The following is a 132,230-nucleotide window of genomic DNA, read 5'->3' as shown; positions in this document are numbered from 1 at the left end:
AAATCTAAGAGTGGAGTAGAATTTTCTGAGGTCCACAAGGATTCTCTGGATGGTTGGGTTTAACATGCCACAGGACCTATTCTGAGAGTTGACAGTGATCACGTCATGCCCACAGGAGTTGGTTACAGAAATAGATTAGAATGAGTGCCAAGCGATCTGGTAACAATTGATAGAAAATACACCCTCAAAGGATCACTTAGATAGTACTAAGGGCTTTTAAAAAGCACTGCCAGCGTTTCACTGGGGAAGATTTTTACCCACAGTCTTTGGGAGGACAGCTGTTACATTTTACACTGTACAATCCATCAGCAAATCCTATTGGCTTAAAATATATCCAGAATCCCACCACTTTTACCATTCTAATTACTACCACTTGTTTGGATATCTGCAATTGCATCTAAGGTGGTATTTCTGGGAATATCCTTGCACTGCTATAGTCTGTTCTCAATACAGCAGCCAGAAAGATTCTTTTAAAGCATAACCAACATGATATCCCTTTTCTGTTCAAAGTTCCCCAGTAACTTGCCATCTTATTCAGAAAAGACGTCCAAGGGTTTTATAGACCTACACTGCCACCCCCTCCTGCCCTCTACATCTTCCCACCCATTTTGCTCTCTGAGTTCATTTCTACTCTCCCGCTTGCTCAGTCACCTTCAGCCTCATTGGTTTCCTTGCTATTCCTGAGTCACCCCCTATATGCTTTTATTGCAGGATGTTTGTACTCACTGTTTTCTGCCTATTAATTCCCCCCCCCCCATCTGTCTGTGTTGTTTATTTCTCACCTCCTTCTGGTCTTTGCTTAAATGACACTTCTCTCTCTCCAGGGCCTTCCCCTGGTCATCCTATTAAATATTGACCTTATCCCTTTTACAAACACCTTGCTCCCTCTTCTGACTCATTGTCTGACATCCTATTCATTTTTCTTATTGTTTATTGACTGTCTCTTTTGACACAAGAGTAGACACCATTAGAGTAGGGATTTTGTCTGCTTTGTTCTCTTTGGTACCTAGAACAGTGCGTGGCACCTATTTTGTAATCAGTGAATTGACTGAGGAGAGATTTTCTCCTGAGAGATTCAATTTTAATTGAATGTAAGTTTAGATAGACAAAGGAGGAAGAAATATAATTTAAAATGTCATTTTCTCTGGAAAAAAGAGAGGGAGAAAATGAAAAATGAAAGAAGAAAATAAAAACTAGAATGCTATTAATGTTTACTAGAAGATCCTTAATAGTCCAAAGTCAGACAGATCAAAGGTCAGAGATAGAAAATAAAGGACTAGGATAGAGATTTAAGAAAGCAACTGGAATCTTTGTACTCCAAGCTAATGTATTCTAGGAAAAGCCTGCAATTGAATTTAACATCCCTCCACATTCATACAAATTAAATTGTAAGAAACTGAAGAACATCATTAGAAAGGGTATTTTTAAAAATGTGGCTTTAGGTTTAAGCAGGCCAGTACATTATTAAAGGAGCTAAACCACAATACAAAATGTGTCTTGGTAGATGATAAAAATGATTACTTCAAGAAAAGTTCTAATATGAAAAAGGGAAAAATACATTTTGTAAATGTTGAAAAAATAGAATGAATAAATGCTAGGGAAACAGGGGTGTGTGTTGGAGAGGAGAATGAGGGAAGGTGGTTAAATATAAACCTGGTTTTATTTGCAAAGCTTTAATCTTGATAAATGGTACCTTCTTAAAGCAAATACTTTGTCCAGGGAGCACATAGCATATTTATGTTTCAAAATCTAGGCTACAGTCCAAATGATTTCAAATTCTGGGAGAAACTGTTTATAGTTCACTTTACTGAGTTTTAATATAACAGCACTCCATGAAATATCAAGTTAGCTATTAAGAAGAAACAAATATGTAATTACTCAAACTAGGCCTTAATAAGTAGAAATTTGTAAATAAGTGTGATAGTTCTTTGAGCTCTGTAAACGATTAACAATAAATATTCAGCTGAATTGAAAGACTCCAAACATGTTATATTTATTTTCAGGAAAGGTGATTATTAGAAATGATTAATCTGTACTAAATAGATTATTTCTATACCCATGTTTATCATAGGTATTCTGTGAGCTAGATTAAGGTGTTCTATTACTAAGACAGAATGATGCTCTTGTCCAAAATTATAGAAAAATATTTTTTCTCAATTTACATTTTTTCTCCCATTTTTCTTAAATATTTGTCCTCTGCTATAAAATTTGCTTGTAATAGAACCTTGTGCAAGAACATAACAGTTTGGCGAAAACTTTAGTTCAGTGTTTAATCTTGAGGTCATTGTCATCAATTTGCCATCAAAATCATGACTCAGAAAAAATAATATTTGTGATATAAGCTGTTGTCTGAGGGAGAACAATTTTCCTTAAGGAACTATAAATTCTACCTCTGACTTAAGCCAAACCAGCAGAGAGCAATAGAGTTGGATCACATAGCACTGGCCTTTGCAAACTAGCTTTTACTAAAGTGTACTTTGGTGGGAATCCATCAGCCTCTCCTGAAGGATGCATAGGAGCTTTATAAAATCTGCTCTTCTTAATGATACTCTGCACATTGCATGGTGGCCTCTTTCTATGGAACTTTGGGAGAAATTTAATTTCAGTATCAAAAAAAGTGTTCTTTGGGGCATTTTGCAGGGGACACTGTATTGCATCATTAATGAGGCTTTTCTTTTTACATTAGCTGTTTACAAACGTCCTGACAAACCTAAGCCCACGCATAGCAAGGTGAAGGCTTTATGATATGCATTTTCATGCTTCCTATTTATGGTCCTCCCTCTGTTTCTGCTTTCTTTCCTACTTCTAACATGTTATCTAGTAGTGTTCTATCTTTTCTTTTAAGCAACCTTAAAACTTTTGAGGGAACAAGATGAGAGATAAACAAATATATTCATTAATATATACATAAACTATGTTGTGTTCAGTCATGAGTTTTATTTTCTGCTAAGAGCTTGGTACTTTCCAATTACTTTGTTATGAATTTGAAGAAGTATGAGAATCTTTGATTTAGAATAAGTGGCTGATGGGAGGGCAGAGAAGAGCCTTTATAACATCTGGAAGACATCAAACCACACTATCATCACCAGCTGTTAATTTTTCAAGACATATTTTGTCATTACAGAAAAACATAGTCTTTGCAATACATACTACAATCTACCACACTGACCATTCTTCCTAGTTTGTCTCTGGCACAACCTACTTAACAATCCCCTCTTTCAAGCCTTCTTCATTAGCAACCAATTGGTTTTTATCTTTTACATTTTTTACTTAATTCTGTTTAAAGTATCCAATAAGTGGATAATTTAGAATAATTTCTGAATCCCACTCTAGGCCTGTGGACTTAGGATGTGAATTAATGTTACATAGTTCCTAACCTGGAGAAAAACATAAGTACGTCACTTAAGTCCACTGACAAAAGTCAACTCAAGCTGTTCAATTCTTTGTTTAACCTTGATAATTAAGGCTTGACCTCTGTGTGAAAGTCTTCAGAACTCTGGCTAGGTACAAATCGAATCAGACAAAGTCATTTTCTCTGCCTGTGTCCTACTGCTTTTCCTATCTTTGTAAGACTATACATATGTGAGAGAATTAGACATTGAGAATTTTTCATAAAATAGCTCTGTTAGGAAAAAAAAGCCCACACAAATAAAAATGGATCAATGGAAGCCTTAGATATTTTTAAGTGTGTGTTAGGCCCACTGCCTTAGGGCACATGCCAATTATAGAACCGATATCCACTGGCCCATGACTTGCTCCTTCTTGGTCCATCAAGAGAAATAAATGATGAAACATGCATGGCTCTTTGAAGGACCCAAGCTATTTGGTGAATTCATTTCCCTCAAGTTTGCCAAGATGGTCCTGAACTCAAAATAGAGTGATTGGAGTTCCCCTTGTGGCCCAGTGGAAACGAATCCGTCTAGTATCCTTGAGGATATGGGTTTGATCCCTGGCCTCGCTCAGCAGGTCAGGGATCTGGCGTTGCCGTGAGCTGTGGTGTAGTTCGCAGATGCAGCTTGGATCCTGCATTGCAGTGGCTGTGGCATACACCAGCAGCTACAGCTCTGATTTGACCCCTAGCTTGGGAACTTCTATATGCTGGAGGTGTAGCCCTAAAAAAAAGAAAGAAAAGGAAAAAAGTGATTATTCAAAGTTATTCTAGAAAGTGACATGAAATTTGTAATTTCCTTTACCAATTTAAAAAAATCCTAGAGTGCTAATTCCATGTTTCCCCCAACCCTTTCATATTTGTGGTACACTCACAGCCCTTCTTTTCCAATTCTTGATTTGAATAATTACTAATATTTAGGATTTTATCTCTTGGTTTCCTCTTCCAAGTCATGATTTTACTTTGGAGTCATTTAACTCTTTTCTATTGCAACCAGTTATGATATAACAAGAAGTAGACCATGTTATGTCAGTGGAGAATATACTACATAGCAAAGGTTGTAATTTTATTTAAATTACTTCAAAGAGAAGAATAAAGATATGGAAGTGCTTTTTATTTCAAAATAAGAGGGGTTTTAATATTCTACATAGCATGTAATCCAAACATTTCATTGATCCCCAAACAAGTGTATGTCAAATCAATCAATAGTCATTATTGATCAATATTCATATTTACCTGTCTGGGGGGATGAATCATAAACATTACAGTTCCCATTTTATGGAAGAGAAACCAGACTGAAAGAAAGGCTGGGAGTCTGATCACCTTGTTTCTGGTTTCAGCTTTAACATAAGCCATAGTGTCAGGCTTTGTCAAAGCTTTGTGGCCTTTTTTTTCCATATATAGGATAATGAAGCTGGACCTCAGGCACCATTCTCATCTCTTCTCCTACCTATTACTCCTATTATTTTATCTTCTTGCTTTTACTATACTTCAGTAGATTCTAAATTGGAAGAGATCCTGCCTATTTTTTTCAGTAGAGGGACCAAGGACTAGCTATGTAATTTGTGGGACCCATTGAAAATGAAACTGTAGAACTTCTTGTTAAAAATTAAGAATTTCAAGAGGGTGATCACAGAGCATTAAACTAAGCATGGGTCCCCTCTGGGCTTGGGGGCTCTTTGTAGCTGAATGGATCACACACCCATGAGGCTGGCTTTGGAGAGACCAAAGGAATTTTTCCTTCCTGTTTAGATAACACCCTTTTGCTCTTAATAGGATGAAAATAAGAGATATTTTGGTGGAACAGTGACATGAATCATTAAAGGGAAGCAGTAATGGGTATATAGTATTAGAAAGCCAATATTTTAGACTGACCAAGATGGTGAGATAGGGGGACTCCAGACTTTCCTTCCTCCCACAGATTCACCAAATATACAACTACACGTGGTTAATTTCTTTTTTTCTTTCTTTTCTTCTCTTTCTTTCTTTCTTTCTTTTTTTTTTTTTTTTTTGGTCTTTTTAGGGCCACGCCCATGGCATATGGAGGTTCCCAGGCTAGGGGTTGAATCAGAGCTGTAGCAGCCAGCCTGCACCACAGCCACAGCAATGTGGGATCCGAGCCACAGCTGTGACCTACACCACGGCTCACGGCAACACTGGATACTTAACCCACTGAGTAAGGCCAGGGATCAAACCAGCATCCTCATGGATACTAGTTGGGCTTGTTACCTTGCTGAGCCATGACGAGAACCCACATGGGTTATTTTCTTTTGAGAGAAATCTGGACACAAATTGAGTGACTCCTACACATTGGGTGACTGAAGCAATATGCACATGCAAATGGGTAGGAGAGGCTGAGGTGCACCTTCACCATTAACTCCACCCCTAGCATAATGCCTTTCAAACAGGAGAGAACCCCCAAATTCCCAGTTTCTCCCTGTGAGCAAAGGTTTCGATCACACATCTAGTGTTCCAACCTTTACCACTATCACCAGAGGGCTGGGAGTCCCCACATCACCTAGCTCAGAGAGTCAGCAGAGTTTGGCATTCACTGGTCCTGCAGGACCACAGCATATAGAGAAAGAGTTGTTAAAGAGACATGTGAGCCCTCCAAGCAAAGTCTGAGGGCTCAGTGCAAAGGAACAGTCAAAATCTCATTTCCCAGTTTCTTCTAGAAGAGATTTGACAGCAAGCTTTCCCAGCTGCTGCCTGGGGGTATGTATCAGCCTGTATCTGGATGCTGACTGGGATCCTGAGACCCTAAAAGAGCTGGTGGGCATGTTCCTTGCATTCTCCCTCTGGCTGATAGCAACATCAACAGCAGCAACAACAAAAACCAAGTTACCTGCTTCTCCCTTGATATTTGTGCCCTAACTTGAAAATGCCACCTGAGAAATGGGTGCTCAAATCACCTAGCTCTGATTGTCAACAGGGCTTGGCAATGAGAATCCCAGAAGACCCTACTGAAATTTAAAAAGGAATTTTCTGGAGTTTCCACTGTGGTGCACTGAGTTCAGGATCCGGTACTGTCTCTGAGGCAGTGAGGGTTGGATCCCTGGCCCTGTGTAGTGGGTTAAAGATCCAGCATTGCTGCAGCTGTGGCATAGGTTGCAGCTGTGGCTCAGACTGGATCCCTGCTGGGGCACTTCCTAATGCCATAGGTGGGGGCAAAAAAAGAAATTAATTAATTTAAAAAAAGCAGTTTTTTGGAAAAACTTATGGTTTCCAAATGAGACAGGTTGGGGAGTGGGGGGATGCACTGAGGGTTTGGGATGGAAATGCTATAAAATTTGATTGTGATGATTGTTGTACAACTATAAATATAATAAAATTCATTAATTAAAAAAAGTAGTTATCTAACAGGCACGCAAGCACTTCTTATAGCTCTCCCCTCCCAGGGTTTAGCACAGAGAGAACAGGTAAAAACAGTCACCTCCCAGTTTCTCCTTAGAAGGGATTTGACTGTATACTTTCCTAGCTGCTATTTGGTTCTGCTAATCAGCCTGCATGTGGAAGCTGACTGGGATCCTCTCAGGAGCCTGAAAGAGCTAGTAGGCCTGTCCTCTGCTGTTTTCCCTAGCTTGCTGCAGCTGTAACTCAAGACACTAGCTTCTCCCTGGAAGAAACATGCCTACTCATGTGGCACAGAAGATATTATGGCTGCCACATGAGGGACTGACTTTCCAGTCACCTAGCTGTGGGTACTAATGGGGCTTGACATATACAAGCCTCCCAGGACCACAGAAAACAAAGAGGTGACTCTATATGGATATGCTAGTACTACCAGAGACTGTTCCCTCTGGCTTAGCACAGAGTGAGGAGGCAAAAGCACCCATTTCCAAGTTTCTCCCTAATGGGATCTGTACTGCATATCTAAGGTCCTGACTTTCTTAGTTGCTGCTTGCAAGCTTCCCATTAGCCTGCATCAGAGAGCTGATGGGACAGGTAGTTAATAACAGGACCTTAAACAGCTCTGTGGGCATCTCCCTTTGCCTTTGGGACAATGGCAGGCCTTGGCACACTCTAGTCTACTGGGAACCACTAGGAACAAGGATGGTGACCGACTTGTCAATCACAAAAGTTTGAGAGGCAGCCAGGAGCTAAGGCAGTGCTGAATGATGAGGTTTCTCTCCTATTTGAGGCAGTTTGTCAAGACTGGAAGAGGCAGCTGTTTTATTTAATACACAGAAACAAATACAGAGCATCAAGAAAAGGAAACAAACAGGAAAATATACTCCAAATAGAAGAATAAGATAAATATCCAGAAACTGACCAGATGACTTCACAGTTGAAATCTACTAAACATATAAGGAAGAATTAACACCAATCTTTATAAAACTTTTCCAAAAAAAATTGAAGAAGAGGGAACATTCCTAATTTATTTTACAAGGCCAGCATTACCCTAATACAAAAGCCAGGTAAGGACACACAAGAAAGAAAACTGCAGGTCAATGTCCTTGATGAACATTGATGTAAAAATATTCACTAAAACTTTAGCAATCTGAATTCAGCAGCACCTTAAAAGGATCATATGCTGTGATCATGTGAAATTTACCCCTGGGATTCACAGATGGTTTGACATATGCAAATCTGTAAGTGTGATATACCAAGTTAAAAAATTAATGATAAAGACAATATCATCTCAATAGATGCAGAAAAAGCATTTGAAAAAATTCAGCATTCTTTCACTATAAAAGCTCTCAAGTTAGATATAGATGAAATGCACCTCAACATAATACAGAGCATATCTGACAAGCTCACAGCTAACATCATACTCAACAGTGAAAAGCTGAAAGCTTTTCCTCTAAGATCAAGAATAAGAAAAGGATGCATATGTTAACTATTTCTATTCAAAATACTACTGGAAGTTATAACTGGAGCAATTATGCACAAAAAAAAAAAAAATAAAAGGCACCCAAATCTGAAGAAAGAAGTAAAATTGTTATTTGCAGATGATACGGTCTTATACATAGAATATCCTAAAAGCTCAACACCAAAAAACTTGTGGAACTAATAACTGAATTCAGTAAAATGGTAGGATACAAAATCAATATATAAAAATCAGTTGCATTTCTATACACTAAGTGAACTATTAAAAAGAGAAAACAATCCCATATATAACAGAATCAAAAAGAAATACTTAGAACTAAATTCACTCAAATAAGTGAAAGATCTGTACACTGAAAAGTATAAAACATTAAGAAATCAAAGACAATTAAATGGAAAGATATTTTCTATCATGGAGTTCAAGAATATATATTGTTAAAATGTCCATACTACCCAAAGCAATCTACAGATTCAATGCAATCCCTCTCAAAATTCCAATGGCTTTTTTCACAGAAATAGAAAAGGCAATCCTAAAATTTCTGTGGACCCACAAAAGACCCTGACTTGCTAAAGCAATCTTGAATACAAAGAGCAAAGGTGAAGGCATCATACTTCCTGATTACAACTATATTATAAAGCTGTAGTAAAGTCACACACTCATACATATGTATATATACGCACACACATATGTATACATACATACACCCATACATACATAGATACACATTCCTTTGCTTATATTATCTTTCATCTTGTCTGTCTCAAGAGATTACAGTAGCAATTGGCACAACATTGTAAATCAACTATACTTTAATAAAAATAAAGAAAGCTATAGTAATCAAGAGTACGGTATTAGCCTAAAACCAGACACAGACCAATGGAACAGAATCAAAGCCTAGAAATAAACCCACAAATATATGGCCTATTAATCTTTGACAAAGGCACCAAAAATACATGATGGGGAAAGGATAGTCTCTTTAACAAACGGTGTGAAAACTTGACATCCACATGCAAAAAAATGAAACTGGACCTCTATCTTACACCATATACAAAAGTCAACTTGAAATGTAATAAAGACTTAAATGTAATACTTAAAATCATAAAACTTTTAGATTAAAACATATGGGATAGCTCCTTAACAATGGTTTAGCAATGATTTTTTTTTTTTTGGATATGATACCCAAAGCAAGACAACAAAATCAAAAGTAAACAAATGGAACTATACCAAACTAAAAAGGTTCTGGGCAAAGGAAACCATCAACAAAATGCAAAGGCAACCTGTGAAATGAGAGAAAATATTTGCAAACCACATAATCAATAAAAGCTTAATATTCTGAATATTTAAGGAAATCTTATAACTCAAGAACAAAAACATCAAATATCTCAATTTAAAAATGGGAAAAAGACCTGAATAGACATTTTTCCAAAGATGACATACAGATGGCCAACAGGTATAAGAAAAGATACTCAATGTCACAAATCACCATGGGACTGTAAATCAAAATCATGAGATATCACCTAACACCTGTTAGAATGACTATTATCAAAAAGATAAGAAATAAGAGATAGGAAGTGTTGGTGAGGATATAGAGAAAAGGGAACACTTGTATACTGTTGGTGGGAATGTAAACTGGTACAGCCACTATAGAAAACAGTATGCAGATTCCTCAAACAATTAAAAATAGAACTACAATATGATCAAGCAATCCCACTTCTGAGTATATATCCAAAGAGAGGAAAACCACTAGCTTAAAGAGATATCTGCATTCTCATGTTCATTACAGCATTTTCACAAAAGCCAAGATGTAGAAACAACCTAAGTATATGTAGATGGATGACTGGACAAAGAAAATGTGGTCTATATATACAACAGAGTATTAATCAGCCATAAAAAATAATAAAAATCTTGTTACTTGTGACAACAGGGATGAATCTGGAGCATATCATGCTAAGTGAAATAAGCTAGACAGAGAAAGACAAGTACTGCATAGTATCACTTATATGTGGAATCCTAAAAAAAAATGTCTAACTTATAGAAACAAAGAGTAGAAATGGTGGTTGCCAGGGGCTGGCTGGTAGGGGAAATAAGAAAAGGCTGGTAGGAGTTCCCACTGTTCCACTAAAATAGAACAAAGGATCTGTCATTGCTGTAGCTAAGGGCACTGCAGGAAAAAAAAAGGCGGGGGGTAGTAAAAGGATACAAACTTACTGTTGTAAGATGAATAAATTCTGCGAATCATCAGTTTAGCATGGTGACTATAGGCAATAACTTTGTATTGTGTAACTGCAATTTGCTAAGAGTAGACCTTCAGCATCCTCATTAAAAAAAAAAAGTAACTATATGAGATTATGGAAGTATTAACTCCTTGGTGGGATTCCTTTTACAATTCACACATACATCAACATGTACACTATTTTATTTTTTAACTATTCCTCAAAAAAGCTGAAAAATTTTAAACATAAGAAAGCCAGTGTTTTCTAGATGTTTGAAGCTCCTGTACACATTCTTAATGCTCACCCTACCCATATGTGCAGTAACTCTGGTAGTTAATATCTAAAGATGCTCTCAATGACTTATGTCTCCTGGAACACGCTTTGTGTCATTTTTTTCTGCGGTGCATCTAGACTGCCTGTGACTTGTATGAACCAACTGAAAGCAGCAGAAGTGGGGCTGTGCCTGTTCTGGGCCTAGCTTTAAAAGGACTGGCAGCTTCTGCTTCCTACCTCCTCTATCACCCTGTAAGAAGTCTAGCTGACTTGGAGATTCCAAGAAAACAGACCACATGGAGAAACCCATGCAGTGAGGGGAGAATCTGAGACTACTTGGAAAGGGACAGAGGACCAGCTGTCCCAACATTCAGTTGAGCCTCCTGATGGCTCTGGCTACAGTCATTGTCTGACTATAAACTTGCTAGGGACTCCGGATGAAGCGAGCAGTAAAACTACTGAGCTGTGCCCAGTCAGCCCACAGAATTGTGGGAATAAAACAACTTAGTTGTCTTAAGCACTAAGTTTTAGGGTGGTTTGTTCCACTAAAATAGATAGCCTCACCAGTGACAGTCTATCTTATGTGACTTAAACAATCCCAGAAGTCTCCCCATTCTCCCAATATCTTATAGAATCATTGGATGCCATGTTCCCAGGGAAGGGAGTGCTTGAAAGGGGGAGGGGGAGGGGGAGGAGTAGAAGAAGGAGGGGGCAGTGGTCATAGAGAGAAGGGCCTGGAAAGAGAATTTCAACTGTTTCCCAGCTTGGCCAGGGGTCAGTTCTAGTAGGCCCAGCTGCATTTGGGCCAGTGGTCCCAATACTCCGTTTTATAAGTATTAGCTTTCCCTTAAGCTAGCCTATGTTCTGAAACTCTGCCATGTAATACTAGCTAGACTGAAGCCATGGTCACATGTTCAGCCATCCGGTGGCTGTTTTAGACCTGTTCTACTACTGACCCCTAACCCTGGACATTAATATGTGCAATCAGTCCCAAAGGAGACCACGCTGGATTCACAAGTCCAGCAGGATTACTGAAAACATGCTTACTTGTATGTTATGTTAGTAAGACAGGGTATTTTTAAGCACTTGTTTCATATAGTAAGACAAAACCGTCTCTCCACTGTCAAGAAAAATAACTCATTTAGAAATCTTGTTTGTTTCCTATACTCTTAAATCACAGTTCTTTTATTTTTTTTATTTTTTTGTTTTTTTGTCTTTTCTAGGGCTGCACCCGTGGCATATGGAAGTTCATAGGCTAGCAGTCCCATCAGAGCTGTAGCTGCCGACCTACACCACAGCCACAGCAACACGGGATCTGAGCTGTGTCTGCGACCTACACCACAGCTCATGGCAATGCTGGATCCTTAACCCACTGAGCAAGGCCAGGGACTGAACCCGCAACCTCATGGTTGCTAGTTGGATTCGTTAACCACTGAGCCACAACGGGAATTCCAATCACAGTTCTTTTAAAGAAAAATGTAGGAGTGAAAGTTATCCAGGTTTATAAATGGTTTAAAAGAGTAATATCTCTTTTATTAATGTGTATAGGGTTTAAAAGAACTCTAATGAAAAATGTTAAATACATGAATATTACTTTATATAGCATTTTTAATCAGTGAAAGAAATCTTGTTTCTTGCTATTTTCTTATTTATATTCAAATTAATGCAGAAACAATAGCCATCATCTCAGTGGTTATAAGGAGCTATATCATAAAGATTTCACATAGAAAATTTTATTCTCTAATAGAAAAAAGGGAAATAATGGAACAATTTTAATATTTAAAATAGCTACAAGATAAATTGCCCACTCTGATATCTTTGAGTCCCTCCTGTCTTTTTGAATATTCAGTTCTAGTAAATATCACAGCCAAAGAGTTCCAGACGAAGTGCAATACTTTGATTCCACATTTTAGGAATGATGCGTATAAACCTGGAAATGATTGGTGGGTTGAAAAAGTTCTTCACATGTCCTTTGATATTATTATTTCCTTCAAAAATCTGAAAACGAAATATGAGAAAATCTTTAATGATGGTATAATGGATATAAAGATCTTATACCTGAAACTAACATAATATTGTATATGAACTATATTTTAAAGAAATAACTTACAGATAATTTTTTATCCTTTTAGTTCAAACCATGGGCATCAATGAACACATGCAATTATTACAAGGATGATCCTCTATTAGTTATGAAATTACACTCCAGACATACCTCTTTGGGGATATCCCCTTACCCATGATCTGAATTGAAATAGGGAAAAACAAAGAAATCTGCTATGGTTCTGTGAGGCAGCTGCAAAACAATTCCTGCCTTTAGCCCCTTTGTAGCTTTGTGACTTTGAGCAAATTTCTTACAGTCTCTGTTTCTTCATTTCCTCATTGGCAAAATGGGGATAATAAATTTTATCATGTAGAAGTTATCGTAAAGATTTTAAAGAGTAGGCAAACATATGACAGGTGTTTAGTAAGTGCCAGATAATGGTCACCAATAAATGGTTAGCTATTACTATCATTTAAAATAAAGTGCAATCATACATTTTTATTTTTCTTATTTTTTTAAACACTTTGTGCTGAAAAATTGCACTCTGAATACCTTATCTGGATAAAGATTACTTTTTTTTTTGCTATTTATTCTTGTTTTCTTTTTTTAAATTTAATTTAATTTTTTAAATTATTTCCCCAATACAGTGTTTTTTCTACTGTACAGCATGGTGACCCAGCTATACAACATGTACACATTCTATTTTCTCACATTATCATGCTCCATCATAAGTGACTAGACATAGTTCCCATTGCTACACAGCAGGATCTCATTGCTAATCCATTCCAAAGGAAATAGTTTGCATCTATTAACATGCATTTTTATTTATCCTTTTTTGTCATATGCCCTATTTCCTCAACCAAACTGTGTTTTAGGCCTTTTTTTTTTTTTTTTGGTCATCCCCAGCAAGTTCCATAAGATTTACATGCATTAAAAAACTAAGTTACTATGTGTTTATAAAAATGATGTTTACCCTGCTCTGAGAATATCTTGATACAGTGAGAAATAAACCAAAACCCAAAGAAACAAATAAACCACCCAGGGGTTTAAAGAGAGGTTCAAATTCACTAACTGAGATCAGCTCTGAGCCCATGAGGAGCATTAAGTAAATGTCCATACTCTTCTTCTGTGTTGCCCCTTCTAAGGGTTTCAGCCCAATTCCCAGAATATCAGGTTCATCTCCTTAACTTTGCCTCTGATAGAAGTTTAAAACCATAAATAGGAATTTAGGAGTACAATAGATTAGTTCATCTTGCAGGAAATTAATCCCCTCATCAGGAAGGCTAACAATTGTTTTTTGCTTAGTAACAATATGACACAGAAAAGTATATATTATGGCAACAAGTGTTTGATTAGCCATGAATAATAAGTATACCCAAGCTAATGCTAGTATGATAGGTTTTCTAGATTGCTCTTATAGATAGTGTGTTTGTGTCCTTCAAAAATTCATATGTTGAGGAGTTCCTGTCGTGGTTCAGTGGTTAACAAAGCCGACTAGGAACGATGAGGTTGCGGGTTTGATCCCTGGCCTCGCTCAGTGGGTTAAGGATCTGGCATTGCCATGAGCTGTGGTGTAGACTGCAGATGTGGCTCGGATCCCGTGTTGCTGTGGCTCTGGTGTAGGCCGGTGGCTACAGCTCCTATTGGACCCCTAGCCTGGGAACTTCCATATGCTGTGGTAGCGGCCCAAGAAATGGCAAAAAGACAAAAAAAAAAAAAAAATTCATATGTTGAAAGCCTAATCCCCAGTGGAATGGTATTAGAAGGTGGGGCCTTTGGGAGGTGATTAGAACTAGGATGGGAGTAGAGCCCTCATGACATCTTTCTGTGTGCATACACCAAGGAAGGCCATACAAAGGCACAACCAGGAAGACTACCTTCACCAAAAATTTGACCATGTAGACACTCTGATCTAGGATTCCAGCCTCCAGAACTGTGAGAAATAAATGTTTTTCACCTAGTTTATGTTAATTTGTTACACAGCTCAAGCAATCAGGGACAACCCTTTTGCCATCTTTCCCAACCAGAGCTAATTAAGTTTCACACTATCCCCTGTTGTTTTGTCCTCATTATTTTATATGTGGCTCAGTCAAAGCAGGAAGGTAGTGTGCAGTCCCTGTCCCAAGACCAAGTACCCTACAGAGAGGGGACTTGGAAGGCTTAAAGAGTAATGCGTGTCAGTGCATATTTATCAAATGCAGAGAGATGTTTGCGAGCTAAGGTCCTGTTCTCATAGCAGTTTTCAGACTGTTTTCTTTTGGCCAAGACACCACCCGTACCTTGTCTACCATCGAGGATTTCTCCCTGTAAGACTTCCATTCGACTCCTCTGTCACTATACTGGATGGTGTACCTCTTCACGTACATTTCAGAGGACAGGGACTTGCAACCCTGGGTTGTAATTGCAGTTATCTTCTTGATTTTGAGCAGATCAATCTGTAACCACTGATTGTTGTTGTTTGCCTATGAAAATGAAAAGATCAATGACCAAGACAGATGTTAAAACCTTTGCTTTTTTAGAGTAAGGTACCTAAAAATGCACTGAGCTCAGAAGATTTCTGTCTCATCCTTGAGGATTCCCCTTCTCCTAGAAGTCTTCCCTGTTCCAACTTATTTATTGTCAGTGCATTTACAAACTCTTGGAATATTTCACACATTTAGCTATTTGTTTCCTCACTCTTCGAGGGCAGGGACTTACCACAATGTAAGGCACACAGATGCTGCTCAACAACTAGTCACTGAATGGACAAATAAATGAATTTTATTTGACAAAATGTTAAATCCCTAAATTATCTGTCAATGATCTTTACTTAAGCAAGCATGTTTAAATATAATGATGATATTGCTGAAGAATTATCTGGGAAAGAATCAAATAGTGTCTGCTGTCTATTCAACTTATTTTAGAAAAGCCCCATTTATCTTTTCATTGCTAATGTCAAATAGGAGAAGTATTCCAATTTCTTCTTTTCTGACATTTCAAATAAATGTAGTAGTTTGAGACCTAATAAAGCTATTTCCAGGGTTGGATATAGCACAGTAACTGTGCTGTCTCTGGCCTAACAAAATGCCTGATGAAAGGGCTAATCACATGTTTGGTGATATGCACTTGGAAAAAGAGGATCAGAAAGACAAATTGAGTTTTGGAGCAATTTGAGATGGTACTTTCATCTTTGAGAGATTTATCATGGCCCGCTGTCTCATTCAATTCTGTATGAAATAATGAATATTGGTCTGTTTTCTCAACATCACTCATTTGTGCATGTCTGTGTATACATATATACATATATGTATGTCTATGTATGCAGTCATATGTTATTATATTTTTAAAGCAAATTAATTGAAGTAAAATGACTATTAGATAACTCCAGTTAATTCTGTAATAACCTCTAGTGGCATCTGGTGGTGTTTTAGTGTGTTTTCAAATCAAGGTTGTATGAGTGATACAGAATACATATAGATAGCTAGAGGATTTTTATAAGCATAAAAGAGGTAGAGACACTTCAGTCTGCATGCATACCTGCATATGTCTGGCTGAGATTTTTCAGCATCTCTAAAGAAATCCAATAAAAGATATTTCATACTAATTCAAGGTTAAGCAAAACAGTCTGACCTAAAATTCCAGACTTAAAATGACAGCATTAAAACTTAAAATTAGCCCTTTATCTTTAGAGCCTTTATTATATCACAAAGACTAAGAACAAATTATATATAGAGAAATATTTTTAAAATAAAATTGATGGGGCCATTTGTGAAAGAATTGGTTAATATCATCTCTAACTTTTTATTTATATTATATTATATTTTTATTTATTTATATTATAGAAATTAAATAAACATAATGTTAAACAACATTATTACTTTTATTACTTTCACTTCTGTGCCTCTAAGTTTTCCCCTTCACAAAACTGCAAATAAGGTGTTTGGGTTGCTTCAAATGGTGCAAGAAGTGCTGGTCTCTTTATCAGGAGAATGGCATTCCTGATTCTTCCACCAGGCTAAGCTAAGCTTATTTAATTTCCTTTGTGTTTGGCCTTAAAAGGAAAATCTGGACCAGATTCTTTGTAAAACTCCTTTCTTTCTAACATTCTCTGATTCCGTGATAGTCTAGAAATGAGTGTCAAGGTACAAATATTGGCTCCCGAAATTAACTCTATGGGCCCTGATCTCCTCTGTTTACTCCACTTGCACCACACAATTCCCTTCCCTTTCTCGTGGTCTAATTTAAAATTAGGACATGGAATTCTATACAGATTCCAAGGAATGGGAGTGTAGGTGTCTTAAGGGAGGGAATTAGGAGGGTAGAAAATAGGGAACTTGGATTAAGTTGATTGACAGGACTGTTCTGATTTCTGACGCTGTTCTGACTTTCCAGGTCAGTTGAAGAATGAAATAAATATGAGTCAATTATTAATAATTACCCTAGAACTAAGTTACCTGGATTTCTCAATAAACTGATATCAAGGGCAATGTAACTCTTCCATGAGATATTTGTTCAGATTTATAAACCTGGTTTTGCAGCATTTTATCATGCCACCAACTCTAAAGGAATATCATAAAGTTCTCAAAAAATGGGAATAAAAAATTTTAAATGACACTCTTAAGAAAATGAAAAATATTACTAAATTGTGAGGGAAACAAAAAGAATAGAAGATGTTACAAATCTAAATTATTTATCCCTAATGATACTTGTTTCAATCAGGAGTTGGCAAACTACAGCCCAGTGCCAAAATTGGCCAAATGCCTATTTTTATAAATAAGATTATATTGGAATACAGCCATGCTCATTCATTTACATATTGTTGGTGGCTGCTCTCTTCTACAATGGCGGAGTTGAACAGTTGAGAATTGATGAAAAATGTATGGCTCAAAAAGCTTAAAAATTATCTGGCCCTTTGTAGAAAAAATTTGCCTACTCAATCTAAATAAAGAACTAGACCAAGAACCACAGAAATGATAAATAACTTCTAAGACAAAGTTCAAGCTAAGGCTATCAAAGCGACACACATCCTAGTTCTCAGATCTAGGATCATAATCTGCAGAAACAGGATATGACACTCTGGCTTCCCAGACTGTCCATGTTCCCGGTAGCGAGAGCCTATACTTTTTTCTGAAAGGCTGAGAGCTCCATTCACAGGAGACATTTCACCTTGGCTTGCCAGGCATTCACACGGCCCTGGGCATTAAGACGGGCACGGAAGGGTTCCCAGTAATCTCCCCACCAAGATTTTTTAAATGAGGAAGCTGTGATTTGCTCGTTTTTGATATTTCCACTTTCCATACCCAGCGGTGTGGAGCATCCTGTCAGGAGACAATAATGTGATTAATTAAACACTACTGATATTCCTTGCATAGCCCTTTATACTTCAGAGGAGACAAGACATAATTTGAATGCTAAGTAACAACAAAAACAACCGTCACAGCAATGACCACTTATTGTCCAAGTGCTAAACCCTGTTTTCAGGCTTTACATGTATTCCTTAACGCTCTCAAATATCTCCAAATGAGAAAACAAAAGCACAACAAGAAAAAGTAACTTGCCTAAAATAACACCATTGGAAGAATCAGAAATTAGATTTGAGCCCAGGCAGTCTGACATTAAATACCATGTCCTAAACATCTAAATGCATTTACCTCCTTTTAGACCAAATGTTCCATGATATTGTCTGTTTGGGGGCAGACAATACTCCTAAACTATCTATGTACATAAAAACACACTCTCTTCCTTCTTCTAACAAAAGCTACAAAGAAGAGGTTATAGTGGACCTCATTAGTCACATTTAATGTTTTATTTTCAACCTTTTGAGGACGATTCATGTTATATAGTCTTTAAAATTTTGCCAAGGCACGAATTTAAATACCACAGGCAGCAAGTGACCTGTGAGTGTAAGAAACATATCTAGTGACAGAATCCAGCTGACGGCCCACTATCATCATCTCTGTGACACTTTGTCTTTGCTACTAAATCATATAGGAATTCTCTTGAAGTGACACCTTACTTTCTCCACCAAAAAAAAAAAAAAAAAGTTTAAAAAAGAAAGGCTACTGCTAAGACTAATTATATAAATATCAGGAATGTGAAGTGTTTTTATTTTATTTTTTTGGTCTTTCTGTCATTTTAGGGCCTCACCCATGGCATATGGAGGTTCCCAAGCTAGGGGTGCAATAGGAGCTGTAGCCACCGGCCTAACCAAGCCATATCTGTGACCTACACTACAGCTTGCGGCAATGCCGGATCCTTAACCCACTGAGCAAGGCCAGGGATTGAACCCATGTCTTCATGGATGCTAGTCGGATTCATTAACTGCTGAGCCACAATGGGAACTCATTGTTTTTTTAAGAACGTGAAGAAATTTAAAAAAATAACCCTCTTGTATGGAAAATAGAGGTTTTAAATAGACTAATATTGTTGAATGTCATATTTTAGGGTATCTGGATATTGTGATCTGAACATATTACATATACATCATAACCATATGGAAAGAAAAAAAACAATATTTAAGGAGAAATCTCAAAGAGATTCCCTGCCTGTGAAAAAATGTGCATTTTATGTGGGAGATGTTATATACCGTGGCTATCAGGGCACTGGCAAGATGCCCAAATCCATATCCATATCCCTCACAATTACCGAGTTTACTGTACTATTATCTGCTTTGATAAGAAACTGATTCCAAGGTTCAGCTACTTCCTCCACTATGGCTATTCCTCTCTATCCTGAAAGAAGGCACTATAGCTCCCAACGGATGTGCCACAGCAAGTTTCAGCTGTGCCTATATATTGATCTCCCTCCTCTCTCAACCCTGAGCAGCTGAGATGATGCCTGGATCAGGCAAGTCCACGGTCAACTGCTTCATTCTTTTACCCCAGGCTGCTAGACAAGTATTATTTTCTATACATGCTTTGAAGTAAAAAATACTGGAAAGCACCACTTTAAGTGTCAGACAAGGGGAGGTCCCGTCGTGGCGCAGTGGTTAACAAATCCGACTGGGAACCATGAAGTTGCGGGTTTGGTCTCTGGCCTTGCTCAGTTGCCGTGAGCTCTGGTGTAGGTCGCAGACATGGCTTGGATCCCACGTTACTGTGGCTATGGCATAGGCAGGTAGCTACAGCTCTGATTAGACCCCTAGCCTGGGAACCTCCATACGCCATGGGAGCGGCCCCAGAAAAGGCAAAAACACCAAAAAAAAAAGAGTCAGACAAGTTCCCACTGTGGCTCAGCGGTAAATGAACCCAACTAGTAACCATGAGGGTGAGAGTTTAATTCCTGGCATGGACAGTGGGTTAAGGATCCTTCATTGCTGTGGCTGTGTTGACCCCTAGCCTGGGAGCTTCCATATGCCATACATGTGACCCTAAAAAAAGAAAAAGTCTAAATTTTGGAGTTCCTGCTGTGGCTCAATGGTAATGAACCCCACTAATAACCATGAGGATGTGGGTTCTATCCATGGCCTCACTCAGTGCATTACGTTTCTGGTGTCGCTGTGAGCTATGGTGTAGACAGGGCTCACAGACATGGCTCAGATTATGTGTTGCTGTGGCTGTGGTGCAGCCCGGAAACTGCAGCTCTAATTCAACCCCTAGCCTGGGAACTTCCATGTGCCAAATGCTTAGCCCTAAAAAGAAAATAAAAGTCAGATAAGAAGAATAGTTTAGAAGACTCTTAAACATCTTATGTACACTATAATTTTATTATGGCCATTTATGATTACCTTGATTTATTTATACCATGGGTCACATTATATCCCCTGAAAAACAGAATCTTACATAGAAAAGGTTTGGGTACCTACAAAGAGTGTGAAACAGAATACAGAGTGCAAAGTTTCAGGGAGGTGGAAAGCAGATTTATGTTTCAAACACATTCACTGAACGGCTAATATATGCCAGTGATGTCACTAGATACTTTAATTACATTATAGTCTGAATGACCTGGCTGGAAGACTTGAGAAGAGTCAGACTAGCTTGAATCTCTGATAATTTGAAAATGGGCTGCTGGAGGTCATTCTAAGTTAGAGCCCTTCCTTGGATGGTCAGGGCAGTGTCCACGAAATCCAGGTACCATTCAGAGAGATGGTGCCTGCCCTCTGGCTACTAGAACCAGTCTCAGACTAGATCACAAAGAGAATTTACCTGAGTGGAACCTCTGTGTCACAAAGTTTTTTTTAAGGAGCCTAAGTGATTGAAGAGAACTAAAAATTCTACCCATTCTCCCATACCTCCCAAATCTTGATTTTCTGAGCGGTGGTGAGAAAAGAGTACATCTGTGTTCCTTACCGTTAACCTCACAACCTTGCAGCTCCAATCGAAGGGCAGGTTTGTTATAGGATCCAGTTGGAGAGATCCTAATGTATCTAGCCACAACAGGTGGATCAAACTGATTCTCTGTTATTGTAGAGGCATCTGAATTGCCATTAAAATACTAGAGGAAAAGAGACAATTTTAGTTATGTAAACCTTTTCTATAAGGTTTTAAGGTTTTCTATAAGATTTTAGTTATGTAAACCTTTTCTATAAAGTGATTTTATAATACAATTTTGGTCCAATTTAATATTGTAATACTAAGTTTTCATGTAGCCTGAACCAAATCAATGTGGTCTTATAAGATAATTGGGGATACTTCCACTTCAGGAAAATGGTATAGATGTGCTTTGCTCTATTTCTCTTGATGAGTACAACTGAAAACAAAAAGACTCTGAAAGGTGGGGTAGAGAAGGCAGACTGTCCAGGGTTCTTAGGACCCAAGGAACAACACAGTGGTGAGTCCCCTGTGTTTTCTTTTTACCTCATATACTGATTTAGAAGTGAAGAAGCCAGGATCCAGGAATCACAAATAAGAACAGACCAAAAAAAAAAAAAAAAAGCCCCAGCAAAAAACTTTTTTTTCTTTAGCCTCAGGACCAGGAAAGGGCTGTCTAGCAAGACAGAAAACTAAGACAACAATTGTTCTACTTCAAGCCAAACACCATAAAAAACCTGTGGGTCCCCACTCCTACCCATAGTGGCAAAGGCCAAATGGGAGCATAGATTTCCATACAACTGTTATGAGGCACCCCAGTACCCTCACTGGGGTTGTGTCAGAGAAGGCCAAATAGAGACCCAGGATTTTTCATTCCTTCAAGCTCCTAATAAGGCTCCCTCTCCCCACCGTGTCAGTGGAGACCCTCCCATCCTTACCCAGCAGCAGAGAGGAGCGGTCCCAGCTCAGTTGTCACCCACAGAGGCTAAGTGGGGAATGGACTTTGACCTCTACCTGGCAGTTAATTTTACTTTTTATTTTTGTCTTCCATGGCATATGGAAGTTCCCAGGCTAGGGGTCAAAATGGAGTTGCAGCTGCCGACCTAGGCCACAGCCACAGCAACATTGGACCTCAGCCAAGTCTGTGACCTACACCACAGCTCACAGCAATGCTGGTTCCTTAACACCACTGAGTGAGGCTAGGGATCGAACCCACATCCTTATGGATATAGTCGGGTTCATTACTGCTGAACCACGATGGGAACTCCTCTACCTGGCAGTTAAGAGACTGTTCCCCCTCCCTTTTCCCTGCCAGAACAGTGTCTAAAAGAGCCAACTAAAACAAAAGATAAGAGCAGAAATCAGTAAGATTGAAAACAGAAAAGCAATAGATAAGAGCAGTGAAACAAAGAGCCAGTTATTTGAACAGATAAGAAAAAATTGGCAAATCTCTAGCAAGACTGATGAAGCAAAAAGAGAAGAGATGCAAATTACCAATATCATAAATGAAATAGGGAATATTGCTATAGACCCTGCAGATATCAAAAAGATAATAAGGGAATAAATACTACAAATAAGCCTATACACATGACTTTAACAACTCAGAGGGAGCAGATCAATTTACTGAAAAACCAAACATATCCCAATTCATCCAACATGAAATAGATAATCTGAATAGCCTGTAACTATTAAAGAAATGGAATATAGAATGGATAAACAACAGGGTCCTACTGTACAGCACAGGGAACCCTATTTAATATCCTGTAATAAACCATAATGAAAAAGAATATATATATATGTATATATATATATATATATATTCTTCAAACAGAGTCACTTTGCTGTACAGCAGAAATTAACAGAACATTGTAAATCAACTATATCTCAATAAAATTTAAAAAAAAGAAATCGAGTTTGTAATTTTAAAATTCCCGGAAAAGAAATATCTAGGTTCACATAATTTTGCTGGTGAATTATACCAAATGTTTAAAGATCTAACACCAATACTAGATAATATCATCCAGAAAATAAAATAGGAGAGCACACTACTTAATTTATTTAATGAAGCTAGTATATTTGATATTAAAACAAAAAGACAGTATAAACAAAACTACACACGTCTATCTCATGAACATAGATATAAAAATCTTTAAGCCATGAACTTTACCTGTAATCTGTGTACTCTCTCCAATACTGATTGGTAAGAGCCATGATTTAAGATTTTCACAATCTGTTCTAAGGTATAGTGCAAATAAATTATTATTAGAAAGAACTAAATGGGAGTTCCCACTGTGGTGCAGTGGGTTAAGGATCCAGCATTGCTGCAGCAGTGGCATAGATCCCCACTGTGGCTCAGATTCCATTCCTGGCCCAGGAACTTCCACATGCCTCAGGTTTGGACAAAAAAAAAAAGAAAAAAAAAAAGGAAAGAGCTGAATGATAATATAGAAAATAGTAAATAGTAAATGATTTAAGGTTATCAGTATAGTAATGTGGACTGACTCCTTGCATTCAGATAGCTTTCTTTGGAGAGGGGGACAAGAGAGGAGGGGAAGAATTAGGGTCTTTGGGAATAACCATGCCTGAGCCCCTGGGAGATCTAGCAGGGCAGGAAAAAAAAAAAAAAAATCTGAGAATTACACTGCCTCAGAGCATTGCTGGTATTAACACTGCTAATTCCTTCAGTTACATTGAAATAAAGAACAAAATGCATTGTAAAAGTTAGTAAAATAAAAACTCTTGGTGGCCAATTTTTAGCCTGAGCTCCTTTAGGCACAAGACCAGACATTCTACTCTGTTGTATACCATCTGCCAATCTGAGAAGTCTGGGTATTTAGTTTGATGATAAAGAGACTTTTTTCAAGTTTTACATAGTTTGGAAATTTCAGAAGTCAGGCTTATCCCTTTAATTTGTAATACATAGACGTATCATTTTACCACTTTCCTCCATAAGGCACTAATCCATTCATGTGTACAACACCCAGAAAGATGTTTTTTTAAAGACACTGTCATAGTAACCCTAGGCTGAGGAAGAAACAGTGGTGCACACAGACCATCACGTTCTTTGTGCTGTTCCCTTTGAAGATCCGCCAGTTTCTCTGGTCAGAGCTATAAGCCACATAGAACTCAGTGGTGTAGTAGGACTTCAGGTAATATTTGGCACCTTGGGTCTGGATCCCCGTGAATACGACTTCCCTTTGCATGTCTACCTGCAATAGAGCAAAGCCATTAAACAGAACCATCCTTGTCAACAAGTCACATGGGGCCTTAATTCATTGCACAACTAACTGCTTTTAGAACAAAAGAACCAATACCTTCCAAACTAACAAAATGTTTAGGTACGGTCCATATTTGAGCAGAGTACCTGAACTTGAATCTAAACTCAACCACTAATTAGTCGTGTGTGACATTGGGAAGTTAGTTAATATCTCTGTGTCTTAGGGGGTTTTTTACCTGTAAAGTAGAATATTGCTGGAACTAACCTCATAGGGCTCATTTTGAGTATGTAAAGTACTTAGAATGGTGCCTAGCACCTAGTAATTGTTATTTCCCTTAACAACATTGCAAAAACAGCAAGAAGAAATGACTAAATCACTGTCATTTTTATTAGTACAATATCAATAAATATTATCGGGTTAATAAGACATACCTGAATCCAAGGTTTAGAGTCAGATTCTCCTGAAAATTTATCTGTAATCCAAGCATTATATGATCCACCATTGTTTAATCTTGCTAATTTTGGTTGCCAATGTCCTAAAACAAAAGAAAGGAAAAAACTTATTCTGAATTGGGAAGAAAATAGTTTGCAATTTCTCAAGGGAGTTTAGTTCCAGTGGAAAACCAGATTCCTAGAGGAAGCTCTGCTATAGTTAGGAGATCAGGGGATGACACAGGCCTCAGCCACTAAATCAGTCCCCAAGGATGAACTCTTGATTTCAGGCCTGTGCTTGGACAGCTGTTAACCATCACCCACCCCCTTTCTTGCATACAAGTCATATTTATCTTTTTTCAGTCATGCTGATATTGTTTCTGCTGAGTGTGCCTGACTAATAGGAAGACATGGAAGGGATTTACAGGAGCCTCATGTTCCCTTACAACTGACCTCTTGATTTCGGGAAGAGTTTGAGAGAGAGAGAGGACATTTAGGAGGACTTCCGGACATACTGTGGGTGAATAAAAAAGTTTCTTGAAGAGAAGAACAGTTGTTGACACAGCAAAGGTCCTTACTAATGGCCACTGTAATACCTGGCCAAGAAGACCCTGTGAATCTGGCTAGAATTTTACATGGTTCAGTCCCACTGGTATCTCACGTTCTAGGAAAGCATAATAATAAATAATTTCTGCTTAGAAAATACATATGACAAAGTAAAAGCTCCATGGCTAGAGATTATACTTTAGATGGGTCAGTAATTAGATATTTTCTAATTTAATTAATTTTTGCAAAGAATCGCAGCCATTTATTTAGCTCATATTTCTACAATTTGGGTATTAGGGTTGGGTTCAGCTGGTGGTCCTCTGGTTTCGGTTAGGCTTGGTTGATCTTGACTGAAGCTTACTCAAACGTCTGTATTTATTAACCTGCTCAGTAAGAAGCCTAGGATCCCTTGTTTCTTTTCTATATGACTTATCCTCTAGCCAGCTAGCTTGGGCTTGTTCATATGATAGTCAGGGTTCCAATGCATAAGTACTATTCATGCCTTTGAGTGAGTTACGCTTGAGACAGTTCCACTGGTCAACCCAGATTCATGGGGGAGGAAAACAGAGTCTGTGGGAAGGACCTGTAAAGTCACCAGATAAGTACCCCAAATGAAGCTGCTTTAGTATGCTGTGGTAGAGAAAAGCCTAAAGAGGAACAGTGACCAATAGATTCAATAGGCTGTTTGTCATGTGTGGTTTTGCAGGCTGTATACTGCCCAAATGTAGGAGGTGACTTCCACAGGTTATAACACTACTACTTACCCCAAAACTCAGAAGCCTTGATTTGTGAATCAGCTATGAGACCAGTGCTTAGTCCCATTGGCATCTTACATTCTACAAAAAATAGAAAAGTGAATAACTTTTTCTTAGAAAGAAAATGTAACAAAGTAAAATCTCCATAGCTATAATTATACCTCTGGTGGGTCAGTAATTAGTTATTTTCACCTACCTGTGTGGCACTGACTTAAACACATCAGATCATAAAATAGTAAATGCACTAGCAGGACTGGTATTTTAATAAAAATTAAAATTAGTGGCACCCTAGTGGAAAACAACTTATCTGAAATGCAGTTAGTTTTTAAATTGATTTACATCTGTTTGTATCTTTTTTTTTTTTTTTTTTTTTTTAGGGCTGCACCCAGGGCATATGGAGTTTCCCAAGCTAGGGGTCAAATGGGAGCTATAGCCTCTGGCCTACACCACAGCCACAGCAACACCAGATCTGAGCCACATCTGCGACCTACACCATACCCCACAGCAAATGTCGGATCCTTAACCCACTGAGCGAGGCCAGGGATCAAACCTACATCCTCACAGATACTAGTCAGATTCGTTCCCACTGAGCCATGATGGGAACTCCCAGTTTGTATCTTAAAATAAGCCATTTAACAATATTCGGTACTATTCCTCCTAAGACTATGTTCTCAAAAGTTGACCTGAAAGTTTCAATGTTATTTATATTTGGATCACAGAAGAGAATACCAGCCACTGAGCTATCTGGATATTGAGCCAGTGCTTGGTATTCAATAAGTGTTTAAATGCTGGCTAATTGGCTGGCTGGCTGGACAGAGGGATGGACAAATGTAAATTGTCCATACCTCAAATATCAAGATGCCAAGTTCAGTGACGATCTTGGTCATAGTTGAATTTCTGGTACCTTTCCCCTCCCTTACTCCATGAATCTGAGGTTTCTTACATGCACTTCCCCATGGATCACAAATCATGAAAGAGGATGCATTATATTGGCTCCCCAATTGAGAGAAATGCCTCTGGTTTGAACCATGGGTTTAAGATTCCTAGATGACTGATGTCTGCAGTACAGTCAGATCATAGGTCAGAAAGAAAATCATTGTTGCTACAGATTATGCCTCCATCATGTCAATGTGCTCAGAAGTTGAGTATTTTCAATGGAGAAATTGGTAATCTTCTAGTAACAGGCATTCTCCTGCTAAAAATACCATGTGATTCTTGGATGATACCTCTATCTATGATGAGAAATGGTGTTTGCATCCCTGCTCTTTGGTTTTCTCCGACTTCCGTGTCTAGGAGCCACCAGCCAGCTTTTGATGCCTTCATTTCAAGAGTTTTAAATGACCCTAAAATAGAGAGTGAAAGACAACATTACACACCCAAAGATTAACAGGTTAGCATTGGTTGACAGTTACCAAAGAATCCTAAAATTCCTGAATCACAGGTGGCTTTAGAATATAACTTGAGTTATCTATTTCTCTTTAGGCAGGACCACAGGTGTAACAAAGAGATCAAAACAAAACAGTATACATGTAAGTGTGTGCACCCATGTCACACACACACACATTTGCTAAAAATAAATCCCCCAGGACTTAAAAAAGCCCCAACACCCCTTACCAGAAACTTTCGATTATCTAAATATAATGTTACACGTTAACCCAAACATAATACAGCTTCATAGTCATAGCATCAATGTAACCTTGAATGACCCACCATAGAACCTTAAAAATACTATGTTTCCTTTCTCACTTGCTTTTTAATATAAGAAAATTAAAATAAAACATCCTTCTCCCACATTTCAAATTTTCTATAAAGTTTATGTATTTGGATAGAGATGTACATAAATCCTTTCAGAAAAATCACTGAATGAGATTTCTGAAACCTCTGATTATCCATTCTTGTATTTAATATTGCCTCCTGCCAGTTAATACTTAAATTCTGCTGACTATAATTTGTGACCATTTCCTAGATTGTGAATAAAAATTAATAGCTGATGGTCATCCTCCTCAAACACACTAAAAAGATCTCCAGCTTTCTACTCTCTGAAAGAAATTAGGTATGGTAATAGATACAACTATTGCATTTGGAATGGATAAGCAACAAGATCCTGCTGTGTAGTACTGGGAACTACATCTAGTCATTGTGATGGAGGGTAATGTGAGAAAAAGAATGTGTGTGTGTGTGTGAGACTGGGTCACTTTGCTGTACAGTAGAAAACTGACAGAACACTGTAAACCAACTATAATGGAAAAAAATAAAAATCATTTTAAAAAAAGATTTAGATGGGCCAGCCAATTGCATTTTCTCACAGGCTCATGAAGAGTTGACTCATCTGTTAATGAGTGAACTTTGGTGAAAAGTTAGCAGTGAGTTTCACCTAATCCCCTCTGTCCCTGATTTTAAGAGTGGGTCTTCATAGCATTGTTAACGAGAAACTGGCATGCTTTGAATAAATGAGAACCTCTTTTCCCCCATCCTTAACCAAACCAGGCTCATGTGGATTGCTGTGCCTACATCTGAGGCAGACTCACACAGCCACTTCCCCACTCAAGGTCCTGTCAAGGGACTGTCTTGACTACCTTCTCAGACAGCATGTGTGCAAGGCAGGCTTCTTGTTAAACATGCAGATTCCTGGGACCCTGCCCAAGTTCTACCAGATCAAAGTATCTGAGAGCAAAATCTCTCCTTAGCATCTGCATTTTAACTGACTTGGTAGGTTTTTATTATGCCCATTACAGTATATGAGTACACCCCTACTCAAGTACCTACAACACACCTACAAACAATTCACTGCCACATAAAAATCCTTTTTGATGATTATAGTTTGTTTAAACCTTATCCTTATTTTGCATATGAAAAGCTCTAAAGACCTTTGTTATTCTTTAGCTTTTATAATCATTAAAAATAACTTTTCCCCTCCAAACAATCTCATGACTCAGTTTAAGACTCCTAGAGTCACTTGCCTGAAGATATCAGAATGCTAGAGCAAGGAGTAGAATTCAAGAGCCCTCAAACCCTGGCAAGTTTCTCATCTCTGTCTAACAGAAAGCATTCACTGCCTGAGCTTTGTTGGATTCATTTTGTAATCTGCTTAAGATTTCACCTGTGTGCCACATAATGGCTTGGAAGAAACTGCATTGGACACAGCATCGCTTAGAACCAAATTGGGCTTCCCATTTAGTCTGTGTGGTGCTGTAAACAGTGCAGACATCAGCTGACTCTTCTGAACTCTGCGTGCAGTTTTAGAACATGACTTGGCCCAGGTGCTCTGCCAGAACCCACCCTTTGACCCCTCTGGAAGGAGGTGCTCAAGGAGAGAATGGGGGAGAGTTACAGATGCCAAGATTGTCTGCTCGTGCCATTTTGCATCAGGGACCTCTTTTCACTGCTGAGATCTTTACCAGGCAGAAGGGGCCAGACCCCTAACTGGTGCTGTTGAGTTCCATTTTCCAGCAAGGTCTGGCCATGAAAGTGAACCACATGAATGTCTTGGGAGCCGCCTAAGTTCAGCAAGTGCAACCTCACCCACTCTTGCTCGTACATCCTCAGGCCAGGCAAGTTGTAGATCATCCCATTAATAGCTGAAAAGACAGAGTTGCAACTGATTAAAAATCTGTGTACACCAGGAGAGAGGCTGGTAAGGGAATATGAGGCTTCCCACTCACCACCTATCTTCTTTATTACCCTGCCTGCCCAGGCCTAGTAAGGAGGGGGAGGGCATAGGTCATCTCATCATTCAGAAGCTAAAATAGAACCACTTCTCACACCAGCCTCTGGCAGAAGTGTGGGTGAGCCTCCTTTCCAAGTAGTTTATCATTCTTCCCCCCAGATTTTACACTTCTGTGCTTTATGTATTTATTCATTATGTTTATGGTATGAATTTTTCTGGGCTACTAAAAGAGTAAAGTCTAATATGGGCAGATAAGTCAATTCTAGTATTTAGAGGAAAGAGGGTAAAGGGGGGATATGCAGCATAACCCTAAGGCTTCCTAAACTCAGAGATAGTTCCAGGCAAAATTAGGAAGTCAGACTATCTTTGTTGTACCTATCGACCTTACAGATTCATGTTTATTCTCTCATTCGCATGCTAGCCCCTTTGCCCCCTTCCCAGCTTGGATGTCTAGGATTCTCAGATTTTATCCACTCTCCCCTTACTGAACTGTTTTTATTTTTTTGTTTGTTTGTTTTAATTTTTTTACAGCCACACTTAATGGAAGTTCCCAGGCTAGGGGTTGAATCAGAGCTGCAGCTGCTGGCCTATGCCACAGCCACAGCAACACAGATCCAAGCCATGGCTACAGCCTATACCACAGCTCACCGCAATGCTGGATCCTTAACCCACTGAGGGAGGCCAGGGATTGAACCCGCAGGATGGATACTAGTATCCCCTTATGGATACTAGTCAGGTTCATAACCCACTGAGGCACAACCAGGAACTCCTGAACTATGTTTTTTTTTAAGCACCTGATAAACTTTATCACCTTAAAAAAATAATGCATACAAAATTGTACTGATAAAGCTTAGTGCTACCATGCAGTTAACTGGGATTGAAGTGAGGGAAGTTTTGGTGGTGTTTGTTATTGCTGTTTATTCTTCTAAAGTTTTGGGACCTGCAGTGGAATTTCAGGAACCAAGCAAGTGAATTTTTAGAGGGAGAAGAGTTGAGATAATTTTGGCACCCTTAAAATTATATCAGGTATGAGAGCACCTATTTACATACTTGCAACACCAGCCTCAACCCCTCATCTTAGTTTCTGTGTAAGAAATAGATCTCCTAAGAGTGAAAGGTATCTCCAGTGATTATTAGGTCAGCGTTGCTAAACTGTTACATCAGAACACAGAAGTGAAGACTCTCAAGGTAGCAGGTGCTCAGTAAGCATTTGATAAATTGAGCTGAGTGACAGAATTCATTCATTTGCTTACTAATCCAACACATATTGAATTTGTGCATACTGCAAAGCCTAGGCATAGGTGCTCTGCTTATCAAATACTCTTATAAACCATGAAAGATTGCCAAATTATAGAAATTTTGACAACAACACATTTAAAACTAAAACTATACTGGATGCATTTTACTCTTTCTTTGAATAGTCCTGAAGCAGGGCCTCAAGGGTACTCAGCAAGTGAAAGCCATGGCCAAGAGACAGGCCTGTTTGATTCCACAGTCTATGATTTCCCACTAGAATGAGAGGTTTTCAGAGGATGGGCATCTTGCTCCTGAGATCCAGTACCCTGGGCCGAAAGGCCTAGCGATGAGCGGAGAAGAGAAAAGAAAGCTCTGCTTGGAGTCTGTTGGTCAGCTCTAGACTGTTTAATAGAATTTTTAACCTTGTGTGATAAGCAGAGTCCAGAGGGTTGGCTTTTGGGGCCAATTGTAAATTGTATTATTTGCCTTCTTTTGCACCAGAGGGTTTTACAAGTGAGATTAGATTGTATTCCACACTTACAGAAGTTTAATGAGGAAAATAAAAAAGGGTAGCCTGAGTGTGTAAATGGAGTGGGAGAGGGAGAATGGATTGACTTAGCCTTGATAACTTGATGATTTGATGGCGAGGAGGTGGCAGTGAATTGGACATTGTATATATTTTTTTATATTCCTTAAGCAATAGCAACTTTCTCCTTTCCTGTTATACTTAATGATTCACCCTTCACCCAAAGCACAAGTCCTTCCTGATCAGAAATCTCAGAGCAATCACCTCCATTCATCAAGCTCTGAAAATAGGGCTTACTCATCTTTATCTTTTTCTAAGCCCTAAGTCATTCTTTTGGTTTTCACCAAATTCTCAATTCTGCCTTTCTCTAAAACTGTAATTTCATTGTCAATTTTCAGAAAAAATTCCTGAACGGACTTCAGAGTAGATCTGCTTTCCCCACTTTCCCTACCCAAATGCTCTCTCCACACTCTTCTCCCCTTCCCAGATACCCAGTTTCCCATACCATTTTGTTCTCGTATGCTTTGGATGCCACCTGGGAACTGCTGGGAGCTACAACAATCACAGCCAACTTATTTTGAAAGTACATGTGGGTGATCACTTCTACATACGTAGCTGATACTTTAGAGATCAAGGAAGAGGTCTATTAACTGTTTAAATTGCTAGATAATGCTAATTCCTTTCCAATTTACATTACCAACTGAAGCACACTGGCTTTCCTGTTGGTTTGTTTGGGTTTGTTTTGCAGCAGCCCCTGTGTGCTATTTTTCAGATTTTGTCAACTTCTGCCAACCTTCAGAGACATTTAAGGATCTGGTTTTAGTTAGACTGTCTGATCCCACAGAAGCATCTTATGCCTAATCTTGAGAACACCTGTGGGCAGGAATCCCTGTCACCCCATGTGGTTTAGTTCAAAGATTAGATCAAAGTCAGAGGAAAATACCATGAAACTTATGGGAGTTTTTTACTTCTGATGATGTGAGTCTCCAAGACCTTGTGAACTTCTTTTCATAGTACCAACTCTTCTTTTCATCAAAGTCCATAAAAAGTAGGACGAATTCTCTCATGTCCACAGGCATATTGTTTTCCTTATGCAGTGTTCCTTTTCGGCAGATCAGAAGGGGCCCTATCAGGCCCGAATGGATATCTTTTTCCTGGAAGACAGTAAGGGAAAATCGCAAATTTCCCTCAGGATTTTCTTTGCTCTTCTGACAATTACTGACTGTATGGAAAAGGAGACCTTCTTAGAGACTCTGAATTTGAAGCTTATAAATGAAGAGCTTAGTAAGCCTAGATTATTTATCACCTAATTCTGTAATGTTCATATTCTCTTCCTCTGATTAATCCTTTATCTCAACTTGGTAGTAATGATAGAGATGATAATAATAGTAGTGATACAATAATAAATACCATTTATTGTGTTAAATAGTTGCCTATAGTATCTTATTTAATTTTGACCACAACCCTACATGGTAAAAGTAAATTCATTTATTGAATGAAAATTACCAAGTGCCTACTATATATGCTATATACTGTTATCTCATTTTAAACTTTGGAAACCGAGGCTGAAAGAGGTCCACTAACTTTCTTAGGGCCACACAGTAACTGACAGGATAGGGATTGAAATCTAAATCTATGCTCTCTTTACCACACTTAAAATGAGGGAATCTTGACTTTGCAGTTCTTTTATTTAAAAAAAAAAAAAAAAAAAAGAGCAGAACCAAGCTAATACTTGTTCAAAGAAATTGCAAATAAGCATCTTCCTTAGGTAGATAATCACTCTAACTGGGGCCAACTGTTTAAGTCACCCTTACTCCTCTCCACTAAACAAATGCTTCTTACTGTCATCCAGCAATCTGTGGGGATTTGATAGCTGTCAACTGTTGACCATAGTTCTTACATGTTCCTCTAGAAAGTAGGAGAGATATTTACTAAGAAATAGAGACTTGGGGTTCTCAGTTGGGGAGAGGGGAGGAAGTGGAATGGATAGGCATTTGGAGGGTTTTTTGGATGCAAACTGTTATTTGGAATGGATGGGCAGTGGGGCCCTACTGCACAGCACAGGGAAATGTGTGTGATTGGGTCACTTTGCTGTACAACAGAACCTGAAGAAACATTGTAAATCAACTATAATTTAATAATAATAACAATAATAAAGAGGAGTTCCCTTCATGGCTCAGTGGTTAACGAACCTGACTAGGATCCATGAGGATGCTGGTTCTATCCTTGGCCTTGCTCAATGGGTTAAGGATCAGGTATTGCCATGAGCTGTGGTGTAGGTCGCAGATGCAGCTGGGATCCTGCATTGCTGTGGCTGTGGCATAGGCTGGCAGCTGTAGCTCTGATTCGACCTCTAGCCTGGGAATTTCCATATGCCACAGGTGCAGCCATCAAAAGCAATAATAATAATAATATTAAAGAAAAAAAGAAATTATGTAGACTCTTCCATTTGGTGGCCTCATATTATAAGAGTAGGGGAATGACAAAAACTCTGGATGGCTATGCTTACCGGGTTCACTGCTGAATAGTAGGCCCACGCCCTACAGGCAGAGCCAGGACTCTCTGGCCCCGATCGCTCAGTGGCATGCCAGACATATGTATAACTGCTGTTTGGTTGAACAGCATTGTCTTCCTTAAACCATTCAGGAGAATCATCTTCGTAAGTCTTTCCCTCTGATGATTTTTCATAGGAAAGCCCATGGACATGAAGAGAGTATGGTCTGGATGCTAAATTTTTAAAACGAACCTTAAAAAAAAAAAAAAAAAAGAATGATCCAAAAATGTATTTAAGGTTAACAAAAACCCAAACCCCCAAATGTCAGCATTATGGGCTAAAAGTGGAGGGCTATGAAATTCGACCTAAGGTATAATGAAGACTTACAACTGTGAATCAACTTTGGTCTACCATCCTGTGAGGTAGGGCCCAAGTAGTTTACCCCAGAAACACCAAAACAGGTTTGTTTTTAGGCTCAGAACAAAAGGATTGATACCATCTACAAAGGAAATGATAAATATAGGCACTACAGATTTGAAAATGATTGAGGCTTGGTTCTTAGAATAAACGTTCAACCTACTGTGTAGACAAATGTGAATTCAAGTTAAAAATCTGAAGACAGAAGGTGTTTCAAACAAAATATGAATGGAATTAGGTGGGGATGTCTGGGAGGAGCAATTCAGTTGAATGTTTAGGAGAGGGTGGGGGAATTAAAAAAAAAGTTGCTTAGGAGAAATGGAATTGGCCCTTACAGACTACACAGGAGCTCAGTAGTGGCAGACATAAAATTGTATCATTTTTTTTTTCCTTAAGAGTGTCAAATTACTTGTCAAGCAGTCTTTGAAAAGAAATGTAGTTACTAATTTTGGAAAATAAATAAACTACCCACAGCTCTCTTGCCACTTTCATCTCTACAACCCTCTGGTGCTTATAGAAATTCTTCTGATGATCTTAGCAATGCTCAAAAGATGACTTACTTGGATAACATCATCCACCTCAGCTCTAATAATAGGACCAAGGATGCCAAGATGCTCTTCATACTCCCCACGAGGATCAAGTTTGGTAAAAGTGCTATCAAGGTACTTTCGAAAAACCACTTTCTTGTATATGGTGTGCTCTGGAACATCATCGATGTCTTCCCTGAAATGACGATAGTAGCATTTGTTTTAAAGAGCAAATCAAAGACCATTCAAAGAGTTTAGGAAATTATCTGTTTCTGAATATAGTATCTGGCATAGAGAAGGCTTTGAAATAAGTATTTGATAAACAAATGAATTAAAATATAAATGACTAAAAACACAAGCCAGTAAATATCCTTCAATTTCCGGCTCACATTTCATTTTGAGGTTTGTATTCCTATGATCCTTTAGATTAGGTCAAATCTCTCTATATCATTCATTACATTTCTAAAGTATTACTATAGTATATATAGTAAATCCCTATAGTATTCTTTTAATATTTCTGTAGTAGATATAGTAAATTATATATCATTTATTTGTGATAAATATCTGACTAATATTATCTGTTAATATCTGACTTTACCATTAGGGCAGGAATTGTGCCTAGTTTGCTTATAATTTTTATTTCCAGGGCCTATCAAGTTATCAGGAACATGGTAGGCATTCAATACATTTTTGTTTAATGTATTAATGAACAGCTATAATCATATGTTGACACAGCAGATTTTAATAGCAAAAGCAGACAAAGCCATGCAATGAGAGTGCCTGGACTTGGGGCAGGCAGATGATAATGGTCAGTTGATCTAGAGGGCCACCCTTATAAAGGCCACTGGATGAATGGGGGTGTTTTATACTCTGAAAGCTGCCACTCTTCTCACATTTGTTTTTGCTAAATTGCATCATTCTTCATGTAGTTCACCTCAGTCTGGGGTTAGAGCACATCAGCTTTTCCTACCGACACATAACTTTCCGCAGAGTCTGAGATAGGACAAAAGCTTATCCATCAATTTTATAGTATTTGTTATCCAACACAAGCTATCAACACAGAACCTCATTCTGCCTGTCTTCTAGTCTTTCTGCCCTATTAACTCTATTCTTCCAGACCCTAAGCATAATATACAGTCTCACAGAACATATAGCGGGGAGCAAAACAACTTTGCCATAAAAGTGGGTTGCATGTCTAGAATGGGACATAAGATTTTGAAGGAACTCTTTCCATCCCTTTACACTCTGGAAAACCTTACTCCCTCAAGACCTCATTTATAAATCTGCTGATAAACTAGTTATTCTCATATAGTGATGGATGTTACATTTAAATAGGAAATCATGGGAGAAAGTCTCTTCAACTAGTAGAATTCTAATATGGAATGTCAGGCACCCAATTAATGAAATAATTTCTATAAGTCACACCATGCGTTGTTTTGCTTACTCTAGCTGCACTTTGTATTTCGATTTGTTAGTGTAATAGTTAGTTTTTGTAAAAGCCGTGAGCTATGTTGGACAGTTTAAACATGGTCACCATGCTATGTCCTCGAGAAGCTGTAGGTGCTTCTTTGCCCCCTTTCTCTTTCCCTAGATTATCATCACAGAATATAGAACCCAGCCCACTATGACTTTCTACCCTTAAGCAAAAATTGAATTGCTAGCTAAATACTTTCTTAACAGCCATCCTCTTCTTGAGCTCCAGCTACACAAGTCTTCAGCTTTAGAGCTTCCTCCTTCCACTGGCCCTTCATCACTCTGTCCTCTCTGTCTAGGATGCTTTGCCCTCTCCATCTTCTGCCTGGTTCACTCCTGTTCATCTTCAGATCTCAGCTCAAATGCCACTTCTCCAGACTAGGTTTCCCCAATTCTCACATCACCATATATCACCTCTGCTTCTTGGTCTTTATTTATCATGGCTATTTTTTACACTCATTTATGTGAGCACTTAGTTCATATCCACCTGCCCAACTAGACATAAGCTCCATCAGGGCAGGAGTCATGTCACCTAAAGTAGAGAAGCTAATCTTGGAATTGATAATGGAAATAGTATAGGCCAAATTGCAATGGGGGAACTCAATTATACTTAGTACAAATTATACATAGTATAATTTGCCCAGAATCATCTCTTTAGACTGTTGCAATTATTCTTTTTTAGTAGTAGTGGGAAGATGAGAATATAAAAGAATAAAAGTGGCCAAACCTTTGTGTAAATTTTGAATAATCCCAGGATAGTTCTTCAGCAGCAATGTAATAATTTCTTCTGTTTCCATTGTTGCTGCGAAGGTACCATGCAGCAATGTTGTCAGGATTTCTGGAGGAGTTGATGTCCGTCCTAACATCAGTTTGGTATGGGTCATCATACTCCACATAATCAATTTCGACATAGTCTTCTTCACTGTTCTCCTCCTTCTGCCTTGGAATAATCTCAACGTAATCTCCATCATCTCTACTGAGACCTACCACAACCATTGGATTAAATTCCCTTGGTATAAAAGTATTATTTAATGTAGAATGTGATGGAGGAGATGGCCTCTGACCAAGATCTGGAAAAGGGGAAGTCTGACCAAATTCTGGAAGAGTCACTGACTGACTAGATTCAGAAATGTAGGATGTCTTATCAGGGTCTAGATGAGGTGAGGTCTGCCTGAGATCAGGAGAAAGGGTTGTCTCATTGATGTCTGGAGAGAGAGTTGCCTGGCGAAGGTCTGGGGAAAATGGTATCTCCCTAAGGTCTGGGGAAAGGGTCACCTGGCTTAGATCTGGAGAGACAGTCTCATGGCTGAGTTCTGAGGAAAGGGTCGTATGACTAAGGTCTGGGGAGAGGGTTGTTTGGCCAAGGTCTAGGGAGAGGGTTGTCTGGTCAAGGACTGGGGAAAGGGTCATATAGCCAAGGTCTGGGGAGAGGGTTGTATGGCTAAAGTCAGGGGAAAGTGTTGTATGTCCAAGGTCTGGGGAGAGGGTTGTATGGCTAAGGTCTGGGGAAAGGGTCATATGGCCAAGGTCTGGGGAGAGGGTTGTATGGCTAAAGTCAGGGGAAAGTGTTGTATGTCCAAGGTCTGGGGAGAGGGTTGTCTGGTTAAAGTCTGGGGAGAGGGTCGTATGTCCAAGGTCTGGGGAAAGGGTTGTATGGCTAAGGTCTGGGGAGAGGGTTGTCTGGTTAAGGTCTGGGGAGAGGGTTTTCTGGTTAAAGTCTGGGGAGAGGGTCGTATGTCCAAGGTCTGGGGAAAGGGTTGTATGGCTAAGGTCTGGGGAGAGGGTTGTCTGGTTAAGGTCTGGGGAGAGGGTTTTCTGGTTAAAGTCTGGGGAGAGGGTCGTATGTCCAAGGTCTGGGGAAAGGGTTGTATGGCTAAGGTCTGGGGAGAGGGTTGTCTGGTTAAGGTCTTGGGAGAGGGTCACATGGCCAGGGTCTGGGGAAAGGGTTGTCTGGCCGAGTTCTGGAGAGAAGGATGGTTGATTGAGGTCTGGAGAGGTGGTTCTATGCCCGGCTTTAAGTTTCAAGGAAAAGAACATCTCACTAACATCAGTGGGGGAGGCCTTGTTTCTTAGGTCATAGTCGTGTATCTGGATGGGCTCTGGAAGATAAGATTGGTGACTGGGGACTGCAGTGGAGTGTGTTGGGTCAAAGTCTTGAATAGGGGCTGTTTGATAGGGTTCATCTGGGGTCACTGTCTGATAAAGATCTAGAGGGGAGCTTGTCTGATGGGTGTCATTTGGGAGGTTCTGATTACGGTCAGGATGTGAGGCTATCAGGCTAAGATTCATAGAAGGGAATGTCTGATTGAGGTCTGTGGGAAGAGATGTTTCATTGGACTCATGGAGTAACAATGAATGATTTTGTCTCCTATCTGAAAATGGAGTGTTAGCCTCTCCTCTCAGAGGATTAAAACTCCTTGGAGATAGAGGAACATGGTGTACAGGCTTTCGTTCCTTTTTCTTTCTTCGAGTCCTAATAAAAAAACGGCCTTTCTTCAATATACTATTTCCTTCATCCTGTCTTTCTTGTAGAAGTTTATGTCTAGTTACAAAAATTGGATGGCCCCTCTGCTTTCCATGCTTGTTTGTAAAAGGGATGTTTTCTCCCCAAGACCTTGAGGCATTCTGGGGGTTGTTTGGCAACTCATTAACAGCCATGTCTTCATCAGCATCTTGGACTATTTCATAACTGCCCTTCTCAGAAACCAAATGCCACTTCCCATTAATATTAGATGGATCCTTTCTTTCTAAGAGTAACAGATCACTGGACAGGTCCTCCAAGGGCCCCATACTGGAAGAAGAAGAGTTGTCTTGGCTTATATGTCTCCCAGTTTTATGTGCTGGGAATTTCATCTGGGAGAACCTATGCTTTGCTGCTTGGTCTCTTCCTGCCTTGAATCTTTTATGTTTAGGATGTTCTCGATTTCTGAATCCTTCTGTACCAAATGGAAGCAGGCTTATCCCTGTGATAACTGACTGAAGAGGATTTTCTATAGGGTCTTCAGAATAAGGGTTGGAATGCTGTGTTCTTCGACGGTTGAGGACTAAGTTCTTAACTAAGCCAGTGTGTCTCCGGGGGGAACCAGCTTTGGTAGCTTCTGGGTGAGGAAGAATTTTCTGAGGTTCTGTAAAGGTATTGGCAGTAGCCCTGTTAATGTTACCTGGGGAAGAAGAATTTGAATCAACAGCTCTATCAGTACTTGGAGGAATGAATTCAGAGTTGTTCTCCAGAGCTAGGGCGGTAAGATTGAACTCATCGTCCTCCTGATATAACGATGAATTTCTGAATGACCTAATTCCTAATACTGAAGCTAGTAGGTCCTGGTAATCATATTCATCGTCATTCTCTTCCTCTTTGTTTTCTGAAGAATCATGCATTTTCCTTGTAGTCAGGGTTGTAGATGCTGAAGGTTCATATATAATCTCATATGAGTCCTCGTCGTCATCCCGGATACACTTAACATCCCTGAATTTCAGCCGTAGTTTTTTGTTTCTTGGATTGGAATTCATGGTAGTTAACATCCAAGTTCCTACAAAAGAGAGACAGAGAGAACAGATCTCTAAGCACAGAAAAAAAATAAATAAATAAAAACCCTATAGTCCGGAGTTCCCGTTGTGGCGCAGTGGTTAACAAATCCGACTAGGAACCATGAGGTTGCAGGTTCAGTCCCTGCCCTGCCCTTGCTCAGTGGGTTAAGGATCTGGCGTTGCTGTGAGCTGTGGTGTAGGTTGCAGATGCAGCTTGGATCCCACGTTGCTGTGGCTCTGGCGTAGGCTGGTGGCTACAGCTCTGATTAGACCCCTAGCCTGGGAATCTCCATATGCTGCGGAAGCGGCCCAAGAAATAGCAAAAAAAAAAAAAAAAAAAACCTATATCCATCAAGGTAGATAATTTCCAATGCAATTTCATCAGGGATACTGTGGTCTGTGGGCTACTACTGATCTGTGAACTGTTGGTTACTATTCTATGGTGACATAAGGAAAGAAATCAAGAGTAGCGTGTATAGAAAACTTGACATTTCTATGACATCCAAGCATGTGATTAGTGCACTTACCTCATTTAATAGAATATAGACCAAAAGCATTAGCCAGTGGATATTAGGGAGGAAAAAACCTTTCAGCACAGATAGTTTGAGAGTCACTATTTTAGAATATATTTAAAAAGGAATTAATCAAGAATGAAGTGCTTGGGTTGTGGGATGGAAATCTGGTGAAAGTGGATTGTGATGATCATTATACAACTACAGATGTGATACATTCATTGAGTAATAAAAAAAAAGAAAAAAAATGAAGTGGACTTTGAATATTATAAACATCTTGTGAGCTGCACATTTTGTTAGAAAGCCGGAGTTAGGGAGTTCCTGCTGTGGCATAGTAGGTTAAAAATCTGTAGTGGCTATGGAGCTAAGGGTTTGATCCCCTGCCTGGCACAGTAGGTTAAAGGATCCGGCATTGTCACAGCTACAGCATAGGTTACAGCTGTGGCTCAGATTCAATCCTTGGCACAGAAATTCCCATCTGCTGTGGGTGCAGCCATTAAAAAAGGAGAGATAAAAAGAACAAAAGAAAAAAAAAAGCTGGAATTAGGGGGAGGATAGTGATGTTTACCCACATAAATAAGAGACATTTACATATTTCCAAGTAATAAATAATTCAGGTGGGCCCAGGACCATTTTGAGTCTCTTTGTAATAGTATAATTTTGCTGTAGTTACCATGTATTAATTTTCTACTGAGTCATAGGCACTTGACACATGTTACAATTAATATGGTCAAAGTAACTCTGTAAGGTGTTATTATTCTGTTTTCCAGTTGAATAAATCAAGGCTCAGTGAGGCCAGGTAACTTGTCCAACATCATGCAGAGTGGCAGAGCAGGATCTGAACTCAGGTCTGATCAACTCAAAAGCCCATGTGCTTTCCATGACACTGCTGTCTCTGAGGCTAGCCGCTAAGGCATTATATCAGATGATCACTAACTTTAGGGTGAAATGACTGTCTTAAAAAACTGAAAAAGGCATTTTGATAAAAGAAATGCTCTTTGGGGAGTTCCCATTGTGGCTCAGGGTGTTCAGGACCCAATGTTGTCTCCATGAGGGTGTGGGTTCGATCCCTGGCCTAGCTCAGTGGGTTCAGGATCTGGCATTGCTGCAAGCTGTGGCATAGGTCACAGATGCAGCTCAGATTCAGTGTTGCCATGGCTGTGGTGTAGACCTGTGCAGCTGCAGCTCCAATTCAACCCCTAGCCTGGGAGCTTCCTTATGCCACAGGTGTGGCCTTAGAAAAATATAATGCTTTTTACTATGATAGTCTGAAAAGCTGTAGCAAACTGGGTAGACCAGAGGTTCCTCTCTGTGTCCAAACTCTTACCAACATTATCCATTGTGACAGTCACAGATTCTCCACGCATGGGGAACAGAGTCAAGGTGTCCTCGTGCCTCTTTCCATAGATGAATGAGTGCCCAGTGAAGTGAATGGTCAAAATGTTATTCTGAGTTCCCACACTGCAGAAATGCCACTGGACAGTGTCATCAAAGCAGAATCCTAGTGTGGGTATGCTCTCAGGCACATAGCCATTGATAGCTGAAAGAGTAAAGTCTGTTAAAACATCAGACCTATACCAACAAAAGAAAATGTGTCATTATACCTAAGGTAAATGTCCCAATGTTACTGTGATTGCGTCAAAGCAGTAATTATCTGAGATAAGTCTTACCAGATCTAACATGTGACTAGAAGATCAAACTCAGACTTTTCAAAGGAGAGCTTGTTCTCCTAAGTTAGCCATGGGAGAAATATCAGGATAAAGACAAAGCCTTTCATTCATATTGATTTATTTATTCATTTGTTAAGTGCATATTCAATATTTTGTATCCCAGGTTCTGCTTTTAAAGATATTTTGGAAATCAACTTAGAATATTACCTAGAGTAATTTTACCTGGAGGAAAAGTACAATATACTTCTTGACACATTAGTTATTGAATTAGAACTAATGTCCTTGAAAAAAGAAGCACATTTAGCATATTTTGCATTTTTATTGCTCCATCTTGCATGTATATAATCTATAGTTTGGATTCAGATATCAAGTTCAGGCATTTTCATTCTCTTTCAAAGGGATACAGTTCTAGGCAGTATCATTATTTACTTATATTCATGGTAATAAAATAACAGGTGTGATTTCTATGAGGGCAAGATTCACATTTTCCTGAGTTACCACTAGAGCCCTCCAGTACAATGCCTGGCACTAGTGAGCACTTAAATATTTGTTGAATAGCTGATATTATGTGTTTTTAGTTTGTACCCCACTCAAGAAGCTTTTCTAAATAGTCTATGGCTGCACTGTCTAACAGGGTAGCCACTAGTTGCAAGTGACTATTGGGCTTTCAAAATATAGTAATCTGGATTGAGACATGCTGTGAGTGTAAAATACACACTGGATTTCAAAGACTTAGAAAGAAATAGAATAAATCTCATGATTTTTAATATGATTATATGTTGAAATGATAATATTTATGATTATATTAAATAAAACATTAAGATACATTTATTCTATTTCACTTTCCTTTTTAATCTACTAGAAAATTTAAAGTTATATTTGTGGCTCATATATAATTTCTAATGGACATCACTGGTCTAGAACTGTGACAGATTCACTGCCAAAATGAAATTAAGCAAAGAAAGCTGAGGATAACTCCCTGTTTGGAATTATTTTTCTGGCACCTGCCAGTTCTGATACTCCCCAGTTGTCAGTCATCTGAAGCTGTGTGAACAGATGAAGAAATTACCTTCATATTTGTACTTACTTATCAGAGTAGGGGATCATAGGGACTCTCAACTCTGAGAACTCTGAGGGAGGGAACTCTGACCGTTGTGGAGAAGTTTGCTTCCAACTGGCTCAGGGAGATTTCTCCCTAATGTCCCATAGCAGTGGCATTAAGTGGTGACTTTGAAACAGCAGCAAATGCCTGAACTTTGGCTCAGGGAATTCCTCTGTTCCAAACTTCTTACTGCTCATTTCAAACTCATCATGGGTTGACTTTCCAAGACTCTTGGCTCCCCATATACAGTTTGCCTTAGTTTGATTTGACAACCCAGTTTTGGATTACTCACCTTGTTTCTGTCCTGGCCATAAAGAGTATTCACCTTGCACTCACTCAAAAATCCCTGGATACCTCTGATGAAAGCCTATAGCCTCTTCCCTCACCACCCTACTCCTCACCCTATTTTTCCCTGCTCAGAGCATGTGCACATGCACATGTGTGCATGAAACCAAAGATACATACACACACACACACATTTGGAGCAGGAGACAAAGAAAACTTCTAAGGATAACAAACTTTTGACCTCTTGCTATAAAAATGTTGATATACTATCACCCAGTAATTTTATCAGCAAATCCCTGGACTGGAAGTGAGGATAAGAGGTGAGTAGATTCTAATCCATGCCTCTGCCTCTAAGCATGGTCACACTTCAACCACAGGAGTGAAAAACTGATGGACAAAAAGAGTGCTCCGACTTACTGCTCATGATGTTTGACTCATAAAACTTGGGGTCATCACGTTTCACCTTCTCAGGATTTTCACAAAACTTGTAAATGTTGTCCTCAATGTACCAGCTCTTATTCTCATCAAACACAGCAAACACAGCCTGTTGCTCAATGTCTGCTGTCCTCTGGAGGGTAAAAGTGCTATGTTCAGGGAATGACATCCAAGGCAATAACCTACAAGACTGAGTTCTCAGAAATCTAAGAAATTATCATACTAAGTGAAGTAAGTTAGAGAAAGATAAACACAATGGAATACTACTCAGCCATAAAAAGAATGAAATAATGCCATTTGCAGCAACATGGATGGAACTAGAGACTCTCATACTAAGTGAAGTAAGTCATAAAGAGACAAATACCATATTATATCGCTTATATCTAGACTCTAATACATGGCACAAATGAGCCTTTCCACAGAAAAGAAAATCATGGACTTCTTGAATAGACTTGTGGTTGCCAAGGGGGAGGGGGAGGGAATGGGGTGGATTGGGAGCTTGGGGTTAATAGATGCAAACTGTTGCCTTTGGAATGGATTAGCAATGAGATCCTGCTGTGTAGCACTGGGAACTACGTCTAGTCACTTATGATGGAGCATGATAATGTGAGAAAATAGAATGTATACATGTATGTGTAACTGGGTCACCATGCTATACAGTAGAAAAAAAAATGTATTGGGGAAATAACAATTGAAAAGAAAAAGCAAAAAAAAAATAAAATGATGCAAAATAACTTATTTATAAAACAGAAACAAACTCACAGATTTCAAAACCAAACTTATGGTTACCACAAGGGAAACCGTGGTGGGAAGGAAAGAATTAGGAGGATGGAAATAATGTACACACTAATGTATATGATAGATGCTCTGTATGGGGAAAAGAATGGATACACACATATGTATAACTGGTTCACTCTGCTATACACCTGAAACTAATACAACATTGTTAGTCAACTCTACTCCAATAAAATTAAAACAAACGAACAAACAAAAAGGCATAGCCCTTGGGGCCAATGAAGCCACAAATTCAAGCATCTATGAGAACCAATTATGTATGAAACACTTGTTAAAGCCAAAGGCAAAATGTAAAAGCAAACAAAGCATATCAGAAAATTCAGAGACTAAAATATCCTAATAGAAAAATCCCGTTTCAATATAGCCACTGTAATTCTGTTTATCTCTGTAATTGAACACCTTTCCACCTGAGTGGTTGACTGGCTGTGCTCCAAATAGTTGGAAAGGATAAATAAGGATGTAATAGGAAAGTTGTATACCTCTCCTTACCTGGTTCCTTTCCTAGCTCAATAAATTAAGGCTTTCCAAATGTCTATTTCTGACTTTTTTAAAGGCATATATGAATTTTGTATGCCTTGGGATGAAAATTCTTTGATTACAGTGTAACCTAATTGAGAATTTTAAGTTAATAATATGAGACTTTAATTCTTCAATGAAGATAAAGTCAGAAGATCCTTTATCTTTGCTCACATTCTTCTGCGTAACTTAGTCTCACTAGAGATAGACCATTGTCTAGGTTCAATTTCATAAGAAGCTATGTTGTCAAATATATCTCTCCTTTCCCCTAGTGATGGTCTCTAAAAATAATAAGGATTGGTATAGAGCTTCACACTTTTACCAAGTGGTATCTCTTTGAGTCCTGAAACAACCCTGTACAAATTTTAGGAGGTCGTAATACACGTTTGATGAAGGGAAGAAATTAAGAGAAATTAAGTGACTTGCTCATCACAGAGCCAGTACAGACAGTCCTGGAATTTGAAACGACAAAAAATATGGTATCACACTCTAGATTTACCATCTTCATTGTAAGAATATATGGAAATAGACAACAAAGTAACTAAAGGAATAAACATTGTTACATTCATGCTAAAGAGGACTACTTAATATTTTCTGTTTTCTAGAAGCAAAAGCCCCATCATTTAACAAGGAGAATTAATCTGTTACAGTCAGAAGAATTTCTGAAAGGTTACCTCAAGGACAAAATACCTGTATGCCTCGCTTATCCAAGGATCTGCTCTTACAAATGAGAAGAAGCCCTATCAAACCAGAGGCAATGTCCCTTGTGATGTCCACGTTACTGTAGTATGGTCTTGTTAAGCACTGAGCGTCGTTCTCTGTGGGTTCATCAGACTCTAGGATGTTCCACTTATAAGTATAGGTTTCCCCTGGCTGAACTGCTCTGATCATGGTGTTATTGTCTGAAAGAAAATATAGTCAGAATTGCCTTCATTTTAAAAATCATTTCATTAAGACAAACAAGTAATAAATGAATGTATAATATAAAATAATTGAGCTCTCATTAGAATCAATTAATATTGGGAATGGGATATTCTTTTTATGTTAATCTCCACTTGATAGAACTCTGGATAGTATGTAGCTAAGAGATATTTCCACTAGAGGCCACTACAGCACTAACAAAGGACATCATATTTTGTAATCATTAGGGTAAACAGAATCCCTGAAGTGGGCAGTGTTTGGTTGTGACTTTGAGGGTATCCCTACATATAGACTACCTGACTGTACAAGTTATACTGCTGGGCAAGGAGAGCAGTAGAAAAATATGGGAGCCTCTCAGAGGTCAGTAGTTTCATTCAGTAGAAGTGAAAGGTTCAAACCTGAGGTGGAGGACGAGTTGACGTCATCTTCGTAAGGAGAGAAGGTCACTCCATGAGGGTAAATGCTATAGGTGCGGCTGGCCATATTTTTGAACACAATCTAGAAAATTAACCCAAATTCATTGTTTCAGGGATTAAGGTCAATGGTGAGAATACATAGAGGATGCTAGTTTTCCATATTCACTTGTTGGCTGGTTTCGTGTTTGCATTGTGTGTGTGTGTGTGTGTGTGTGTGTGTTTCCATGAGTGCAAACTAATTCTGTTTGTCTGAGCACTGACCTCTCCCCATGTCCTGACAGATACATGTGAGAGAGTTCCACTCACATGGTAAGGGGAAAATGGAAAGAGAAGTCTGACTTTAGAAGTGACATTTTTCTCACCCTCTCCAAGCTGGTCCCCACCCCTCTTCCCTTCTCCTTTCAGCTTGGACCACATCTGCCATAGAACCCTGCTTCTTCTCTTCGGCAGACTGTAATCCCCTTCTCCAGCCCGTCAGATCTCCTAGAACCACTGTCCTTGAAGCCATGACATGACAAATATCCAGATCTTAAATTTCCAATGAGGTATATTTACACTTGCTAAGAACACCTAAAAAGGGTCAGAAATGAGGGAAGGAAAAGAGAAACAGAGGAAGGCTGCTTTCTCTCCTTGGTTATTATTTTAAATGAATAGAATTAGTCTTGTTTGCCGATATCCTCTCAATTCATTCCCACGAAGAAATGAAAGGAGGAGAATTATTCACACAGGAGTCCTGATTAGGTTCCTTAATCATCAAAAGAGAATGTTAATCTTATCTTCTACTTGGTTGCTTACCAAAACATTTGGATAATCTTTAATTTACAGATTATCCGCTTTCTAGATTCTTGTGAAAGATTGAAACTTTTAATTCTCTGCTGTCTAGGTCTTATTAAAAAATAAGGTTGTGATGTGACAAAATATTTAAGGGAAATTGTTTGATGAACACTGAGTGCTCTTGATACATATCAAATATACCTTCATCAGAGACCAGTCATCAGAGAACTACATACCTAGACCACATCGATGAATTGTTTACACTCAATTGGGGTATGTTCTCAGCTACAATGAGAAACATTATTTTAAAAAACTATGCAAATTTTAAATTTATTGTAGTAGTTGTAGGGATTTTACCAAGGATTCTATCCACTACATCATACAGTATCCCAGTAGCAGGGGAAACTGCTTCTTTTATGACTACTATGAATTTTGTCCTCACCTATTTCCCTTTTTAATTTGGCTGCTAGAAAGCTTAGGACAAAATTTGAAGACATTCTAGGAGCATGTGGTATGTGTTTCATTATACTTATCTCAATCCTGCCATATTATCCTGACTCCTGTGTTTAGTCCTTTTTAACTTGATAAATTGTCTCAGATTCTTTGTATTATGAGATAGGCTGTAAAAGGAGAAAATACTAAGCAAAAACTAAAAGCTGCATTCAAATTAAAAATTATGTGGCTACATTAAAAGAACAAACAAATAACCAGTATTTACAATCTGTTTTTCATGATTTAATTCACCCATGGTTCTATATTTCTGTTACTTACTTTTAGTGTGTCTCTGACCTGGGCTCTGATAACAGGGCCCAAGATTCCATCTTCTTTGATATTGGGATTCTCCAGACGTTTGGTGAAGGACTCATCTTGGTACTGTTTGTAGACAACCTTCTTATAATGTTTTCCAATCTGGTTTGAGAAATTATCCAAATGCAGAGATCTGTATTTTCTTAAAGTGAAATAAAATTCAAGAGATTAAATAATGTTCTCAAGTAAAGACCCCCCAGTAGGATGGGGGAACCCATATGCTTAGAAGTTCTCCTCTTGAATTAGCTAAAATGACAGTTTTATTTTTAAAAAAAGAAAAAAACAAACAAAAACACAAAAACAAAAAAAACCTAACGTGATTCACAAAGTCTCGTATCTTCTCTATGGTTGAAAAACTGGGAACCTCTGATCTGTCTCTTCTACTGCTGCTACAGTTATAATCATGATTAGAAGCAGGATCTTCCTGTCACCCTGGTTGTTAATGTAGACCTTACCTATCGCTGAAAGGTCTAACTGATGAAAGGATAAGTAAGATACACTATGAATTCTTCTTAAGTCTTTCTCTTTTTTTATTTTTTGTCTTTTGTCTTTTTTGTTGTTGTTGTTGTTGTTGTTGCTATTTCTTGGGCCGCTCCCTCGGCATATGGAGGTTCCCAGGCTAGGGGTTGAATCGGAGCTGTAGCCACCGGCCTATGCCAGAGCCACAGCAACGTGTCTGCAACCTACACCACAGCTCACGGCAACGCTGGATCATTACCCCACTGAGCAAGGGCAGGGACCGAACCCGCAACGTCATGGTTCCTAGTCGGATTCGTTAACCACTGCGCCACGACGGGAACTCCCTTAAGTCTTTCTTATCATTTAGTTTATGGTATCTAATTAGCTTTCCAGTCTCCGAAAGCACTTTCACATTCCAGAAAGCTTCTACTGTCTTTATTAGACATAGTTCTTTGATGTTGGGTTGTCCTTTCCACCATCCACCTAATCCTGGTGCCAACTGAAAACCAACCATTTTCACCCATCTTCTATTCCTATTGGAATAAATGATTGGGGGGGCAGCAAATGAACCTCTTTCCCCCTTTGTCCTTTTTATTGTCTTAATAAGCAGAAACCCCATGACAGAGTTTATTCATTTTATGCATTTATTTTATAGAATAAAAAGCACTGACTGATGCTAGAGAGTCCTGGATTTCAATCTCAACTCCCCTTCCCTAGCTATTCCTGTGTTTTCTAAATATTCACGTATATTAATTCCATGTGTATAATTCCAGAGCATCTTTATACAAATATGACTTGTAAATATAAATATTCTTATCCTCTCCTTTAACAAAAGGTAGCTATTTATATATTCTGTGCTATACCTTGCCTTTTTTTTTTGCATTTTTTCCAGCTTTATTGATGTATAATTGACAAATGTATATATTTGAAATGTACATCATAACAATTTGTATATGTATATATAAGATTACCACAGTCAAACTAATTACCACTTCTATCACCTCATCTAGTTACTATTTTTAAAAAATTCTGTGGTGAGAATACTTAACATCTGCTGTCTTAATAAATAAAATTTCCTGGTGTTCCCATCATGGCTCAGTGGAAATGAATCTGACTAGCATCCATGAAGATGCAGGTTTGATTCCTGGCCTTGTTCAATGGATTAAGGATTTGGCATTGCCATGAGCTGTTTGTATAGCTCACTGACGTGTCTCAGATCCCGCGTTGCTGTGGCTATGGTGTAGGCAAGCAGCTACAGCTCTGATTCAACCACTGGCCTCCATATGCCATGGGTGTGGCCCTAAAACACACACACACACACACACACACACACACACGTTTTCCTGTTGGATACAGCCACACTTGTTTGTTTTTGCTTTTGTTACCTGTGCTTTTGGTATCATATCCAAACAATCATTGCCAAGACCAATGTCAAAGAAGCTTTTTCCTCTCTGTTTTCTTCTAGGAGTTTTATGGTTTCAGGTATTACATTTAAGTCTTTAATTTATTTACAGTTGATTTTTTTTAATGTGGTAAGCTAAGTGTCTAATTTTATTTTTTGCATGTGGATATCCAGTTTTTCCATCATCATTTATTGAACAGATTTTCTTTCCCCATTTTGTACTCTTAGTGCCCTTGTGAATGACTCCTTGACTATAATCACAGCAAAAGAAACAATCAACAAAATGAAAAGATAATCTACAGGAGAAATATTTGTAAACTGTATATCTGATCAGAGGTTAATATCTAAAATATAAGAGGAACTCACATGAAAGATAAATATCATATGATATCACGTGTGCAGAATCTTAAAAAATTATTTAAATGAACTTACAAAACAAAAATAGACCCATAGACATAGAAAACAAACTCATGGTTACCAGAGGGAATAGTGGGGTTATAAACTAGGAGTGTGGGATTAACATATATACACTACTATGTATAAAATAGAGAAACAACAAGAACCTACTGCAGAGCACAGGGAAATACATTCAACATCTGGCAATAATCTATTATGGAAAAGAGTCTAAAAAAATATATGCATGTGTGTAACTAGATCACTTTGCTGCACATCTGAAGCTAATATAATGTGAATTAACTATATTTCAATTGAAAAAATGGTTACTGAAAAAAACAACAACAACAGGAAATCATATAACTCAGTGGCAAAACAAACAAAAATGGCCTGATTAAAAAATAGGCAAAAGGCCTCTACTGACTTCTTTCCAAAAAAAATATATATAAGTATTATATCAGTCACCTCAAATTTGTCTATTAAACTTCTCCCAGTTAAGATCATAGGAGAATCTTCTGATTAGATTGATTTGTCTTATTTTCTTATCTCAAATTTTGCCAACTCTGGGGGTTTGGGGTGGTTTGTTTGTTTTTTATGGCCGAACCCATGGGATATAGAAGTTCCCAGGCCAGGAAATGAATCTGAGCCACAGCCTATGCTCCAGCTGCAGCAACGATGGATCCTTTAACCCACTGCACTGGGCCAGGGATTGAACCTGCGCCTCCACAGTAACCTGAGCCATTGAAGTCGGATTCTTAACCCACTGTGCCATGACAGGAACTCCAGAGTATTTTATTCTTTGTAAAAATTCTATTGTAAATGGATTTTCTTAATTTCTATCTTGGATAGGTTGTTTGTGTGTATAAATGCAGCTGATCATAATTGTGTTCATTTTGTATCCTGCAACTTACTAAATTCCTTTATTCTAATATATTTTTGGTAGAATCTTAAGGATTTTTCAATATATCAAGGCACATTATCTGCAAATAGAGACAATTTTACTTCTTTTCTGATGAGGATGCCTTTTCTTATCAGATTTCCCGTACCATGCTAAATGAAAGTGGCAAGAATTGGCACCCTTGTCTTTTCCTGATATCAGAGGAAAAGTTTTCACTGAGTATGATGTTAGCTTTTGGTTTGTTATACAGTGCATTTTTGGGCATCTATTGAGATGATGATATAATTTTTATTAGTCATTTTTTAATGTGGTGTATCATATTTATTGAACTTTCCTTGAATCTCAGGTATAAATCTCACTTGACCATGGTTTATGAAAATTTAAATGTGCTGTTGAATTCAGTTCACTAATGTTTTGATATTTTTGGCATCTATATTCATCAGGGATATTGGTCTGTACTTTATTTCTTGTAATGTCCTTATCTGGTTTTGGTATGTGGGCAATGATTTCCTTGTAAAATAAGTTTGGAAGTATTCCCTACTCTTTAATGTTTGGGAAGAGTTTGAAGATTAGTGTATAATACACCCATGAAGCTATCTGATCCTGGGCTTCTTTGTTTGGAGGGTTTTATTATTGATTCAATATTGTCACTTGTTATTGGTATATTCAGATTTTCAATTTCTTTGTGATTCAGTAAAGAATCATAGTGGTAGGATGTGTGTTTCTAGGAAATTTTTCCTTTCTTTTAGTTACCCAATTTGTTGGCATGTAATTGTTCATGGTAGTCTCTCATCATCCTTTGCATTTCTGTGGTATCACTTGTAATGTTTCCTTTTTAAATTTATAATCTCATTTATTTGAGTCCTCTCTTTTTCTCCCTTGCTTAGTCTAGCTAAAGATTTGTGAATATTATTTATCTGTTAACAAATTAACTCTTGGTTATATTGATCTTTTCTATTGTACTTCTAGTCTCTACCTCATTTATTTTTTTCTTTTTATTTCCTTCTTTCTGCTAACTTTGGGCTTAGTTTGCTAGTTACTTGAGGTATAAAGTTAGGTTGTTTACTTGAGACCTTTCTTTCTTTCTTTTTTCCCTCTCTTCCTTCCTTCTTGCTCTCTTTCTCTCTCTCTGTTTTAAATGTAGGCATTTATTCCTATAAACTTTCCTCCTACAATTGCTTTTGCTATATTCTATAAGTTCTAGTATGCTGTGTTTCCATTTTCATTTGTCTCAAGATATATTTTAATTTCCCATTTGATTTATTCTTTGACTCATTAGTTGTTCAGGAGATTATTGTTTAATTTCCACATATTTGAGACTTTTCTGAGTTTCTTCTGTAATTGATTTCTAGTTTCATACCATTGTGGTCAGAAAAGATACTTGATATAATTTTAATATTCTTAATTTATTGATGTTTTGTGGACAATATGTTATGATAAATCCTAGAGAATGTTCCATGTGCATCTGAGAAGAATACATTTTCTTTTGTTGGGTGGAATGCTCTTTATACATCTGTTAGGTCCATTTGGGTTATAGTGTTATTCAGTTCCACTGCTTTCTTATTGATTTTATGTCTGGGTAATCTATCCATTATTTAAAGTGGCATATTCAAGTTCCCTACTATTATTGTACTGCTATTTACTTTTTCATTAATTAATTAATGTTAATATTTGCTTCACATATTTATGTGCTCCAATGTTGGATACATATATACTCATAATTGTTATAATCTCTTAATGAGTTGACCCTGTATCATTATATGGTGACCTTGTCTTTTTCATCCCTTCACTTTTAATCTATATGTGTCCTAAAGCTAAAGTAATAGAGTATGCTATTGAAGCTCTCTACTGAACTTTTCAGTTCTGTCATTATATTTTTCAGTTCCAGGATTTCTGTTTGGTTATTTTTTTATGATTTCTATTTCTTTCATTTTTCTTTTTTTGGCTTCCTTGCAGCATATGCAGTTCCTGAGCCAGAGATCAGATCTGAGCCTCAATTGTGGCCTACACTGCAGCTGCAGCAATGCTGGATCCTTTAACCCATTGTGCCAGGTCAGGGATTGAACCTGCATCCCGGTGCTGTAGAGATGCCATCAATCCCACTGCACCACAGTGGGAACTCCAGTTTCTATTTCTTTTTCTTTTTTTTTTCTTTCTTTTTTTTCTTTTTCTTTTTTTTGGTCCTTTGTCTTTATAGTGCCACACCTGAGGCATATGGAGGTTCCCAGGCTAGGGGTCTAATCAGAGCTGTTGTGGCTCGCCTATACCACAGCTCACGGCAACACTGGACCCTTAACCTTCTGAGTGAGGCCAGGGATAGAACCTGCAACCTCATGGTTTCTAGTCGGATTTGTTTCCACTGTGCCATGACGGGAACTCCTCCAGTTTCTATTTCTTTCTTTTTTTTTTTTTTTTTGTCTTTTTGCTATTTCTTTGGGCCGCTCCCGCAGCATATGGAGGTTCATAGGCTAGGAGTCCAATCGGAGCTGTAGCCCCCGGCCTACGCCAGAGCCACAGCAACACGGGATCCGAGCCTTGTCTGCAACCTACACCACAGCTCACGGCAATGCCAGATCATTAACCCACTGAGCAAGGGCAGGGGCCAAACCCGAAACCTCATGGTTCCTAGTCGGATTCGTTAACCACTGCGCCACGACAGGAACTCCCAGTTTCTATTTCTTTATTAAACTTCTTATATTATTCACGCATTGTTTTCCTGATTTCATTTAGTCGCCTATGTTATCTCGTACCTCACTGATTCTTTAACCTGATTATTTTGGATTTTTCTCAGGCAGTTTGTAGATTTCCATTTCTTTCACATTGGTTACTTGAGCTCTATTAGTTTCCTTTGGTGATGTCGTCGGCCAGATTCTTTGTGATGTACATAGCCTTGTGTTGGTATTTGTGCATTTTAAGGAAAAAACACCATATTCCAGTCTTTACAGAAAGATTTTGGCAGGTAAAGACCTTCTCCTGACAGGTATTCAGGCTGATAGAATTGCCTCTAGGATCATAGTCAAAGGAGGTTGGAACCAGGTCACATGGTTGCTGCTGGACCTGCAGCACTTGTGGTTAGCAAGCCTTTTACCAGGGGCTTAGGTGGGCATATACCCTAGCTGGTTTCTGAGAAGTTTAAACTGCCTGCAGACCTTGGTCGGTAGAGCTGGCACTGGGATAACAGTCCACTTCAAGGTCCACAGTGGGTTTGCAAATGGTAAGTCTGTTACAGGTGTACAAATAGGTATTGCTCCCATCTGGCCCTTTGGAGAGCTCACATTTGGTCACTGGGTTGGTCCCTGAGCGGGCATGACTGCCCATGAACTACATTTTGGAGAGCTAGAGCTAGGTTACAGGGCCACTTCAAGATCTGAGGCCACTTCAATACCTAAGTTCTATAAGCCAGTCTCCAGGGACATGAGTGAGTGTAACTTCCAGCAGGTTCATGAGCTGGGACAGGGATAGAACTAGTTACAAGGAAGCTTTAAGGCCACAGTCATACTGAGGTCTACAGGTCAGCCTCCAAGGTCACAGACAGGTGTGACCCCTCCTGGGTCCCTTGTCCAATAGTGTTGGTGGCAGTACCAAGGTTAAGTGGGGCTGTAGCTGAGTCCATAAGGGGATGAGGCTATTTCCATGTTTGTAGCTGGAAACACACTCAGTGAACCTACCATCTGAGCATGGACTTGCCTTCTCAAAACAGTCCATCTTGTCCTCAGCTTCCAATTGGATTTTACAAGTTCCTACTTTGATCCCAAAGATCTCACAAAAGCACTTTTGTTCATGGAATGGATGTCAAATTATTGTTGCTGTGCTGGGAAGCAAAAGGGGGATTTACTATTCTATCATCTTGCTCCCTTTGACTTTTTAATTTAAAAATATCTCTTGGAGAATTTTTGTATTCATACAGAGGGAGTATTTGCATCTTTTTAAAAACAGGTGCATAGTATTCCACTGTATGGATGTACCATAATTTATTAATTTCCTATTGATGGACATTTTGGACTGTTTCTAATCTTTTCTGCTACTAACAGTGCAGTGGTGACTGTCCTGTGTATACATCATTTCACCTGTAAATAAGGATATCTATGTAGTAAATTCCAAGAGTGAGACTGCTGGGTCAAAAGATGTATGCATTTATAGTTTTAAAACATATTGCCAAACTATCTTCTATAATAGCTTTTCCAATTCACTCTTCCACCAGCAATACATGATAGAGCTTGTTCCTACAGCCTCTCCAATAGATTGTGTCATCTAAACTTATGAGTCTGGTAGGTGAAAATAGTATTTCAGAAAAGTTTAATTTGCATATTTTTCTCTCTGTGAGTGTGAATATTTTTCAAGTGTTTAAGAGCTATTTGAATTTCAATTTTCTTAATCTTATTCTCCCATTTCCTAATCTGTAAAATAAACGAGAGCTGTTTCTAACTTATTGAGTTAAAACAAAATACTTAGAAAAGTTTAACACACTTCTTGGCAATAGCAACCATTCAACAAGTTGATATTATTATTTTTTGTTGTTGTTACTACTACTACTACTGTTATTATGCAGAGTTCTCTTGGTGAGTTTGAAGTAATTCCAGACCGATTTGAAAAAAAAAAAGACCTGAATAGGATCCAATACATGTATCCCCCTGAAAGCTATCAATTCACGACATTTCACGCCACACATCTCAGACTCTATGAAGCATGTCTTGAACCTTTGCACAGTAGTAAGAATCCCCCATACTCACTTGTCCATGTTTGCTGGTATTATAGGTGCATAGTCCCAAATGACTTCCTCTGCAGCAATGAAGTATTCCCACCTCTTGATGTGCCGCCTCTGGTCTCGAGTTAGTTTCTTAGGCTTCCTGGTTTTCTTTGCACAGTTTTTAATGTCTATGTAAGTCTGCATCCCAGCTAAGTTAGGACATGAAGAAAAAGGAAGAATTTGAAAGAGGAAGTTAAGTGTGATCAAAATGCATATCTTTTCAACAAATCTGTGGAAGATCTCAATAATAACCATGAAAGTAATGCTCAGGCAGCTTTTAAACATTATGGTTTGAAGCTCTTTTAGTACAGTGGAGAAGGGGCAAGAATAAAAAAGCAAGAGAAAGAGAGAATGGGTTAGGGAAAAAACTTGGAAAGCTATCCTTTGTCTCTTCCGGGGGGTGGAGGGGGATTTTTTGTAATTTCCCAGTCGTCAAAACCTTGTGACTTAAGTCTTGTTGAATTCTCATTTTTTCTACCATCCATTCCTTTTATTTGTAAGGAATAAAATTATGTGCTCTATGAAATTCTTGTTAAAAATTAAATAATTCAAAAAGCACGTAGCCTCTATACAATGTTAGTTTTGTTGTTTATTTCATTATTATTTTGGACTCTATATTCCAGGGATATTTTACTACTTCAAATATAATTTTGACTGTTCAGTGTGAACAAAAAATGAAATGGTTCTGTAAAGTGTCTCATTCTTATGCCTTGCTTTTATACACTTTATTTCAGTAACACAATGGTTTCCTATAGCGATATTTACTTATATTTACAGGAACCCTCCTCCCAACAGTTTTAAAGCAACAACGTGTAATAGAACAGTTAGTTATTTTGTTTACCTTATATCATATAACAACCTAGACTGATTATTTACCCACCAGAATTCATTGATGTTCTTTAAAGCCCACTTTTCAGAAGGTTAGATACTATGTTTTTGTTTTTTTGTTTTTTTGTTTTTTTGTTTTTCCATTTAACACACTTCTATTGAGTTTCTCTTTGTGCCAGGTTTTGCATGCATCTTTGCATTACATCTTTTCATATTAAAACTTTTACACTTTCTATCACTTGGTGCTTCTATAAATTTACAAATGTTTGACTTGTTCCAAAACCTTGTTCTTTTCCTTTAGCTGAATATTAAATACCCCAACACAGAATATCTCTATGTATGTTTTTGTTTCCTTCATCCTCTCTCCTTTCAAGGAAGTAGAGGCCTCTTTGGCTTTTGCATCACTTAAAAAACAAAACAAAACTTTGTTAATCTCTCTACTTTCTCCATTCCCAATTAATGAGTTATAAGAGCAAAGTATCTAAATTCTATTTAGATTTAGTCCGAAGAATGTATGTCTGAAATGTGGGTGGCCTGAAAGGGCAAAGGAGAATGAAGGAGTTAGTATCTAGAAAGGAAGAATCCAACAGTCATAAGCAAGACTGTTAGAAGAATTACTTGCCTTGAAAATGTTTGGGGATGAGAGAAGATATGGGCCACTTTCCCTCTGGGCTCACAGTCATGTTTGCAGTAGTGGACGTGGCACTGACGAGAGTGATGGCTGAGACCTTATGATGGTTCTGCTCCAGGACCTGGCCACTGAAATGAATGGAAAACAGTTCTGGCCCAGAGCTCATTCCAATCAGATGCCAACTGATGTGGTCATAGGCACAAACTGTTATATCTGAGGGAGAGGGAGAGATGGAGGCCAAAACAGGAAGTCAGCAGTCTGTTACCAAAAATTCACTCATCAGATACATATTGAGCACCTGCTATGCCTCAGGCATTGTGCAAGGTTCTGGGGGTACAGACATTCCAGTTGCGGTTCTGGCCCTAGAAAAGCAGACATCTGAGCGGCAGGCAAACAGACAGTCACAACCCATTATAATAAGTGTTACTATAGAGTCCAGAGATGGGGTATGTTAGTTCAGAAACACAGGGATTGCTAAAGCTAAAGAGAGAAGCAAGTAGGTGACCAACCATCCTGGTTTACCCAGGGCTGAAGTTTCCCAGAATGCAGGACTTTCAGAGTTAGAAGTGAGAAAGCCTGAGTAGTTGGTCACTCTAGAGCCAGTCTGGGTTCATCTGAAGAGAACTGCCAGAACTTCCAATAGAGCTGAGTTTAAGGCCCTGATTCTCTAATCCTGAAAGGGATCAGATTGATCCTAAGAGGAAGAAGATGTGAAGATGGGGCTTTAGGGGTTTTATACTGCTTCTTTACTCACTAGCTGATTGTTTTAGTGACAAGGCAATGAGTTACTCTGTGGGTTATAGGATCTCCTTAAAATGCAGGGGACAAATCCTCATTATACTGGGCCACTGAGAGCATTTCATAAATGAAGTACTGAGAACTAAGTTGAAAAGCTGTTTGGCTCCCTCTTTGTTCCCACAGTGACTGGGAAAATGCTAATTTGCTCTGTGGGAGATTCCAACCCTGGCTTCCATCCTTGGCTTGGGTTTTAAACTTCAGATCTCTAACCACTTGATACTGGATCATGGCACCATGAATCAATGCCTTCCCCAACGAGGGGCTAAGAACTTGTCTTTTTTTTAGACCATTCTAACAAGGCAGGGATTCCTGGTATCATAGGTGAGAACAAGAAGCTGGAAAATAGGAAGCTTTGATGCAAGCATTTATCTGCCCCAAATCAGTGCTCATATTGGGTTGGGCATTTAATACATCTGTGTTAGCATTTATCATATCTGTTCAATTTATACTGCTCCATAAGGCAATTTTACAAACATTAATGTTTCTCAGTCTCTATTAATAACATTGCCCTATGCCACACTTCATAGCCCCAACTACTCTGTCTTTTTCAACTATAAATTCATAACCTCTATGCCCCAATAGATATTTTTGCATGCTTTTTTTTTTTTTGCTTTTTTCTCTTTGTATTTATACAGATGATTTACTCTGGCAGGATACAGATACAATTTCTCTTTGACTACTCCCCTCTGGAGCACATAGTACCAGACATGACATGTTATCTGCAAGAAAAATTTATAAATATCCTCTGCACCAGGATAAATGATTAACCCATTTTTGTAAGTACATTGAGACAACTAACTGCCAAAAACCACACTGAGGTAGAGAAGTGAGCAAGGTGTGAACTCAGATGTCCTAAGGTATATGTCAGTTAACTAAGTTTTGAAACTCTGAATCAAAACCCAGGGTCATTTGAGTATATCTTTAATGACCCAGGTGGGAAGATGGAATCAAATGAAATGGAATACAATTTAAAAGCAAAGTCCAGACCTCAACCCTCGACAAGTTTTATTTTTTCAGTAAGAGAAGCTATTTGTGATTTTCAGATATAAAGAATGGTCTCTGTAAAGCCCAGTGTTTTGAAGCACAGTTTATTTAATAAAGTAATATTTTAACTTTCCTCATTGTTCCTCCTCGGGATCTTTGGTTCCAGGTCATTTCTATCAGAGAGACATAGGAGTAGTCTAGATGGAGGTCAATTTTTTTAAACAAGTGTTTATGATTTTGCTTTTTTACAATAATCTACATGCAAATGAAAAGAGAAAAGTATTGCACATGCCATTGAATATTACTCAACATCATCTTTTGAAATGCTGGTAGTGTATTTGTATGTTGGATATTTCTCCTAATCTCTTGTTCATCTCCACTGTAAGTATGTTCCTTGCATTCTTCTTGCTGACTCTTCCTGGTAGAGACTAACTTTGGAGTCTGTCCTTTACGGTTTCTTTTCTGGAAGAAGGCATGGTCACCATGCAGCAAGGACCACATAACTCACTGAAGGATATCCTAGAGGTTTTCCTGGAGATGTAGCCCAATGTGAAACCTGCTCAGAGCACTACATCTGATAAGATTTCACACTCCTCCTCTTAGGTAGCTGCTAATTTGTCTGTTGTACTTGCATGTTAAAAAATATATAGGATACTAAGAACCACTGAACTAGATTACATTGCCTTTCAGATTAGGAGTTAAAAGACAGTGAATATGGTCAACTTCCCCAGTGCCTTGAAGAAAACAATGGGACAAAAGGTACTGATGCTTTAACTGTTGTTGGATAATGCACAGACCACATATTACCTGGCATCGTCCCATTCACATAGCCATTGATTGTGTACATTAGGGATGATGACTGGTTCCAGCTTTTACTTTCATCAAACACAGCAAACATCAATACATATTGCTTGTCAAACATCTTCTGAATACCATCCTCAGTTAGAGTGCCTATGAAAAAAGACATACATTTAATAGCATCCCAGATAGAAGGCTCTCATTAGATATTCCTAGATAGAAGAGTTTTAGGTAAGCAGCCAATAATAACTGTGAAAACTGTAAGACATTCTTATAGAAAAATAGCATCTATTAAGTAATAATGATTGAAGGCTTATTAAAATCCTAGTGCCATCTTGTCTTCTCTGGTACCTGATAGCCTGAGGAATAGGGCTTTAAAGGTAAATTTGATCTGACAGAAAATATTGAGTGCTTGTCAAGGCTTTAGTAAAAGTACCTATGTCTTCCAGTGTCATTAAGTGAATACATAGGTACCTTAGCTCATTGGGTAAAAGCATCACACTGCAAGTTTAATACAGCCATCTTGCTAATACGTGTAATAGGATACTAGAGTACCGGTTTGAGAGGGTCAAGATTAATCCATTCTTTTATTATGATTTATTATTATTAAATTATGATTGATTTACAGTGTTTCTTCAAGTTCTATTGTACAGCAAAGTGACTCAGTCACACACATTTCACTATGCTGTACAGTAGGGCTCCACTGCCCATCCATTCCAAATATAACAGTTTGCATCTAAAAAACCCCAAAATGCCCATCCATCCCACTCCCTCCCCTTTCCCCCCCGGGATCCCAAATCTGCTCTCCTTGGCCATGATTGGTTTCTGTTTTTTTAGATAGGATCATCTGTTCCATATTTTAGATTCCGCAAATAAGTGATACCTTATGGTATTTGTCTTTCTAGCTTACTTCACTTAGTATGAGAATCGATAATTTCATTCACATTGCTGCCAATGACATTAGTTTGTCTTTTTTACAGCTGAGTAATAGAAATAATCCATTCTCATGAGGGGAAAATGCAGCTGATAGTAAAACAAAAGAAGAGCATTTTATAAATTTAATTTTTTTCTGTATCATCGCAGTATCGTCTATATTAGGAATGTATGTAGGTTTGGTATGTGTGTATATTTAGATAGATGATGAATCCATCACATTATTTCCCACAGTACAGTTAGTCATGGTTGTTTGTTTTAATGAAAAATGAGATGAATTCATTTGGGGCTAAAATGAAAATCCAAGCTTGCTCCTAAGAAGCCCATTCAATGAAATTTCTTATAAAATCAGTTAAGTAGGTTTGAAACCTACCTCCCAAAGTGTTCAGCTTGTTTACAAGAAAGAAACATGGAGTTTTGTATGTTTATAGACCAAATTACCAACCCAAATCTCAGTTATGTTAATCAAAGTTCTTTACAAATACTCTCAGCAGAGTATAGGCTGCTGTATACTTTCAGAACAACTTGGCCTGGGGATAAATGTTATGGATCATACTCTTAGACAGGGATTTACTTGGGAGAGACTCCCAAGACTGAGATGAAGGAGGGATTGAAGAAAGAGAGGAAGATTCCAACTCCTCAAATATCAATGTCAAGCAATGACCTGGTTTCTGCACCCTTTTCTCTCTGCTTGATTTATGAAAGACACCAAGATGCTCCAAAGCTTCATTCCATTATAGCACTCCTTACTAATCCAATATCTTGGTTATTCTGAATTTTTTTTTTTACCTTTCTTACAAATAAGCAGAGGTCCAATCAACCCAGAATTGAAGTCCTGTATGAGATTTTCATAGGAGTAATAGATGTGTGTGAGGCATGGAGGGTCATCATGTGTGGGCCCACTGTCCTCACTGATGTTCCACTCATAGGTATATTCTTGGCCCGGGGCTACAGCATCATCCATCTTCTCCACAAGGAATGTGTGGTCAGGATAAGAAGCACCTGGAGAAATAAAAGCCATGAGAACACCTGGATAGTTTCTGAGAACTACCTTTCATCACTCTCAAATCAGGGGTAAAGATCTCTACAAAGAGACATATGCCTTTCTCTAATAGGCACATGAAAAATGTTCAACATCGCTAATTATTAGAGAAATGCAAATCAAAACTACAATGAGGTACCACCTCACACTAATCTGAATGACCATATCATTACTAAGTCTACAAACAATAAATGCTAGAGAGGATGTGAATAAAAGGGAACCCTCCTACACTGATGGTGGGAATCTAAGTTGGTACAACCACTATGGAAAATAGTATGGAAGTTCCTCAGAAAACTAAGGATAGAATTACCATATGATCCAGCAATCTCACTCCTGGGTATATATCCAGACGAAATTATAATTCGCAAAAGCTACATGCACACTTATGTTTGCAGAAGCACTGTTTGCAATAGCCAAGACATGGAAACAACCTAAATTCCATTGACAGATGAATGGATTAAGAAGATGTAGTACATATATACAGTTGAATACTACTCAGCTATAAAAAAAGAACATAATAATTCCATTTGCAACAACATAGACACAACTAGAGATTCTCATACTAAGTGAAATAAGTCAGAAAAAGACAAATATCATATGATATCACATATGTGGGATCTAAAATATGGCACAAATGAATCCTATCTACAAAACAGAAATAGACTCACAGACATATAGAACAGACTTGTGGTTGTCAAGGGGGAAGGGATTGGGGGAGGTATCATTTGAGAGGTTGGGGTTAGTAGATATAAGTTATTATAAATGGAAGGGATAAACAACAGGGTCCTACCGGGTAGCACAGAGAACTTTTCAATGTCCTATGATAAATCGTAATGGAAAAGAATACTAAAAAAGGGTGTATATATGTGTATAATTGAATCACTTTTCTGTATATCAGAAATTAGCACAACATGGTAAATCAACTATATGTCAATAAAAGTAGTGAAACATATATATGTCATTCTAGAGTAAACCTTCACTATTTGGAAAGATTCACACATATCCACTTCTATGTCTATGTCATTATAAAGGCTTTGAGTCCATGGTAATCTGAAGTGAACACGAAATGTTACCGGTATATTATTTAAAGGTTAGCAAGTTAATTTTCCAGCATATCTAAATAATTATTATTTAAATATAGTCAGAGAAGTGAATCACCTTTGATCAGGATATCATCTCAGAATATAAGAATGATTATATTTTCTCTATGGGGCTTGATAATATTTCTTATAGTTTTAAAGATTATTTTTTAATAAAGTATAGTTGTTTTTACAATATTGTGTTAGTTTCTGGTATACAGCAGTGTGATTCAATTATATACATATATATTCAGATTCTATCAGTTATGGTTTATTTAGGATATTGAATATAATTCCTTGTGCTATACAGTAGGACCTCATTGCTTATCTACTTTTATATATAATATTTGGATCTGCTAATTTATCCCCCCACACACACCTCTTTTCCCCTTTGGTAACCATAAATTTGTTTTTCATATCTATGAGTCTGTTTCTGTTTTGTAAATAAATTCATTTGTATTGTTTTTTTAGATTCCACATGTAAGTGATATTATATGATATTTGTCTTTGTTTGACTTATTTCTTCACTTAATATGATAATCTTTAGTTGCATCCATGTTGCTGTGAATGGCAACACTTCTTTCCTTTTTTATGGTTGAATATATATACACCACATCTTCTGTATCCATTCATCTGTCAATGGACTTTTAGGTTGCTTCCACATCTTGGCTATTGTAAGTAGTGGTGCAATGAATATTGGGGTGCATGTATCTTTTCCAACTAGAGTTTTCTATGGATATATGCCCAAGAGTGGGATTGCAGGATCATATGGCAACTCTATTTTTAGTTAAGGAACTTCCATACTTTTTTCCATAGTTGCTGCACCAATATACATTTCCACCAACAGTTAGGAGGGTTCCTTTTTCTCCATACCCTCTCCAGCATTTATTATTTTTAGACTTTTTGATGATGGCCATTCTGACCAGTGTGAGATGATACCTTATGGTAGTTTTGATTTGCATTTCTCTAACAATTAATGATGCAGAGTATCTTTTCATGTACTTTTTGGCCATCTGTATATCTTCTTTGGAGAAAAGTCTGTTTAGGTCTTCTGCTCATTTTTGGGTTTTGTTGTTGTTGTTATTGTTATTGAGTTGTATGAGCTGTTTGTATGTTTTGGAGATTAAGCCCTCATCAGTCACATTGTTTGCAAATATTTTCTCCCAGTCCATAGATGAGACATCTTATATTAAATCACCTGTTAGCATGTGATGTAAGTACATTCAGATCTATTTATACATTGTTTTGTTCTGTACTTCATGTCTTTTTAATACCCTCAGCCCTGTTTTATCAATTTATCACAGCTCCACCATCTGATTATCCTCTTTCTCCAGAGTCTTACAGTCTAGCTCCTCATGCAGTCTGTTGTCCTTATGAATATGAAATGTATCCACCCTCTGAAGTTCACATCTTATTTTGGTCTTTTGTGAACCCAAAGGCCTATGGTAATAATTTCATGTGTATTCAACTTTTCCTACTGGTGGGAGAAGGGGGAGGATGTAGAAATTGGCCTTCCTTATTGAAGAGAGGGAACTATGATGCTGAAGAGTAAAAGCAGTGCAGAGGGTTGGGTGTGGCTTTCAACAACAAAAGGAAGATGTGGCTAGAGATGGAGCAAGTGAGGTCAGGAAGTGCATATGTTGGTGTCAAAGACAGCAACGAGAGGGACAGTTTATTCTGAGGCTATTCCTCATTTAATTAGTTGGAAGTTTCACATCATCAGCTGGTGCCAGAATTTCTCTTTGGGATATAGTTATCTTTGCTTAGTACAACAGCTTGATAAAGTTCTTGAGGTGGAAAATAAGGCCCTCAGAGTGTAGATGCGGGTAGAAAATAAGGATCAGAAAAAAAGGACTAAAATATTTTACATAATGGAATGAAGGGCCAGTGGAAACTACTCTTAAAGAGGTCACTGCAGTTTTTGAAAATAAAATGTTTAATTTCTTTTCTTCTGTTTCTTTTTGTCTCCTCTTTATTACTCCCTCCTTTCCTTCTTCCCTCCCTCTCTCTCTCTCTCTGTCTCTATCTCCCTCCTCCTTTCATTATCTTTATTGAGGTACAAATTGCAAACATCGATTTTAAGTACAATAGTTGCTGAACTTTGACAAATACATACAGTTCTATAGCTACCATCACTATCAAGCTACAGAACAATTCCATCACTCCAAAAAGTTTAAATGTACCATTTGTAGTCAATACATTCCTCTAATCTTTGGGACTAGGCAACCACTAAACTGCTTTCTGTCACTCTGTTTTGTTTTCCTATATTGTCACACAAATGGAATGATACATGAATTGTGTTTGATTAGTGTTAGTGTGGTTTATTTTCCATCTTTCACTTTTTATCTATCTTGGTCTTTAAAGTAGATTTCTTGAGTTGGGTGTTGCTTTTTATCCAAACTTAAAATCTGTCTCTTAATTGCAGTGCTCTCCCCATTTGCTTTTTTTTTTTTTGTCTTTTTTCTAGGGCCGCTCCCGCAGCATATAGAGGTTCCCAGGCTAGGGGTCTAATGGGAGCCGTAGCCACTGACCCATGCCAGAGCCACAGCAACACGGGATCCGAGCCACATCTGCAGCCTACACCACAGCTCACTGCAATGCCGGGTCCTCAACCCACTGAGCAAGGCCAGGGATCGAACCCTCAACCTCATGGTTCCTAGTTGGATCTGTGAACCACTGCGCCATGACGGGAACTCCTCCATTTGCTTTTAATATGATTATTGATATGGTTGGGTTTAAATCTACCATCCTGCTATGGTTTTCTATTTGCCCACCTGGTCTCTGTTCCCTATTCTCTCTTCTTTCTACTTTCTTTTGGATTAATCTTTTATTTTTATGTTTCCTTTTAGTCTCCACTACTAGCTTATTAGCTTTGCTTTGTTTTCACTGGTGATGCTCTTCAGTTTACAACATACAACTTTAACTTACCAGAGTCTACCTTCAACATACTACTATACCATTATACTTTTAAGAAACTTGTATATTTCCATTCTGCCCTTAGCCTTTGTGCTATTGTTGTCGTATATTGTACTTCTAATAATATAATATAACCCATAATAAATTATTATTTTTTCTTTGAAGTTCAGATATCAATTATCTTTTTAAGAGATTAAAAATGAGGAAAAATTTTCTCCATACTCACCCATTGCTTGAATATTTATCCCTTATGTGGATCCGAATATCTCTCTGATGTAATTTTTTTCTAAAGTATTTCCTTTAACATTTTTTTCTGGTCAGCAAATGAGAAATTGTTTCTGCTTTGTATATCTAATATAGTCATTATTTTACCTTCATTTTAAAAGGATATTTTGGTTGGTGTGGAATACTAACTGGATGGATTGTTTCCACCCCATCCCAATTAGAACCTCAAAGATATCCCTAACTTTCTTCTGGCTTGCATTGTTTCTAATGATATCTGCTATCATTCTTATTTTTGCTTCTCTGTGTCTTTTTGTCTTTTTTCCTCTGCTTTTATTTATGTATCTGTGCTTTTTTTTTTTTTTTTTTTTTTTTGGGCCGCACTCATGGCGTATGGAGGTTCTCAGGCTAGGAGTTAAATCGGAGCTACTTCTGCTGGCCTACACCATGCCACAGCAATGCCAGGATCTGAGCAATGTCTGCAAACTACACCACAGCTCACAGCAATGCCAGATCCTTAACCCACTGAGCAAGGCCACGGATTGAACAGGCAACTTCCTGGTTACTAGTCAGATTCATTTCACTGCGCCACAACAGGAACTCCTCTGCTTTTTTTTTTTTTTTTTTTGTCTTTTTGCCTTTTCTAGGGCTGCTCCCATGGAACATGGAGGTTCCTAGGCTAGGGGTATAACCAGAGCTGTAGCCACCAGCCTACGCCAGAGCTACAGCAATGCGGGATCCGAGCCTCATCTGCAAACTACACCAGAGCTCATGGCAACACCGGATCGTTAACCCACTGAGCAAGGCCAGGGATCAAACCTGCAACCTCATGGTTCCTAGTTGGATTCGTTAACCACTGCACCACGATGGGAACTCTGGAATTCCTCTGCTTTTAACTTGTTCTTTTCATCACTGGTTTTCTGCAATTTGATTATGATGTTCCTTGTTGCATTTTTCTTCACATTTTTTTTTCTTCTTGGTTTTGTCAAACCTCTTGAATTTGTAAGTTTATACTTTTCATCACATTTTGAAAGTTTTCAGCCACTATTTCTTTGAATATTTTTTCTGTCCTTCCCAATTCTAGAATTCCAGTTATAGTTGACCCTTGAACATGATTTGAACTACACCGGTACACTTATGTGTGGGTTTTTTCTCCAATAAGTATGTACTACACAATTCAGGGTTGGTTGAATCTGCATATACAGAACTATGGACACAGAGGGAAATTAAAGTTACATGTGGATTTTTGACTGTGTGGAAGGTTGAAATCCCCACATGTTCAAAGGTTAACTTTGAACACAAATGTCACTTGATATTGTCCCATACTTCACTGAAGCTCTGTTTGTTTTGTTCAGTCTTTTTTATCTTCATATTTCTTTCTATTGCTATGTGTTATTGTTCTCTAATATTTTCTTCTACAGTATTTAATGTGCTGTTAATCTCATTCAATATACTTTCCATTTTAGCTATTGTATTCATCTATAGAGGTTCCATTTATGCATTTTTATACCTTTCATCTCTCTCCTCATCATTCTCACACTCTTCACTACTTTCTGGAACAAATGGAGAATATGTATAAGAGCTGTCTTAATATCTTTGCCTGTTACTTCTATCATCTCTTTCTTTTCTGTATCTGTTTCTACTGATTGAGTTTTTCCTTAGTTATGGGTAATTCTTTTCCTGCTTATGACACACCAGTTTTTATTAACATTGTGAGTTTCACATGCTTGTTTTTGGATTTTGTTGCATTCTTGTGACAAGCATTGGATTTTATGCTGGCACATAGTTGAGATACTTGGAATCAATTTGGTACTTTCAAGTCTTGCTTTTAAAGCTTTTTCATTTCCTGAGCAGCCTATAGTCTAGACTAATTTTATCCAACTCCTGCTCCTTCTGAGGATTCTACCCAACGCCCATTTATTAGGAGGTCTTTCCACTTTTGCTGGTGGGGACATTCACTATTCCTGGCCCTGTGTGTGGTCTAGGGATTGTTCTGTTTCTTTTTGGTGGTATTTTCTTTACCCTTAATACTTTCCTCACATACATGAGAAGATTAGAATTTAAAGACTTGACAGGACCTCTCTGCAGATTCTCAAAAGCTCTTTCTCTCTGGCTGTATCATTCTCTCTAGGACTTTGCCCTACCTAAAGTCCAAACTCTTTATTTAGACTCTTTGAAAGAGATCACTGGGCTCTGTCTGAGTTCACCCTCATTACGTTGTACCCTGGAAACTCTCTCCAGGGAGGGCCCATGTCTTTGGTTATTCTTCTCTCATGGATAATTCTCTTGCATTATCTGTTCTCAATGTCTAAAAACTGTTGTTTCATATGTTTTGTCTGCCTGTCTGGTTGATAAGAAAAATGGTAAATCTGGTTCCTCATGTCCAGAAGCCAGAGTTTGAGATGCTAAGTTTCTATAAGAAATAGTTTATGTTGTAGCAAGATCAGCTACCCTTGTCTAATTACACATCATCAGGAAATATACTCCACTCAGAAATATTCATGTGAGTTTGCATGGCGTCAGCATGCATTTGGGCTCCCCATATGGGAATGGAAAACAAGGTGTATGCATCCATCAGCAATGGACATTCAGACATTGCAGCAACATGCATTACTGTACCTCATAAAGTTCTGAGCATGGAAGCCATAAGATAGAAAGAGTATATCTAGATTTACTGATATAATCTCCATAGGACAGAGCATCATCTTCTTTTTTCAGCTATAATGAGGTATAATTGACAAATATAATTGTAAAATATTTAAAGTGTACTTCTTGGTGATTCAGTGTACTATACATCACAAAAGTATTCCCACTGTCTAGTTTATTCACACATCAATCATCTCACATATTTATCATTATTTTGGTGAGAACTTTTAAATTCCACTCTATTAGCAAATTTCAATTATATAATACCATGTTATCAACTATAGTCATCATGTTTTACATTAGATTATCAGAACTTATTCACCTTATAGATAAAAGTTTGTACCCTTTTACTAGCCTTTCCCTCTTTCCACCAACCCACAGCTTCCAGCAACTACTTTTCTACACTCTGTTTACATGATGCTGATTTTTTTAAATCCATATTTAAGGGATACCAAGAGCATGATCTTCTATATATGGAAGAGAATGTAACCAAATTCGAAGTAATATTATAGTCATGATTTCATTTGCCTTACAGATTAGTAACAGAGGTGGACTTTAATACCTTCAGAAGCTGCCAATTTATATCATCAATGATTAAGCTGGTGTCATGGGGGAAAAAAGACTAGTTATGGATGGACCATAAGTCTTGATTGAAGACAAGAGACAGTATGAAATTTCTATTGGCTCAATACAAATTCAACTGTATCAAACCATTCCCTCAAACTTTCAAGAGCTCTTGTCTTACCCACAGGATAAAGACCAAGTTTGTTACTATGGCAGCTAAATTCACTCCTGAGTTTGCCCAGTCTACCTATCCAATGTCATCTCCCTTTGTACCTCTATGCTGTGCACATTTTGTACTCCACATCAGTCTACTATCTCTAAAAGATATTCCAAGGTTTCACTCTTCTCTGTATCTCTACAGTTATCATTCTATGACAAGTCTAGACTCCAGAATTAGCCTATTAACTGGTCATTGAAGTTCTGGTATAAGAAGTTCCTCCCAATCTTATTTCCCAGCCTGTAGACAGAGAATGATCCCTTAAAATCCCCAGATCTTATTTTGCTGTGTTCCTGCTTAAAATTCTGACAATGGCTTCTTTATTATTATTACTATTATTATTATTATTATTATTATTGCTGCATCTGTGGTATGTGGAAGTTCCCAGGACAGGGATTGAATCAGAGCCTCACTGTGGCAATGCCAGACTCTTTAACCAACTACCCTGGGATGAGGATCCAATTGCTGCCTCTGTAGTGACCTGAGCTACTGCAGTTGGATTCTTTTTTTTTTTTTCTTCACTTTGCAGTTGTATTCTTAACCCACTATGCCACAGGAGGAACTCTGACAATGGCTTCTTATTTTATAAAATCGTTAATACCAACTATAGGTCTGTTATGATCTACCCCTACCTCTCTCTCCATTCTCAACATGCATGACTTTTCCCTTTGTTTACTGTGTACCAGTCACACTTGGGCCACCTTTTAGTTTCCCAGACATGCCAAGTTCTATTCAGCTCAGGGACTTTGCAGATATTATTCCCTTTGCCTAACATTCTTTCTCCCTTTTTTCCTTTGGAGAAAAGTGTGCTTATCCTTCAGATGTCATCTTAAGTATAAGCTTACTTCTTCTCAGATCTCTGATTGCACTATGTATTTTTATCTATTCCAGCACTCCTCACAATTTTTAATTAAATATGTATGACATTATATGATTAGTTATGTTTCTTCATTCTAGATAATAATTATTTGCACTGTGAACATTTCTGTCACTAGAATGTGAGAAACTCCAGCAAAGGTTCTGGATTGATTGTCTTAGTATCTCTGGTGCCTTTCACAGCACTTAACATGGAGAAGATCCTCAATGAATGTTTATTAAAATTTAGGGTCCTGTGTGATAGAAGCAAGGTCATCAAGTCTAAGATCATGGGCATGTTTTGTCAGAATTGCATGGTATTAAAATAAATTAAATGCCAACATTAAAAATATGGAGATCTTATTTAAGTGTCTCGATTGCTGGTTTCTCCTAGAGAACAACAACAACAAATAAAACCTGAAGATCTGGTGACACTGGACAAAATTCCTGCATAGAATTTGGATAGGTCTGATTCCTGGCTGCCCCCTTCAGACAGGACACTGGCTTTCTGATCACCGGTCCCCACTACACTCATTTTTTCATTGAATTACCCTCCTGGCTACTGTAGGCATCTTGTGCTAGTGAAAAGCTTAACAAACATGGGACTTTTTTTTTTTCCCCCTGCGAAAGCTATCTTCTTGACACCAATAAACAATATTTAATAGGCTGAACTTTCACTCTGTTGATAAAAAAGAACTGGAGTGTTAAAATTATCAGGAGCTGAGAAACGTTAAAAGTTGAAATAACTTCCTATGAATACTAATATCATCTAAATCAAAAAGAAAAAAGTTTATGAGGAAGATTCTCTGCTCATATAAACAGGATGGATTATCTCTGTAAATTTGCAAAATTGCTTTAGGTTGCAAAGCACAAAACAGGACTGATAAGGAGAGTTGCTATCTCAGGTCAAATCTTGCTTGTTGACTGGAATTGGCATGGCGAATTGTTGACCAGAGCCCTACTAAATCAAGCTTGATGACCCTTATTCAATGCTTCATGCTTTGTGACCTCACGAAGTTAAAAAATGGCATTGCTTCCACTGTTTCAACTGTGGTGTAATAGGGGATTCCTTCAGTAGAAAATGGCATTCCTAAGCTCTCAAAAAGACAAAGTGTGATATTCTTTGTAGGGTGAGAGATAACTTTTGCAGTTCTCCTCTCTTCCTCTGGATAAACGTATGCTTATACTTCAGATAGCAGCCTATATGTCAGTTTACTCATTCCCTGATCTCTGATACATACCAAATAATTACACAAATATTTATTTAAAAATTGAGAAGATAATTAAATATTTTTGAAATTATATGATTAATGATACTTTCTTCTGCTAGCTTGTGGGAGAAAGCACATGAGTTAGGCGGCCAGAATTGAGATTGCATGGTTGGACCACTTGCTACATGTATGAATTTGGGAAAGTTTCTTAACCCTGCTTTCAGTTTTCTATTCATAACTTAAGATAATATATATTTTAACAATATCATTTTTGATGGGTTATGAGGACTGGGTCACTATACTATGTAGCAGAGTTGAACACTATAAATCAACTATACTCTAATAAAATTTTTTTTAAAGATTTGCATATGGGGATAGATTCTATACTTATACTGAGTAAGGGTTACTAATGAAATAGTTTGGGGATTATTTTACCAAAGTTTCAATTCTTTCCACTTTGAAGTATTTTATTCTACCTTTCATCTAGAATAAAACAGGCATATTGTATCTTTGATGTTGCAACCTATATAACATGAGGTATGAAATATAAGTAGCTATTTAGAGGAAGCATTTATGAAAGACATTTTTGGTAAATATGATCTTAACCTTGTAATCAAAATAAAAAAACTTTAAACTCTTAGCTGAAAAGAGGAGAAATGGACAGGAAAGACTACTATGCTAGAGCACAAAAAGTCCTTGTTCAGCTTCTTGCTAGAGTAAATACTTTACACAAGGGTAGTCCTTCATTTTATACTTTCTTAATTCTGTTCACTTCCTGCTCAGCCCAATGTCAGCTTTGTGATTTGTTTACTCTTGTCGTGAAGAACTAATTATTTGCCAAGAGGATCTCAGTATTTTTTTTTTTCAAATGTAAAATGGTGCGTACAAGCTTTGGACAAGTGGAGTTACATAAAGCACCACTTTGCTCACCCATCAGGGTGCTTGTTCATGAAATCCTCTCTTGTTACTTATCCTTTTGGACAGCTCTTTTCCTCTCCACTTAAACTTAGTGAAGAGTGTATGCATTCAAAGATTCAGAACATTCTTTTAGAGGCTATAATTTAGGCAGTGGGTAAATTAGAGTGCTGATGTTTTATAAAGAGCCTGGGTTCACTGAATAGGGCATGCAAGTTTCTTTGAAGGAGAGTCCACAATTTTTGGATTTCGATTTAGGAGAATTCTTATATTAGCCTTTATGTGTCCAGTATTTATCATATACGCAAAGAAGTGTCTATATCAAGGCCAAAAAATTCAGATGCAAAATGAAAAATGTAATTAAATATGTTACGGCCAGCATTGCAATGTTTTGGAAAAACCTAAAAGACTAAGTTATCATACAGAGAATTTGGCAAATCTTAGATGCAAAGAACAATCTCCAGCAAAAAATTATTTAATTATATATTATTTGGAGAATTAACTGACCTGCAGACAGTTGGATATCATAGTATTATAATACTCATAATGCGACTCACACATTTAAAAGGTGAGAATATATATCGAAGAATATCATTAAGATTCACTCTGAGTTCCCTGGTGGCCTAGCAGGTTAAGGATCCACATTGTCACTACTGTGGTGCGGGTATGATCTCTGGCTTGAGAATTTCCACATGCCGCAGATGTGACCAAAAGAAAAAAAGAGAAAAAGATTCACTCTGAAATAAATTTTAAAGATAACTTACCGAAACAGCTTCAGAAATCTTACCAGGCAACAAAATTTGCTCAAAGGCACAGCATTATAATCAAACAGTTCAGCACATGCTAGCTACAAGGTTTCTGAAATTTTAGCCTCAAATTGAAATTCTCTTTGCAATACAAAGTTTAAAAGTGATCAAGTACAGTTTCAGATATTTTGTTTACTAGCTTAAAAATATATTCCTATTAAATACATTTATGAAAGAAATGTTCTTGGAAACATTTTTACAAATCACAATTTGTCCATCCTCTCAAAAGGGTTACTCATCCCCTCCCTATATAACATTGTACACCCGGGGAGTGGGTGCAACTGGGAGTAATTTGGTAAAACCAAGCTACAACTTGGCATTTATGTCAGATGCTGCCAATTTATGGATGAATGAGACTTCCGTACTAAATACAGAAACATCTCTCCTGGCTGGAACTCAGATTTCCCATCATCTCCTAACAGAAGCATAGTTAAGAATTTAAAAAGCAAAAAAATAAATGTTACTAAATCCATGAATGAAAACTCAAGATCTTCACCTGTAACAGTACAAGAGACATAACATAGGCCTTCATTTAGTCTGTTTTACTCTTAGATTGCACACAATTCTAATATTGGTGAATATTTGTAAAATCTCATTGTAGGAGTTCCCGTCGTGGCTCAGTGGTTAACGAATCCGACTAGGAACCATGAGGTTGTGGGTTTGATCCCTGGTCTTGCTCAGTGGGTTAAGGATCCAGCGTTGCCATGAGCTGTGGTGTAGGTTGCAGACGAGGCTCAGATTCCGCATTGCTGTGGCTCTGGCATAGGCCAGTGGCTACAGCTCCGATTAGAACCCTAGCCTGGGGACCTCCACATGCTATGGGAGCGGCCCAAGAAATGGCAAAAAGACAAAAACAAACAAACAAACAAACAAACCAAAAAAACCTCATTGTAAACTGCAATTAATTGGTTAGAAAGAGGGGAAAGTATAACATTTAGAAAGATTTATATTCAAAGAGATTAAAAGAAAATACCTTACACTTAGAGAAGTAAACCTCAAACTATCCAGAAAATGTTATTATTCAAAATGACTCATTCTTGGAGTTCCTGTTGTGGCGCAGTGGAAATGAATCCAACTAGGAACCATGAGGTTGTAGGTTCAATCCCTGGCCTTGCTTAGTGGGTTGGGGATCCAGCATTGCCCTGAGCTGTGGTGTGGCTTGCAGATGCGGCTCAGATCCCACATTGCTGTGGCTTTGATGTAGGCCATCAGGGCTCTGATTTGACCCCTAGCCTGGGAACCTCCATATGCCTGTGGGTGTGACCCTAAAAAGCAAACAAACAAAAAAGACTCATTTTTTATGTGCTCTAGATAACTGTGGCTTTCTGTGCAATTTTCCTTCATTTTGTCATCAAAATTCTATGGTACCGTTTTATTTCATTTGAGTAGAAATAAAATGATGAGCATTATTTAAAGCCAAGGCCTCCATTCCATCTAAGTTTCATAAAATTTAATGCCTGTACTATAAACAGCTATGAAATAACTGTGGCAACAAGAGCTGTCATTATTGTGTGCAACCAAGTGCCAGATACTTTCCATATATTATGACTAATCCTTGAAATAACTTTAGATGGGAGGAATTACTGTCTCCATATTATAGATACACAACTGAGGAGGAGAAGTAAAGGAAATTGCCCAGGTTAAGTTAGAGTTCAAGCCCAGGTTATTTTGGCTCTCAAGCCAGCATTATTTCCATGGCTATCTTTTTCTTCTAGTTTACGGCAGTAGGTCTCCAAATCCTTGCTGGGTCTCAAAGATTAATTTTCAGATAAGAAGGTTCCCAGATAAGGATTAATTCCCTGTCTAGGTTGGATCATTCACTGGTTAGATCGAGGGCCACATGGGCAATGATTGAGTCCTCTCTCAAGCCATTTATAGTGTTTCAACGTCCCACCATTCCTCTCTCAAATATCTACCTCTGAGGCAACGAAATCTGGATTCTCTTGTAGCTGACTCAGCATATAGTTTATCTCTGCTCCTGAAAAAATAGTTCAAACCATAGAAGGAGGCTACGGGCAAGAGTGAGTGTCAGACGTGACAAAGGAGATGTTTTAACAGAGGGCCCAATAAAATGAAGGCTTTTTTAAATTTTTTTTATTTTTTACTACAAAGCCACTTCTAACCTATTTACCATTTCCAAGATAAAATTTGACTTTCCCCATCAATATGTATTTACCTTTCTCAGACTCATGCAACAGGGCCAATAACCAAGTGATCAATGGAAGTTGTGGGAGCATTGTAGACCATTTCTCATAAGTGGTTCTGGCTGTAGGGGAGTGTAGGGACAAATAAACAGTACAGGAAGGGGGATCATGTTGCAAGGTTCATTCCCTGTGCAAACAGCTTAGCTGGAATACAAAGTCCACCATGCTTACCTCCTCCCACATTTGAAATGGAACCTGCACAGGAGAGTTTGAAGGTTCTCCCTTTATGCATTACATTGCTGAATTCCTAAGGATTCCTCTGGAATCTTCATAAGTAGGTGAAATGGTTGTTTACTATGTCACTGCACACTACCTCACCCAGATGCCTGAAATTTTAGTTAATGCTTCACTATTTTTCCTCAAGCCAAAGATTGAGTGATAATGCTAAAAGTCCTGGGGATGTTAGTTCATTGACTTATTATCAGTCATGTATACCTTGTCAGAATGATTTGATAACAATATACATAGGAAATACTAAACATCAAAGTCACTTATTAATCCACATGTTATCAGATAAATATTAAATTATTTGATCATATTTTTAAAGTTTTTAAAATTTTAACTGAGATATAATTGACAAAAACATTATAATTTGAACATATTTTGATTGAAGAATTAACTTTACCATCATAGATAATATTTATAAAGTGCTTAATTATATACTAAGAATTATTCTAATATTTCATAACAACAAACCTGTAAGAGGTAGGTATGATTATTACCGCTATTTTGCAGATGAGAAAGATGAGGCATAGAAGAGTTAAGTAACTTCCCAAAAGTCACATAGCTAATAAATGTCTGAGCCGGGATTTGCACCAAGAGTCTAGTTCTAGAGCCCACACTGTAAACCACTCTCCTACTCAATTCTCTTCCAAGGTAAAATGACTGGAATGGAAAAAAGAAAACTTGTAAATTGTGAAAGGTTAAAATTTATTTTTAAATGTTATTATACCAACATCTCTTTTAACAGGGATAATTTTCTTACATCACTTTCTAACAGAAGTCTACTCTGCTTATTGTGGCCTGGACATCAATGTAATGGAAATAATCACCAACAGGAACAATATCAACAATAGGAACTTACTATCTTGCGGCTGAGGTGTTCACTTTTATCACCACCGTCTTCATGATCTTCACCATCTGTGTCATCATTATCTTCATCATTGTTGTCATCATTTATCGAGGGCTTACCAGATTCCAGAAACCACACTTAGTACATTACCTAAGTGATCTCATTCGATCCTCAAAGCAATCTTATAGAATGGGTATGACCATTCCCATTTTATAGATGAGAAAACAGGCTCAGAGATGCTAAGGTCACAGAATCAGAAATTGTAAACCTGGAATTTGAATCTAAGCCAGCCTTCAAAGCTTATGGTCTTAACCACTTCTCTATGTTCAGACCTTTAATGTTACTTCTATTACCACCACTACCATCAAATATCACTAACTAGGTGCCATGTATGTGCCAGGCTAGTCCTATGTCACTATTTCAAACGATGGCCCATGGGCTAAATCCAAATATTTTTCATTTTCTCTCTGAAATCTATGAAGGCAATGATTTTTATAATTACCAGTTGCAGGAAAGGAGGCTTCTCTATCATGGTTAACAATATGGTTTTGAATGTTTGGCATTGGCAATAAGGAGTTGTACATTTTCCTTGTCAGAGGGATATCAAATTCCCCTTACCTTCTGCAAATTTACTGTACTTAATTCCTTGAGGGTAGATGCTTAAGGGCTTGTCTGCCTTATTCCTAAAGTGAACTTTCATGATGTCTCCAACTTCTGCATATAAAGTAGGCCCAAGAAGTCCTGTGAAAACAAGGATTTAAAATATGTCTGTGTTCAGGATTACCAAGACAGAGCTGCTAAGCAAGAAAAACATGGGAAAAACCCCATGGGTGATTGCAGTCATTCCTCTCGCTCCTGAGGCTGACCTGCTTATTTTCAATCTAGAAGACTTTGCCAGCTCATTAACTCTATATTACATGCAGTCAGATAAGAAAAGGAAAGTAGAAACACTTAGGTTGGGCCCAAAGCCAGTTAAGAGAGTTAGAGACGTAGTTCTGATCACGTCCACCCCATTCTGACCCACTGTCATGTCTGGAGATACTACTACCTTTGGTCAAGAAGAGAAAAGTATCGGACTTCTCGTGTGGCTCACAACATAACTACTTGGTGTTGCTTCTACAGTGGCTGTGGCTCGACCCCTAGCCTGGGAACGTCCATGTGCCACAAGTGCGGCCAGGGAAAAAAAAAAAAGAGAAAAGTATTCATTTTCACTTATACGAGGTGATGTGAGGGAGGATGAGTGGCTATTTTAGATCTCCCTGAGGTGGGAGACCTCAGGGACCTAAATGAAGTGAGGGAACAAAATAGGACCAGTTCTCTGGTCCTGAGGCAAGTTCAGAGTCCCTGAGGCAAGAGCAAGCTCGATGTATCCAAAGAACAGTCAGACAAAGAGCATGCCCAGAATGAGAAGGCTTGGGGATTGGCTGGGTTGACAGAGCAGGGTGGGGGATGGGGGAAGGCAGATCACATAAGGCCCTGTAAGGACTTTGGATTTTTTCCTAAGTGAAATGGGAAGTCCCTGGGGCTTTGTGAAGCAGAGAGACATGGTCTGATATGTTTGAAATTTCACCTTAGCTGCCGTAAAGAAGATATTCTGTGTAATGACAAGCATGGAAGCAGACTGGTTGATATAGACAAGAGACAGTGTTGTATTGGGCCAGCATGTATAGCAGTGAAGTGGTGAGAAGATGTTGGATTCTGGACATTTTAAAAGTAGAGCCAGGAATATCTACTGAGAGGTTGGATGTGGCACTTGAGGGAAGTCAAGGATGACGAAAAGATTTTTGATCTGAGCAGCTGGGTAAATAATATCAGCTACGTAGATGGGGAATGCTGGGGAGACAGCAGGTTGGGGTGCAAAAATCAAGAATGAAGTTCCACTTACTACATGCCAGGTGTTGTGCTAAGTATTAAGTAGCACTGAGTATAGTAAAAATAAAATAATCATAATAATAATGATGATGGATAATATAAGATGACACAGTCCCTGTCCTTCAGGAGCTCACAAGCTCATCTGGAGATAGACAGAAGGTAGCAGCTACTGCTGAGACAATGCCACAGGAGTAGACAGGGTAAAGGACCAGTTCTGTCTGGGGAGTTAGGGGCAGGGTTGATATATGAGTCAGATTTTTGAAAAGTCATATTCTAGAATTTCTCAAAGCGTAGTCTTTGGATTTTCTACATTCGAAACAGTGGGGGCCAAACTAAAAGCAGATTCGCAAGTACTGGAGCAGCCCCCAGTAAACTCGAGTCTCTGGAGGTGGGTTTGGGAATATGCATTTTAAACACGTGCTCCTGAGGGACTCTGATGTCCCTGAGAGCTTAAGAACCTGACACCAACTGTATTTCAGACAACTGACTGTTCTCACTTCCAAACCATCCATAAGCTCTCATGGGGTTGATTTCTGCCTGTTAGAAATGGCAGGAGTGAGAGGGAGAAGTTACAGAGGTCATGGAGTTCACCTGGCATTTGTTTGCAATGGTGATAATTAAAATAGAGCTTCTGCTTATTGTCTCCCTTGATATATTCAAGCACTTTAAGCCCTTACATTAAATCTCCTTCCAATACATCTTTAAGGTAGATATCAAGATTTTTACTTTATAGATGAACACACTGAACCCCAGAGAATTTAAATATCTTGCCCAATATTATACAGCTAATTAGAGGCAGAAGCATAATTTAAACTTAAATCTATCTGACTCCAGATTTTTAGCTTTTGCACCCACCATCATGTATTTATTCATCATTCAGTAAATATTAACTAAATGCTTACATTATCCTAGTTTTCAATGGTGAGTAAAATAGATATGCCCTCTGTCTTCACAGAGCTTAGAAAATGGAAGGATAGATTTTAACAGATGATCACACAAATATTTAACTGCAAACTGGGATTCACATTATAAAGCACAAATGCTGAAGAGCATTTGACAGAGGCATCTCATCTAATCTTAGAGGCTGGAAGCGATCAGTTCTGGGAAATGTTTCCCTGGGGAAGTGATGCATTAATTGAAGTGCAAAGAAGCAAAGAGATGGACAATGACATTTCAGGGAGTGAGATTAACACATGCAAAGGCCCTGATATGCTGGAAAACTTGGCCTCTTAAGAGAACTGACAGATTGCCACAGGGAAAGTAGAGCTTAGTACACAAGAGAGACAGGCAGAATGTGAAGCCAAAGTCAAGATCAGAGGTCCAGTCACATAGGCCCATGCAGTCCTCTTAGAGTTTTGCCCTTAATTTAAGCAAATTAAATTGATTTGGAAGCAAGGGTGTGACATGAACCAGATACTGGCTTTTAAATATCTGGCTGCATTTGTGGAGTGTGATCTAGGGAGAAACCAGAGTGAACAGTTAGAGAATGGATGGAAGACTCCAGCAGAGAGAAGGTGGTGACTTCGTTTGAGGTTAGGGCAATGGAGATACGGAGAAGAAAACATATTAGAGAGCTATTTGAAAGATCAAATTGTCAAGACTTGATGGGCTGGGTACAGGGAGAAGGGTTAGGGAGATCAAGTCGCCATGGATGGCTGTTGGGGTTCTGCCTTGGAGGGCTGGGTGGATGAGGGTGCCATTCTCCAAAAGGGAGGACACTGTGGGAGAATTTTGTTTGGTGGGTGTGGTGGACAGAATAATGGCCTTCCAGAGATGTCCATGCTCTAACCCCTGGGACTTATGGATATGCTACCTTATGCGGCAAAGTGAACTCTGACTGTACAATTAAGTGAAGGATTTGAGATGGGAGAGTTTCCTGGATTATCCAGGTGGGCTCAGTGTAATCAGAAAGGTCCTCATAAATGGGATGGGGGAGCATCTGAGTGAGCAATTTGGAAGAAGCTACCCTGCTGGCTTTGAAGATGGAGGAAGGGGGCATGAGCCTGTGAGTGCAGGTGGCTCCCAGTACTGGGAAGAAGCAAGAAAACAATTCTCCCCTGAGGCCTCCAGAGGACACAGAATTCTACAAACACTTTGATTTAACCCAATGAGACTAATTTTGGAGTTCTGGCCTCAAGAACCCTAAGAAAATAAATTTGTGTTGTTTTTAGCCACTGTTTGTGTTAATTTGTTACAGCAAAAATAGCAAACTGATATCATATTAGCAATAAGAAAGTATGATCTCTGAGATAAGATCCTATCTTTCCCCAACTCCTATATTCCTACCCACTATTGTCATATTCCTTTCACTGAACACCAAATCCTAGAGTTTATACTGATCTTGTGCCTGAAGTTTCTTGTCTGTTTCTTTTTATGTTTGTTTTGCACAGGTCCATGGAGGCCTCCTAGTTTAAGCCTCATTTTAGAGATGGTGACAAAGCTGGGGCAGTGAGTGGGGAGAGTGGCTTGCCCAGGGTCAGTGATGGGGTGGCATCATTGGGACTAGAACTCAGGTCTCTAGACTCTGGAACCAAAGTTTCTCTACTACCTTCTGCAGGGCAGGTCAGACACACCACCCCCCACCACCACCACCAACTTTCCTGGAATAGTCCCACTGTCTACGTCAGTTTTTAGTTCTGCCATCTGAATTCACTGGCCAACCCCTCTCTTCTGGCTGCTACCCTCAGTCCCAGAGCCCAACAGAAGCCCTCACTGGCTATCCCACGTGTCCAGAATGCCCAGGAACCCAGTCTGGTGCCGACTGTGCATTTACATGGTGTGCTGGGTTTTGTTGCCACGGTTGCCTTGCCTGGTTGATTTGTTTGTTGTCATCACACGGCTGCAAATGCCAGATGCCCAAAATAAGTCTTTGAAGTTATTTATCCTTTTACTGCAATGAGTAGTTTGAAATATTTGTTTAGCCTCCCTATCCACTACTTCAGAATTAAATCAAAACAAAGGGCTGTTTTTATAAATGCAAACCAAATACCTTCAGGCGTGTAAGAAAACACATGGCTGAATGTTGTCTGAGCTGTTGTTTACTTCCTCCATCTGTCATGTGGTCTAAGACCTTTCTCATCCTCTCCTCGGTCCAGCCAAAGTGGGGGAAGGGGTGACTTATCTTGAGATCTCAGAAAGTTAGTACAGTCTGTACCCAATTTCATGCTATTCGGAGTTGGAAAGGACTGAGGAGGTCAGTTAATCCAATCCTCTGCTCTCAGGTAAATAATGTGTTATCGGAAACAGGGCAGCCCATTGTTGCTGCTATTATAAAACTCCTTTGGGGACAAACATTTCATAATATTCCTTGAAAAGACTCACAGACTCAAAAGTAGCCATTTTAAAGCCCAAGACAGGATTCCTGAAAATGATCCTGGCCCCTTCACCTATCCACATGTCCACACACCTGACTGGACAGGCATCTCTTCAGACCTCCAGTCCTAGAGCCTCGCCCCACCTGCAATTACAATAACTTCTGGGCTCATGCTGCAGAAATGGGGCACATGGCTAGTATCATATCCACCAGATGGGTAGAGGCAGAAATAAGGGAAATGTACAAATAATACAGAACTAGACAATGGAATGTGCAAGACCACTTAGTCAAAGGCAGTGTTCACATCAGATCTTATTAAGATTCTGAGGCTTTTCCTTTATAGCAGATTTTCTTCTTTGCATCAACAGTAGTTGATAGGGATACAGAGATGAATAAAATACCCCCCACGTGCTCTAGGGGTTCATAATTAAGCAACTTTGGGAGTTCAGGAAGAGGCTTCATAAAAATGGATGTTAAAATGCCTCAGAGTTCACGGAAAACAAATATGTTAGGAGATACATAAGAGTTGACAGAAAATGTTTCAAGTGCCTCAGGCTTAAACATAAATTAGTTATCAAGGTCAACTTCTACTAATAAGACTGAAACAGAAACCACTAAAAAACTTAATCATCTCAAAGGATTTTGATCACAGTCCTCTCCTCTTCAAAAATTTTCAGTGCCTCTGTATCATTCAGAAGATAGTCTCCAGCCTGGCACTTGGCCTTTCCATCACTTTCTGCACTCGGTGAAATGGCTGATACAGCACAGACATTGTGATTCAGATAACTTGGCAAAAGTCGCAAAAAGCAGAGCTCCACACATCTGCCCAATTCCTCTTTTCCCAGACCTAATGAATATAGTTTCCCAGCTCATTTTCCCTCTATCCCTCTACAACTTACTTAAGGAGATAGTTCTTAAGTGTCTATTACACATACCAAGCTTGAAGCTGGACTATGAGAATGAACAGACTCTAAGACAGAAGACAGGAAAGCCTTTCATTTCCTGCCCAAAACAACAATCTTAATTTTATTAGTAGTTTTGCTAATAAAAGATGACTCACCCAGTTCCTTGCCTGGCCCCTAGCCCCCCCATGAAGGTGGTATCTCTTCTACCTCAGGCTGATCCAGCTGAGTTTTGAATCCCATCACTTCCTGTTTCCTCTGAGTCTGGCTCTATCAGTTGTTCCACACCAGATGTCTTTAGCCTCTCCTTTTTTATTGGATTATTCCCTTAAGCACTTAAATATTTTAAGTCACTTGTCATTATTTTTTTTTTTAAATAAAACTCTTAAAATATCCGTAAACCCTTCATTCCCTTCCGGAACTACCCTATCTCTACTCCCATTTGGAGCCACATTTCAGGAGTTATCTATGTCAGTTGCTGCTCCTCCTTCTCCCCTTTCTTTATCTTCCATTTCCATTTCTGTTCACCAGAAGAAGTGGTACCAGGGAAACCGGGTAAAGAGAGAGTTTCAAGAAGGGGGAGGATTAAATGTCCTAGTCATGTCAAGTGGGAAGAGAAGTGGAAAGCAGACATTGGTTTGGCATCTCAGAAGTCATGGGTTTACTTTTTTTGAGAGTCATTTTAGTTGACTCATATTAGAACAGATTAGGGAGGAAAGATAAGAAAAGAAATGGTATGCTAGAGAATGAAATGGACTAATAACACAGGAAATAGGTAGTGAAGGAAAAGGGGGAAGAGGCAGGCAGAGTCAAGGGGAGATTTCTTTCTAGATGGGGGTTAACCTGAGCATAAGTTGTGCTCTGTGATATTGTTGATGACTTTTGATGGAAGGGGGGAGGGTCCAGTCAAGGGAAGACTGAAGGTAAATGGAGATCCAAAGAGGAGGCAGGATAAGATGGAATGAATAAGACAGGTAGAAGGATGAGTCTGGGGAAGATGACAGGTCTTCACCTGGTTGGGGGAGAAGGATGAGTGACTAGTGGACCCAATTAAAGCAACTTCTCTCTTAACAGCCTTTATCATTCCTGCCAACTATGTTACCATATTCAAGACTCCAGAAATCCATTCAGCCTACTTTCCTTATTAAAAAAAAGAGATGAGGGAAAAATAAGAGATTTTTTCTTTAAAAATGATAGCTACTGTGTACATCACACTAAACAGAATAGAAGAGATGTGGAAGATAGATGCAAAAGAATCAGCCATATACAGTGCCTTTAAATGCGTCTAGGAAGTCATATGGGAGCAAAATGTCATTTGTTAAGGTTCATCTGTATACATTAAGCTAGACCATAAGCTCCAGAAAGACAGGGTAAGACCTATCTTGTCCACTATGGCATCCACAGTGCCTAGTTCAAGGCCCAGCAGGTGCTCAGTAATAGTTTGTTAGACAAATGAATAAAAATTCAAACACTTAAAAGTTTCCTTTAGCTTTTTGTTTAAGTAAAGGTTAAAAACAGCTGGCTTCATGGGCATGTGACCCATGCAATTGCACAGGGTCCCATGCATAGAAGGGCCCCCAGCTTGGCTTAATATTTTGCTGTCACTGTTCTGAAATCCTCAATACTAGAAGTGAGGCCCCTACAAATTATGTAGCCATTCTGGTTAAAAACAACAAAACCACACATTTCTAGAAAATGTCACTAAAAGAATATTTAGATATATGTGAATGTCAAATTATCCATAGAGCTTTATCTTTAAAATTTTAAAATATATTTCTGGTTTACCTGACATTCTGGATGGTGGTTTCTCTTTCTGAAAATATGCTTCATACTCTCTGTAAACAATTTTCTTAAAGGAGGTTGCAAAAGGGCTTGAACTGGAAATACAAAATAAATTTGAAAGGCTTATATAACATTTACTTCTCACGTTAAAACAAAAGAGATCTCTCATGTCCTCAGACTTTTACTAGGATTAGCAGTATTTTTAACTGAATTGCAGAAACCCAAGATTTTATAAATATGAAAAATAAGTGAAGTTAATAAAATAATCATTGGTCTCGTCAAGAATATTCTGTTGTGATGATAACCATTCTTCCACAAATTTAAGTCTGCAGTAACTAATCTTGTTAATCAATTTTCAAAGAAAGCACCCCAAATCATTGTGTGAACCGAAGCTTTAGGCTTAGATTTTAAATGATTCAGGATAACTGAATCCTTTTTGAATAACTGTGTGAGCTATTTTTCAATGCACCCCCCCAAATGTAGTTTTTTTTTTTTTTGAAGTTAATAATATGATAGGGATTATTTTTTTTTTTTCCAAATGTAGTTTTAAGCTACTGGGGAACATTGTAAAGAACTGTTGATTTGGTGGATTCTATTTCTGGTTGAGAAGTTGGAAGCCAGCTAATGGAAGAAAAGTCCAGGGACTCATATAGGAAACAAACAAACGAAAAAACTGGAGTTCCTGCTGTGGCTCAGTGGTAATGAACCCAACTAGTATCCACGAGGATGCAGGTTCAATCCCTGGCCTTTCTCAGTGGGTTAAGGATCCAGCATTGCTATGAGCTGTGGTGTAGGTCACAGATGTGGCTTGGATCTGGCATTGCTGTGGCTGTGGCATAGGCTGGCAGCTGCAGCTCCAATTTGACCCCTAGCCTGAAAACTTCCATATGCCAAAACCAAAAAATAAAAAACAAAAAACAAAAAAATGCCAAGTCTTGGAAAGTTTAAGTAACTTGTCTGAGCAGACACAGTTGATAAATGGCCAGTCAAGATTCAAAAAGGTGAGGCCATTGTTCAGTCATCTCTTGGTATCTGTGGGGGATTGGTTTCAGGACCCCCATGGACATCAAAATCTGCAGATGTTCAAGTTCCTTCTATAAAGTGGAATGGTATGGTCAACTCTCCATATCCACAGGTTCCACATCCATAGACAGACAGGGCTGTTTTCAGATGGTTAAGGGTCCAGAGAGAGGGAGGAAGGGAGAATACTGGGTTAATTTCCCACCTTCTGCATCTTAGAGATAGAGGCACATTGTTCCTATCCTTGTCTTAAACTCAAAGATGAAGGTAAAATGGAAGAGAGTTGGGGGAAATTTCTTATAGATATTTAAACCAGTTTGACCATAACTGGGCTTTGTTATGTTTCCTAAACCAGAGATTGGCCCAGCTATACTTAGGGCATAGTAGAGAGGGATACAAATTACATTTGCCATGACATCTGTGTAGGACAGAAGCTAAGAGAACTGGTGGTAGATTCAGAGTGTCTGGGCTTGAATCCTGTGTGTGCCCCTTGTTAGCTGTGTAAACTTGACACAGTTTATTGAATCCATTTATTCCTCTGTTTCTGTAATTGATAGCTAGGAATAATAGTAAAATCTCCCTTATGCAACTGTTACAAAATTTAAATAAGCTGATATCTGCAAAGGGTTTAGAGCTGGCACATTGAAGATATTCAGGACATATTAGCTAATAATATTTTAAAAATGTAATAAAAGTTGGTTTTTAGCTTTCAGATTTTCCCAGAAAGCAGAAAAATCTATAACTATTGATTCTCATAATTTTAAAATGTGGGATATAAGAACTGTGTTAATATTTGGAGGCAGAATTAAAGGAGACATTAGTAATTTTGGAATGGTAGCTATTGAAAGTTCTCAGTCACTGGACACATTGAAGTAGAAATTAGACAACTATTTGCTAGAGGGGTTGGTGCTTAGGGTGTGGGGAAAGTTGAAAATGAATTAAACAACATTTTAGAGTTTTTAGATCCTAAGAACCCTAGGATTCTATATGCTAACTTTTGTCCTTAATGTGAAAGTCCATTTTTATTTATTTCTGTGGCTTTTTTATACAGCTGAAAAGTATCTCCCATCCCTAACGTTAAATCTTTAAATATGGGGATATAGGCGACAGTATAAAATCTTTACTAAGAAAAATCAGTCTTTCATGCAGAGTAATTTTAATAGAGGTGTGTTTCCTAATATGTTTCACTGTGTATATTGTGTGTGCATACCAAGATATATTTATTTTGATTTGAACAATTGAATTGCTATTGAAAAATAATGTCTGAACAGAAAGCTAAAGATGATATGAATTCAAATGATATGCATGATAAATTTTACATTTAGGAGGACTGTTTAAAGATGATTTATTCAGAATAAAAATCATATCAAGCTAGAACCCTAGAGGAAAAAATATATCTTTTTTCACTGTCAGGTACTATCTACATGTAAGTGATTGGACGTGTATTCTTAGGAAACTTTTTTAAAACATTCACTTCAGAACTGGAGCAAGAATAAAAGATGTATTTCACCTCTAAAAGGCATTGTCTTGCCAATATTACATGAAATAAGGAAAGATCTTTGCTTTGGGCTAAAATACACTTTGGCAAAGGATGGAGTTGTCTATGTTGATTTCTTTATGGTGAGTATCGTCAGCCAAGGTGTAGGACAATTTAGAACAAGCTCATAGTTTAAGCAGCCAGCTATAGATTTTTCACAAAAAAATTCTTGAAAGAGAAGTTCCCGTCATGGTGCTGCGGAAACAAATCTGACTAGGAACCATGAGGTCGAGGGTTCAATCCCTGGCCTCGCTCGGTGGGTTAAGGATCCGGCATTGCTGTGGCTGTGGCATAGACCGGCAGCAACAGCTCTGATTAGAACCTCCATATGCTTCGGGCATGGCCCTAAAAAGCAAAACACACAAACAAACAAAACCTAAAGAAATGACATAATTTGAGGTTCAAAAATATGGATAGTTGGTTCATGTTATCACTGTATGGTTTTGACTCAATAATTGATTGATATGAGAGGAACAACTCTCCCCTGAATTCTGGAAACTCAGCCACAGAGTAAGAGGATAGAATGACCAGTCATGGCTCTTGATGTGAATTCACCATGTGAATCAGCCTCATGTGGTTCTGCCTCCAGAATTCTGCTTGTGATTCTTCGTGTTAATTATGGAAGATGATTATTTCATAATTATGAAAACTTCCAAGCACAAGCACCGTGTGACATAGAAAAGCCAGTAACAAAATTAATGTTCTACCCATGAGCAGGAAAAATTAATGTTGGAAAGACTGTCATTTCCTTTGGGGTTTTAGTTAGTAGTAGTTCCCTAATGTTGTGGGTGTGACCTAGATTATCACCTTGAAATGCAATGTTTTAAATGACTTTTTTTTTAAAAAAGAGAGACTTCTTATTATTACAAGACCAAGATACTATGTAATGCCCTCCAAAGTAACCCAGTTACAAAGAAAAGATTTTTAAAGGGTTAATATTATGTACTAAAAGGCTCAAAATATTACAATATTTTCTTGGCAGATCGCTTTGGTTTCGAAATTATAAAAGAGGAACACATCTTTCACAATTGTTTAAGCTGTGATGTTAAGTTAAAAGAAAACTTAGCCGCATTAGCAGTTTATCATTAAAAGAAATAAAAATGTAGCTAACCAGAAATATTGAGTAGAACCTATAATTTGTTTAATTTCTGGGAAGTCTTGTTTGTAACCTTTCAATTAGGAAAAACAGTTTTGTGACTCGAGTATACTTTTATTATTTAAACCCCCTTGTAGTTACATATGCCCTTTAATAGTGACTCTACCAAAATAGCCAGTTTAAGACCATATCCCAGGGAGTGATTAAGAATGAGAGAAAAACGACAAGTCACATGAAGCAGAAAAAGGTAAAGGAACAACAATGTCTGTTTTTATCAACTGATGATGTTTTGAAAGTCATCTATAAGAAAACAAAACCCTAAATTATGACAATTGTTGAATAATCAGCTTATAAGAAAGTACAAGGTATACATCTTTAGTTGTAGAAGATGAAGCCGTGTGGAATAAATAATATGTAAATGGAAGTTTAATAAAAATACCAGGCTACTAAAAATCTGGAACAGGAGTTTGCAGGAAAGGCTAATGACCTAGGTACCTGGTGCTTTTGAATCAATCAATATATTAAAGAAACAGTCGATCGTGCTAACAAAACTGCATTAACAACAAACTCTTGAAAGCAGTATCTAGGCAATGAAACAATATTTTCTATATCTTCACAATGGTAAACTGTATTATTGTGGGCAAAATGAGCATCCACCAGGTTTAGTTTATTCATTTTACTTCCCTATTAACTGTATTTACCTACCTGAAGTTGGGGTGAGGGTGAGGGGAAGGGAACAATGGAATTGCAAAGGAATGATCTCTAAAAGAAATAGATTATCCTTCCTAGAGAAGCCCACCCAGACACCACACCTGCCTTACCTGGGGTGTGTGGGCTCAGGGTGATAGTTCCAGCTGATGCTCTGAGCAGCCACGTAGAACTGCCTTACCCTCGCTGCTTCAGTCCCTAGGTTTCCCCAGGCTGCCCAGCTGGTGCCCAGGACCACAAGGACCCAGGGGCAAGGGAGAGCTGGGAACATGGTTCCTTTCTGCTCCTCCCTGCCGTCACCACCCCAGGGAGGGTGGAATGCAGAGGCGGATTGCGCTCGCTTCGATGGCTGTCCGCTGTTGGCACTGCAGTGAGCTCAGGGAGGCTGCGGGTGGCAGTGTCCTCCTCCCCTTTGGCTCTCCCAGGAGGCTTCCGCGGCAGCGTTGGCTGCAGCCTGGGGCTGTCCCCACCTCCTGGGACCTTTCCAGGCGGGTGTTGGCTAAGTCACTGCCCCAGATGACTGGAGATATTAGGGAGAGCAACTGGGTTAGTGACTGTTTTACTACAGATGAAGGAGGGACAGAGATCAGAGGCTCTAGCAGGTGGGGCAATGCTCAGGGATTCAGGAAACAGGGCAAAACTGTACTCCTGCACTTCTACCTGCTAACTCCTCTGAGCAGGAGCCCCAGCCAACATAACAACCGCCTGGGGCAATGGTCACACTTCCCAGACCCTCTGCAATTCCCAATGCAATGGAACCCCAAACCCTCAACCATACTACACTCCTTCTGATCTAAGGAAAACAGCATTATACCCTGTTACTAGGCACAGAAATACTGCATTTTCAGGTGGTGAGGAAGCAAGGGGGATGAGCACACGAATGGGACCTGCTGGCCTGGCCCACTTTACTGAATTTGTGGTCAGTTCTGTCTTGACTAGGGCAGTGGCCACCTAAGGCAGAGTGCAGGGCTTAAAGAGCTTCCCTAAGAGAATCAGTTAGACCAAATTTCAATCCCACCTATTAGCTGCGTCCTCTTGGATAAGTTACTTAGCTTCTTTGGAGCTCAGTTTTGACATCTGCAAAACAGAGATGACAATAGTAGTTTTCCCCATTAGGGTTGTTGGGAGAGTAAAAGAAAACTGTGAAGTTTGCAGTTACCAGCAATTGGAAAGCACACAGCACATGTTTATTACCGTGATTATATTTTTCCTGCCTCCAGGGACCCTTATAGATTTCGGAGGACCTGGGTGTGTCATACAGCCTTGAGATATGATTTGGCTACTTATAGAGAATCTGAGAATTATATTGTCAGAAGCTTCATTATAACATATCCCAGGTTCCCTGAATCTACATGCCTCTAAGCTTCTGCCTTATGATTTGTCTCAACAGATTCAATACATTGTAATTTAGCACCTCAGGTGAGGTCTGGGTGATGTCAGGTCCCTCGACAGCTTCACATCCCTATAAATTCTTCTGTCTGTGCTCCTTGGCTTATATTATTTGACCAATTTAGAATGCCATTCTCTTCCTCTTTGCTGTCCACTCTTTAAAGTCCAGAGTTCTGCCTATCTCCTTGAGTCTGGGCCAAATAGACATTTCCATATTATGAATTCCTACCACACACTTCAAATAATATACTCCTGTTAATTACCCACTGTCTCTTTGTAAGAGTGTCTATTGCGTCCCCAACTGGATTATAAACTTTCGAGGGCAGGAGCAGGGCCTTATTCTTTCTGTATCTATAATATCAGTCGGTCACAAAGCTGGTAAACCATCAGAATTCTCTGGGAAGAGTTTACAAAATGTAGCTTCTGACTCAGGATAATCACCTGATAATCATTGTCCTGTAATACCGAACCTAGTGATTGGCAAAAAGTAAGCAGTCAGAGATGCCATGGACAGTAGAGGAGAGAAACTTTTTAAAAGCAATGTGTCCCTAAATCCCAAGGTTATTACCAAAATTCTTGCAAAATTCTTTTAACCTTTAGTTAGACTGTTACACCATTTTTATTTGCAAGCTTTATTTGCATTTTTATTTGCTTGTTTACCTAGTGTCACATGTTCATTGCCTCACATTTCACAGAGACAGGACAACTATATTGTTTGGCTGTCTTTTTTTTTTTTGCATCAGTTTCAGAACTTTCAACAACCTATTTATTAAGCATGTGAATTAAAGAACATGGAAAACACATCTGTTCTTCCCTATAGAACATTCATTCAGATGATAAAGACCTTTTCTGCTTTTCTGATTTTCTTCTTGTGTGTATGGGGGTAGAAAGATATATATTTGCTAACCAAAGGGGTGAGCTGTAATTGGGACAACTGTAATTGCGCATTACATTGATTTAAATAAGGTGATGAACATAGACTTTATTTAACAAAACACCACATAATAGAACAATGGCATTTGGGGGAATCCTTTTAATTAGACATTCACATATTGGTCTTTGGGTCTTTGGGTCTTTTGGCGGGGAGAGTGACAGTGGAGGGAAGGTCTACAGTGCCATGTACCTTCCGGTCCTAATTCTCAGTCTTCTGCGGCCTCTGGTGCCATCCAGAGGCTTCTCTGGAACCTCTCAGCAGAGGTCTAAAAGGCTTCATAAAAGGCAAGCACTGAAGATCCCAGAAGGTCCTACAGAAGTTCCCTCTCATCAGAGATGCTGCCTGCTTTCCAAAAAAGTAGAGGATGACTTCCTCCAATCCAAAAATAAAGAGACCTTTTTATTTTTCCACAGTCTGGCCTTCTGGTGAGTCAGATGCTCCAGGCTCTAGCTAATTAGTATCTCAAGTGACAGCTGGGGCAAAGCCCACAGACCACTTCAGAAACATGCAGTCCCAGTTCCTGAGGCTTGGGTTGGAGGAAAAGGAAATGGTGCAGGAAGGGGCAGTGGGTAGAGTTGGGGCTTGTGGTACAATTCTTCTGCTCTGATCTAGAGCTTATCTAAAGGAAATTTCATGTCCTTTATTCACAAGTATTTACAGAAAACTGCAGTAGATATGCTACAGTTATGGTCAAGTCTATTGAGAGGGCTGATGTTCAAAAATAGGATCCTGTCGATGTTGAGTGAGGGGACCAAGAGAAGGACATTTTCTGAAAATGAAACAAAAAATTAAAATAATTATATTTTCCTCAGCAAATAAAAGAAATAAAGAAAGCTCTAATCCTATGTCTCCCGTGAGGCTCAGAATAAGCTTTTTCTAGATTCCAGATATTCTGCCATCTTGGCTACTTTTGTTAGGAAACTCAGCTACTTGCTGAGCTTTTTTGGGGAGAAAGAAGGTAGCAGGTTATTTTTGTTTTCCCAGCAGGTCACACAGGAAAATGGTTCCATAGTCTGTAAAATTTTCCCAGCCATCATGACTTCTGGTTATCAAGCAAGACCACAGTGTTAGTACCATCTAGCAGCCAGTAATGGGAATGTCATATATCCCGAAATAAGTTTTGTCTAATTAGAACATTTCTATCCCAGAGGAAATGGAAATCCTCCTGTGAATGTACTTTCTATTATCACTCTACTGCCATGCCTGTTCCCTATCGCCAATACAATTTCCTGCATGCTTAAAGTGTAACTCATGACTATATAAAGAAAAGTCAAGCTTTATATTCTTCCTCTTTCCCCTACTATTCTATTTCCTTCAAAAATACCTTCATAGGTTACTTACCTTAAGGATTCGGATCAAAGGCAGCATTTGTAAAAACTCCATATGTTCCTAGGTGGCTAAAGAACAGAAACACAAAGATGACCTGCCATGTAGTGCTTTGTCCTTGACCCCAGTCCTGCACATGGTTCTTTCAGAGGCCATGGATTACCACCCCACCCCTGGAATTCTCTGCTTTTAGAGGGAAAAAAGAATAAAAGCCAAAGAGATTTTCAAGATCCCACTTAACAGCTCTGGATTAATGCATTGTGTTTTGTACCCATGTTAAGTTGTTATTTATTTTTCTTTTGGTTTGGAAGTATATTTATTAAACTCTAAATAATGGCCATTCCTATCAAGTATATTTCTATACGCTTGTTTTATTTTTATTTATTTTTATTTTTTATTGATGCTTTAGTACTATGCACCCCCTGCTGTATCTTCTTCTTGGTGAGAGAAAATCCTTATAAAATTCCAGCCTTTATCCTTGACCATATGGCAATAGTTTTCAAAGCATGGTAGTATTGTTCCCTATGGGAATATTTTGACTTTCATAATGACCAAGCCTTATTGTTGGCATTTAGGGCTGGTGCCAGGGGCACTGGATGTCCTAATATGCATGGGGTACCAAAGAATTGTCTTACACACTCCATATAGCTTTAGAATATCTACTCAACATTCATGGAAGTGAAAAATGTCTGAGCTTGGAAATTAACTGCTTTTACATACAAATATTAAGTTTTTTTGTGCATCTTTTAAAATGTAATTGCCATGTGAATTGAGGGAAGATAATAACAGGTTATCCAGCTCTTTACCAGACTTGTTCATCATTTTAAAAAAATCAGGTTGGTGTTGGCAATGCTTCTCATACTGTTTGAGTCACTAATAGACTATTCCTATCAGTTGGCCTTTATGGCTGTTGCCTTCACTGTGATTCTACTTGAACAAAGATACAAGCCTCTAATGACCGCATAGCATCTGCTCGTGGAGCCCAAGCTCTAGTATTATATTTCTTTTTCTTTTCTTTTTAGGGCCCCACCTGTGACATATGGAAGTTCCTGGGCTAGGGGTCCAAATCAGAGCTGCAGCTGCAGGCCTACACCACAGCCACAGCCACAGCCACACCAGATCCCAGGAACATCTGCAACCTATGCTGCAGCTTGTCTTGCCAGACCCTTAACCTGCTGAGTGAGGCTAGGGATCAAACCTGCATCCTCATGGACACTGCATTGGATTCTTAACTCACTGAGCCACAACTAGAACTCCTCTAGCATTTTATTTCTAGGTCATTTTTCCTTGTACGTCTCCTTTATATTTTGATTAGGGCACTTATTGATTTTTAAAAACATTACATATTGTTAGGATGTATTATCTGTGTTTTACTTCCAAACTGGTAAAGGGGACATTGACAAAGATTTGTTGCAAAAAGGGGGCATCTGCATAATCATTCTGACATACTACAGTGAATTAAAAAGTCAAACTAGGAAAACTTAATCATAAAGCATTTTCACATTACCTTTGAGGGCTCAAGGGGCTTTTCCCATCATCTGAAATAAGCAAGATGACACAAAAGATTGGTTTAAGAGAAAAAAATGAGATAAAGGAGAAAGGTCATCAGTAATGAGAATTACTGGGGATAATCAGCAGACTGATTCCAGATGGACTCACTCTAAGGGATGTGTTGGGACCAATCGATCCCTGAGGGTAGGTCCTGTTTTAGGCTAAAGTAAACATTTGAAAATATGTAACTCTCCAGTTCACTCATCCTTCTCCTCTTTCCTTTCAGCAACAACCTCTCCTTCTACCTCTGCTCTCTGCCTTCAGCCTCTTGGCTACTTTTGGTTGTTGTTGTGAGAACACTGGTTCTTAAAACTCATGTCTTTGACTCTTGAGACCCTCTCTCTTTGCATCCTGTGACACACTTCCTCAACCATTAGTTGGGAAAACTAATTTTATAAACAAATTCACACCAACATAACAGCAGATGGTTTCCTTTCTGGGTCACATATGTCATTGGGGGGCCTCCTGTATTAATCCAAATTGTGGACTGTGATAGTGGAAACTTCCAAAATGGCAGCAGGTCTGTCAACTATCTCATGAGCGCATAAAAAGGGGAAAACATCTCATGGCTAAATAAATTTAGTAAATATTAGGTACAATGAAGATGAACAAGTATATTTGTTATGGGGCATGACTGAGACTTCAGTGTGATAATGAATGTGCATTTTGAATCTGTAGAAGAGGGACAGAATATGCCACAGAATATCTGCCCATGGAATCCTATAAATTTAAAATCAAATTGGGACAGGTCAAGAGAAAACTCCCTATCCCCACTAATGGATTTATTTCTTGTTGAGATATTGGAAGATGAGTGGCTGCTGGTCCCGCTCCATGGTTCAGAGGGCTCCCTGGATATGTCTCAGAACTAAGAAAGAACTTGGGGAAAATGCAGGAATAATGTGATTCCTACATGGCAGTGGAGATTAAGATGCAGGTCTTAGGAGCTCTTGACTCTGCCTTCTAGATTTGGTTAAGCGAGCACAGATGCTGCACAGAGGGATTAGCTGTAGCTTTTTGGTCTTTAAGCAAATGTGTTACTTTTGTCTTTTGTCCTATTCACTAATCACAGGAGAGTATTTGAAGGAACTTTAGAAAACCATTGCAACTAATGCAATGAAGACTTTCTTTGTGAATGAAGAGAGCATGTGAGTAGGGAACAAGGGGTCTCTCTCCTGAGCAGTTAAAAATAGGTGTTGAAATCTCAATTCCATGACAATGCTGTCAGGTAGTTTTTTTGTTTTGTTTTGTTTTGTTTTGTTTTGTTTTGTTTTTTGCTTTTTAGGGCTGCACCCATGGCATATGGAGGTTCCCAGGCTAGGGGTCAAATTGGAGCTACAGCTACAGCTGCCGGCCAAGGCCACAGCCAATGCCAGATCCCAGCCACATCTGTGACCTACACCACAGCTCACGGCAACGCCAGATCCTTAACCCACTGAGTGAGGCCAGGGATCGAACCCTCAGCCTCACGGTTCCTAGTCGGATTCATTTCCATTGTGCCACGATGGGAACTCATGTCAGGTACTTTTAATGTTGGCACTTTCAGTCCCTGGATTTGATCTCCTGACCCCCTCCGATACCCCCAGTTGCTTTCCATGAGGAATAATGAAGAGCCCCGTTAGCTTATTAAAAGTGGTTTCTCAGCTTATGGGCAGGCTGAACTTCTGGGACAGACAGTGAAAACATCTTTTAACTCCTAAGGCTCTCTCTCTTTTTTAAATCCCTAGGCCAGAGCTATTTTTTGATGAACAGTCTGGTAAACATAATTTTCCTTATAGACAGTCTTCGTCCATTTTGGTTGCTTTCTTGCTTCAATCCTGAAGTAGCTCCACAAGTTTTCAGGAGCAAGAACACATCTCTTAGCTTGTTATAAGAGCCATTTATTAAGCAGCAGCTCTTTATACCTCTAGCTTCATTTTTCACTTCCTCCACCAGTTTTTTCTGATTCGGATGCTTAACATTTTCTGATAAATGGCTGAGCATAACACTTTTCCAGCTATTTCATCCTTTTAGGGCTTTTCACAAGATATTATCTCTGCTAGAACTCGATTTCATTTTTTTTTTTTCTTTTTAGGCCCCACCCGAAGCATATGGAGGTTCCCAGGCTAGGGGTCAAATCAGAGCTGCCACTGCTCGCCTACACAGCAATGTGGGATCTGAGCCATGTCTGTGACCTACACCACAGCTTGTAGCAATACCGGATCCTTAACCCACTGAGCAAGGTCAGGGGTCACACCCGCCTCCTCATGGATAATATATTGGATTCTTAACTCACTAAGCCACACTGGGAACTCCAGCCTTGTTTTCTTTTAATGCAAATATTTTCAGACATGTATTACTGAAGTTGTGGTTTTACTGCCCCATCCCAAACCACATGAAAGAAGAAAATAAGGAGGTTATTCTTTCCTCTTTACCTTTTTGTCTGCGGCGCTTCCTTAACAGAGCCAGGAGTGTCCCACCCATCACTAAACCTGTTGTAGAAGCCACTGCTCCACCAAAATAAGTCAGGGCTTCCTGGATAGTCAATGGCCCTGCTGCAAAAGAAACACACCCATGTGTGAGACATAAGACATGAACTGGACAGAAGACCATCATTCCCCCAGAAGGCCCCCAGAACCCTAAGATGTGCAACCAAGTAGGTCATCAGAGGTCCTTGCAGTGCTAACGACCCAGCACACAAGAATATCTGCAAGTCATAAACCACTGCAACAGGATGTGAGACAAGGCCTGGTTTTCTTCCTGATGCTTAGATATCAAACATAATTTCCAAAAGAGTCAGGGTAAGGACTCAATAAAAGGAATTAAATGATTAAATGGTAGATACAATAAATGGAAGTTTACATAAATAAGTTGTGGGTAATTTGGGGGAGGATAATCAAAGATTCAGTTATTTAGCAAAAAGTTGTTATAACCAGTTGCTAGAGAAAAAAGTGGGAAAAAGAAGGGGTGGGAATGAAATAAACCTTAAAAACAGATGGACCTTAATTAAGGAAGATCTACATATTTTGGGATGTATACAGTGAATAAAGATCTTCTGAGGAGTTCCTGTCGTGGCTCAGTGGTTAACGAATCTGACTGGGAACCATGAGGTTGCAGGTTCCATCCCTGGCCTTGCTCAGTGGGTTACGGATCTGGCGTTGCCGTGAACTGTGGTTTAAGTTGCAGATGTGGGTCTGATCCCAAGTTGCTGTGGTTCTGGCGTAGGCCAGTGGCTACAGCTCCAATTCGACCCCTAGCCTGGGAACCTCCATATGCCGCAGGAGCGGCCCTGGAAATGGCAAAAAGACAAAAAAAAAAAAAAAAAAAGATCTTCTGAGATAATAAATTAGAATTCTGCATTAAATAACCTCGAATTTAAAACATTTTGAAACTTCAAGACGTACTGCATAGAGCTTTTAAGAAATGGAAGAATTCATTGCACACATTGGAGCTCTGAAAAAAGAGCAGTGATTATCTACGTGAAGTCACTGAGTTTGATTCCCACTGCTCCGCATAAGGCAAGGAAATTCTGATTCATTGTGAAACAATTATTAAATGCAGGGGAATCCCAGTGATGGAAAGTGAGACTACTGTCATAAATACACAGAGGAGAAATACTAATTTTGTTGTTTTCTGTATCAAAGTGACTTCCTAATCTGTATGGGAAACATACCTAGGCAGGTTGGCATCGTAGTTGACCACTCTCCATTCTCTTTGCACACTGTTAACTCTGAGCCATTAAGTAATTGACCCTCTGGACAATGGAAGCTGCAGGTTGATCCATAGCTGAAACTTCCCCAAGGGTTGGAGCAGTTCATCACTATTGGCCCAGTAATGTGTAGCTCATAGCATTTGACAGCTGCAGAAAAAAAGAACACAGGAAAAACAAACATAGAGAATGAAGGTAAAAGAGATTATGGTTTCATTGGAAACCTGGCTAGCATTGCCAGTAGATAGGGTAGAATACAAAAGATCAGAAGGGAGATGAGCCACTTTTGACATTCACACCAGCTCTTCCAACATCACATGGACTCAGAGAATGATTGCCAAAGAGCTAGAGGGGGCACATAGTAGAATTCAATAAATAACTGTCAAAAATTTTGTTTTTCCTACAAAAATACTATCTATGAATTTTTTCTTCTCAAAAATACTGTTGTTCTGAGTGTTATTATCACTACTGCTGGTGATTAGCTAGCATGTCAGCATGTATTTCTGAAAATAATTTTTCAGCATTGCTGGCCCCTGAAAGTATGAAAGAAGTAGAAACTGCCACCTTCTTTAAACTATTTTTCATGAAATTTCAGGCTATTCTCCCAATTTTGTGTATAGGGAACTAAATTGAACTCAAATTTAACTCAACTCAGGAAATTAAATTTAACTCAGATAAATGTTATTGAACAATAGCGACATTTGCAAAGCACTCTCCTGTGCTTCCTGGGAATCAGTGATGAAAGGGACACAGTACTTCCTGCATAGGGAAATAGGTCTTCAAGGAGTATCATACATGTTTTATCTTTTTGTTTCGGTTCCAATTATGAAAATATGGAATGTTTATACTGTAACATCGTAATATAATTGCAACTTGCATTTCAAAATTCATGCAGCTGGTTTCATGTTCAGCATGCGTATTATTCTAATGCATTTTGGACATTTACAAATGTTTTCTCCTTTAGGTCTTTGAGTACCCAGGGCACAAGGAAGGGGAAAAGTGATATGCCTGTTGCATATTACTTCTAACTGGGACTGGTGTGGATTGCATGGAGGAGCTAACACTCATTGTGGTTAGATGGGATTTCAGAGGCATGTACGATGACTAGCTTGCTGGAAGATGGCATCCTTTTCACGTTACCTCTGCATACTGGAGCTACTGCTGTCCATTGTCCAGAAGGTCTGCATCTCAAAGCATTGTTTCCCATGATTGTGAATCCAGTTTTGCATCGGAAGTAGCAAGTCGTATTCAAGCCGAAGGTTCCCAGATGATGTTGACAGTGCATTGTTCCCTGCTCTGGAGTGATGAGGGCTGGGCACTGCACCTCTGAAGGAGGAGCTGATACTATGCCTGTTGTGAGAAAATGTTTTCAAGTTAGAGAGCTCCTAATTAAAAGGAGTATAACAGAGTTAAGAATGACATGGAATAACTGCCTTCCATTCCTTTCATAATCAGGGAGGTTTTCACTCCTTAAGGAAGTTAAGGAAAACTATCAATTTCAGATATGAAAGCCAGCTGAGAAAAATGACTTAAAATTATCCTTGGAGAGAGGTTGGATTCAGGTCTTTGTTCCATTCTGAGGGTTTCGCAGAGGTGTGCGGGTAATGGCTACCAAGGGCGTGGCAGAGGAGGAGAGAGAGAGAGAGGAGACTGTTTTAGAACACAGCAACTGAAATCAGTGTGTGTGTGTGTGTGTGTGTGTGTGTCCCTAACACACCAGGGCAGCACTGGGTTAGAAATGATCGTTTGAGTTCCTGGTGCTTTGTCACCAGGACAGATGAAAGAGCAGCAGCTGACAGGAGATTGGTTTCCTGAAACGCTCACACACAAGGGGCTTTAGAGGTGATTTCAAAGGGAGCTGGTGATTTGTTGGGAGAGATAGTGATGCAGTCATGTCATTTGCCCCTGGACAAGAGAGGGAGTCTGTTTCCTTGACATCATCTTCAGAGACAGAGCCAAAGACCTTGCCAGCAACGACAAGTGATTGGAAATTGGGAAAGGGAGTCATAAAATACTTCCCCCTGACAAAAACTCCTTCCTCCAAACAACTGGTGGAAAGAATTGGGTCCAAATCCTGCCACTGTTACTTACTAGCAATGTATCTAATAGACAATAAGCTTTCTGAACCTCAGTTGCTTCATCTATGGTATGGGGAAAATAATAACCCTTGCCTTGCAGGAATCTTTAGTTACATAAAATAGCAAGTTAGCTAAACTGGAGGTAAAAATTAAAAGTATTTTAAAAATCATGGACACAAGGGAGACACACAATGTAATTGGCCACCTGCAAATGCTCTTCCCACCAGTCTCAGCTTACAGTGACCAGCCCCAAATGAGTCTACTTGTTCACTTATAAAAAAGGATAAATGAGATCCCATGGTTCTTTGCTGCAGTTTATATAGGCAGAGTTTGATGTGCTAGAGGATTTGATTTGGTTGGGGATCATGGTCTGTGACTTTTGGCAAGTCACTTAACCTCGCTGAATCTCAGTATCGTGACTTCTAAAATTTGGAGAATAGCATGATGTTACATAGCTCTCAGGATTTTTACAAGGCTCAAAAGTGAAAGCACTCTGTATGCAAATGTTAATGGCTAACAAAATGTACTTCTGGCAATTGATGAAATAACACTCAGATCAAACATATTGGCATTAAAAAATGAAGACTAAGAGAATACATGGTTTAGGGTGTTTCTTCTTCACTGTTTGGCCTGATTGAGTGGTGTAAGGCTTTAAACCAAAGATGGAGGTAGTATGCATGAACCTAGGGTTGTTTTTTTTGGCCACGGATTTGAACTGCTTGAGGTTTCTAGAGCATTTTCTATACCTTTCTCTTCCTTTCTACTCTTCTCTCCAGCTACATTCTTCCCAATCTCATCCATTTGTCCAGAGACCTAGTTACTCTCAGCCACTTGAACAGTTTTTCTGTATTCAGTGGGGGCGGGGTTGGTAGGGGGGAAGAGGAGAAAAGTCAAGAAGCCTAAAACCAAAAGGACAAATCACAGGGTGCTGGTGCCATGAATCCATTTGCAGTTCCTTTGTGGCCTTGCCTTCTGATAGCTGGGGTGGAGAGACAGGGGCAAGGGGAGGAGGCTTTGGAAAGGGAAATTGTCTAATAACACTCTCTTAGGAGTATTATAGCAACTAGTAGATTGCAAGCCTCGTGGTACTTTCCTGCCCAGACCACATTTGGGTATTTCACTTGATGCTCACCCAGCAGCAAGAGGAGAAAGTTCAGTCAGAGTAAACAAAGAACTAAAAGCGGAAGGGAAATGGCAGGTCACAGGAAGTGGTGGTGAGTGTCAGTCTCCTCCCTGTGAAACGCCCACAGGCAGGACAGTGTGGAGCAACAAACTATAATCTGTGCCCCATACAACTCAGGGTTTCCCGGAAGGGTGCTGATCACTGTGACACCCTTCTCAAGTTCTTCCCCAAAGGTGTGTAGACTTTGCAGCATATCTAGGCTTCAGTGTAGCCAGGGTGAGCGCTGAGGAGCCAAGGTCTCAAGCCTCACCCTCATCTCTGCAGCTCTGAAGGTGTGCCCAGCCCTTGCCCCAGTGGCTTGCCATGCTCTCTGGTGCCTGGTGATAAAGGACATGCAAATCTGCTGAGTTTGTCAGCCCGTTCATTCATTCATTCATTCATTCATTCACTCGCTGTTGACCTAACTTAACAGTGGTGTGTGTATGTGTGCATGTGTGTGCTTGTGTATGATGTGAATAGTTTCCTTTTTATTAAAAACATGTGTCTGCCTGCTTTCACTCAGATGTTGGAAGTTTTTACAAAGTAAAAAACAAAGGCAAGCAGTGCAGAATTGCCTAGTATTTTACCTATTTAATTATTAAAATTATATATATATATATGCATCATAAAAATACTAATTGTGTGCAGGAAAAGATGGATAGGGAAAATCTTGGAAGAATGGAAAAACATAACCAGTGTCTGTTTTAGGGTGGGGTATTTTAGGGGGATATTTAAGAAGATTTTTTTGTTTTTACGCAGCTGTTATAAATAAAAATCTTTTTAAAAGCAATATTTGTGATAAATATAAGTAAATAATTGGATACATTGAGTAGAAAAAGGAATGGGGAATATTAAAAAAATACATCTATTTTTCAATTCCCAAACACAGATGATTAGAATGAGGTCTATTTCATATGAGAACTGGCTTTATTTTATATCAAGTATAGTGCATATATATATATGTATACTTTTTTCCTGAGAATCCTGTGACTTTGCATTTTTAAGTTAGTTTCTTCCTCTTTTCATCAGTCTTAACTTTATCCTAAGTGTATGTTTCCCATCTTACACAACTCTTGAAGGATATTTGCAGCCAGGTACCTGTAAATTCTACCCTCCCATTCCACTACTATACACATGAGTTATCCCCAGTCCACCATTATACTCTATGGTTCCTAGGAGTAAATTGCCAGGTTACCCTTGGGACAAACATCTTGAGGCAATTTTTTCCCTCTGGCCTTCTTTCCAGATACTATCTTTAGCCAAGTGAGAACAGTTCACCTGGTTCATGAGAGGAGCCTGCAGGTCCTGGTAAAGGCTCTAGTACAGAGTCAGCTGGGGGCCATTCCCATGTCCTATTGCCAAGCATCCTCTCACTTGTGGTACTGTCTAGCCCCTGAAGACATCTGCATTTGGGATCCCTGGCTTATGTAATTACCGTGTTAATTTTCCATTCCATTTCAAGCTTCTGTCCCCCAGATAATCACCACTTCTAAAAATACAGCTTTTGAAAATAAGCCTACAGTTTCCAAGATGCTAGAAAGAGTTCATCTTACCTTGGCATTCTGGAGCAGGAGCACTCCAGTTCCCCGTCTCCAAGCATTGCAGCACACTTGCTCCCACCAGGGACGAGCCTTCATCACAGGTGAAGCTGCAGGTTGACTGGTACCTAAAGGCACCAAAGGGATGGGAGCAGTTCACCTGGGCCTTTTCTGGGGCTGGGAGATCCTGGCACTGCAATGCTAAGGAGTGAGGAAGAAAGAAAGGGAATGAGGAACAGTAATGTACAAGTACTCACTGATTTCAACCCCTTAATCCTTTCTAGTGCCAAGAGGAGGGGTTTTGGAATGGATCGTGTTTAACCTGGAGGATGACAAAAATATCCTTTAATCACAATGCCAAATGAAGGACTCTATAAGGAAAATGTTGAGCCATTGTTAAGCATTTTGGCAATATGTATCCATAATTTTAAAAAATCATACTTTTGGACCCAAGAATCTACACTATGTAATCGAGATGCAAATCAAAAATCAATTTAGAGAATTTTTACCATGATATTATTTGTGAGAGAAAAATGTCAAAAATAAATAAATGCAACTAAGTAGAGACTTAAAATTAATTATATTGGCTCCATGAAGGGAATATTAAAGGTTACTAAAAATGATATATTTTACTTTGAAAAGATATGGGACGTGTCTCACTGTATGAGGATAAGTGAAAAAGAATAAAATTATATATACCATGATCTCAATCATATAAAATAGACGGCCACAAATGGAGAGAATGCATGTGTTCTATATATGTTAAATCTTTTCTCATTGTTAAAATAGGAGCAATAATTTTAACTACCATATGGAGTTAGACTAAAATGCTCCATAAATATTATCTGCTATTATTATTAACAGTAGTAGCAGCAGCCGCAGTAGCAGTCATAGTGTTAAAATCATTATAGCTATGCATCAGATGCAGACCTTGACCATCAGAGTGGAAAACACTAGGAAAGCCTATCAAGGGAATTATGGAAACCCCGTATCTGGATGCTTAAGAGAATAGCAAGTTCTCTCTTCTAGATGACTGGGTATTAGCTACCTAGAGATAAAAATGGTTCCAGTGACTCTTAAGATCTCTCCCTTTTGAGTGTGTCAGTCTCTCAGAGAATATATCCCCAACACAGCCCATTACCCTCACTAAGCCTCACCATCATAGTGCATAGTGAGCTGTTCCTCTACTGCCTCATTTTTTTAATTGTAGTAAAAAATATTACACATAGCATAAAATTTATCTTTTACCACTTAGCCACTTTTTTTTTTTTTTTTTTTTGGCTGCACCTATGGCGCACAGAAGTTCCCAGGCCAGGGACTAAACCCGAGCCTCAGCAATCACAATGCCGGATCCTTAACCCACCAGGGAACTCCCCACTTAGCTCTTTTGAAGCATACGGTTCAGTGATATTAAATACATTCATATATAGGGGCAACCATCACCACCATCCATCTCCAGAACATTTTTCATCATCTCAAACTGAAACTCTACATTCATTAAATAGTAACCACTTATTCCCCTCCCCCCAGCCCCCAGCAATCACTGTTCTACTTTGTGTCTCTATGATTCTGACTGCTCTAAGAACCTCATATGTGTGGAACCATTCAGTACTTGTCTTTTCATGACTGGCTCATTACACTCAGTGTAACATCCTGGAGGTTCATCCTTGTTATAGCACAGGTCAGAATTTCCTTCCTTCTCAAGGTCAAACAGTATTACATCATCTGTAAGGGCACATCTTTCTTTTCTTTTTTGTGATGGACACTTGGGTTGCTTCCACATTTTAACTATTATTTAGTAATGCTGCTATGAACATGTGTGTATAAATCTCTCTTTGAGATCCTGCTTTCAAGCCACCGCCTCATTTTAAAATCAGGAAGGACCCTGGGGATTCACATAAATTTCTCGAGGATATCACATGAAATGCCAATATTCTTTCTTTTTTTTTTTTTTTTTGGTCTTTTTGCCTTTTCTAGGGCCACTTTCTGAGGCATATGGAGGTTCCCAGGCTAGGGATCTAATCAGAGCTGTAGCCACCAGCCTATGCCAGAGCCATAGCAATGCGGGATCCGAGCCGCATCTTTGACCTACACCACAGCTCATGTCAACGCTGGATCCTTAACCCACTGAGCAAGGCCAGGGATCAAACCCACAACCTCATGGTTCCTAGTCAGATTAGTTAACCAATGAGCCATGACGGGAACTCCGAAATGCCAATATCCTAATGCTGGGACAGGAATTCTGTGTAGGGTATTCCTTGTTTAAAAAAAAAAAAATGGGGCAAAAGACCTGAATAGACATTTCTCCAAAGAAGATATACAGATGGCCAACAAACACATGAAAAAATGCTCAACATCGCTGGTTGTAAGAGAAATGCAAATCAAAACTACCATGAGATATCACCTCACACCAGTCAGAATGGCCATCATTAATAAATCCACAAATAACAAGTGCTGGAGGGGCTGTGGAGAAAAGGGAACCCTCCTACACTGTTGGTGGGAATGTAAACTGGTACCGCCACTATGGAGAACAGTTTGGAGATACCTTAGAAATCTATACATAGAACTTCCATATGACCCAGCAATCCCACTCTTGGGCATCTATCCGGACAAAACTCTACTTAAAAGAGACACATGCACCCACATGTTCATTGCAGCACTATTCCCAATAGCCAAGACATGGAAACAACCCAAATGTCCATCAACAGATGATTGGATTTGGAAGATGTGGTATATATACACAATGGAATACTACTCAGCCATAAAAAAGAATGACATAATGCCATTTGCAGCAACATGGATGGAACTAGAGACTCTCATACTGAGTGAAATGAGCCAGAAAGACAAAGACAAATACCATATGATATCACTTAGAACTGGAATCTAATATCCAGCACAAATGAACATCTCCTCAGAAAAGAAAATCATGGACTTGGAGAAGAGACTTGTGGCTGCCTGATGGGAGGGGGAGGGAGAGGGAGGGATCGGGAGCTTGGGCTTATCAGACACAACTTAGAATAGATTTACAAGGAGATCCTGCTGAATAGCATTGAGAACTTTGTCTAGATATTCCTGTTGCAACAGAAGAAAGACTGGGGGAAAAATGTAATTGTAATGTATACATGTAAGGATAACCTGACCCCTTACTGTACAGTGGGAAAATAAAAAAAAAAAAATGCAGTATCAGCAAAGCACAATAAAACGAAGTGCAAAGAAATAAGGTATGCCTGAATGATAATACTGAACTTCAAAATATTCTGAGAGCATGAGAAACAAAAAAAAAAAAGCCAGAACTAATTACCTTTTGTGTTAATAAATGGAGAAGTCATTTATCCCATTTAATGTAAATTGTCAAAGCTCAACTGCTTTTTCCCAAGTTTTTAGATCTAATATAACAGAATTACTAACAAAAAAAAAATGATCCTAGTGATTTCCTTATAAATTGATTCTCTCATAAGAGCAAGTTAGAGATGATTTTGTAAAATCAGATCACAGACATATGATTTACAAGGTAATGTCATTATCATTATTTTACCTATTTGTAAAGCTCATAGCAGTTTTACGCTTGCATTTACATGCATTAACCCACAACCACTAGTGAGAAGGGTAGATAAGACAGATAATAGTACTCTTATTTTGCAGATGACACTGAGTTTCAGAGAGACCAAAAGCTTGTTGCTAGGAAATGACAGAACTGGACTAAATGTCTTGTTATTACTCTTCCACTGATCCATGCTGTTCCTCATGCATCATTCTTTCCTCCCAACCTTCCCTCTTTCACACCAATCTGTGTCAGTCAGTGTAGCCCTCATCTTGCATTTCAGGATGCTGCATGGACACGTGCCTAGGACTGCCTCCACTCACCACTTCATCCCCAGTGCCAGCACAAGGGCCTGGCACATAATAGATTCTTAGTAAATGTTTGAGTAATAAATGAGTGACAGAGCTAAGTGCAGATGCTGATGTCTTCAACAAGCTGAGAGGACACGGAGAAAATGTTATGTGTCACAGTACCTTGACAGACTGGAGCTGGTGCTGTCCACTGTCCCAAGTCAGAACATCGAACTGTGTCAGCTCCTCTCAGCGTGAAACCCTTAGCACAGCGAAAGCTACAGCTCGTGTTGTACTGAAATGCTCTCGAAGACGGGAAGCAATCCATGCTTCCCCGGACAGGACTCTCCAGCGGCTCACAGGTAATGGCTAAATGGAAAAAGGTGTCATTTGAAATCTGATAATGGAAGGTCTCAGTTCCTTTTCAGAAGAGCCCCTGGAGAGATGCTACATCTTCCTGACCCATGTTACCAATATATTCAGAATACTATGTCCTCCCTTTTCCAAAAGGGGACCCTGCCCGGAACCACTTGCCATGCTCCTAGTTGCCTGAACCACACTCACCTGCCCTTAAGGTCTCAACTTAGACTTCACTTTCCTTAAGAAGCCTTCCCTGCCCACCCAATACTGGGGGAGGAGCTCTTCCTGTGTGCTCCCACAGCCCCTGTTCTTGAGCTGCTCATGCACTACTGTCATTCTGCCCCTTAGACAGCAGTGTCCTTGAGGCTGATGTTAATCATCCGCAGTTGTATTGCAGAGCCTGGCAGTGTTTGGGACATAGAAGTTGCTCTTTATGTATTCATTTTGGCCGTGCCTACAGCATGCAGAAGTTCCTAGCACAGGGATCAAACCTGAGTCACAGCAATGACAACACTGAATCCTTAACTGCTAGGCCACTAGAGAATTCCATCAAAGCTGTCCTTTAAATATTCATTGGCAGTATTTGTGAAATTGATCTGGAAGGGGCAGATATAGAGCAGACTGGACTTTTAAGGAAAAAGCTGAAACAACATAGCTTCTTGTTGACACTCTATTTACGCAGCCCTACAAAACCATCCTGAATGAGCCCTGATATTTTGAGTGACATCCCTGAGGTCTCATATCTAGAATACAGGATGTCATCCTAATCAGACTTCAGTTGCCAAGAGAGTACAGCCCAAGGTCAGTTCCTGAGCACAATTAAACCCTGGGTAACCTCAATTCTGATAAAGACTGGTTTCCTCATGCTCTTCCTTGATAAAGCATTTCATCTTCAGGATATTCTTGGGATTTTTTAGGGTGTAGAGACTATCATTACACTGTGACCCTAAACCTCTGCTTTTTAAGACTCAATGGTCCGCTAGTGTTTCTGTCTTACTTTGCAGATGAGAAAAATAAGGTTCAGATATTTTAAGTGACATCCCTGAGGTCTCATATGTACACAGCAGCAGAGCTAGGTTTATAATCCAGGTCTCCCAGAATTCACTAATCCTATCCCCCTTACTGTTTTATAGGAAGAAGTTGTGAAGCAATTTCACAGAATTCAGTTTTGTGGTATTATGCAATTGCCTAGAATTGTCTCATAACCTCCTTTTCTTTCTTTCTTTTTTTTTTTTTTTTTGCCACACCTGAGGCATGTGGAAGTTCCTGGGGCCAGGGATCAAATCTACGCCACGGCAAGCAACCTGAGCCACTGCAGTGACAATGCTGGATCCTTAACCTGCTGAGCCTCAAGATAACTCCCATAACCTCCTTTTTCAAATGCAGTGTCCCTTTGATGCTTTGCCAAAGGCTACCACCAAGGGCTGTGATAAGCAATTTCTCTGTCCCAGTAGCCACTGTTCTGACTCCATCTGATTTATAGGAAGGGCATTGTCCCACAGTGTCTATATGCCAGTGAGCCAGGGAGGGAACAAAAGGGAGAAACAAAGGCTATCTGCTAGGTACTTTATACATCCTATTTAATTGTATACTTTTTATATACTTCTTCCTCATAAAAGCTCCTTGCAACTCATAGCTCCTTTCAAGGAGGTGAAAACCATATTTCCCAGAGACTGAACAACCTGTTTCAGTGTCAGAGCCTGGAGTAGATCATTCTGATGTTAAGAGCCCTGATCTTTCCACTGTGCCATGACTCCTTCCCAGGTGAACCGGAGGCTGCTAATGGAAAAATCCTACCCTCACAGGTTGGCAAGGGTGCAGTCCCTTGGCCAGTGCCAACACAGCAGAGTGTGCCCCAGCCCCTCACATGATGGCCAGGTTTGCCTTCAGATTTGCAGCTGAGCCATATGCAAAGGCAATGAGGGGATGGACACACCCTAGGGTTCCTTTGCTAAGGGCTTCAAGGAGCTAACACTGCATAGCTGGAGAGAACAATCATGGCGAGGGGAAAGGCATGGAGGAAGGAGAAAGACCATGGCCACAGCTGGAGAGCAACAATGAAACAACCTCTGAAAATCCAGGTGGAGCTAGGAATTTGTAAGGGTCAGGAGCCCCTAGTGATGTTTGTCCAAATGTGGACTATCAGTCCTCAGTGTTACCCTAATCTCTTTATTAGAAAAAAGTCTTTTCTTTTTTTTTTGTCTTTCTAGGGCTGCACCCATGGCATGTGGAGGTTCCCAGGCTAGGGGTCTATTCGGAGCTGTAGCCACCAGCCTACACCAGAGCTGCAGCAACTTGGGATCTGAGCCACATCTTCAACCTACACCACAGCTCACGGCAACGCCAGATCCTTAACCCACTGAGCGAGGCCAGGGATCAAACCCACAACCTCATGGTTTCTAGTTGGATTCCTTAACCACTGAGCCATGATGGGAACTCCAGAAAAAATTCCTTTAAGCTTTTTCTAATATCTTCTCTTCCCTTTATCTCTATAAACCTGTCCTGGTGGGTCTTCTAGGGTCTACTTACAGATGTAGATGCCACCCTAGGCCTCTTAGGTGAAATTTACAAATGAGGTCATTCTGAAACTGCTTGAAGTCAGAGAGTTTGGGCCAAAGGAGGAGTTTTAAATCTTTAAAATCAGCTGTAAAATCAGCCTCTTGTTTTTCTAGAGTCCACTTTCTTTTCCGAGCCCAGATATACCTGATCTATCTGAGTAGTAGGTAAAAGGGGAGTCAAGTTTTTGTGATTCAGGCCAGTTTTTCTACAAGCTCAGTTTCATCTGTGCTCCCAGCAAGAACCAGGTACAGTGGACAATGTACATCCCCAACTGCCTGAAACTCACCTTTACACACTGGAACTGGGGCCGTCCACATCCCCGAAGCTGTGCACTGCACCACCTCTGGCCCAACTAATGCATATCCCTCTTCACAACTGAAGTTGCAGCTGGACTGGTACTGGAATGCTTTTTCAGAGTGGAGACATGCCATGTTCCCTTTCTCAGGAGACTTCAGGGCTGGGCACTGAACAGCTGACAACCACAGAACAATAACATGAGACCTTGGGTTAGGCCCAGCACCTTGGAAGCCTCAGGATGCTGCAAACAGCAATTCACACCTTCCTAAAGTGTCAGGCAAGGTGGTGAACTTGGTTGGTTAAGTGGTACTTTCAGTGCCTATTTGGAAGATCTGAACATATGTTTTTACTTGCTTTTTAAAGAAGCAAGGTAAAGTTATCATATTAATAATACCCAACCCCTAAATCATCATTGTACTCAGTTCACTTTGTCATTCCCAAAGGAAGAGGGACCTTTTTTAATGCTTTTGCCTGAGGATCAAGCATTAAACTGATTCTCTCACTCTACAGATACAGAATACCATGAAAATAAAAATTATTATTATTCTGGTTGGTGGGCAAAAGTAATAACCAGAATTTCTTATCTGATGTAGATGTTCATTGTTTTTTTCTTTTTTTTTCTTTTTTTGCTTTTTAGGGCTGCACCCATGGCATATGGAGGTTCCCAGGCTAGGGGTCTAATCAGAATCACAGCTGCCAGCCCACACTGCAGCCACAGCCACGTGGGATCCAAGCTGTGCCTGCAACCTACACCACAGCTCATAGTAACACCAGATCCTTAACTTACTGAGCGAGGCCAGGGACCGAACCTGCATCCTCATGGATCCTAGTCAGGTTTGTTAACCACTGAGACAAGAAGGGAACTCCATTTTAAAAAAAATTTTATGATGATTTTTATTTTTTCCATTATAGCTGGTTTAGTGTTCTGTCAATTTTCTACTGTACAGCAAAGGTTGCCTTCAATGGCTTTTAAATGGAGGAAATCCCCTCTAAAATTCTAGCTGTCAGGAAGAATGGAAAGAATTGGGTCTACATACCTACACACTGTGGGGGCGGATGAGTCCAGTTTCCAGAAGCCAAACATTCCAGCTCATTGGGTCCATTTAGTGTGTACCCTTCAGCACAGTGGAAGCTGCACTGAGAGTTGAAGGAGAAATTTCCCAGAGGGTGACTGCAGTTTGTGAGCACATATCGAGGGAGTTTAAATTCTCCACACTCTTTGACTGTGGAGACAAAATATTGATATTTTTCTTTGCAGGTTGAAAGACAATGTCAGGCTTGCTAAAACCTAGAACTGTTTATATACCCCTCCTAAACCCATCTCCTCAGGCTTCTAGCCCAACCTGTTAATCTTTACCTGGTTCCTTTGCATTGGTTGCATCTTGGGAAATAATCATTCTTTCACTGGTTTTTATTTCAAGCAAGCAAAGTTAGCCTGAGAGGGTTCTCTTTGTTATAATGCCTTTATGGTTCCCTTTTACCTTTTGAGGTTTTTTAATTGAGGAAATGTTCTAAGAATAAAGTGTGTTAACACAGAGTGTCTGTCTTGGACAATTTGAGTGGTGCAGACTGACAGATGGTACAGAGAGGGGCCAGGACTAATCTTAGCTCACTGGAAAGTCTCCAATATGATTTATTTTCTGGCATCACTTCTAGAAAAAGACCAATGACCACAATAGTATCAATAAAAGAGTGGCCTCACCATATTCACATGTTGGTCCATAGAATCCAGAGTAGCAGGAGCAGGTATAGTTCCCGATGGTCTCAGTGCACTCTCCCTGCTTGCTGCAGGATGTGCTCTGGCAAGAGGCTGAATGGAAACAGAACAGTCAGAAAGAATCATGGGCATTCCCAGGAGGTGTGGAAAAAAGCTAGATTCTTGTTCCATGTCACAGACTTAGCCCAACTTGGGTAAGTTTGAGCTAGCCAGACAACAGAAAACCACAGCACCCTCTGGAGAGCCAGCCTGTTCCCTGTGAAGGGCATAGGAGGAGGCTGCAGGAACATTGCATGGCTTCCATTCAGGCCACATTTACTGTTTCCAGAGGAAGAGTTTCCATGTGTGGATGCAGAGGGATGGATGGAGCTCCCAATAATAGATATTCAGACAGGAACAGGTTGTGGCTTTTTAACCAAGAGCATTTATAGAGTTGTATTATTACAGAACCTCATATGACAGATATTACAACCTAGAGATTAGGAACCAGATGTGGGGAGGGATCATGTATATGATCAGAATCCATACTCTGCTCCCTACTATTATGTACCCTCAGGAAAGTTACGTCTTTGAACCCAACCTACCCAATGTTAGGGTCTAAGCCCTTCTACCTTTTGTTTCTCTTAAGTTGATGCACAGCGCCATATGGTGGAGGAGCAGAGGAGCTGAAGGAGATCTTCAAGACCTACTCATGATAAAGGACAAATAACCTTATGGGGAGCTGTGTCACATGTCTAACTATGCCAGGTTTATATGGTGCTAAGCGTGACTGCCCTGACAGGCTTTCCTCACTAAGGCTGTGCCACTTGGGTAACATAACAGAGAAGATCCAGGTTTCTTTCCTGCAAGAGACTCTTGGCGGGTGTAGGCATTATGGTAATGATGCTGCATTATTAGAATTGTTACTATGAAAGCACTGAGCGTGTTTTTCTTGATGGTTTTATCAATGAGGTCATGGCTGGGGTAAGATAAGTAGCTAGGTTGTTTCCTGGTGGTGTTTCCTAAGCCCGTCTGCATTGGTCCACATTGGGGTTTTTCACAAGAGGAAATCCATGTCATGTAGAGGGTTGTGCTAGATAATCTCTATGTTTGCTGTCCACTCTGAGATCCTATAGTTCTCCAGGCCATGCAAGTTTCTACCACAGGACATTCCCAGGGCAGCCAGTGAGTTTAGTGAAGCTGCACTAGGTCACTGGGAAGGGTTCCAAGTAAAGAGAAGATAAAGAAAGCAACAGTAGCCCCTAGAGAGAGAGATTTTGCCCACAGCTTTCATCCTATTCACCCTGACCCACCAATTGCCTTACAGTAGCAATACCTGCCTGCCCTATGCCCTCGGAGCATTCAAACTTTGTTCTGACCATACCTTCCTCAACATCTCAGAACTCTATGAATGAAAAAACAGCCAACGTTCTGTATTCCATTCCATTCCAGGGTTTCCAGGCAGGTTAGTAACTTATCTATTCCTTTGGGTCTCCAGGAAAGAATGTAATGATGATTCCATGAATATATCTTTTTTTTTTCTGGTTTTGCTCTTTTGATACCCTGCTTTGCAGTCTAGCAGATCCTGGCATTTTAGGGAATTATTCCAACTTGATTTCTTGTTGCAGTGTACATATCTATTTCTCATATTTTCCATGGAGAATTAATGGTTCCCTACATCTTTTACATCTTGGATAACAAAATGCCAATCAATGATAGTGGCTGCCTAGAGTATTGTGCTAATGGAGATGGGAGCCAACTGTGTTCAGGTGTAATTGTTAATTAGAGATGTCTTCCATTGTTGCAGTTTAGAGCAGTGGCATTGTTCATGCCAGTAATATTCAATCTATTTTCTTCCCTGAAATTGTTTGCAAGCTTCATTGAGAAAAACTATGCTGCTGATATGGATGTTGAAGGTAGGGCGTGGGGTTGAGGGGGAGCAGTAGCATGTTGGAACATCTAGTGGCAACTAAGATCATCAGTTTCAGGGAGGCATAGCCCTGGGAGGGTAGGGAGCTGACTAGGAGGGCAGAAGAACAAGCTAATATTCTGGTAACATCCATCCTGGCCTATGAAGAACAGGTCATTATTTCATCTATTAATTTAATAATAAATAAGTTATTTATAAAATGAGATCTGACCCATGACAACACATGTATGGATATGGATATGTTTCCTCTCAGCCAGGAGGCTGTGTGAGGAGAGGGAGAAAGTACAGGATAGACACTACACTGGGTATTCTGTCCCATTATTGTTGAGGGCTTCTGAGGGGAGGTGTTTATAATCTGAAGAATTTAGAACATGCATAGCAGAGTGTGACATCTATAAGATGACTTCTTAAAGATGCTTCAGAGTGGTTGGGACTGTAGCCCTGGGCAGTCAGTACTCTCCCTCTCCACAGTGTCCATGTGCTACCCAGGGCAGGAGGGGCTCCTCTGGATGGGAAGCCTATCAGAAAGACAGGAGCAGTTCTGGCATGAGGTGCATGACTACAGGAAGAACAGGCTTACATGAGTGTCTGTGTACTCTCCAACCTAGAGAGTGAAGAATCAGATATATACCCAGGATCTTGCTTTCCTTCTTCCCTTTCCTCACCAATCCTCCCTGCCCCAGCCCCTACCAAAGTCCAAAAGACCTGGAGATATATTGTGAAAAGGCTCTGCAAAGCATCTGTCTTCCTTGGTCATGTTCTCAAATTGTCTCCTGAGAATGTTGAGCCAAGAGTGTGGTCACATATGGAGCTAAAGAAACACCACCTTTGGGGCATGAGTTTAAAACTGGCTGTATCATCAAGCAGCTTAGAAATTGGGTAGATTCCAGAATAGCTCTGAGCCTTTCCCTCATCAGCAAGATGAGAGGAATAGAAGGGGTTAATTGATTAGGTTCTCATGAGAAATAAGTACAACTAATCCTAAATAGACTAATGACACCTGAACCAATAACAGTGCCTGAAACATCCTGATGTTCTGTAGGTATTAGTTACAGCTGCATCTCTTAGAGGCAGAGTCAAGTTACCTTTCAACTTTATACTGTCTCTTATACTATGGTATAGTAGTGCAAAAAAGGTTCTTGACATAAATTTTAGGAGACTAAAACTTTCTGAGCATCTGTTTCATCAATTATAAATTAGAAGGATGGACCAGATGATATCAAAATTTCCTTCTGGTTTCAAAAGGCCAGTTTTCTCTAATCCTGATCTTAAATTCTTCAAGGTGCTCATAACACTTTGTTTTCATGTACCTGACATAATGACTCAATGTTATTGACTCTGGGTCTATATTAATGACCCAGAGAAGGCATTTTTTTTTTAAGAGGCAGATTTTGGAATAGAGAAGTCCCTACCTGTATAGCACAGAGCCCGCTTTCTTTTCACACAAGGCTCATCATTCCACTTGCCAGGAGTTAACTGACTCTTGATGTACATCTCCACACAGTCCTGGTTGTTGCTCTCATTATTGGGCTCATTCTTAGCCCAGTTCTCAGCCTCCTGGGTTAGGGTCTTTTTGGTTCCCACCCAGGTCCACTTATTGTTGATCTTTCGCATCCCAATCCAGTAATAAGAGCTGTGGTAAGGTATGACGTCATTGAGGTAGGCAATCTCCTTTTTATTCTGGATGGCCACTAAGTCTGTGAAGTACCTCTGGCAGAATACTCGCGAAGTATTCCATGAGTAAGCGGAGGTGCTATAATTATAGGTCCATGCTGCCACTCCCTTCTGGTTCATTAGATCTAGGTAAAGGAGAGTGAGGGCCACGTTAGCATTCCAAACGAGGAGGAGGCTGTGAACATAAGCACACTTTTTTGATGAGTTTGACCAGAAGACAAATCCTAACATAGGACTTTTTATGTCTAATCTAGTTGTCTTAAGGAAAAAGAGTGGTTTCTATCATTGATGTAAACGTACACATGAAGTCAGAATTCCTGTTGAGGCTCAGCAGATTAAGAACCCAAGTAGTATCTGTGAGGACTCAGGTTCAATCCCTGGTCTCACTCAGGGGGTTAAGGAACTGGCCATTGCTGTGAGCTGTGGTTTAGGTCCCAGACGAGGCTCATATCCGGCATTGTTGTGGCTGTGGTGTGGGCCTGCAGCTGCAGCTCCAACTCAACCCCTAGCCTGGCAATTTCCATATGCCATGGGCACAGCCCTAATAAAGAAAAAAATATATATACCTGAAGTCAGAATAGGAAAATGTTCTCTTCTAAGGATCTTTTCTATTAAAGATTTGAAATCATAAGATGCCAGAGTTGGAAGGGACCTCAGAGATCATCTAATCTTCTTTTGTAAATGGAGGAAACATATTAAATACTTTGCCCAAGCCCACATAAAATGTCTTGAGGGCTGCTTCATATCTACAAGTACTACCTCTTCACATGGAAAAAAGATGCTTTATGATCTGGAGCCTACCTGCTGGCCCAGCCTCATTACCTACCATGTTATGTTTACATTTATTTATTTGAGCAAAACAGAACTCCCAAGCCTTTGCACATGCTCTTCCTGCGATTCTGCCTGCCCTTTCCACTTAGCCCTGGTAAACTTTTCCTCCCCTACTTTCCATGACTTTCCCAGGTAGGCTTTGTGTTCTTTCCCAGGTAGGCTTTGTGTTCCTTCCCTGAGCCTCCCACTGCACCCCATCTCTGCCTCCACCTTCATTGCTATCAGGTACTGCAGCATCTGTGCTGATAACATGGGCCACATCTGCTAGATTCGGAATCCTGATGGTGGCCTTTTTTACCTCTGGATTCTGAACACCAACCCTAGAGCTGGGCATTTCACAGACATTTGCTAAATACCTGTTGAGTGAAACAACAGTTTTGTGACAGAGGCTCATCAGATCTCCTGTTTTGCAGTCTCATGTGCCACTGTTCTTGGCTGTTTTTCTTTGATAAATTATTCCACTTCCTCCATCTCTGCTTACTCACTTGTTAAAATAAACCAAGCCTTGCAAAAAAAAAAAAAATGTTTGTGAAATCAAATGAAATTAAAGGATGTGCCCTTCAAAGGTATAAAGGGCACCACAAGGTATTGTTTTTGTAGCCACTGGGAGCTCACCTCAGCCAGAAGAGGCCAGTTCCCATGTAAAGAGGTGTACAATGTAAGCAATCAGGCCTGGAAATGGCTCTTTCCTGTTTATGAAGTCTTGCTCCTATTCAGCCCTCACCTCTGTTGCCCACAGAAGGGTTGGTTGTGTTTGTCCCTCCCTCCCAGCCACCTCCATGGAATTGTTTTAACAGAAGCCTCTTTTCTGATATCACCAGGGCTACAATTTGTCTTGCGTGGACTCGAGACAGTTTTACCTTCAGAATCCTCTTCCTCTCTAAGAAACTATTAAAAACTTTATTTTACAACAGCATTGGTAGAAAGATGAATATATTAGTATTATATAAGAAAACAGCTTCTATGGCCTAGAAAAAAATGATTTTTACAGAAATTAAAACATTTTTGTGGGTCCCTAGAAGAAACGTGGGCCTGTGACTCTTGAGTCTAATGGCTAAGTTGGTCCTGGATATGTCTGTTGACATTCTTCCTGAAAGCTTTCCTACCAATATGATGGTGTTGGGTGCATTTTTCCTTCAGGAATGTGGGTGGGGACAGTTTTCCCCTGCCTCACAACAACTGGCTACCATCCTTAATGTCTTCCACCTGGAGAGGTTACCCCTATTCTCTCAGGGCTAGGTGAAAGGTTAGCATGGTTTACCAGAGATCAGGGCATTGAAGAAGAGCAGTTGGACAGTTCTGAAGCTCACTCTCTGAAATCTCCAGTTGCAGATGGCTTTTAGGCAGCTGGCCTGGAATAAGAAAAGAAGACTTCCTTTTAGTATTCATGTGCAATTAGTGTGGCCAAAAAAATTGTGGTTAATAATCATTCTATTGAGTAATAATACTGCTCGTTTCCATTAAGCGTGGCTCAAGCCCCCTGCTCTCTTTTTGCCTCTAGCTTCTCTGTTCTTTTTGCCTCTCACTGCTCTGTTCAAGTCCTACCTACCCTACTTGGATATTGCACCATGGCTCAGGACGGAATTCATGTCTTCATTCATTCAAAAAATATTTATTGAGTAACTGCTTTGTGCTACTAGTATTTTTAATGACACATTTTGTAATGTGCATGTAAAAAAACCACTACCATTATTATTATGCAATAATCTCCCTTTAAGAACTGGTATACCATACCCAAGAATAATAGGAAGTCACATGAAAACTCCCTGATTTACACAGTTGTCTGACCTATACCTTGATGTACAGAACATCAACCAGTTGTTCTGTGCTATGCCATTTTTTATATATTATCGATCTATATTTTCTTTTCTTCCTTAACTCTTTCAGCATGTCTATAATACCATTCAATGTTAATATATGTGTGTATACATACATATTTAATTTTTATTAGTATATGTATAATAAACCTATTCTCCTTGGGTCTATAACAAGTATGATTTCTCATGAGCTCCCTTCTGTTGGGAATTCATCAGATCTATTAACATTTTAAAGGTTTTTTTTTTTTTTTGATAAACAGTTTCTGGAAATGCTCATCTCCCTCATGTTACATACGGAAACCTAAAGGTTGGAGAGTCTAAAATAGCATATTCTATGAAGTTCCCATCATGGCACAGTGGTTAATGAATCCGACCAGGAACCATGAGGTTGTGGGTTTGGTCCCTGGCCTTGCTCAGTGGGTTAAGGGTCCGGCGTTGACGTGAGCTGTGGTGTAGGTTGCAGATGTGGCTTGGATCCCGCGTTGCTGTGGCTCTGGTGTAGGCCAGTGTCTACAGCTCCAATTCAACTCCTAGCCTGGGAATTTCCATATGCCGTGGGAGCGGCCTTAGAAAAGACAAATAAAATAAAATAAAATAAAATAAAATAAAATAAAATAAACACATATTCGAAATGACAGAAGCAGAGCCTGACTCTGAAACAAGAGCTTTTCCCACATTACTTTCTTACCTTTATAAACCCCCAGGCTTCCAAATCCATGCTGTGTTGTTTTTGTGGATGACAGAATGTATGACATGTCCAAGCCTAGCTACCACAACTATACCCATCCAGAGTCACCCCAATGTCACCACCAACATAAAAATAGTTCATTTGCTTTGAAACTGAAACTTTATTGTTCTTCCAGCAGATTACTACCTCAAGATCCTCCTGTATAGAAATTCTCAACTGCCAGAGACCAGGCTTCCGAGATGGATGATATAGGGTGTATGGGGTGGTGTGGAGGAGAGGGGTGGTGGTGGTGGTGGTGGTGTGTGTGTGCAATGCATATGCACTGTTGACTGCAGCTGGACCAGATAGCAAAAGTGGACATAACTTAAAGCAGGGCAAATCCCCCAGATAGTGGGGTTATCTTTGTACAAGAAGCTTGGCACTTTTCCATCTAGGAGTTTCCAAATATTGACTTTGGTGAGTACGCATATTATGTGCTCTTATGAACTAGGACACTAATCAACTGGCCTCTGTAAGACCGATGGTCAAACATTGAGTATCATAATGCTATGACTTATGGTCCTGTTTATTTGCACAGGAAGTAAGGTGATAATCCTTAGTGGGAACATAATCCCACAGCATCCTCTTTGGATTGTATTATATCACCAGCTATTGTTAGCACCACATTTCTATTCAATACCTGGAGAATACCATGCCAGGAGCTATGGCAGAAATCTTTAAACTAGGATGAGCCTGGTTTCACAAAGGGGTACACAAGCAAGGAAAATTTAAGTAAGTCTGTGCTCAGATTCTCAGCTCCAACATGTACACTTTCCTAAAACCAATTTGCCTACAAATGTATCCTTCTCCCATTTTACAAAAGAAATCACACCTTTTACTAACTTCTTATTTATTATGGGGTCTTGCCTCTGTATGTGAAAAGCATAGGTGTGCCAGGCAGAGACCACCCCAAATATTGGTTTAGACCTTGAGAACTTGAATGCTTCAAATCATAGGGAGTGTGGCAAATCTTTTTAAAGTCCAGTAGTTTCCATTTCTCTTTTTTAATCTGCTTTGATGGAGACCAAATTAAGTGGACAGATGCTAAACTGTTGACTAAATATTGATACTAAATCACTGTGTAATTTGGGGCATGTGACTTGAAAGGAGTTCAAAGAATTGAGAGACATTGCTATAATAAGCTTTCATTTACTGATTCATGTGAATAAATTTCGTCAGTGTTAAGATCCTTAAGAATTAAGTATAAGAACGGAATTGATGGTGAATTTATTTGATTGTATGAATAAATAATAGTCCTACAAAGATACATGAAAAGAGGAAAAGGCCCACTTCTTATGTAGAGATGAATTGTTAATAGCATTTTAGATAGGAAAGTTTAAGTTAGTTATCAAAATCTAGAGTATGTTTATGCCATTTTACTGTGTACTAAAACTAATTGTCATGCTAACTCGATCAAAAAGGAAAACATTTTACCACATAGAAATTTATGGTTTTAAAATTGATCTTCTACATTTCAACTTATGTTTTTATTTTGTAAAGAATACGATATAGGGAATTCCCATTGTGGTGCAACAGAAACGAATCTGACTAGTATCCATGAGGACACAGGTTTGATCCCTGGCCTTTCTCAGTGGGTTAAGGATCCAGCATTGCTGTGAGCTGTGGTGTAGGTTTCAGACATGGCTCGGATCTGGAGTGGCTGCAGCTGTGGCTGTGGTGCAGGCCAGAGTTTACAGCTCTGATTTTGACACCTAGCCTGGGAACCTCCATATACCACTAGTGCAGCCCTAAAAAGGCAGGAAAAAAAAAAGAAGAAGAAGAATATGATATAGTGATCAAGAAAATACTTTAAGCTTAAAAATATATTATCCTAGGTTAAAATTCTGTAGAGTAAGTGAAATAAAATAAGTATTAGAGAAAATGAATCATAAAATTTCCTATCATTGGGAACTAGTCTATGGATTTTTTTAAGTGATAAGTGTTATCAGATCACTGTAGTATTTAATTCCATTGGATAAATTCTAAGAAATAATGTAATTTTTTTTTATTATGAAAGGACAACCTTTACAATGTACTGGAAATTCCATCTTTTATTTAAAAACTTATGATGAAAAATTTTAGCTCCCCACTTTGAAATGTTCAAGAGGTCACATAGTTTTCCAGATTCTTTTTAGAGGTACAGAAGCAAAAATATTTCTGGCGATGAGCATAATAATATAGCCTAATGAAGAGAATCCCAGTATTTGCCTTTGAACCTGTGCTGAGTGTCTTCTCAGGGAGACTGAGGAAGGACTGCAGTGTTTTTAATCTGGTGGTGCTCTTCCTGTGCCCTTAGAAAGTAGTTTTCTTCCTTTAGAGAGTATTTCTAGGGGTTTCTCTGGCTTTGGGAACAGCTCAAGGAAATGTGTTGGGACAGAGCCCAGGTGCTGCTCCTGACTTCTTATCACCATTTCCAACTCCATCCACTATCCCAACAGAGCTGTTTTATGTTTTAACTTGTTTGTTTAAACTTTTCAATATGGTTTGGTTTAAACATAAATAAGGAGGAGGGGGGAGGAAGAGAGGGAGAGGGAGAGAAGATGGTTTTAAAAGACTGGTAGGTCCAGGAGTTCCCTTCGTAGCTCAGGGTTAACAAACATGACTACGATCCATGAGGATATAGGTTCAATCCCTGGCCTTGCTCAGTGGGTGAAGGATCCAGTGTTGCTGTGGCTGTGGTATAGGCTAGTGGCTACAGCGCTGAGTTGACTCCTAGCCTGGGAAGCTCCGTATGCCACGGGTATGGCCCTTAAAAAAAAGGCCAAAAAAAAAGACCAAAAAATAAAACAAAAGACTGGTAGGCCCTTCTAACCAAGACACAACATCCAAGAAAGGAAAACACAAGTCATTATGAGTTCTCTGCTTTCATCTGACCATACTTTTCTATTTTTTTGAAAGCATCCAAATATCAAGAATCACTTCTCACAGGATGTTTGAAAGCTGTAAGAGACCATAAAGATTACTACCAAATCAATTAAGCATTTCTCCAGCATTCTTCAGCAGGGCTTTTGGACCATGGAACCTCAAGATGGTGCCAACATTACTCCCCATCCCTGAGACTCAGGGAGTCTAGAAGATTTGCCAAAGCTTACTCACTAGAATGTATGTTGGGTTAACACAGTGATTCTTATTCTCACTGAATTCATGAGCTCCTATGAAAGTCTGATAAAAAGCCATAGTTATGATTCTTTCAAAAATGCACGCTTGAAATTATTTAGATAATTTCAGAAGGTTACGGGCCCTGAGTTCGAATCTTTGTGTTAAATGTCAGGCAGCACCTTGACACATTGACAATTGAGAAGGGTGTTGTCCGTGGGTGCAGAGGATGAATGATGCTTAAAAATCTTCCTTTGAGTAGTAACTTTCCTCTGAAACTTCCTTGGTGTGGGCAAGCCTTCTCACATCTGCTCCTGCTCTCAGTTTCGTCTTCAGGATAGGACAGTGCTAGATCTAGAATGCTAAAGAGTTAAGGACTCTGTCCTGGTATTTGTTACTAAACAACTTAAGTGTTGAAACAAGAGAAAATGCCTCTCTAAGAGAAGCAGCCATATGCTCTGTCAATCTTTACTTTAATGTTCCCTGGAAGCCTGCTTCAAACTGGAAGTCACTGAGAGGGAGTCTGAGACTGGTCATTAGAGTAACATCCTGTGCCTGTGTAAACTTTCTTTAAGGCTGCTTTGCACCATATTTATCTTTTACTTTGCTTTCCAAATAACTAAAAGTGATTGCAGGGTGAAGAGAGGGGCAGAGAGAAAGTAGGAGTGAGTGTTTTTTCTCAACCTTCCTTTACATGGAAAGAGGCAGTAGATACCAATAGAAGCTCCATGGCTGCCAGCATTCCAGATGGCTTACAAAGTCATCAGGAAAGGTACTGCAGAAAGCAGAATCTGTTCTCCTACGTTGTAGACCATAAATAGGCCTTGCACTTTTAGAGGCCTAGAACTTACAATGTCCCTCCCTAGACACTCTGTCTTCTGTCTAGGTCTTATCCTATTTCTCTCCTTCCTCTACAGTACAGTTGTCTTAACTTCCTTGCCTCTCCTTTCCTCTCTAGCTCCCTGTCCCGCCAGCCTACAAAACTGCTTTTGCTGCTTTACCACTGACACCCTAATTACCAAACCCATTGAAGACTTTGCACCATTATCTTCCTTGACCTTTCTGCAGTAATAAATATTACTGACTACTTCCTTTTGGGTAAAATGTTTCCCTTTGTTCTTCTCTAACATCTTGAGCAATTTTTGAGACTTCCCATATCCATGTCAACCCTCTGCCTTCACTTGCAGAGATGGATTCCCCTGGGTTCTTGCCTCTATGACCCTATTCTCTTATAATTCTTCTGCTTTCCCAGGGTCTCCTTATGGCCAACTGTTTGCCAGTGGCCTTCCACCAGCAGCATCTTCATCCCTGACTTCCCTACTGAGCATCAAGTCTGCAACCCAAATATAAAACAAGTATATGAGCACAGAGCCAGAGGCAGATGCTGGCAGAGGCTTCTCAGGGCAAGGGTTGTGACTTAAACGCATCTGAATCCCAGCCATAGTAGAGAGCAGCTGCTTAGTGCTTAATAAATATGATATGGAAGAATGAATGAATAGCAGTAGGAGTATGACTGGCAGTAAGATAGAAGTGTGCTGAATGGGAAAATTTGGGGAAAATATGTGATAATTATAAATAACTACAATATGGCTACAGCAGTGAGCATGTCAGATTAAAAAATGTATTATGATTAGAAAAACATAAGAAGGCTGTGCAAAAAAAATATGTTCTTGGAACTTTGTCTCATTCTCTTTGAGTATGAGAGAAATAAGGAGTACTATGGCTCACATCCCACATGAGAGAACAAAGGAGGGACCCACTCTCTTAACTCCTTGTGGGTAGCAGAGACAGATAAGGAGAGAAGTGAGGGAATCAGGACTTACCATAGGTGGTGTGTCTCAGGAAAGCCTGGAGGTACATCAAATAACAGCACCTCTTAGAAGTAGAGGAGAAAGCAAATTCCATCTAACTCTCTGGGGGGTGTGTGTGTGTCCCTTTGAAAGGCTCTAGCCCTGAAGAAGCTCACATAAGGGATTCATGTTCTTACTTCACAGACATAATCACTGACCCAAGCCCCATAACCTACTTCCCCACATAGACCCTTAATATCCTCCATCAGGTGGGACCAGGGAGGGAAGACCAAGGATCCCTTCACATCAATCTGCCAGCAAATCCTACTGACCACTTTACCTTCTGATGAGATATCTGGCTGTTCTCCAAATTTCCACTAGTTCAAACATTACCATTTCTTTCCTGGACCAGAGAAATCATCTTCTAATGGGTTTCTTCTCAGGATTACCCATAGGTGGTGTGTCTCCACCAATTCTTTCTCTCTAATGCAGTCAGAATGATATTCCTAACACAAAATATGATCATATCACTTCATTACTTAAAACCCATCCTACTCACTGAGCAATACATACAAACTCCTTAAGATGACACGTGCAAGGCTCTTCAAAATGAGGCTTCTTCCTATTTGTCTAGTCTCATCTCCTGCCATCACTCCTGTTAACCCCCACCCCTGCCACACTTCTACAGTGCATTTGTAACAAAACTTCTTGTACTTTCCAGAAGGTACTTTGTGCTCCCTATGTTCTTCTTATGCTCATAGCACCGTGTTCTATGAGTGCCTAGCGCTATAAATCCAAAAATCCCTCCCTCAGGGCAGCCTTCCTTATTACCGATCTCTTCCTCCCCAATACCAAGATAGGTATAACCTTGTTATTACTTGTGTTCTTTCCCATTACTTGTTTCAATAACTATTGATTCATTAAGTGTCTACAATGTTGTCAGGCACTGTTCTAGGTACTGGCATTAAAATGATTAAGAAAACCCCACTATCCCCATCCTTATGGAAGTACATCCGATGGAAGGCATACAATGAAACAAACAACAGTAAATATACAACATTACTGAACAAGTAAACATAAAAATTAGAAGATAATGATAAGTGCTAGGTAGAGAATGAAAGCCAGGTTATGTGATAGAGTGACTGGATGATAACACTACACAGGGAGACAGGCATGTCACCATGTAAGCTGACAACAGAATGACCAGAAGAAGCTAGGGAAAGCAGGTGGAAGAGCATTAAAGACAGAAGGAAATGCTAATATTAGGGCTTTTGGGTGGAAGGAAAGTATGAAGTGTTCAGAGAACATGAAGACATCAGTGTGGCTGGAATGGAAGGAGCAAGGGGAAGAAGAGTATAATGCGAAGCTGGTGAGAGGTCATTCTGGGCTTTGGGAACCAACACGAGGGGATGAGATTTTGTTCCAAGTGTGATGACAAGTAGGGCAGTGAGCTGATTTTAAGAGAAATAGTGATGTGGTCTGAATGATGCTGAAAATTGACAGATCCTATAGGTTAAATGAAAAGGAAGTATGTCGGGGCCAGATCTTGTGAGTCTGAAATGACAGTTGCAGAAGGGGATCCAGTTGCCAGAGTTCTGAATAAAGTGTCCTGGAACAGATACATCTACCAATGTCGGTTTTCTTTTTAAAGTTGGAGGCAATATTATTATCTGTAGTCCTTCAAATTAAAAAAGTAACAAGTCTACAGTGGTTTTAAATTAATTATTTCTCTTTAACATTTATTTAGATATACTTCTAGCATGCTACTAGGTATATGGTGGGACACCAAATAAATATTTGCAAATATTGGATATTATAATAGCTACAAAATTAGTTTGTTTTGTCTTAGAGATTTCTTATGAAGAAAAAAGGAAGTTAAAGAGGGTCAATGGGGATGCAAAGGGAAGTGGTGGATATGAGAGTCATTGAGGAGGCAGAACTTTTCAATGTGGTGGCAGAGTCCAGATTTTCAAGGTAGTGCAACTGATATCATTATTTCCCTTAATTTTCTGGGTGGTAGTAGTGGTATAGCATAGATACTAGCAGCCCCAGCCTAAAGGCAGAAAACAAAATAGTGAAACAAAGAGGTCTACAAGTCCAATAGAAACAAAGACAAGAAGCCAGAACATCAATGCTAAAAATTATATTAATTTTTAATTAATTAATTATATAATTAATGTCTATATATTTAGACTCCTGATCACCTTCACTACGGGTAAAATATTAGCATTAAAAATAAAGTAGCATACTTAAAAGATTTTTTTTATCATTTAGGGCATACCTGAGCTATATCCCTACAAATATAAAAGATTTTTTTGTGTGTTTGACTTTATAAAATTTCTGTTTTGCTTTTCACTCAAAGAAATGAGTCACTTAGAAAACAATGTAATGAATGTTATTTATTTATTTATTTATTTATTGTCTTTTTGCCATTTCTTGGGCCTCTCCCGTGGCATATGGAGGTTCCCAGGCTAGGGGTCTAATCGGAGCTGTAGCCACCGGCCCACACCAGAGCCACAGCAACGTGGGATCTGAGCCGTGTCTGCAACCTGCACCACAGCTCACAGCAACGCCGGACCCTTAACCCACTGAGCAAGGCCAGGGACTGAACCCGCAGCCTCATGGTTCCTAGTCGGATTCGTTAACCACTGCGCCATGATGGGAACTCCTGAATGTCATTTATGAAATACCATGTGCCTGTCCTCCAGGACAGGTCCAGGGTCTTTTCCCAGTACTTCCTGTTATGTAGTAAGTCATTTTGATGTTTGATTAATAAGCTTCCACTTACAAAATTCTGAGGCTGCACATTCTAAGAGGTAGCAGCCAGCCCAGGAGACCATAAACCATTTAATTATACTTTGAAAAACTGGTAATGGAAGGAAAAGGAAGAACTAGAATCAACAGACATAAGATGGCTAAAAGGTATAAATGGAAGTGAATCCAGACTTGCTCCTTAGCCCACTCACACCCTGATTAGCATGGGCACAATTTAACTGTAAATTCTCCATCTAGAGCGCCCCCTCTGAGGGTCCACCTGAATAAAAACACCCCACCAGATAAACCTTAACAACTTTCCTCAGGTCTTAGAGGTGGACTGAAGCCACTCTGAACTTGAAGTCAAATTTACACATAGTTTGAGGTTCCTGAATCCCAAGAGCCAAATGTGCTCCAGGGCAAAGGAAAAGGAAGGTATTTAGAATATTTAACCCCAGGGCTGGAGTTCTTAGCACATCATTGCAGAGTTCCTTCCAGCCTAGTTGCAGGATATCGGTGGAGGAACTTCTGAGCACAAAGCATAGAAGGCCACAGAGTTCCTAATTAGAGACAGACCCACCACAAGCAGGTCTGGGAACCCTCTGGGGTTATCCATAAAGCTCCGGGTTTGGGTGAATATCTGCAGTTTCATCTGGGAAGAGGAGATATACCTTTCATCAGAATCTCAAAGAATTCCATGATTTAATATGTTAACATATCTCTAAAATAAAGGAGGATCCCAAAGAGAATAGAAGGAAGAAAGAAATAACTGCATTCATGTAAGTTGACCAATTCAGGAGAAGTATGATACACAAGAGATAAGAATAACCCACATTCTTTCATCATTGGAGTTTAAGTTCATGACAGACTCAAACTCCTTCCTCTTCTTTTCATCATCCATCCTTTTATTCCTATTCTCCCTGACATGGAAAATCCTTATTAAAAGTATTTGAAAATTGTACTATAGTAAAGCAAAAAGTTGGGGTGATTAGGGTTTAAGTGCTTCTTATAGAAGCACTTTCCCATAGAAAGGGGCTCAAAAAATAGGAACAACCTGGTTCTTCTCAAGACACAGACTGTAGGATTTTGGACCCTAGGACTGTATGAGCTACACTGGTAAGTCCAGAATAAAACCCTGTGTGTCTTCTCTAGAGTAATGTTAGCAAGTTCAAGAAAGCCTTTTTACGTGGATCCCCAAACCCACAAAACCCAAGACTTTTCTCTTTCTCGGAGTTCCTGTTGTGGCTCAGTGGTTAACGAATCCAACTAGGATCCGTGACACTACGGGATTCGATCCCTGGCCTTGCTCAGAGGGTTAAGGATCCGGCGTTGCTGTGAGCTGTGGTGTGGGTCACAGACGCGGCTCGGATACCACGTTGCTGTGGCTCTGGCGTAGGCCGGCGGCTACAGCTCCGATTCGACCCCTAGCCTGGGAACCTCCATGTGCCATGAGAGCAGCCCAAGAAATGGCAAAAAGCCCCCCCCCCAAAAAAAGAATTTTCTCTTTCTCATGAAAATAATAGCTAACATTCACTAATCAGTAACTATGCGCCAGGCTCAGACCTAAATGCTTTTCAGTATAAGCTTACTCAATCCTTATAATGATACTCCACAGTAGGGTACTATTATTCTATCCATTTTACAGGTGAGGAACTGGATCACTAACAGGACTGAGAGTTGGGACAGAAATGGGAACTGTGTGGATACTCCACATCAGTCCCAGTAGATTCCTAGGGCTCAGAGAAAGAAATAGGAGAGCTGGGGATGAGAAATCATTCAATCATAGTCTTGTCCCAGGGCACTTGCTCAGCTTTACGTTCAATCCAAACAGAATAGCAATCCTGGAGAAGAGGGTTGAGGATTTACCAAGATTTCCTCCAAGAGAATCCCTATAAGCCCTGGTAGGAAAAATAGCAGCTGTGGAGCCAGAGGACAGAAGATCAAATCCAGACATCGTCAAACCTAGTAGCACACCCTGGGTCAAACACCCAGCCTCTGTGAGGCACAGTGGCTTCATCTGGATCATGGACATAGCAACCTCAGCTCACAGGGATAATGGGAGGGTCAAAGTGGACAGCAGGCTTTAAAATGCTTACCAGCTCTAAAGGGCTGTTCAACATAAAGCTCCATGACTATTGTGATTCCTCATTTTCAGAAACTTTGCCTGACTGCCTCAGCCCCAAACCACTTCAACCCAATCACTTCCCATAAAAAGAGAAATGAACTCACCATCTCCTCTGCGCCTTGGCTGGCTTTCTGCTATCTGCCCAACCCAGCCTTCTTATAGTCTTGTTGCCTCCCCTCCGTTGTCAGGCTGTTTAGAAAAGCAGCTTCCTATTCACTTTCCTGAAAGTCACCACGGCCCTTCCCATGAAGTTAGAATGTTGATAATACAGGAGCGATGTTGGCAGCTTAGAAATAACAGTCACAGAAGCCAAGAGCGGGGGAGGGGGTGGCAGTGGAGGGTTGCCTACTTCCACAGAAGGTGGTCTGGACACGGGGACAAATATGAATCACTCCTGGATATCCCAGGCTGAGAAGTGCAGGAACTGTACCCACATCCCCCGTTTCCTTTGACTATGATACGAACTCCAATTTAAGGCAAAGTATTTGGAAAGCACGCTTTTTCTTAATCAAAAGATCTTAGTGTAAATTTTCCAGGTATTGTGAAATCTCAGTGAATGTTTCTCTTCTGGCAGGCTTCGGAGGGATAAGGAACAAAGATAGTAACAAAAAGAAATAATTAGGTGGGAAAGGGAAAAGCCACTGAGGGTTTCTGGCAATTGAGACAGGGGGGATTGTTGGAGTTTTGAAGTTTAATATGAAATAGACATGGATCATTATTAGGAAGGAACTTCTGCTTCTTAAATCAGAAAAAAAAAAAACCTATATAAAAATGGTTATTGTGGGGAAGTAAAAGGCTGTGTGGCACAGTGGTTAAGACTTGGGCTCTGGGTGATTAAACAGCCTGATGCCCATCTAGGCTCCATATGTGGCTATTCACTGGGTTAAATTACTTAAACTCTCTATGCTATTGGTTTTTTTTAAACTGTCAAATGACGATAATAACAGAACTTACCTTACAGGGTTGTTATGTGATTAAATGAGTTAATGCATGGAGGGTGCTTGAAACAAGATCTGGCTCACAGTTGGCACTCAACAAATGCAGGCTATTATTATTACTTTTCAGATTGGCCATCAGACAGTAAAATCAAGTACCAAGCATTGAGTGTCAAGTCAGAAAACTGTGACACCAATTTATCCTCTTGGAATTCTAGTTGTGCTGTGGTGGGTGTTATTGTTCATTCACTCCACAATTATTTCATAGCTGGTACGGGGGCATCTTACGGATTGATTAAAAATGGAATAAAATGGAAAAATCTAGCAGGAAGTCAAAAGATAAAGATAATTTAAGGAACTCGGGGCTGCATTTGCACTTAAGGATTTAGGATGAAGAGGAAGGGATTAATACACAGTAGAAACAGAAAGCCTGTAAAGGAGGTGGTGACAGGGGAATTGTAGTAGGGGAACAAGGGCTGTTGAGAGAGGGGAAAGCATGGGGAACTTGGGCAGTGTGAAACAGGAGCTCAGAGCCAGACTGCCTGGCTCCATTGCCTAATAGCTCTGTGTCATGGGCATGTTACTACCCTGTGACTCAGTTCCCTCAGCTATATTAACGAATAAGGATAATAGTCACCAGCTATCACCATGTAGACGCTTTAGGACAATCAAACAGATTTACATGTGAAGTGCTCAGAACAGTACCTGGCACACTGCACACACAGGGGATGTGTTATCTATCATTTTTCTAAGACTTGCCTCTGGTTCCTCTTGGTTTTATTTTCACTCTCCGGACCCTCTTTTTGGCATTTCCTCATTAAAAAAAAAATTCTCAGATGGATATGAGGGAAGGTGCTACGTAGACTGTAGTTTCTACCAACAATGTGTTTTAAGTGGGATCATGTTAAATTTTATTTCATTTTATTTTTTTCATGTTAAATTTTAAGGAGTATGAGGAAGTAGAAAAGGATTCCAAGGAACAGAATCAAAGGAAAATATGATTGACTTTGTTTGAAAGCTCATCAGGCTAAATACCTTTTGATTATATGAATTTAGTCTATGTAGAATATTTAGATAGTTATAATTAATGCGGCCCCTAAAAGCATGATGATCCCAATATAATTTAAGTAGTGGTGTTACTTACCGGTTTAGTATGTTTTCTCATCTCGTCACATTATAGTATAAATTCCCAAAGGGTAGGGACACTTTTTTATATTAGTCTTGCTCCTTTTATAGTATCTAGCAGAGGGCAAATAGACACCCAATAGACAGCTGTTGATTCATTGATTAGATTGATGGCTCTGAGCAGGCACAATAAAAATCCTTTCTGAATTCTATTTATCTTATTTCAGTGGTGCATTAATATGCACAAGAAATATTTAAGCCCTTTCAAGGCTTCAGGCATTGTGCTAACTAATGCTAGGATTACAATAATGAGCAAAACCCTTGTGGAGCTCACAGTTGTTTTATTTGTGGGGGGGGGAGGCGGGGGCATTAGAGATTAGTTTTTTAAAAAATCACACAACTGAATGTAGGAAGAAAAAGATATGATATGGGGAGAAGATTCTAGGTCAATCAAGGCTTGGAGCAGCGCAGAAGCCACCAGACAGCCACAGTGGCTGGAAGTTGGCAAAGGAGGCTGGGGAGTTAGGGAGCAACCAGACCATGCTGGGTCTCACTGGCCATTTAAGCTCATGTCTTCCTATGTAGCATCTGTCATTAAGTCAAACAGAAGGCAGTTAATTCTTCAAGGAAATTCCACCTGCAGAGTGGGTTCTCTTCTCAGAGAAGACTACTTTCTACAGAATCGTCTATAGGAGGGCAAGTTAGAACTTCAGAAAAAGAACATATAGCTTTTCCCCCTTATTGTTAACATAACATGTATTTGCATGTATTTGTTGTAAAAAGAAAAGAGAATTCACAAAAGCAGAGTGGCAAAAAACCATTCAGAACACTGTTACCAATGGAATTGGAATCACATTGTATATTAGATACAATGCTTTTTTTCATTTGATATGTCACAAACCATTTTGATGCCATTATTTCTGCTCTCATTACAACAACAAAAAAAACCCCAAGTGTCTGTCACTCCTCTGAAGGCTGACAAAGTCATGGACAAAGATGTCAGTCTTCCCACATGGCTTTCAGGAAATCTTGTACACAAGTTTCATGAATAGTTAACTCTTCCTGCTAAAATGCTATTTAAGTTGGTCTGTGGTATTGCGCTCAAGCATTTCACTTCTCTATCTTTGCTCTCCAGTTTTTGAACGGGAAGGAAAGGCGAAGGAATCAGTCATCTGGGCAAAGGTCTCAAACAGTAAACATGAACTTTCACAAAACTCTCCACCCACAAAGCCTTAAATAGAAAGCACATTCTCAGGACACCATTGACGTTACCCTCCTTAGGCCCACTTAGCCCTGCCCAGAGATTCATGTATTTACCCTACACATTTTTCTAAGAGCCTATTCTATGCTATCAGCTAAGCTATGCTCTGTCCACACACAGGTGAATAAGACACGGTCCTGGTCCTAATGGACCTCAAAGACCACCGGAGAGATGATATAGAAACATAATTATAACAGCATGGAGGAGGCAGCATTATATACACATGGTCTTGGGTGACCCCAGTCTGATGGTGGCAATAGAGAGGTGGTTGGAAAGGATACTTAGAAGAGGTGTCCCTTGAACTGAGTAGAATTAGTCAGATTCTTTTGCGCACGCTCAGTGGTTGGACATGCACACACAGAAAATACCCCGAACTCAACAGATGAATTAGGAAGTGGTTTGTGTATTAAGAGTATTTTTATCCTTGCAAGAGTATATTCTGTCTGGGGCGCTTTGATCACCAGAAGGCTGTGATAACCACAGAAGGGTTATCACCTACATTTGAACACGAGAAACACAATCAGTGGCTGATCTCTTTGTACGTGAGTACTATGGATAGAATCTTTTAATGTCCCTGAGGAAGTGAAAGAGGGATATTATTACATTTATGAGCTACCATTATTGAGCCCTAATTCTTGGGCCAGACCTTGTGCTAAGCATTTTAAAATGCTCATTTCTCAAAGCAGTCCTATGCGATAGGTTTCATCTGTAACAGCTGGCTCATCTACTCAGAGATTATTATGATATATATCTAATTGAAAAGTAAATTGCAGAGTTCCTGTTGTGGCACAGCGGAAACGAATCTGACTAGTAACCATGAGCTTGTGGGTTTGATCTCTGACCTCGCTCAGTGGGTTAAGGATCTGGTGTTGCTGTGAGCTGTG

The 132,230-nt window shown here is 39.3% G+C and overlaps 2 protein-coding genes across 2 annotated transcripts; both read right to left on the bottom strand.

The window, feature by feature from the left end:
- Positions 1-12,415: 12,415 nt before the first annotated feature.
- Positions 12,416-89,285, bottom strand: F5 (coagulation factor V). Its single transcript, XM_047783983.1, has 25 exons — positions 88,989-89,285; positions 84,518-84,609; positions 77,264-77,386; positions 61,686-61,898; positions 59,973-60,116; positions 57,375-57,596; positions 55,908-56,073; positions 47,990-48,167; positions 46,427-46,526; positions 45,798-46,009; positions 43,779-43,929; positions 41,632-41,844; positions 36,992-39,794; positions 34,825-34,987; positions 33,863-34,099; positions 32,297-32,507; positions 29,323-29,502; positions 27,151-27,267; positions 25,934-26,005; positions 24,624-24,727; positions 24,028-24,183; positions 21,014-21,158; positions 17,892-18,043; positions 15,026-15,208; positions 12,416-12,700 (listed from the first exon to the last, which is right to left on the bottom strand). Exons 1-25 carry the CDS (start codon positions 89,144-89,146, stop codon positions 12,554-12,556), a joined length of 6,642 nt encoding a protein of 2,213 aa, XP_047639939.1. The 5' UTR covers positions 89,147-89,285; the 3' UTR covers positions 12,416-12,553.
- A 1,941-nt stretch (positions 89,286-91,226) lies between these two features.
- On the bottom strand, positions 91,227-128,412 carry SELP (selectin P). Its single transcript, XM_047783982.1, has 14 exons — positions 128,130-128,412; positions 116,978-117,068; positions 114,624-115,010; positions 111,288-111,395; positions 110,623-110,808; positions 109,575-109,760; positions 106,553-106,738; positions 102,554-102,739; positions 98,901-99,110; positions 97,725-97,910; positions 96,487-96,606; positions 94,032-94,062; positions 92,540-92,595; positions 91,227-91,967 (listed from the first exon to the last, which is right to left on the bottom strand). The coding sequence occupies exons 1-13, from the start codon at positions 128,130-128,132 to the stop codon at positions 92,541-92,543; spliced, it is 1,935 nt and encodes a 644-aa protein (XP_047639938.1). The 5' UTR covers positions 128,133-128,412; the 3' UTR covers positions 91,227-91,967; position 92,540.
- Positions 128,413-132,230: the final 3,818 nt, after the last annotated feature.

Source organism: Phacochoerus africanus, chromosome 6 (genome assembly GCF_016906955.1).
Source record: "Phacochoerus africanus isolate WHEZ1 chromosome 6, ROS_Pafr_v1, whole genome shotgun sequence".
NCBI classification, from domain to species: domain Eukaryota; kingdom Metazoa; phylum Chordata; class Mammalia; order Artiodactyla; family Suidae; genus Phacochoerus; species Phacochoerus africanus.
The sequence above is the reverse complement of the archived record's forward strand: the minus strand, read 5'-3'. Positions and strand labels throughout refer to the sequence as shown.

What these genes read in the sequence shown, in the direction of transcription:
- F5 (XM_047783983.1), bottom strand. Translation starts at nt 89,146, where the DNA reads ATGTTCCCAGCTCTCCCTTGCCCCTGGGTCCTTGTGGTCCTGGGCACC. An exon ending in CAACTCGTCCTCCACCTCAG is followed by an intron (nt 46,010 to 46,426) that starts GTTTGAACCTTT and finishes ATTTTCTTTCAG; the next exon opens with ACAATAACACCATGATCAGA. An exon ending in CAAGGCTTCTGAGTTTTGGG is followed by an intron (nt 24,728 to 25,933) that starts GTAAGTAGTAGT and finishes CTTTTGTTTTAG; the next exon opens with GACATTGGCAACCAAAATTA.
- SELP (XM_047783982.1), bottom strand. An exon ending in TGGACCAACATGTGAATATG is followed by an intron (nt 110,809 to 111,287) that starts GTGAGGCCACTC and finishes TTGTCTCCACAG; the next exon opens with TCAAAGAGTGTGGAGAATTT. An exon ending in TACGATGCCAACCTGCCTAG is followed by an intron (nt 96,607 to 97,724) that starts GTATGTTTCCCA and finishes TTTCTTTTGCAG; the next exon opens with CAGGGCCATTGACTATCCAG.